Genomic DNA, 144,179 nt, shown 5'->3' with positions numbered 1-144,179 from the left:
CTAGACTGTATTGTTTTGAAGTGGATGACGTGTTAGTTGTAGGACCCAATAAAACAACTTTGGATTTGCTTCTTGTGATAACATGAGAAGGTTCTTGATATTTTTTTTCTTTAACTACAATCACATTTACCACATTATCATATGCATGAGCATAGTTCACCTTTGCTTTACTCTTACCATTATGTGTTGTTGATGATTCACCCTTCTCATGTTTAGGAAGTGGAGTTTTGAAAGTTGTATGAGATTCGTTTGTCCTATGTCCATCCACATTTATAACTCCATTATCAATTAAATCTTGGATGACATGTTTCAACCGTTGACAATTATCCATGTGGTGTCCCTTGTTTCGATGGAAATCACAATAATGGTTGTCGCTCCACCAAGAGGGTTTCACTTGAGGTTCGAAGTTTCTTCCTTCTGGCAAAGTAATCAACTTGTTTGCGAGAAGCGTCTTTAATGTTGACCCAAGTGGTTCACTAAAGTTTGTAAATTTCCTTCGAAAGAAATTGTTGAAAGTTGATTTTTGGTGATTGTTGTTTTGTTGAGCCGCTGCTGAGTGATTGGATAAATTGAAAACTAGTTACTTTGGTTTTACATTGTTTTTATCCACTATCCCATCATTGACGACATTTCAATTTCTATTCCAAAATTTGGGCTTATCATTGTTGTTGTTGGCATTGTTGTTAGGAGGATTAACTCCTTCTTTGTATACCTTCAACTCACCCTTCTTTACCATGGCTTCTTCCATTCTGATTCCATTATCAATCATGTTTTCAAAATTTTGATAGCATTGCATTTTTAGATGATAACTCATTTGTCCATTTAGGTTGTTGATGAATATGTCCATTTTCTCGTATTCTGGCACTGTTCGAGGATATCGTGAAGCTAACCATCTCCATCTTTGTAGAAACATCATGAAAGGTTCTCCACTCTTTTGTTTAGTATTACATAGGTCTAGCATTGTGACCTCATGTTGAATGTTGTAAGAGTATTGTGAAACAAAATTATCCACTAATTCTGTGAATGATCTAATTCCAGGTGGAAGTTTGGAGAACCATTCCATAGCTAATCCACTTAAGCTCTTTGGAAATAATCTCATTAGGTATCTATCCTCATGTGCAAGCTCCATACTCATCATGCAAAATTCTCGTATATGATCTTGGGGATCAGTGCTACCATTATATTTATCATATCTAGGAGTTTCACAACCTGTAGGAAATGGTATCATGTTTAGATTTATGTCGAATGGGTAAGGACAAATTTCTTGAAGCGAGTATCTTCTAACTGTTCCTCTTTGCATATCTTGAATCTGTGTTTGCAGCGTTTGTATTTATTGTGTAAGAGCTGTGAGAGGATTATCAACATGGTTTATTCTTGCATAGCCATGAGTTTGCGTTCTAGTATGATCTTGATCTCTTTTCATATCATCTCGACTCTTTCTTGTGTCCTCATTAGATTTGGCATTGTTGAGAATTTCTACGTCATCCCTTTTGAGAACGAAAGTTTCCTCATTAGTTCTTGTGTTATCAGGAATTAATGTGTCATCCTTTTTGTGACTGGAATTTTCCTCATGTCATTCGTTATCATGGAAAGGGTCACTTCTCTTTTGTCCTAAATTGCTCACATCAAAAATTTGGGGGAGTGTAGCACCAAATTTTGCTAACATTAGGAAGTATTTTTCTTTTTCTCCCTCCAATATTTTCTCCATAAATTTATCGAATTTAGGATCTTGTTTGATTTCTCTAATATGTTGATCTATTATGTCTTCTTCTTGTATTTCGTTTTGGTATGCCATGTTCCTATAATCTTCAGTCATTTCAAATGTTTCTATTTTCGTTTCTGCGATCTTACGTCTCTACGCTCTAGTTAAAACGAGCATACACGTGTGTTGAATATTGTGCAAGGATTCAATTGTCTAAGAGGTGTTTTGATAAGTGACCAATCGTTAATGTAGATATGATAGAGTGATATGACACAAAAAGACAATTCAAGTATTTGTAAGTTTGTAAGTTTTTCGATCTTCGGTTGGAGTGCAATGATGATGATTTTGATAAGACCAAGTCCAATAGGAACAATATATCTTATGATATGGGACGAGTTTATCCTGATCAAATGTTGTATTTTTGTGATAGAGGATGATAGATCCTAATGAGAAACTATGTTTTGAGTGATCATTTTATCAAAGAGGTGATGATGCACTTTGAGATTTTAGATCTTAAACTTGTTAAAGATGAATACTTGAAAATCTTGGGGTGTGTAGTTCTAGAATACATTTTGATAGAAGATTACTTAACTGAGGAAACCAAGAAGACAACCTAAGCACAAAATGACAAATATTAGGTGTATACGCTCACTATAAATTGACCAAGCAAACATGAGAGATCTGGAAAAGACTTGCAATAAGACAGCTCTGGACTGACAGAGACAAAACCTCATATGATAGATTAAGGACTCCCAGACGACAATTTAAACAGTCCCATACGATAAACTAGGAATCTCATACGATAATTTAGAGACAACCATACAACAACTGATAACAAATAATTTCTATTGATATGAATCGTACGATAATTTAGACAGGATAGAATAATGAACTAGCTTTGTTGTATGACAAACTAGGAAACTCGTATGACTTAGGACATAGCAGAGACAAATTTTTGACTTTGACAGATTTTTGACTAATGATGTTTGATGTTTTTTATTATGTTTACTAGTTTTAGATGTTTCAATCTCAATGCCAAGGATGAAAACACAACAACACACGATATGATAAGTGACCTCAAGCACAACATGCTAAATCCTAAGGAAGTTGGCTGAGAGAGAAAACCTTTGCTTGCAAACTTAGGTACATACCCAATAGCTAATTAGAATACGGCCTTTGAGTCTCATACAATGGATTCTCAACACCGTATTATCCAACTCCAAACGCTAATGGGGACACGATATGGCAAGTGTCTTGGGAGAGTTACTATCTCTCTTGCACAAAGATTATACCCCTTTCGGAGGTGAACCAGGTAGTTTCTATCTTAGAGTTCGTAGTAAGGATTTTCATTTGGATTTACCCCTTGCAGTCGCACAAGCGCGATTGAGGCTTATAGCCCAACAAGGTACCGAAACAAAAAATAGTCACGCAAGCGTGATTAAGACCGCGAGGCCCTACTAAATGTCTGATATGAGAGATCTAAAAAGAGAAAACTCAAATAATCCCATCCTCCGAGACTTTAACCTCAAGAGGCCTATTTTTTAGAGTGAGTCGGAAAGCTTAGGTCTAGTTGTACTCACTTGGGTCATTCTCACAGGGTGATTACTTTTTCCCACTGTGACAGGCCCGCTAAAGGTATTCAAATCTCAAACATAGAAGTGCTTCAAGGGTCTGTATTTATGATTTTCCATACGAACAAGATCATACTCTCCTACCTTTTAGACAACTTCTCAAGCATAGAAAACAAGATTGTTCATTTTACCAATAGCAAATTAAGTGTGCCTAGAAAACTTTAAGAAGACACAAAGTTTGGTTGAGTTTTCCTTAGGCAACCTGCAAAACCAATACATTAGTAATCATGTTGTTTTAGAGTAATTGATTCTTTGGCCCACGTAATCTTGGACAAAAATGTTTTGCAGAAAACTAGTTAGGCTGCTAGAAAACTCAGAATCAGACCAGGGTTAGCATTAGTAACAACCAAATTTAAGCATAAAAACCCTAAAATGAACTTTGTTTAATGAAAGACAGAAACATAAAATCATACAAGTTTCCTCGCATAGCAGTACGAGTATTCCCACATACCCATACGAGTTCACAAAGAAACTCATACGGTACTGAAAAGGTTACTCGTATGAGATTTTGAAGACAATGCGGCTAGAGATTCATGAGATTGAAGATTTTGAAGATGCAAGAGGCCAAGAAATTAGATTTCTGGCCCCACGGTGGGTGCCAAAATGTTGTGGTTGTGAAGTAGGATACTTGCAACTACAACACAACACTCAATAGATCATTACAAGCATGGTTAGCAAATTGAAATCAAATAAAAGATAAACCATGGCAAAGTGACCTATAGCCTCCTAAGAGATGCGAGTGTGGATTTTCTCTCAAATCTAGATGAGAAATCCCAATGGCTTGACTACACCAAGATGGAGGATTTAAAATGATATGATGTGAAAGCTAGATAAATGCACGATTAAACTAGATTGATAGATGCAATTAAGCTAGATGAGAGATTGATTATCCTTTATGATTAAGCAATTATACTAGAAGATGATCAAATTAAGCTAGATCTAAGATGCAATTTCCTATAATAACAATGCTTAAATGATATGCAAGAATGGATATGCCTATAATAACAATGCTTGAAATGAGATGAGATTGGATATGCCTATAATAACAATGCTTAAAATGAGATGAGATGGGATCCTTTGTGCTCCAAAATGGGGGATATTTATATGATTTCCAAGGCCAGGGGTGAGGTGGCAGGAATCAATGGTCAAGATTGAGTCTGAAAATATCAAGGGTCAAATTGGAGGAGGTTGGAGAAGAGGTTGGAGTGAGGGACACTTGTCATCTATGTGGTGACAAGTGTCAAGGAATCTTGCTCATAAGAGGGCAAGTGTCCAAGGGAGGAGACATGTGGCATAAGTGCCATGTGTCTCAAGGGGAGAATATCCAACCCATAGGAGGTTAGGATGGGGAGGTTAGAATGGGGAGGTTAGGATGGGGTTAGCTAAACCTAGGATTAGGTGGAATGGGTTAGGTTAGGGGGTGGTTAGGTTAGGTGGTTAGAAGTTAGGAGGCATGTGGGAAATTTGAATTTAAAAATTCAATAATAGGAAAAGGCTAATTAACTTTCAACAACTCATAAATTGATTTGTTTTAATTAATTAGGAGATTAGAAGAATGAATCAAATGGGGGAGAATTAATTAATCAAAGGGTATTATTGAAATGAACTTATTAAATAAATCCTTAGATTTATTAATAAGCAGATGAATAGGGAATTTAATCAAATTGCTAATGAATTCAAGTAAATTGGGAAGGGGGATTAATTAAATAATTGCTTATTTAATTTAATTATCTTTAGACCATTTTTAGGTGTATACAACAAGAACCTCCCACATTCGTTGAAAGAAAAGAGCCAGAAAGCCATCTGGTCCTGGAGCTTTCTTTTCTCCCATACTGAACAAAGCCACTCTCACCTCTTCCAAAGATGCTTTAATTGTAAGGTAAGCATTCTAAGCCTTTGTAATTGTGGATGGGATCACATTCAAAATATCATCCCTTTGAATATCCTAGGCAAAATTGAAAGAGGAGCTGGATAAAAAATGGACCGCTTGAGAACAAATATCCTCCTTCTTAGTGAGGACATCTCCATTTGCATTTTGAATGGAGAAAATTTTATTGTTTTCTCTCCGCACCTTTATTGAGTTGTGAAAGAACTTTGTATTATGATCTCCTTCCTTCAACCATGTATCTCTAGATTTTTGTCTCCAAAAAATTTCCTCCCTAGCTAGCACCTTTACATATTCTTTGTTTAAATCTTTCTCTAACCTGAACTCAACCTCACCCATTCCACCTTCTATCACCTTCTGATGAAGCTCCCTTGATTCCTTCTCTAGTCTAAGCTTCTCCGAAAATATATTCTTGAAAACCTCCATGTTCCATTGTTTTAATTTATCCTTAATGTACTATAGGTTTTTAAAGAAAATGAAATCTTTGTTACCATACCTTTGTGGAGCTTCCAACCACCATTCAATCACCTGATCCAGGAGTCCACCCTCTCTCCGCCACATCTTTTCAAATTTAAAAGGACATCTTTCTGGGACCTCATCTTCATGAATCTGTGCACAAATTGGATAATGATCCGACCTAGTTATAGGGAGAATTTCCACCTGCAAGATCCATTGATACCTTTCCCAATCCCCTCCTAGCAAAAAGTTGTCCATCTTTTCTGCAATATAAGAGAATCCACTACACATATTTTTCGAGGTGAATTCTCCCCTTTTGAAAGGAACATCCACCAAACCATTGTTACATACAAATTCACTAAAGTCCTTATGTTTTTTATTATTCCAACCTGTACCTCCATTTTTATCTAAGGGTCACAAAACAACATTGAAATCGCCTCCTAAAAGAAAAAGTTTATCCCCATGACTAGCCAAAACCTCCGATAATGCCTCCCAGACTATCTTCAACTCCTGAATACTATTAAGCCCATAAACATTTATCAAATGAAAACTGAAATGCAGCTATTTTTACCACACTTATACCCACTGACAAGACCTCTTAGCTCCAATCAATTGTAAGTTCACCACTGTGTCCTTCCACAGTACACCTAAACCACCCGGGGCTCCAACTGACTCAACAATCAAGCATTTCCAGCCTCTAAAGCTTTTAGTAAATCTCTCAACACTATCTCCATCTAGCTTCATCTCTTGCAAGATGACTATTTCAGTTCTCATTTGAACATCTCTTGATCAAATGAATCTTGTCAAGGGCATTTCAACCCCTGACATTCCACGATAGGACCCTCATGGCTCCCAAAAAAAGGCATAGCCTTTTACTAATCTCAATTTTTTTCTGACCTGTTGCACTCCCTCCCATTTTTAGCTTAACTCTAACATAAATTCTTCCCCTCTTCTTCTTTTCCCCTATTGATGGCTTCAATTTTTTGGCTAACGTCTGGTCCAAAGATCACTTATCCATTATGCCCATAGTTTTTGAAAGGCTAATTCATCCCCCTCTTCCATTTCTTCCTCGGAATGAGAGTCTGGCTCTAGCTTCTCTGAAAAATTATCATCCTCCTTCGCTTCCTTAAAATAACTTTCTAAATTTCTTATTGGAGAGATTTGAATATCTTTATAAAGGGGGTCTGAATCTTCCCTTATGACGTTGGTTGTGAATGCGGGATCTAAAACCTAGCTGCCTTTGTTTGCATGAACGCTGGTACACATTTCTCTAGGTTTCTCCCCCCTCAAGGCCGATTCCAGTGACTTATCTCTAGAGGGAAGCCCAAGTATCTCCTTTTCCTCACTACCCTTGGGATTCAACTTTCCTCCATAATGATTAATCTCCTTCTCCAAATTTGCACCCTTTGAGTAGCTTTCCACTTACTCTACTGATGGGTGCCTAGCGCTTCCCTATGAGTTTGCCTTATCTTGACTACTATCCACTTTCATCTGCTCGCACGCCTCATTGTTCAACCCCATCAAAAAAAACCTTCCTCCATGTCAACCAAGGACCAAGTATCTAGGTTAAAAGCAGAGTTAGTAACCCCTTGTTCAGGCTCACCCAACTGATCTTTCCTCTGTACCATCATCTCCAAGAAGCCTGGATCTTCTGCTACAAAGGAATCTTCCTTAATAAGAAACATTTCAACAAGTTTCTCTTGCTCTAGACCCTTTCCTTTCTTCTGATTCAAACATTCATTCTCTGGGTGTCCCAATCCTGTACAAACCTTACACATTTCTATGTTCTCCTCTACCTCCACCGCATGTTTCCATATGCCCTCATCGGTTCTTAGCTCCACTATTTTTAGAAGTGGGTGCTCTGCCTGGCAGAGAATGCATATTCGGGTGTACATACTATAGTCCTTTACTGTGATAGCCTCATCCATCTTTACAAATGTACCCAATTTATTTCTGATCTGAGTTAGGGTTTTCAGATTCCAATACTCATGTGGGAGGTTATATAACCTAAGCCATATTGGAGTTTATGTGATAACTTCCTCTTTTGGGTTGAAATTTGGGGTATAATCCTTAAGGTAAAAACCTTTCCCTCCCATCATGTAAGGTCCACTATTAAATATCCATTCCTTGTCTTTTGCACTCAGACATACTGAATAGAAACCATTTGGTAGCGTTTTCAAATCCATCTTCCCCCAATGTTCATTGCACCAATCTCTAACCCTTCTGAAAGTCGGCCACATACCACTCCACTTCATGAAAAAAGCTTTTTCCTTCAGGGTATTTACTGATTCATTCCAAGCTTGTCCACTTATAGATAAAGAAACAACTGTCATGTGTTCAACGTTAGGGTTTACCTTATCCTGACTTTGCTCCTCACCCAAAGACTTTTTTCTCCAAATTTGTGTCTCTATCATCTTGAAATTGAACGACCCATCTAAACGTAGGTCCACAAAACCCCATCTGTTCCTCTTCATGGTTTCCTGCCGAGGAAGGTTATCATGCTTGCTTACAACTGAGCTGTTGAGATTTTTTACTGGAGCCTTCCATGCTTGAAATGGAGGCCTCCAATCCTTGACATGCAAGCAATTATTCACCCTCCCATGGAGAGGCCAAGTGTCGCGTCCTCATCTCGTCCATCAATCCTAGGGTCTCTAAAACCCTAGCTCTCTCGCGTGTTCCGCCATTAATGTTAGATCAAAGATACTTAACATATTATTTTTAACTAAATATTATTGAACTTAATTTTAAATTAATATTAATAAATATTTAGAACTTAATTTTAAATTAATATTAATAATATTAAAATTATATGGTACACACTAGCTTGTAATATTAATATTAACTTAATATTAGTAGAGTAAATATTAAATTAATATCTAGTTTAAAATATTTATTATTGAACTTATAAATTAATAAATATCGAATAATGAATACTATTATTTATATTAATTATATTCATAATTTTAACTTAATGATAATCATTAAAGTTAATGGATTATTATTAAATTATAATTAATATTCAAATTAAACAACTCTTAATAAATACTCTCTCTCTATATATATTAATTATTTAAATATATACTTTATAATTATTGTTAAGTAATAAAAATTAAATAATAAATGATTATATACAACATATATCAAAATTCTAAATATAATATACACTTTATACATACATATATATTTATCTTTTCGTATTCAAACTCTCATTCCTACTCACATATATATCCTATTAAATCTATATAAAGTATGTCAAGATATATCTCGACATTTAATCTATATATATAATCCATAGATAAAAAGATTTAAATGTTGAGATATATCTCAGTGTACTTTAAATGGATTATATAAGATATATATGCTACTTTGTACCACATTTGTGAACATTTTCTAGTACACTAGTCCATGATGGACATGGCCCGAGTCCCACAAAGATTTGCCCACTAGAGAAATGAAAGCATTTACTGTCTCAACATTATCCCGAGTCTTAAACAGACAAAAAAATATGTGTTTCCTTGTCTTCCTTTGGGTAGTTGCATTTAACACTGAAGAATAAAGCCATGAGATATATTGACCAAGCTATGCCAAAAAGACATGAGCCCCATCCATAAATAGACAAGCATTGAAAAATCTAGGGCAATAAAGAAAAGCCTAGAAGTCTCTTGAAAGAAATGCGAGAACAACAAGAATCTCGAGCCCATGTGAAAGAGATCTCTGAACCATCCCTCTTTGAAAAAATTACCAGCCCACACATCTCTTCATTAAAAAGGTTGCAAGTTAACTATCGAGCAATCTTATCTCTTTGGTGAAAGAGGCGATCCTTCGAGCAAAATCATTTGTTGTAGTTTATAATAGTGGTTTGTGTCAATCAAAACGACCTACATATCAATTAAAGTGACAAGATATTAATAAAAGTATCTGCCACAACATTGGCTTCCCACAAAATGTGTGAAATTATGTAATTCATCATCTCCAAAAGGTCCACAATTGCATTCACCAATTTCCTTAGCTTTCAATTTGGTGTATGTGTTGAGTTGGATAGCATTCACACATAGCATACAATCTCCTTCGATGTCCACATTTCGTTGATTGAATTCAATGCATTCTTCAAGCCCTTCATCAGTGTGTACAATTTTGCAAAATTGTTTGTCTCTTTCTCCAACTTTCTTGCAAGAGCCCTCAAAACGTAGCCTCAACAATCTTTGAGGATACAACCAAAGCTAGATACACCGGGGTCTCCCTTGGTAGCCCCATCAAAATTTAATTTTAATTTGTCATTTGGGGGAGCGAACCATCTAGCCAACCTTCTTTGAGCCTTTGAGGAAGCACCATCCCTAACAAGAGTAGGGATTTCGCAGCCCAGACCAAACCTTTGAAATGATATCATCCCACCAAGAATATACTCGCTTAGTGTTGAAGCCAACTCTATTGTTTAAAGTTTCTATTATGTTAACCCCTACTTTGGCACAAACAACATTAATTGAGAGTTCTTCACCTTTAAAAATGTGTATGCACCTTTCTTTCCATAGATGCCAGGCTATAAGAGATAACAAAATGGATCAAATTTCTCCCCAAACATCCCTCTTGCAACACTTTGGCCACACGACAACAAAGGATTACCAATTATGATGTCTAGGGAAGTACCACAAAAGTCTTTGCTAGAGCCAAACCCAATATTGGGACACAAAGGGACAATTTAACATAAGGTGCTCTCAAGACTCATCTTCTGTGTGGCACAAAACGTACCAATTAGGCCCCACAAATCCCATGTGTTGAAGATGATCGCTGGTGAGGGTTTTTTCATGTAGAGTCATCCACAAGATGCCACCCACCTTAGGGATTACGCTTCTCCCCCAACAAAGGTCCATTTGCCAAGCGTCCAAATGTTGAGTCACACCAAAGGATTTCATTAGAGTTGTTGTCAAGTCTAATCTAACTGACACTAATTCGGTCTTGAAGAGGCCAATTTTATCTACATCAATCTCCAATTTTTCATTAAGTAGTTGTGTACTTCGCGACCCACTCAAGTAATAAGAATGTCCTAGACCTTGTGCAACTCCAAAATCTCGTCCATGGGAGAGTTTTAAATAGATTTTATTTAAATATTTTTTTTGATAAAAAATTAGAATATTGGATAAATAAATGAAATAATTAAATAACATTAAATGTGGTATTCATGTTTATTTATAAGCATAGTCGTCTATACGAATCTTAAGGATAAATAAATGAAATGATTAAATAATATTGAATGTGGTATCAATATCTATTTATAGACGTAGTCATCGCTTAAGGATATTAAATTATAATTCAATAAAAAATATTTCCTTTAAAATTTGTACCCTCCAATATATTATTTAAAATATACTTTAGTATTGACATAGCCATTGCATCTCCTTTCGGTACAGGTGTTAGTTATATAGATTTCACTATTACACATCCATAAAATAGTTTGTGTGATGTAGGAAAATAGGTAAAGCATCAAAGCCTAAGTTATGCAACCACAAAACATAACAAGTCAAGACATTGATCCTATCACATCCAATAAAGATATGAAGACAACGCACTTAAAACAAATATGCAAACCATAACAAAGTGTTTCCTCCACGATTCTCCATTGTTTCTCTTTCTCCTCCAAATATGTTGTGGGTCTCACCTACAAGTGCAAAAGTGAGAAAGCAAAATTTGCAAGTGAATTCGACAGTGTGAGGATATTCGAGATGTGGTTGTTCCTAAATGATTGAAAAATTAAATCAATTTATTGAGAAAATTGCCTCCAAAATGATATGAGAAAATCAAGGCAAATGGAAGAAGCAAATTGATTCAAAAAAGGAATAATTGATATGACAAAATATGACAAATTGCTATGACAAAATATGATAAATTGAAGAGAGATTTATGCTTCATGATTTATGAAAAATTGGCCTCAAAATTTGCTCATTAATCGGAGCAAAAATAGTTCATTGATTTATGACAAAATTGAGCACAAAAATAGCTTCATAATTTGAGCAAAAGGTGGAGAAATGGTGGGAGAAAATATAGGAAATGGGAAGCATGACGTAAGGGATGACAAATTATGACAAAATTAGGAGAAAATTAAGGGAGAGAAATGTGAGAATAATTAATAACTTTTCATTTATTAATTAGCCCATCAAAGGGAAATTAGCTAATTAAATAAAATATTTAATTGTTACACAAGACATAGGGTAAATGAATAAATTCATTTATCCTAAGAGAAATATTAGAAAAGGATTAATAATTAAAGAATTATTAAACCTTAGGAGAGAGATGTAAGTCAAGATGATGTCATGAAATAATTAACATGATTACGAGAAGGATTTAATGATTGAATTGATTGACTGATATAATGATTGACAAATTAACTAAAATTTATTGAAATCAATGCTCAAGATTGATCATAATGATTGAAATGACAAGGACAATTGACGAAGATAAATTATTGATGGAAATTTGATTGATGGTGATTGATGACATGACAATGAGAATTTATTGGAATTGATTGAGGTGGATGCTAATCGAAATTGATTAAGGTTTAAAATGTTGATTTTATGACATTGATAGCTAACCATGATCATGAAATGACAATTGAGATTGACATCGATAAGACCTAAATTGAAACAATTGAAGGAGAGAAAGTAGAAGAATGACACAATGTTGACAAATGATAAATACCAAATTTGCAACATAGAGGAAGTGTTAGTAAAATGAAAAAACCCTAAAAATAAGATCACACATATATGTTAAAGTATGAAACCGCAAGTGTTGACCATTTTTAGTGCCTACATTTTGCCCCTCTTTGAGACAATGTGATTATGAGCGTTGTTTCAAACAATAATTAGGAAAAATTGTATTAAACATTGCCCCAACAATGATGGGATACAAGGGTGCCCCCTCGAGATATTGGGCAAAAGATTTAGAAAAGAGGCCAATTTATCGAAAATAATGCCATAATTAGACCAAGGTGATTGCAAGGACAAATGGAAGAAATGTTAGTAAGAGGAAATTAGACAGAGAAGAATTAGTGGTGAAGAAAATATTGCTTTCACAAATGCACAAAAGTAGGTGAAAACCTTTATTTGATATTGCAAAACGGATGTGGCGCACCATGGCAATGAAGGCCAGGGCGATAATGCAATCCCTTTGCATAAAACAAACACTTCGCAGACAAGGAATGAGTCAAAAAAAACCTAAGACATTGTGCGTGTCAAGGGTCAAGGTATGTGTGGCATTCACAAAGCGAACGTACTTATCACAGACACGCAAGACATACATGCCCCAAAATGCTACGAAAACATTCCACAAACAAAAAACAAAAACCAAAAAATGACCATGAACCATCCCGACCACTCTTAATCACTCAGTGACATCATCGAGTAGCATAAGAACATGATTAAAGATAAATCAATGAAAGATAAGACACACCAATTCAAACAAGTCAAAGGAACATCTTGATCTCCATTGCCATTTAAGTGATAGTGTTGTGTTGATAGGACAATCATGTTGTCTGGTTTCAGGGAATGCAGTACCCCATCTAAGACAAGACACAGTCTGGTTTCGAGTATACTACACCCTGTATAAGACCCATGATAATGTTGACAAAGGAGTGATAATGTTGATGTTGTTGATTGATAGGACAATTGGATTAGTTTGAATGCTTGGTTTGAATAGTTCATTTGCTAATGCATGATTTCGTTAAGCGCGGTGTTTAATGTGTCATTTGTTTGTTGTCTACATAATTGTTTGTCTATGTACAAAGGGGGATAGTTTATTTGTGAAATGAAAGTGCAAGTGATTGTTTTTGAATTTTTTATGTTTTCAAATTTTTAGGGTTTTTGAAATTTTTAATTTTTTTGTGCTTTTTTTTAGGACATTTTATAATTTTTAAGGATTTTTTTAAGGACATTTTACAATTTTTAGTGATTTTTTAAGAACATTATTTGATTTTTTGAATTTTTTCATGATTTTGCCGCTAGTGTCTAGCAAGGCAAGGAATTTGACATGTGGATAAAGGAGCCTGCTAAAATGTTGGTGGATAGATGGGAAGACAAAGGCCATTTATCATGGAGACATATCGAATTCAATTGCGAAGGGTGATCACACGATGGGATAAAAGACTGTATATGACAATGCAAAGTAATGGCATGGCATGAGGGACATGTCAAGAGGTTTTTGAAACCATGTTTTTCATTTTACGTCCTTATGTCAGATCAAGATCAAGGGACAAAAAAAAAGAGAGTATGAACTGTGATAGGATATGGATAGGACAAGCAAGATCGAAAAATGGATAAGGGATGTGGACTGAAGGTTGTGATAGGATAAGGGATAGTGACAAAAGATTGCAATAAGCCAAGGAATATGGAAGAAAGGTTGTAATAAGCAAATGGATAAAGACCAAAAGATGTGATAGATTGAAAGCTATGAATAGGATGCATGACATTCATAAAGATACTCAACCTTGTCAAGATCAAAGGTGAAAAAGGGGATATGGACATGAGGGATGATATGATGATTTAGGGTATGACAAGAGTATGATAGGATAAAATGGAATAACGAAGGGCAAAAGGATAATGAAGGTCAATAGGATAATGAAGGGTCAAAGGATAATGATAGGATAGTATAAATGAAACATGCCCCCTAGTATGGTATGCAATAAGTTCATATATTACACATGACACTTGTTTGCCAGGTTTTCATCATGGTACTTGCCCAAGGTGCCTATTTGCCAGGTTCTCACCAATGGACGAATTATTTTTCTTCCTTTTTTTTTTTCTTTTTTTGTATTTTTTTCTTTTTTTTTTGACATTTTGACCTTTTGAAAGAAAATGGACACATGATAGAGGATGGAAGGAGGACTCAAGCATCTTTTTGTTTGGATAGTAGCTTTGAAAAAAAATGAACCATGACCATTAAAAGCATGTGCAAAGACGTTGGCAAGATAAGGACATGCAAATAAAATGGGACTAAGGATTTAGGCCAAGGATTGGATAGGACAGATGAATGGATGGAGAAGAGGTGCTGGATAATGGATAGGGTATTGGAAGAATTGGGCTTGAGTAGATGGGAATTCAAGCAAGATCAACATTGGCACACACCTTGAGGGGTGGTGGATTGATGGAGGAAAAATGGATTTGGGATTTTGGGATTTTGATGGAGGAATAGCCAGGGATTTTGGGACATAAGGACCCAAAATGGATGAAGGAGGTGATGGAGTTATATATCTGGAATTTTTGGATAGAGGAACAAAAATTCTGGGTGCCAATTTTGTTGCTTCTTTTGACTTCTTTGCTTCAAGGAGCTGCTTGGGAATCCACATTGTTTTAGATTTTTCATGCTTTTATGGTTCCTTGGAATGCATTGCTTGCACAAGGGATTTAGGAACCCATATAGCTTTTGACTTTACTTTATGAGAAATTGGCATTTTTGGCCTTTTTTCTTTTTATTTTTCTTTTTGGATCATATTTTTCTTTTTTTTGACATGTCGATTAGATTGGACATGTTGATCCTTGAATACGTGTGGATTTTTGGACTTGTGACTTTTATGATTAGAATCCAAATTGCTTGGAGGGGGAAAGGAATGTATGGATGGATAGGAATAATATGAAGGTTGTTTGGATGGATGGAAGGTGCTCAAGGATGTGTGCCTTTGTTGATCCCGCATAAGGGATGAAGGGATATAAGGACCTAAGATGGATGGAAGGGATGATGAGGAAGGTGTATGTTTGGACTTGGGTTTGATAGGGACACCAACATCTTCATGAATATCAATGAGGTTGTTCCCATTAAAACCTTATTTGAAATGGAGGGGTTCTTTCTTGTGAAGGTCTACCCCTTTGTCTTTATGATCCGTATGATACTCTTTTCTCTGGGAAGAAGATGCAAGTCTATTATGAAGTGGATGTGACTTGGAAGGAATGATGGAATCATGAAGTGGATCGGACTGGATCAAAGTGGACGAACCCATTGTGCATGTGGGGGGTTCTTGAACATCTTGTGCCAACATATTAGGATCATGAGGGGGATCAGGATCATTAGGAGGATCCGGATTGTGTGGTGGACATGGATCAATGGTAGGCTCTTCATGAGATGGAGTCGGAGGAATAATGGGATCATCAAAAGAAATGAGATCTTGGGGTGTATATGGAGGATTAGGACATAGAGGTGGGGGAACAAAGGGATCTTGTGGATGATCTAAAGGGATGATAGGGTCTTGTGGTGGACATGGATCAGAAAGGATACTTTGATCTTAACAAGGAGGAATATCATTGGATTTCTCTTTAAAGGTGCTCTGCTCTTGACTTTCAATGGGGTCATTAGGAATAATGGAAGGGATATCTTGACCTTGCTCAAGAAGTGGAATATCAATGGGATTTGAAAGGACATTTTGTTCATGAAATGGAAGGGGATCATCATGAGTATTTGGGGAGATGGGATCCTGGTCAACAATTGGAGGAAATGGTAGGGTTTCAGGATCTTGATCTTGATTTGTTTTAGGATTCATTTCTTTGTGCTTTGAATCGTCCTCTTGACATGGGGTTTGACTTTGGATATGCGTAGAGGATTATGGCAAGGAATCAATGCTTTGATAGGAGGGAGATGGACTTTGAATGGGATCCTCTGAAATAGGTTTGATGGGGATTGAAGGACACGGTGACATTGGGTCTAGCATTTATGGAGCATGGCATGGACGTGCATCATCAATTGGACTAGCTTGGAAATTAATTGTGGATAGCCCTTGGGGGATTTCATTCTTTGGTATATTGTTTGATGTGGATGATATGGAAGGCTCTTGTGAAACTTTGAAAGGTGTAGGGATAGATGCCACTGGAGATTCAATTTTCTTATGAAGGGATGAGCCATTGCTAGACATAGGTGTATGATTTTGATCTTTCTCATAAGAATAACTTAGGACTCTATTCAAGAGTGGTGTAATAAAGCCTCCTTTCTTTGGAGACACATTTAAATCCTTGCAAGGTTTGACATGATTGGGTTTTGATTTTGGATTTGTTTGAAAGGGATTTGGTTTTGATTTGGTTTGACATGTTTGAAACTTGGCCTGATGTGAGTTGCAACTTTGGTTTTTGAATGTTTGGTTGTAATTGATGATATTGATTTGTTGACTGAATTGGATGTTGATACTTGATAGTTGGTTGAACAAATTATTGACATTGTGTGTTTGGTTGAGCATGTTGTTGAAATTGCACCATTGGTCATGTTGGTTGGATTTGTTGGACCATGTGTAAGTTGGACTTAGGAAGGATAGATTAATTTCGAAGGTTGAGTCTCATAAGAATAGGAAGGTTGGTATGATTCAAATTCCAATTTTGATTCTGATTCTGAGTCAGAGTCAGAATCTGATTCTCTTATGATTGGTGGTATTTGATTTTCTCTCATCATTTTCTCTAACCAAATTGCATGTGGGCTAGGATCAGTCTTGTTCGAACTAAGATTTTGATGTTTCAGATGCAAACTTGAGGTTTGGTTCTGAATGATTGTTTGATTTGAGGGTGATCTACCAAGTGCATTGGTACATAGATTGGTTCAAAATCTGGTGGTGGTCCCGATTGAATGATTCCATACTCTGGTAGCATGTTTGTAGGTGGACCAACATTTCGATTGAAGTTTAGTTGTACGATATTGTCTCATTGTTGTGTTGGATAGGATTGTGACTATCTCAATTGGCTATCATCCATTGGAAAAGACATGGCTTGATATGTTGATTCTTGTGATTTCTTGGACTTGTACCTTGTTTCAACAAGCATGTCACTATGCAATGTTTTTGGGATTTTGAATTTTAAGGATGATGTATGCAACTAATGCAACTTACATATAATGACAATGCAACTTATGTTTTTGACATTTTGGATTTTGGGAATGCAATAAAACTAAGTGCAACTTAAATGATTGACAATGCAACTTACATTTTTGGACTTTCGAATTTTATGAAAATGACAATGACATGCAATTAACTGCACTTGTAGGGAATGCAAATGACAATGCAACCTAGGGTGAGAGTGCAAACTATGTTTTAATGGTTTTTTAAGATTTTGGACAAACTTTTGAAATGCAAACTTAAAGACGCGACCTTGGGAAGCTGAAAGGAAGTCTAGACCTTAAAAGGACAAGATGACCAAATGATGATAGGACAAATGACAATGTCACACCTATATGCTTGGATACTAAGCTAGGTTAGACACAATGATGTTGACAAGAGGACAAATTTTGGACAAGGTTGAGACTCCCTAACAACAACTTAGGGTTTAATCTAGAGATTGCAAAACCTAATTTTAGGACTAAATACAAGAGGACAATGATAATGACAAGGACTTAGGGATATGATATGGAGATGACCTATGGACATGAAATGAAATGACCTAAGGGTATTAAATGACTCAAGGCTATCATGCAATGATATGAGCCTAAGGTATGAATGACAATATTGACAAAACTTGGAATATGATATGACCTAAAGTTTTGGACTATGCAATGGTATGATCTAATGCAAAAAAGAGGTATGGAAGGAAAAATATGACATGAGTGAAGATCTAATTTTGGGATGACAATGATAATGCAAGATTGCAACCTAAGTGAAAACCTAGCTTGGGTATGACAATGCAATAAAGACCTAGGGAAATGATTTTTAAACCTAAGTGCAAAACGAGGTTGCTTACAATGAAATGGACTAAAATGAAGGAAGATGACAATATGTCCTAAGACCTAAGATGGACTATGCAAAACCTAGCCCTAAGTGACATGAATGTTGAAACAAGGGTACCCAATCTTTTGACAAGCCATGTTGATAAAATACTTGCAAATTGTTGGATGAATACTTTGAAGTTCTTTGGACCAAGTTTGAATACTTTGTTTGGATGCTTGTTTATTGATTATGATCATTTTTGAGATTTTGTTTTTAATTCAACCTTTAACAAGCATAGAAGGTAAGATGTTTGTTTGACTTTGACACAAGACAATCATATACCTTCAACAACAAATCCTATGGCTAGCCAGGACAATAGTCATTGGATCTCACTTGGTTTCCCAGCTACGCCTACTCAAAGTGAATACTTAGATGCTTGACCCCACCGGCTCCACTCCATGACACTCACTTCTCTGGGGCAACCAAGCATCAGTTCCCATGAAAACTTGTAATGTCCCCTTTCTAGGTGACATGAGAAGAGTAGTGGGATGGTCTATTATTTGGATCTCGTGGGCTAGCAGTGGTGGATAGAGACTCACATAGGGTATTCAATATCCAGAGTTGGTGTTTCAGGCAGTTTGTGGGCCATTGGGAGCAGTTCCTTGATTTTAGGGATATTCCCTACTTTTTAGGAGGTGGTGGCAGTTTCCATATTTGAGGTTCCACTGGACCATACCATGGTTTCAATTTCAGGAAGATTGGGTGTGTTTCCTAGTTTGTAGGAGCATCCCTAGATTTTAGGGATGGGACTGCCAGTTGGCCCATCTTGTCCGGCATCAGTCACAGACAGGTGACAAAGTCAGATTCATGTTTGGTTGGTTATTTTGGGCTATTATTGGATCTATGGAAATATTTTAATATATTTTAATATTTCCTAAGTTAGTGATTAAATAAATTAAAATAAGGCTATGTATATAGCCATTTCGAAGTAATAAGGGGTTTTTGGCTTCATCTGGTTTGATATGCCTATGTGTTATAGCTCGTTGGAAAGGTCTTGAACTTTGCTACATGATTCTCACCTCCCGGAGTCTTTTTGGATGCTTGAAGCTATTTATTCGCAATAAAGTGATATTTTTCTATAGTTTGACGCCATACTTGGGAAAGTGTCACTTTAATTATAAAGCGCAAGCTTTATTATTCTTTAGGGTTCAATTTGCAAAGGGAAAGGAGTTATAAGGAGATGAAAACCTAATTGGTGGCATATTTGATCATTTTGAAACTTGCGAATTTGGGAATTGCTCTGGAAGAGTGATTTTGGTCTAGGACGCAAACCCCAAGTCTGAGCTTGCTGGGACGTAGCCCTCAGCAGGAGTTGACAATGGAATTATTTAGGATTGCATAGAGATTGTCAGAGGTGGAAGACACATCTTCTTGTCCTGAAGATTCAGCGTGCATATTGGGGGTTTCAACAGGGCGGCTAGTCTATTTCAGCTGGCACATGATTTGCAGTGGCTTCCACGCCTCCTTTGCAACCACGCCTTGTTTGTATGTTGGCTTGAAGGGTTGTATTCAACTTATTTGGTCTTCCTTGTTCATTTCTAGTAATATTCCTCCATCTGGCATCAATCCAGATTGAGAACAACTCCAAATAAATGTATAGATTCTTGCTGAATACAAAACTAGGTTATTTGCCTGGTATGATTTGCAGTATTTTTAGATTGCTGAAGTGTTCTTACATATGAACATTGTTTACTGTTTTATTTCACAGTTGTTGCTATTTATCAATTACTTTACTTATAACATCAAAACCCAAAAAGAAACAATCCCTTTTTGCAACTTCTGTCTATTTTATAAGATCACTGGAAAATTACAAAATATAGTATGTTTAATTAAGAATTTACAGCAACAACAACAAAAGGATCCCAGCTACGCCTACTCAAAGTGAATACTTAGATGCTTGACCCCACTGGCTCCACTCCATGACACTCACTTCTCCGGGGCAACCAAGCATCAGTTCCCATGAAAACTCCCCATGGCAAACTTTATATCTCTACTAAGAGCCATAAAAATGTGAGACGATATCAGAGGTTTGATATCTTGTACCAATAACTAGAAGGTTTTTGGTCTTTAAGCACAAAGGTTTTTAGTCAAGGCATCCGTTCGGGTGGGCATACATCTGGTGAATTTAATCATTGCTATGCCATTCCAACACCCGTTGCTTACAACTTTCGTTGCAAACACAATTATTTAGAGTGGTTTGGAAGAGCTTGGCCTTCACCCGTCACCACTTTGGGTCGTTCCCTCTCACCAATGCTTGTGCAAAGTGCTAGGCAAATCGAGAGGCAGACCCACTTCTAAGGGTAAAAACACACATACAAAACAAAACAATACATGGCAAACATGGTGCTCATTAACCTTTAGAAAAATTGAAGTGTGGAACTACTCTAAAAATCACAAGCACTCGGTTTTGATAAGATTCTTTGACTGCGTCCTGAACCAAATGCATTAGTAGTTTCAATAATTTTTTTTCCCCATGAATGCCAATATGCTGCACAAATCATCAATAAAATGTCCAATTTGTACCCCTACTTAGAAAGCTAGATGAAGATTGTGGCTTTAATTTTAACACCTTATGAATTGAAATGATGATTTGTTGTTCATTCAGTCCCCTAATTAGACTATGTGATGATTCATTTTGAAACCCTTAGTAGATTGTAATGAGAGATTGTTGTTGATTGACCTCCTAATTAATCTATGTGAGGCATAGTTGTTGATCCAAACTTCCTAATTAGGTTATATGAAGAATTGTTGTTCATTAAAACCTCCTAATTAGGCTATGTGAAAAATTGTTGCTCATTTTCATGTTAAGAAATCTTGCATAAATCATTGTTCATCCTCCATAAAGACCACATACAACAATAAATCCTCAAGTAAAACCTGCATGCAACAATAAATTAGTTCATAAAACCTGCATGCAAGAACAAATCCACACATAAAACCTGAATGCAAATATTAGACTCCCAAAATTATCAAATTTAATGTGTTCACGTCAGGTTCACCAAAAAATGTGATGTAGGAAAATAGGTAAAGCATCAAATCCTAAGTTATGCAACCACAAAACATAACAAGCTAAGACATTGATCCTATCACATCCAATAAAGATACGAAGACAAAGCACTTAAAACAAATATGCAAACCATAACAAAGTGTTTCCTCCACGATTCTCCATTGTTTCTCTTTCTCCTCTAAATATGTTGTGGGTCTCACCTACAAGTGCAAAAGTGAGCAAGAAAGAAAAAATTGCAAGTGAATTCGAGAGCGTGAGGATATTCGAGATGTGGTTGTTCGTAAATGATTGAAAAATTAAATCAATTTATAGAGAAAATTGCCTTCAAAATGATATGAGAAAATCAAGGCAAATGGAAGGAGTAAATTGATTCAAAAATGGCATAATTGATATGACAAAATATGACAAATTGCTATGACAAAATATGACGAATTGAAGAGAGATAATTGAGCAAAAATGGCTCATTGATTTATGACAAAATTGAGCACAAAAATAGCTTCATAATTTGAGCAAAAGGTGAAGACAAATTAGTGGAGAAATGGTGGAAGAAAATATAGGAAATGGGAAGCATGAAATAAGGGATGACAAATTATGACAAAATTAGGAGAAAATTAAGGGAGAGAAATGTGGCAATAATTAATAACTTTTCATTTATTAATTAGCCCACAAAAGGGAAATTAGCCAATTAAATAAAATATTTAACTGTGACACAAGACATAGGGTAAATGAATAAATTCATTTATCCTATAAGAGAAATATTAGAAAATGATTAATAATTAAAGAATTATTAAACCTTAGGAGAGAGACATAAGTCAAGATGATGTCATGAAATAATTAACATGATCAAGATAAGGATTTAATGATTGAATTGATTGATTGATATAATGATTGACAAATTAACTAAAATTTATTGAAATCAATGCTCAAGATTGATCATAATGATTGAAATGACAAGGACAATTGACGAAGATAAATTATTGATGGTGATTGATGACAGGACAACGAGAATTGATTGGAATTGATTGAGGTGGATGCTAATCGAAATTGGTTAAGGTTAAAAATGTCGATTTTATGACATTGATAGCTAACCATGATCATGAAAGGACAATTGAGATTGACATCGATAAGACTTAAATTGAAACAATTGAAGGAGAGAAAGTAGAAGAATGACAGAATGTTGACAAATGATAAAGACCAAATGTGCAACATAGAGGAAGTGTTAGTAGAATACAAAAACCCTAAAAATAAGGTCACACAGATATGTTAAAGTATGAAACCGCAAGCGTCGACCATTTTTTAGTGCCTACATTTTGAACTCCTCTTATAAGACATTGAATCAAAACATTAGCTTCATTTCTATTTTTCACATCACCACTAGTCGTTTCGAAAAGATGTCTCTACCTAGATGAAATTTGAATGAATGAATGTTAGTAATAACGTCCACGAGGCTGAACAACCTAAGGGACCCATAGGTAGCCAACAAAGCCCAAAACGTTGTGCTTGCTACACCTCCTTTTCTTTCCACATCTTGGATCTTCTGTTATGTATCTTGATTAGGAAGTTAGCAACTCTTGTTATCTTTTCTTCTTCAAATAGATTACTCAAGGTGTTTACATTTAGTGTCTTAGTATAGTTTATTTGAATATCCTTTTAGGCTGGATACTCCATGATGTAATGTCATTCTGTCTCCATGACTCTTGAGTGCAATATATACATCTTCTATCTACCCACTCCTCTTTAGGTATCATCCATCTTCCGATTTTGCATCTAAGTTGATGTGAGTTAGTTCTTATTTGAGCAATTAACATTTTTGCTTTCCATTTTATTTCCATTCCTATGTAGTTCTTTTGTGTATGGTTATGTGTGGGATTGAAATGCTTGATATAGTATTCCTTTTGTCCTCCCAAGTTGTCCTGTCCATATATTTTCTTTGAATTTTTCTTGATCATACTTTATATTTCCCCATTGTTATTTGAGCAATCTCTTATGAAAGTATCCCACTTATTCATCCATGTAATGTTTTCTTTCATTGATGTGCTCTTCCTTCTATTTAGTTTCTTTTCCGCTGCCACTTTTGGCTAATGATGTATCTCCATGTTTTCTAATCTTCTTAGATAACTTAGCAACTAGAACATAACAGACACCTTAATAGGAAAAACCCCCGCTTCCGCTAGGACAATCTTGTATAGGATAAATGATTTAATCTTAAGGCTATTTGTGATTAAATATTTTTGTAATCTCTCTATTTATCTCCATTTTCTTGCTGAAGTGTTGCTACCCCATATCTTACATCCATATAATACTACTAGAACCACAAGAAGCACAAAACGAATTTTCTTAGTTTCCCAATCCCATAGTTCAACTCTTCTACATCTATTTTGCAATGAGTGGCTTTCCATCCCCTTGAATCCTTTTTGCTCTACATATTTCCCAACTAATTTTTTTGTAGAAGTCAAGGTTACTGTACTTATATTCATTGATCATTTGTAAGGGATTGCCCTCAAAAATAAATTCCCTATGAACCTTCTTTCTCTTCAAGATACAGATGATGACCTTTGCTAGTGTTCACCTACATCCCTACCTCATGGCAAAAAAAAAATTCTAGAACCTTCAAGCGTTCAAATCTTGAGCTATTTTAACCATTAAAAAAAATCAAAAACAACTTTATTACATAAATGTTATAATTTTTATAATAACTTTAGTCCTTTTCTTAGGGTTGCACCAATTTTTAACAAGCTAAATATAGAAAGTTTTCCAACAACATTGAACAATTTAACAATGAGGCGGGCGCCGACAAAAACAATTGAAATACATTATTAAATGTTAGATTGACATTCTTGGCCAGGTGAAGAAAAACAAGCAAAATAGATTTGTCTCAGGCTCTTCATAAGCACAAGCTAAAGAACAATAGAGCAACTGGTGAAAAAATGGCCAAGAAGGTTGGTGAAAAGAAGAAGCAGGTCAAGCAGAAAAAACCTGCCAAGTCTTCCTTCTCTAAACTCATTGTAAAATCTAAGAAAAAACATACAAGGCATCCTAAAAACGAAGAGGAAGAAAAATCGCTATCGAAGCAGTTGAAGCTCGCAGACAAAACTGTGACACAGGCAAAAAATGTTGCCGAAGATGCAAAACAAAGTGTTGCTGATATGAAAACTGTGGACTTTGGGAGTTGTGCAGAGCAGTTAGATTACTTTCTGAATGCCTTCCAAGCTGGCACTGGAACAAAGCTCTCTTCTTTGGAGTTGCAGGAGATCTCAGGTGCGTTTTCAATTACTTCAACTAGAGTTTATGCCCTATTTTAAATATCTAACCGAGTTTGTATGCCGGAGATTTTTCTAATTTAGTTTGACCTTACTTTGACGCTGGAATTGCTGCTTGTTCAAGTTGTGCGCAGAGAAATTTATACATTTGTGTTAGTAATACTTATTTTCTACAAACGATTTAGTAAATATTACATGGTTAAACAATTAGTATGGCATAAATAGTCACTGACAGACTCAGGTTCAGGGAAGCCAACTGGTACCCCCATCTAGTGGTCATTATATTTGAATTGGAAATTTGAAATTTGAAATTTATATATTATTGTGCATGGGCAACCAGATTAAGTTGATGAAACTGCAAACCAATATATATTTTATGGAAAAAGTTTGTCAAAGAAAGGAAGGTAAATCATAAATCACAATGGCTCCTTACAACTCTGGAATGGAGGTTGAAGAAAAGAATCCGAAGATGAAGATCGAGACAAATAGTTGTGTTAATGGCTCTTAACAATGCAGAGTCTGTGTTGGGTCATCCCTCTAATGATTAAAACAACACATTCTTTTATCCCCATAATGAAGAAGATTTTGTAGAGAGCCACGATTTTCTATGAAGTGACAACACAACCTCACATTAATCTCATAAATAGAATGGATACTCTACACAAAATGCTCTTTTGATTTTGATTCATTAGTTCAAAGGCTACAAATGTGCTGATCTCCTAGGATAAAGTGTTTTGGCCCTATGCAAAGCTGATGATAATATACTTACACTTGTCCCAAAATGAAATCTCAAAACAAAAGCAACCCAAGTGCGTCCATCTTTAATATGGATATATTGCTTCAAGTAATTGTTGCATTTTGTTGATGATTGTTCTGTTGGTTTTATTCAAGTTGACTTTATGTAGCCCTTTTAGATCTCATCACTGATGACTTTATGAATATCTCTTTTCAACATCTGGATGCATTGATAGAGAAGGTATTACAAGGAAGATGATTGATACTATAACAATTCCTTGCAAGAAACCCATACATTTGGAGTACCTTGTGTTCTTGATCCCTTATTCCCATAATTTGATAGATGATTGAAGGGCCTTCAATGCATATCTAATATGCGCAATTCTTGTATTTGCTTTGCATATTAATCTTTGAAGGAACATCACTACATGAAAAGAAACTGAAATATGAAGAGGATGAATGTCAAATTCAGCCAAAATAATTGCATGTGGAATTTGTTGGCACCCAAATTTGGTACCCTTAAATAATCTATGTTTAATCATATCTATAGCCATATGTTACGTTATTCTTGCAACATCAATGTCAACTATGATATCTTTATTGTTAAAGCAATTAAATCCTACAGTTTTTGTTTGTTTTGGTCTACTGACGATGCATGATTGCTGGTCATGAAGATTATCAAGCTATGAATCTTGAAAGAGGCTCCAACACTAGCAAAGGAAAGAAAGGGTTAAGTTGTAAGACTTTGCATGCAGCTACTAGGCACAGGTTGGAAGAATTGAGACTAGGCGATTTTAAGTTTTGTCCCAAACATCGAAACAAATCATATATGAGGATTGTCTTCGAAACATAAAATGGTCACTTCGAAAGGTCATATATTCAAAGACGAGGTCTTTGTGAAGCTCAAAGTTCAAATTTTCTATTTTAGGAAAAATGCTTTTTCCTTTTTCATGGTGCCCCCAATCGAGGAGATAAACATGAAAATCACAATCTTCTATTTTCAGAAACTTATCTGTTTTGCATTTTCTAGAAAAAGTAGTGGATGGTATATGGAATTTAGAAAGATGAAAGACAATGATTAGTGGAATTTTTACTAAAGTCAGAATTGAAAATGAAAAAATGGAATAAATTTAAATGAAATTCAAAGTTGTGAGTTAATCACTTGAAAATTGGTGCTAATGAACCAAAGCTTCAACCATAAAGCAAATGGGTGCCTAAACTCAATCAAGCACCAAAGTAACATGTTGTTCTTGCCAAAACAGAATGTGTAACAAAGCAAAAGTAGAGCTCAAGTTATTATATGAGCCCAAGCGAAAACTATAAAGAAAATAATGTGAAATAAAGGGAAAAAAGTAATGAATTTGAGCCCTTCATTCGAAGTGATGCACAATCCAAGATCGAGGAAGCAAATTAAAAACAATATAAGAAGAACACAGCCCTTATTTTGAATGGATGCTCAAAATGAGAAGAAAAAATGAAAAGTAAATAGTGTATATTATTTTAAGAGGATGATGATAGAATTGCTTTTAAATTAATTTTTTTATTTGTGTGTCATTTACACAGACAATGTAATGTGAGTTGATGCCAAACTCATGCTGCAAAAATTGTCATTCAAGTTCAAAGTATATGGGGCCAAGTGAAGATAAAAGGAAAATAATGCAATATAAATGACAAAAAGTGATGATTATGAGCCCTTTATTCAAACTAATGCCCAAGCCAAGATTGAGGACTAGTTAAAGTAAATTAAAAACAAAATGAGAAGATCGAAGACTTTGATTCATATGGATGCTCAAGATGAGAAGCAAAAAGGGAAAAGAAGTAATATTTTACATTATTTTCAAAGGATGAGGATAGAATTGCTTTTGAAGCAATTATATTCATTTTATTTCTGAAGCTTCGAGAAGCTGTAGTTGGAAAACTATAAATATGTCACTGTAATGTCCCCTATTGGGATATTCCTATATTTTTGCCCAAGCACCTTGTAAATGCATAGGTCTGCTGTTTATATCAATCTGATTTGCCGCCTATACTTAGATATATATATATGCATGTATGAGAATCCTTGCTATTCCATCAGGTCTGATTCTCTGGTAATTGATTTAATGTTTCCTCTTCTTTTCCTTTGATGCTTGCTTGATTATTGTTTGCAGATTTGTATTTGTGTTCTAATCTCGTTGACAAATGTTCATGTCATTCTTCCAGATTTTCTTATAATTCTGATTTAGGTCTGCTCCTAAATCTGCTTTTAGTACTTAAGATATTTTGTTCTATTCAATGGATCCTTCCTTCTCAAATGAAAACTTCTCCCCTTTATATCCTCCAATGTGAGAGATAGTCACACCTCTTCATGATGGTCACAACCTTTCACAATTACCACCCTTCAAAAAAGTCACAACCCTTCATCATTGCTGCCCCTTTGAAAGAGTCAGTTCCTTATCTTCTTCCCATAAATGCTTCCTAATTCCTTTTTCTCCCCAAATGAAGTTCTCTAGTCTCCCTATTATATCTCATGTTTGAGGGAGTCACAACTTTTCATTTCATGCCTTTTGATCATTTGTTAAACTTAACTAAATTTTAGTTATATTAAATTTTATTTTTTATTCTTTTATATTTTAATTTATTACTATTAATAATTAATAGATCCTATTTCAACAAGGGGACATTACAGTCATTTTCACATACAATGTAATTGGAGTTGATGCAAACTTATGTTGCAGAAATTGTACTTCAAGTTTAAACATAGATTAGATTGTTGAAGTATTTTTGTAATGAATGTAGAGTTGAAGCTTGCTTATGTTGCCAAAATTCCCTTTCGTCCAATCCCAATTTTTGTAATTTTTCAAGGAAGAATCCAGCTAATAAGAAGATTTTGTGTCAACTTTGCATGACACCAATGTCCAAATCCATGAAGCAACTTGGAATGCTTTGTGATAATTAATTGTTTTCATCCATTCTTCTTTTAGGTGCGCTAAGTTAGTGGTCTTGGTCCTGGTTTGGGTTCAAGATTCATAGGTTTGGTCAATTTGTTTTTGGGGTTGGGTTCGTCGATGCAAAAACATATAAAAACTAGAAACACATACATATTTGCAGCAGTAATCAAGTTCAAAATACATTATTATATAGTCAAATAACATTAACAAAATATACCACTATATTAATAGTCAAATATTAGTCAAACTTGAATGTAATGCAGGAGCCTCCAGGGGTGTAGGGCAATCCTGCATCATCCAAAAATATTGTTATTTTAATTTTTGGTAAAGGCTAGGTGAATTATTTTTAATGCAAGCTACTATAGGTCTCCATGTACTTTGGAAAGTGTCTAAGGGGACATAGGGAGTTGAAATAATTTAATATTTGTGGCCTATGTCTAAAGGCAAATGTAATATCCATGACTGGACACATATTTTAATCATTTACAAGGCAAAATAAGGAAAATACCCATCTTGGTGTCCACATAAGGAAGGTGAAGAGTTGTGATAAGGTGGAGTGGAATGGATATCTTTCTAGGTGCCCATTCTGGGAATTTCAACAATTTTGGGAATTTCTTGGGACTTTTATGGGTTGCATGTTGCATTTCTTGATTGACCTGTGTTACTCCAAGAGGGGGGCGTGGGATTTCCAAGAGACACAATATTGCTATAAAAGGGAGGCTTCGGCTAGTGGGTTGAGTCCTTTACAAAGCTTGATAAGCAAAGCTTGTAGAGTTGTAAAGCCTAAGTGGCTAATATTTTGTAATTGATGAATTTGTATTTCATTTTATTGAGAAATATAAGGCAAGTTGTGTCTTGCAAATTTGTGTTATTTTCTTTGTTATGCTATGTGTGAATGTCAAGTGGAGTAACCCTTCGTCTAGTGTGACAAAGCATGTGTTTTGGTGCCCCTACATTAGAATGTCATGATATATATATATATATATATATATATATATATTAAAGTTGAAAAATAATAATGTCAAGTGTCAACAATCAGCCATCATTGGTCAAATATCATATGGGTTGTCAAAAATATCATCATTAATATTAGATGATGTACATAGTGGTAAATTAGAAGAACCACAAATAGTGCCACTGACATTGGCATTGGCACTACCACTAGCACTCTCATTCTCACTAGTTGGCTCATAGTCATCATCAACATCAAGTGCAGCAAAGTGGGAAGTGGAAGCATCCAAGTCAATATGCTTTGGCTTGATATCCACTTCCTTGTGTCCCTTGTAGCCACTTTCTTTGTGTGTAAGGAGCTGCAAGTTTGAATGCACATACACCAAGTCCTCTGCCTTTTTTGAGTATAGTCAATTGAGCTTTATTAAGTGGATGTAGGAGTATGTGCTTCAATTCCTATGGGAAGACAAATAAACTAGTAACCTATTAAGACAAAACTAGAGATTTAAGTGTTACAATTTTTTTTGAATTAAATATCAATTACAAATGTCTTGCTCATACGAGCATCAACATTAGACCAATACAAGCTCCTTATGAGCAAACACATTAGCAATCACTTATGCAAGAGTTACTCCTAAGAAATCTACTTCCATATTAGAAACCACTTCTATATTAGAAACCAATTATGGAAGACCAAGAGTCGTAACTTAGAATTTTACTTTAGATGTCCCCATGGGGAATTTAATTTGGGTCTCCACAATGTAAACCCAACGTTTTAACCAATTAAGCTCAACCCCTTGGACTAGAGTTACAAAATTAAAGAACTAAAATATAAATAAAACTTAAAAGAAAATATTTTTTTATAAAACTTGCGATAAAATTTTGATCGCAAGAGGTTGTAGGTGCGTGTATTATTGGCCATGGAAGTACCACCAACTATGAGCATCAACCATATATTTGTCCCGAAGAGCATCAAGATCATAGTCATTGGAGCATACAAAACCCATGAACTTAGCCCCACTACATCTTGTATGTCATGATCATTGAAGAGTCTACAAAGTGCTACCTTTTACCCTTGAGCGACTTCAACATCTCTATATTGGGCAGCTCTTGTTGTCAGAGAAAGGAGCTAAGCAATATAATATTTGGGACTCAATGCAGAGGCAAAATGCAGCAAAGTGGTCATTTTGTTCCATCTCTCTTCAATGTTTTTGTGTAGTTGTTTGAAGATTTTTTCTTTAGGATCTTGCTCTTTTGCATTTATAATGACTATCATCTTCTCAATCATTGAGTTGATGCCATTATATAACTCATGCAAACAAGGCCTATCTATGTTGGTATAATGGATCATGCTCAATATGGGCTTAGTGAAATTGAGGAGATACTCAACACAATCCCAACAAATGTCATCTACGATCATTTTCTTAACCTTTGCTGCCCTTGTGGTGCTAGATTGCCTCCATATGGACCAATTTGGGCTGATGACCATGTTAGAAAGTGCCTCACAAACCTTCACAAGTCATCTCAACACAATTGTGTTGGAAGCAAAACGGGTCTCAACAACCTATTTGATTTTTTTTTTGTTGCAAAATTAAAATTAAAATAAATTAAAAACGTTTAGTAAAGTGAAACATATTTATTATTTAATTTACCTTTAACAACTCCAATTTCAAGAATGTTCCAAATATACCTTGTGACATATGGTGGTTGGTGACAAACATTTGGATCTTTTCAGCATCAGCATACACCTATTTGATCCAATCAATTTTGGTGCCATTTTTTTGTAGCATAAGGTTGTGGGAGTGGACTTCACAAGGTGTCCAAAAAATGTGTGAATAACACTCCTCAACCAATAACCCAACAGCTTGACAATGTTTGGCATTTTTTGTTATAACTTGGACAACATTTTGAGGGCCTGCTTCCTCAATGGCTTGACAAAGAATGTTAGCAATAAGTGTACCATCTTTCAACTCTCCTTCACAATCCATTGCTCTCAAAAACATTGCCCCTTTATGGGCAATAATATTGATCAATGGGTGATTTTTCGCATCTTTCTATCCATTAAAAACATTGGACACCCTATTTCCACCTACAAATCCCTTATGGGCTTCAAGTAGTCCTCTACAAATTTCTTCTTTTTTTCCAATCTCAAAACCTAGGCCCTTGTACCATTTTGGAGCATCATTGATTGCTTTTACCATTTGTTGCCACTATGGTGATCGAACAACATTGAATGCCAATCCATTCACATAGACATATCTTGCTATGTGTTGATTGACAATCTCTCTAGACTCGTTATGGAATGTGTCATGCTTCCACGATGAGATCATTGTTTTTCCAAAACAGATAACAATCTTAATAAATCAAACATAGGCAATGGAATAAATCATAAAAGCTCCTCCATGTGAGGGGCTGACCAAGGTAAATGAAAAAAAAGGGGCAGCCATTTCCTAGAATAAAAGATATTTAATTAAAACATAATTAAGGTTCAAGTGAATGATTAAGAGGGAGAGTTGTGACTCTTTCAAAGGGTAGAAATGATGAAGAGGTGTTACTTTTCCCTCATATTAAAAGATATAAAAGGGAGAAGCGTTCATTTGAAATGGATATATCAATGAAGGAAGGATTAATGAAGGGTGCATATCAATGATGGAAGGATAAGGTAGCAAAGAAGGGTAGTGACTCAATTCTTATGAAATGTGGCAACTCTTTCACTAATAAAATATAAACGAGTGATCATTCCAAAGATTCAATCATCACTCTATCAAACCAGCATTCATTACATCATCACCCATCAATCATCTAATGAACAATCACTTAATCATCACTCACCAACTCCTCAAATCATCAAATTGAAGGAATTCATTCAATTGATCAATCAATCATTCAACAACAATCCATCCATCAATCAATTATACAAGTCTCAATCATTCAAGTATCAATTATTCAAGAATCAATCCATTCCAAGCTCATTGAAGCATCCACTCACCAATCCTTCAAGAAATGACAATAAAGATAAATCAAGCAATCCACAATAATCTAGCAAAATTCCTTGAGAAATCATTTATGAATTTATGGAAGTGTCTTGCAAATAGGAAGGACGAAATCTCTTCCAAGTCCACGAGAGATGAAAGGATGGCCCCCTTTCATGATCTTATCAAGCTGAGCAGGAGTTGGAAGGAACAACAGCCTTCCATGCTCTTGGGTTTGATCAAGGAGGATGACAAGCCTCCAAGGTGGATTGAGAGATGGAAGGGCGGCCCACTTTCCATACTCTCAGCAAGTCAAGGACAACCAAGCTTGATAATTGCCATTTGCAAGCGTAACCAAGGAATTCATGATGTGATTGGTTGTGAGGAATATGCTATGATTTATTGATCTTTGACAAGACGGGCTGAAGGAGAATTATTGCAGAAAATCAAGATAAGTTCTATCTTCTGAATTATATAGAATTATAAGTTGAATATTATAATAAAATTTCTTCATTTTTGATAAAATTATATTTATAAATATATTGCAATCCTCAAGTTGGAATTGTTGTTTTAGGGCATAAATCAGGAATATCCCAAAAAGGGACATTACAAAATGCCATTTTTCAATGGTTACTTTGATCTCATATGTGTAGAGGCTATAGGTTGTTCTTCAGCTATGGACAAAAATGGATGGCTCTCTATAGGTGGAAAATGAGAAGGTGGTGGAGGGGGCTTCATCTCTCAAGATCCTTTCTTTAAGAAAGGATGATTTGATTTACGGTTTGCTACTTGGTCTACTTTACCTTGCTCCTCAATATATGCTAGGACTTGTGCTTTCGGAATGCCATTATGATCTTCACATGGACTAAATTTGATGCCTTGATGAGGGATCTTACACAAATGGCTTTTCACTTGACTATATGAGCTTGAATATCTAACTTTACATTGACCACAAATCCAAACATAACCTCCACCACCTAGAAGTTGTACCATTTCAATATATTTCCAAAGGGGAGAGTTTCAGTTTGTTTTGAAGTGGGATTTGCTCATGGAGCTAGAAATGGTTGCCATTGTCATACCTAAGACAACAAGTTCAATAAACAAAACATTCCAAGAATTGAAACAAATGAAATTCAAAAACAAAAATATATAAATAAAACTTAGTAGTTAATTCTTTTTAAAAAATTAAGCATGTGTTGTAGATAACTAGAAGAATGAAAACAAATCAAAAAGTTCAAAACAAAACAAGAGAGCTCATTTGCAAAGAAAAATCTAGGAAAAAGAAACAAAAACTTTAAGAAACTTGCTTCTTAGGATGCCTCGGTAAATCTGACCCTGTTGTGATGATTTGAGCTCCAAGGAATATTGTCAAACACTTGTCTTTGAGCTCCAAGGAATATTGTCAAACACTTGTCTTGCAAAGTCTGTACTTGCCGTTCTTTGTTTCAGTTTGTTTGATTTTGTTTTGATGATTGCCAGTGATGACCAAATGCTAAAAAAGAATGTAAATAAGCTTAACAAATAACAGAGATGCAATGCAAGACTTCTCTTTTAGATTTCCAATGGCTTATGAAGATTGAAAATGATTGTAACTGATTCTTACAGCCAATAAGCATTTCTACAAACACTTGGCATGCATACTAGTGCTTCAATATAAACCGAAATGAATAACTACAGCAAAGGCATTTTATCAAACAGTTATTGTGCAACCTTGTAACTCCTTATTTTCGAATGCCAAAGCCAAGTACAATGTGCAAATTAAATGAACTTAATATATAATGAGAAACCTGGAATGTAATGGCAGTTTGCTGTTGAAAATACTTGATGGTGCGCCTGCTGGTAAAGAATTCTTCAACATATAACATTCATGTTAATGTTTGTAGCTTTAGTCTAATGATCATTTAGAATACATATAATATATGTTGATTAATAATAATATATTATTATGTTATATTATTATTAATCATATAAAATTTAATATTCAATATTAATCTATTATATTATTCTAAATTAATAATTGATTGATGAAACATTATAATATTGATTAAATTATTATAATTAAAGGAGAGACATGTCCGTTCAAGGACATGCCTCTCCAAAGGAATATATATAGTATAATGTTATTCAATTTGAGAACACATAGAATTCCAAGAATGCAAGTATCAGATTGAATCAGATATATACATTAAAATACATCCAATAAAACCTGGGAAAATCAACATGGTATCAGAGCTCAGGCCTGTGAAGTTTAATTTTGAGGTTGGAGAGGGTTGGAGAATTAAGTTTTTTTTTAGAATTTTCAGTTTGAAATATGCCATTGTATGGCCCTTGGTTGGCTTCAAAATGAGGACTATAATATATGGATGGAAAGATCTGTGTTTCTAGTTTTCAAATATGTTTATCTTATCAAATTTGATTCAGTTTTGTGCAAGATATGACGACTTTGGTGCAGGTCACTTGAAACCCTACCTAGGGTTAGCAGTTTTGGGAAAAATGTCATAACTTTTGTTTTAACCGTTGGATCTGGCTATAACTTGGAGGAAATGTTTGTAATTAGATTTTCTAACATCTCACCGAAGAGATTGGATAAATTTGGTAAATTGCAAAAGTTATTAACGACTGTGTGTGGCAGATCATAATGAAAGTGTTGATCAAAATTATGAAAATGCTCTACATCATTCAAAGGGAATTATGATGAGAGATGATTCATGCGTGATATTTCTTATATGGGTTCACCTTATGAAAGGAAATGTTTTAAACTTAAGATAAGTATTCCATGTTTTATTAAGGCACATGAATTATTGAGTTTGTAATTTATGCTATAATATTGGGTAGTAAAATCTTGTATGCTTCTATCATTGGTATTTCTGTTCGAGATAATTTAGTTTATGAGCTATTTGTAATCTCTCTCTAACATACCTTCAGGACGAAAGCACAATAAAATTGAATTAAAGGGAGAAATAAATTGATGCTTATAAACGAATTGATGATTGAGACCAGATGCAGAGGGAGTCTGAAATTTCAAAGGAGGACAAGAGGTTGATACAAGAACTTGAGCTTCAGAGGGAGCAAATGGTTCAGTCAACTTGTGACAATTTCGATCATAGTGATTGAGAGGGATTTTAAAGGTGAAACACTTATGAGTTAAAAATTGATTCAATTGATTATTATACTAATGAAATCATTTAATGCCTTATGGGCCCTGTGTAAATCATAAGGAAGTGACGACTTCCAAATGATTTCCACTTGTATTTTTGAGGTTATTGGAAGGTGACGATCTTACAATAACTTGAGCTTGTGGATAGAATCGCCGACAGAGGCAATCCACATGAGAGCTCGTGGATAGAATCGCCGACTGAGGCAATCCACGTAAGAGCTCGTGGATAGAATCGCCGACTAAGGCAATCCACGTAAGAGCTTGTGGATAGAATCGCTGACTGAGGCAATCCACGTGAGAGCTCATGGATAGAATCACCGATTGAGGCAATCCACATAAGAGCTTGTGGATAGAATCGCCCATTGAGGCAATCCATGTGAGAGCTCATTGATAGAATCGCCGACTGAGGCAATCCACATAAGAGCTTGTGGATAGAATCGCCGACTGAGGCAATCCACGTGAGAGCTCATGGATAGAATTGCCGAATGAGGCAATCCACAGAAGAGCTTGTGGATAGAATTGCCGACTGAGGCAATCCACGTGAGAGCTCATGGATAGAATCGCCGACTGAGGCAATCCACATAAGAGCTTGTGGATAGAATTGTCGATTGAGGCAAACGTGAGAGCTCATGGATAGAATCACCGACTGAGGCAATCCACGTAAGAGCTTGTGGATAGAATCGTCGACTAAGGCAATCCACGTGAGAACTAATGGATAGAATCGCCGACTGAGGCAATCCACACAAGAGCTTATGGATAGAATCGTCGATAGAGGCAATCCACGCAAGAGCTTGTGAATAGAATCACCGACGGAGGCAAATTCACACCTTGAGACTAGGGTCCCCTGTGATGAGCATCATATGGTTAATGCAAATACTCCCAATATCACGAGATGATATTTTCGAGTTATGGTGAATATCATGTGCCTTGATATTCTTGTTTATACCATACTTCCTGATATCATAGTGAGATAATATTTTCTCTATTCCATAATTAATCTAGACTTAATGCATTTGCATTGATTTTATCTTCCCTAGCTAAGAGGGAGTGTTAATTATGTTTTGTGTAGCTATGGTGAGGGCCATAAGTGTTGACATGGGAGATCACTACACATCTTGTCTGATCATCCTCCCTAGCTAAGAGGGAGTGTTAATGTTTGTAGCTTCAGTTGAATGATCATTTAGAATACATATAATATATGTTGATTGATAATAATATATTATTATGTTATACTATTATATTATTATTAATCATATAAAATTTAATATTCAATATTAATCTATTATATTATTCTAAATTAATAATTGATTGATTAAATTATTATAATTAAAGGAGAGACATGTCCATTCAAGGACATGCCTCTCCAAAGGAATATATATAGTATAATGTTATTCAATTTGAGAACACATAGAATTCCAAGAATGTAAGTATCAGATTGAATCAGATATATACATTAAAATAAAACTTGGGAAAATCAACAATTCACCAAGGCTGCACTAGTTGTGGCTGTAATTTTTGTGCCCTAGATTAGTAGTCAGATTCATGTCCTTTAATTATGCCCTAGTTTTTTAATCAGATTTGTAACATTTTAGTAAATCATAATTCAGTAAACTCATAAATGAAGGAAGTAAACAAAAGACAAACACAAATACCCTGGGAAAACCTCCAAGGAGGAAAAACCCAGCATTAAAGACCCACAGGTCAGATTATATATTCTCCCTTAATATCACAAGTACAATACTTAGCTTCCTTGTCAGATCTGATCCCTTTTGTATGACAGATCGACACTTCTAAGCTCTTCAAGTCTGCACCAAAAATTGCCTATGTCCTCTTGGACAAGTTCGCACCTTCCTTGTGTAAATTCGCACTTTTTCACGCTGAGCTGATTCGCTGAATACTTGAATGAATTGTCTTTGCAAGATGTCTTTATTTATATGTGTCTTAGCCTTTATTGATTCAAGTCGGCCTCCTTCCTTTTGGCGCCAATATAGTTATTGTGGCATGGGATATTTAGGATGGCATGCAAGCATAGGGCTGGGCTTATCTTGGGGGCACGTTACCCTTTAGGATAGGGCCTTGTCCTAAATGGGTTCGGATGTTGCCTTAAGGCAATCCGAACCCATATATTGACCTAGTTACAAACAACACTCCCTCTTAACTAGGGAAGAAGAGAATACATAATCTGAACCTTTAGAGTTCCATCTAGCACACAAGCATATAATGGATCTAGCACACAAGCATAGGATGGTTCTAGCACACAAGCATAGAAAGTGTAATACACAAGTGGGTCTTTACATAATTACAATTATCCATCTAGCACACAAGCATAGATTGGACACAATTCATTCTTGCACACAAGCAAAGAATGATTCAAAGTGCTGCAGATAGAGTCACTGAGATTGGAGCTCCCTCTCAATTAGGGTTCCGTTTTCCACAATACCAAGTCTGTCTCTGAAGTATTCGAACTTCACTCTGGATAAAGGTTTGGTAAGGATGTCCGCAACCTTTTCATCCGTGCTAATGTACTTTAGATGAATGGCGCCTCTTTGCACCATATCCCGAATGAAGTGATAGTGCGTTTCCATATGTTTGGACCGGTCATGGAATACATGATTTATTAACATCTTTATACAGCTTTGATTATCACAATGAATGGTGGTAGGACCACTAGTTTGACCAAATAATCCAACGAGGAGTTTGCGAAGCCACACTGCTTCTCTGGATGCAACAGATGCTGCAATTTACTCAGCTTCTGCAGTGCTCAATGCTACGGAAGATTGCTTTCTACATGCCCAAGAGATCACTGCAGAACCCAAGTTGAAGCAGATACCTGAAGTACTTTTCCTATCCTTGACACTTCCTGCCCAATCTGAATCTGAATAGCCTTCCAAGAAGATTGAAGTGTTAAGTGAATACTTCAGCCCATAACCAATAGTGCCATGCAGGTATCTTAGGATGTGCTTGGCAGCCACCAGGTGAACAAGTTTAGGCAAGCTCATGAACTGACTGAGGGCATTCACAGCATAACAGATATCTGGCCTTGTATTGACTAGATACATTAATGATCCAATCAGTTGCCTGTACTCAGATGGATCTGCAAAATTAGAGTTAGTTGCTAAAACACTTAACTTCTTTAAGTTAGATTCCATAGGAGTATGCATGGGTTTACAATCCATCATTCTAAATCTTTTCAGAATATCAATAGTATATTTTCCTTGACTTATAAAAATTTCATTGGATTTTTGCCATACTTCTAACCCTAGGAAGTAATGCATTAGACCTAAATCCTTCATTTCAAATTCTGAAGCTAATTCTTTCTTACATCTTGTAATTAATTTATTTTCACCAGTGAGAAATAAATCATCCACATACAAAACCAAAATAAGCATATCATTATTATAAACCTTTAGGTAAATGTTAGCATCTGCATCGTTCTTACGAAACCCTAAGCTTAGTAAGTACTTATCAATTCTTTCATACCAAGCCCGGGGAGCCTGTTTGAGCCCATATAAGGCTTTCTTCAACCTGCAAACGTGAGAATCTCTTTTATGGATTACATAACCTTCTGGTTGCTCAATATAGACTTCCTCCTCAATAACACCATTGAGGAAGGCTGTCTTAACATCCATTTGATGCAGTTCCCAACCTTTGGCTGTAGCAATAGCTATTATAGATCTAATAGAAGTATATCTAGCAACAGGAGCAAAAGTTTCTTCGTAATCTATTCCTTCCTTTTGAGAAAAACCACGAGCTACAAACCTAGCTTTGTATTTTTCAATACTACCATCAGCATTATGCTTAATTTTAAACAACCATTTAGAGGAAACAACAGACTTACCTTTGGGTCTGGGTACAATGTCCCATACATCATTCTTGATGATAGACCCATACTCTTCATCCATGGCTAATTTCCAAGCATGATGGGACATAGCTTCTTCGACATTGTGAGGTTCATACTCAATACACATCACAGAAATGTAGTTGGCGTGATTTTGGAATCTCTTGCTATCTCTAAAGGTTCCTCTGGGAGCAGCAAATCCATCAGCATCTTGAATTGTGTTTCTAACCCAAAGTGGTCTCTTCTTGCAGACCACAATATCCTGAGGTATATCGGTAGAGTGCATGGGTTCTGTTGGGTCATTTTGAACTTCCTAATCCGGAAGGTCAGTAGACTCCTCCTGTATCTCAGGGTTAGCATCAACTATTGAATCTTGATTTTCAATCACCATATCATTATTGTTGGATAATGAACCTTTAGATCTTTTGAAAGCAATATCTTCTTCAAAAGTTACATCTCTACTTACCTCAACATACCTTTGACCTGAAATGTAGATCCTGAAGGCTTTGGAAGATTCGTTGTATCCCACTAAGATGCCTTTCTTTCCAGATGGATCCAACTTGGTTCGTTTTTCTTTAGGCACATGAACATACATCGGGCTCTCGAATATCCTTAGGTAGCTGATGTCAGGTTTGATTCCTGTAAAGGCTTCTTTAGGAGTCACATCCTTTAGGGCACAATGAGGACATCTATTCTGAATATAAACTGCTGTTTTGGATGCTTCCGCCCATAGAAAAGGTTGCAGGTCTTGATCATGGATCATGGCTCTTGCAGCTTCAACAATGGTCTTGTTCTTTCTTTCATCAACCCCATTTTGCTGAGGATTGTAGGGAACACAGAACTCCCTCTTAATTCCTGCTTTAAGACAAAAAGTCATAGAAACTACCTGAGGTGTATTCACCTCCATTGTCAGACCTTAAACATTTAATTCGATTTCCTGTAGTATTTTCAACTAAGGCTTTGAATTCTTTAAATCTGTTTAGGACTTCTTCAGACTCTTTAGATTTAAGAAAGTAGATCTATGTTTTCCTAGAGAAATCATCTATGAAGATAACATAATATAGGAAACCGCTAGGAGATGCTACAGACATAGGACCACATAAATCCGAATGAATAAGTTCTAACTTTTCTTTAGCCCTACTATCGCTTTTATGAAAAGGATTCTTTACATTCTTACCCATTGCACAACCTTTACAAGCATCATCATGAGATAAACTAAGTTTAGGCATACCTTTAACCATTTTATTGAGAGTGGGAAGAGCTTGAAAGTGTAGATGTCCAAGTCTTCTATGCCATAGCTCGCATGATTCAGGGGCCTCATGAATGAAAACTTGAATTGGATTAGCTGCAAGCTTATATAAACTATCACATCTATTTCCAATGACACGAGTAGTTTTGAAATTAGATTTCTTAGACCAAGCGAGTACTTTCCCTTCAGAAAATGCTATTTGCAAACCCTTATCTTCTAAGGCAGAAATGGAAATAAGATTTCTTTTAATACCAGGTACAAAGAGAATATCACAGAGTTGTAAGGAAATACCAGAATCTAGTTTTAAATAGGTAGTACCAAAACCTTTTACCGAGTATCGAGCATCATCACCAATTACCACATGAAGGTTGGTATCCTTTTCAATCAGATCTGAGAGATGTTCACGAAAACCTGAGATGTGTCTGGAGGCACCACTGTCAAGTATCCACGTATTACTGTCCGTAGGAACATTGCTGGATAGAGCAGAGATAAGAAGATAATCCTCACTTTGTTCGACAACTTCATTTAAATTGACTTCCCTTTCCTTTGGATCATTCTAACAATCTCTGACATAGTGACCATACTTATCACATGTGAAGCAACGAATGTGAGAGGAATCTCTTGACTTCTTCCTTGGATAATAGGAGGAGGATCTAAAATCTTTGCTTCTCTTTTCTTTCTTCCAATGTCCACCTTTCCTAGATTTAGCTAAGAGAACATGATTATCTTTGTGAGAGTTCGAGTTTTCCTCTTACGTCAATTCGAGATTCCTCTTCGATGCAACCAGATTGAAGACGCTCAAAGTTGGGACGATTGGCTCTTCCACCAATGCTACGAATGAATGGTTCCCATTCATCAGGTACACCATTTAATGCAATCATAACAAGATCTTTATCCGAGATTTGGCAATCAAGAGTACTTAGCTTGTCTTTTAGTTCATTGATCTTCATGAATTAGGCTATGATTGAGTCTTCTTCTTTCATTTTCATGTGAAGAAGCTGCTGTCTTAGAGCAAGAGCCCTGCTGAGGTTGTTGACTTCATACATCCCTTCCAAGTGTTTGATCATTTCCCTGGCAGATGCAAACTTTGATATGACAGTGACAAGATGATTCTTGACGGATTCAATTATGATCTTCCTAGCCTTGAGGGAGTCTTTCTTGAACTGTTTCAGCTCTTCAGCATCTTCTGAAGGAGACAGCCTTTCTTCTTCTACGAATTTCAGCAGATCATTCTCTTCAAGGATCAATAGAATACGGACTTTCCAAGCAGCAAAATCAAGGGCTCCATCAAGTCTATCTTCAACCCTCAAACCTGACATTTTAATCTGAAAACAACAGCAGCTATATGCAACAAATGATTTACTAAAATCAGAAGTTTGTGACACCTTAGCTCTGATACCATGTAATTTTTGTGCCCTAGATCAGTAATCAGATTTATGTCCTTTAATTATGCCCTAGTTTGTTAATCAGATTGGTAACATTTTAGTAAATCATAATTCAGTAAACTTAGAAATGAAGGAAGTAAACAAAAGACAAACACAAATACCCTGGGAAAACCTCCAAGGAGGAAAAACCCAGCATTAAAGACCCACAGGTCAGATTATATATTCTCCCTTAATATCACAAGTACAATACTTAGCTTCCTTGTCAGATCTGATCCCTTTTGTATGACAGATCTGCACTTCTAAGCTCTTCAAATCTGCACCAAAAATTGCCTATGTCCTCTTGGACAAGTTCGCACGCACCTTGTGTAAATTCACACTTTTTCATGCAGAGCTGATTCGCTGAATACTTGAATGAATTGTCTTTGCAAGATATCTTTATTTATATGTGTCTTAGCCTTTATTGATTCAAGTCGGCCTCCTTCCTTTTGGCGTCAATATAGTTATTGTGGCGTGGGGTATTTAGGATGGCGTGCAAGCATAGGGTTGGGCTTAATCTTGGGGGCACGTTACCCTTTAGGATAGGGCCCAGTCCTAAATGGGTTCGGATGTTGCCTTAAGGCAATCCAAACCCATATATTGACCTAGTTACAAACAACAGTGGCATCTACCAAGATGAACAAAGAGGCACATTTTCATAGGCATTTAGGTTTGTTGAAGGACACGCCTAAACCTTGTGATGAATTCTACAGGCTGCAGCAACAATAAAATCTGGAAATGAAGCTTTAATCTGATTTATAATGGCTGCAATAATGAATCTTCCGGTCTGCAGTTGATTAACCTTTATTGCTCCTCAAACCCTTGATAAAATCTTTCACTTTAGGCACAAATTGGACTCTTGAATGAAGCCCACACCCTGGCAATAATCTCAGCTGATATCTCACAGCCTCTAAATTGCTCAACACTGAAGAGTATTCGTTCTCCAATGCTCAACAATGGCAAAAACCCTAGTTGGCTCCTTCTCCAAGCTAGAACTCCAAAACACAAGTTTACAATCTTCAAAACATAATGAAAATGAATTCCTTTTGATGCCTTTTATAACTTCTCAAAGGAGGTCGACCTCTTAATGACATTTAATTTGCTTTTCAAATCCACTTTTAGGTTTTTAATAAAACTCTATAATAAGTCTTCAAACTTGGGCTCTCATATTCATGAATAATAAATGCACTTTAATACCATTTAAAATAATATAACTTGTGTGCACATTAACTTTATAAAATACTTTAATATTTTAGCCTCCAAAATATAATCCATTAATTGCACTTTAAGTCACTTAAATGAAGGGTCATGGCTCCATTGAATAGAAAGTGACTTTTTAACTTTATAACATGCCTTTAATGATTAATTATTAATAAAGTATTACTTTATTAATAATTAAAATAATATAACTGCATAAATACTCATTATTTCTCGATTCCGTCTGAACCAAGGAGTCGACCACTGCATCCACTACACATCCATCTACCTTACTAAAAATAGTAAGGGTCCCTCTCGATCAACCACTGACTTACTATAAATAGTAAGTGTGTGAAACTGAGTCATACAAAGGCCAATTCTGAACCAAACTGAGTTCCGAAGAAGAGAACACTCTGCCATTGCCCACCAGGACCCTCTAACCATCTGCTTTAGCCTACGAGGGGCAAAATAATAGGCTCAATCATCAAGACAAGAACGAGCTAAAAAGGGGACATTACATATGATCTCCTTGACAACAAATGAACAACTTTAAATGCGTAGGAACAACTAGCTTGGGGGGTGAGTTGCACTTTTTAGACTAAAAAGAACAAAAAAAACATTAGAAAATGGCAAAATTCGCTTGCTTGATGCAAAAACCCCCCAAATTCTCCTTGGGTTCGCTTGATTTTGTCTAGGATGGACTCACAGGCTGTGGGCAGGACCCTGCCTGAACCTACAAGGGGACCAGATCTAGAACCCAGGTCAAACCAGATCGAGACCTTGGGTCTACAGGTAGCTAACCGATATCTTGGGCTTAAAATTGCTATTTCCATGTGTTATGTTTTCTTTAAGATCAAATCAATTACTGATACAAATCCACAGATATCTGTCTTAATCCTTGGATAATATTTTTGTTAATGTTTAGCTGTCATGAAATGAGAAAATTCATTTTGGTGAGCATAGGAGTTCTTCAAAGCCTTGTGCTCTAGCCTAAGATCAAAACAAATAAGTCAAGCTTGCTTATTTATTTTATCTTTATGTGAAACCCCCAAAATAAATTATGTAGTGTATATATTAGTAGGCTTGCTTTTGTTTTATATTTTAGAGTAGATTAAATCAAGGAGCTTCTCTTACGAATTTAAAGAGAAGATTTCCTCATCAATTGTTATGTTTTGTGTTGTCACGGAAGTGACAAATTGAACCACCAACAAAATCATGTGCTCTATGTACAAGTTTGGAAGATGTGCAACATTTTAGCATCTTGACCTTGGAGTTGGAGACATTGTCTCTTGAATGTATTAAGTGCAACATAACCCTTTTATAATCTTTCTTTTGCAGTATGAAACATATTATAGGGAGGTCCCATGCAAGGTACACCAAAGTGAATATAACAAGAAACCACTTCAACCACCTTTGTAAATGAGATTAATTACATGTGCATCTTCCTAGTTTTGTTGACAATCACAACCTTAGTTTTATTCAAGTTTACTTCTAGTGGATGTATATTGCCAAATGAAGAGTATCAAGATGTTGTAAAACTGTAGCATTATGTGGCATGAGAGTAATGACATCTGCAAATAATAAAGTTGCGATTGTTATATCATAAAGAATACCACCATCAACTATTTTCCCTGAATTTGTAGCAATCTCCTCCAATATATCTATATAGAGACCAAATGAAATAGCAGAAAGTAGAAAACCTTGTTTAACATCAATGGTACTATTAATATCCTCAATAAACCTATTAGGAGTTTGAACCTAGCTAACCACCCTCCCATATAGTTTCATGACAAGAAGAACCAAATATTTTGGACTTCATAAGTCTTGAAGCCACTAGATAAGCTATCTAGTTGTCTAATGTCAGATGTATTAAAAAAATCAACAAAATTACAATAAACCTTATGCTTATGAGCTCATGCTTCTTCAATTACAACTCTAAGAGTCAACATGTGATCGATTGTTTAAGAATTGTTTCTAGATCTTGCTAGTCCTTTTGCTTGAAGTTTAAATTTGCAATTTACAAATCAAATCATCTATCACTATAGGAAATAATTTACTCAAGGTTTGCCCAACCTTGATGGTTCTATGCTTATTTGGCTCTTGTTGATTTCTTGATTTAAAAATAAGACAAACGATATGAGATATCCAAGCAAGTGGGAATCCACGAGAAACAAACTTGTTTAAGAGATCAACAATATGCGTTGCTAAGAAAGTTGGACTACAATGAAGAAATTTTGTTCTTGGATTCTCTATGAGCTGCTTTACTTGTTTTGAGTTTAAAGTTATCTTGCAATACCATACAGTCTGTGAAGAAACACTTGCTCTGCAACTTGTTGCCCACTGAAATAAACACTTGATTTGAAATATCGTAAAGAGAAGATGCATAGTTGGACCAAGTATCTTTGCCAGAAATGGCACAAGAAGATTTCCTTGAAGGAAGGTTTTTTAAAAGGATTTATCGACCTTGAGCATGCCCAATATTTCTTTTTCTTTCTTATTCAAATAAATAGCCTCTTCTCTTTGAATAGGAATTATTGATAAACTTTTTTAGTAGACTTCTTCTGTAAGGATATTGGTGAATAACGTGAGTTGTAAGTCCTTAAAAACCTATACTACTGCTATCAAACCAAGCACTATAAGGGTAGTAATCAAGTGGGGTGCTAATGGAATAATTATGAATAGAATGAAGGAGGATTGAAGGATTGTATTTCAAATTGTTCTAGAGAGAAATTCATCTTTCTCAATTAGAATATGAATAGAAGTTATCTCAGTGAGGTTGATTTCCAAGTTTTTAGTAAACTATTGTCAAAATTATGATCAAAATAAATATGAATAGGAGGTGCTGGTTTAAGAGGGGATGTTTGCATGAAGGCTAGGGAGAGGGATCTTAAAGGAAATTGGTGTTATTATCTACATCTTGTTACGAGTGTTTATTGGTAGACTTGGTATCCCTTGATCTTTGCCAACCACTGCTATTGTCATTACATTGAAAGCCTTGGCCTCTCTTTGGATCATGTCTAGAACACCACAAAAGTTCTTGATATAAAAATGCTAAAACTCTAACCAAATCCTTATCCTTAGCAAGTCCTGTGAATTTGAAACAAACATGGAGGAGACTTCAGTTTTTACCCTATATTTTGAAGAACCCATCTAGGAATCCTTACCTAGAATACTTTTGATTGGTGCCAAAGAAGCCATAGAAGGCTAGTCTTGAACCTTTCCTAGCCATAAGTCTATGATGGGCTTCTAGAAAGACATTTGATGCTTGCCCAGTGTGAGGATTTTTTGGATCCATGATCAAATTGGAGAGTTGCAACACCAATCGAAACTTATTTCTAGTTTTGGAATAATAAGAGAGAAACTCTAGTCTTTATTCATAAATGCTTCACTTGCATTGCCCACATACTTCCGAGTGCATGGCACATTAAAAAATATTTTCAAGTTTCCAATCTGGAGATCCTCTATTATGGATGGTATGAAAAATCACCATAGAATCTCTCTCAATAATTAATGGAACATTCCCACATTAATTTAATTTGACAAAGCCAGGTGGGGAAGATGACTACCTCAAGATGGCCCTTAGAAAGTTAACAGGTTTAGCCCTAAAAGCCCCTTCAACAGGTTAATTGAAGCTATGATTTAACCAATTTTCGTCATATTGTTTATATATATATTTTTTAAGTTATCTAGAACTTATATTTATTTGAAACTTTCATGTAGTAATAATATATATGCGTTGAGGTAAATGCATGATTTTTAAATTCACAGCTTATCTAGTACACTAAATTAGTGTATGGAAGCTCCACTTGTGTAAACAAAAGGACCTTTTTACTTTGCTTTACATTAAATATTGTTAGGTTTTGTATCACATGGTTTTGACATTATAACTGAGCTCAAAGTAGATTTGAGCCTCACCAATCAGCCTTAAAGTAAATTTGACATATAGAGTACCATGTGTTTGTAAATGTATTTTCCTGCCATATCTGAATAAAGGGGTCTTCAAAATTTGTCGTATGTGCATTGGATGCCTTATTCATATCCATGCAACTCCATTCTAGAGATTATATTTTCATGCTGGTGTTATCTCTGGAGTTTTTCTTGTGGGACAAAAGGCCAGTGTCAAATTATTATTGAAGGGGCATCTCTCTTGGGTCTTATCTAAGCAATACACCCCTCACTCCTTGGTATTTGTTGATGATTGTAATTTGTATCGTGCATTATAGTGCAAAATGTCATCGTTGTAACTAAGAGATTACTGTAATTTACTAAATCTCATGACCCATCTTTTGTTTGAATTCTGCTTAGTTCCATCCAAGATTGCCCATATTAAGCATGCCTTTGTATCATTTTCTTTGCTGGGTATTTCAGATCAAGTCTTGGAAATAAAATTTGCCCTATTCTCAAGATTACAGATAGGCTATGCTTGCACATTATGACATCTTTCTATTATTGCTGATCTTCCCTTTTGATATTCTATATTAAATGGGAGGATACTAATCAATTTGGAGGAGACATGAAAACTGTAATTTTTTTTTTGTTTTTAGGTTAAAGTTGATAAACTGACAAAAAGCTCAATATCAAGATGTACAGACCATCTAAATATTATGCATCCAGATTGATGTCAGTACTCCTTTGTGAGGGTGCATGAAGAGTGTTATTTTGTTTCAGAGTTCAAAAACTTGAACTCAGCTAGCCTAAATTTTGGCTTGGACTCAGTACTGAGAAAAAACTCGGGATGTTAGAAAAATTCATAAATTTGTAAAACAAAATTAAATAATGCATGATAAACATAAATAATGAGTTTAGAGAATACAATAGTCTATTTTGATCATAGTAGCATTACCTAGAATTGGCAAACCAAAAGAATAAATTGAGATCGATCATGAGTGTGGTGTGCCATGGGTATGTTCCCTTTTGCAATATAGGGTAATGTCAAGGACAGACCCTTTGCCACTGGGACCAAATTAAGGCCTTCAAGGCCATAGGGACCTTTCAAAGTGCGTGCTATTTTTCATAGTTTTATCGCTTTTAACCATCAGTAAATCCTTCCAATCACTTGACAATCAAGTCACCCCTTTGACATCTAAATTACTGAAAACAAAATTCACAAGAAATTGAGGGTTTTATCATCGGCCAAGTTCCCCAGCTGGCTTTGTTGAGTCTCCACGAGTCTTGGTAGAAACTTGCCAGGTAACTCCTCTTTTACTCACTAGTTTTTTTTTGCAGACCTGACTCATGAGTTCTAGACAAGTAACTTGTCTGCTGAAAAATCTTGACCAGTTTGGCAAGTTCTTGCTGGGTTTTTGAACACTATATTTTGTATAATATGCATGACTTTGTGACATTTCCTTAAACACATCTTAGTACCAACTACCAACATTGACATCCATGACTCAGAAATATGATGTGTGTTGGATGAATAGCTTTAGTCTTTGTGCCATGGAAATGCTAATAAAATTAAGGGCATTCCTTGAGACACTAAGAGGTGTTACTTTGGATCTTTAGGTCTATCTTCAGATTTTAAGGTGTTAGTGTTTCCTGCACCATCCTATATGGCAAAAGAGTGGAATCACGTATGCCACATGTTGACAGTGCCTTCTCAAAAGGGTGAAAGCCTGCTGGGCAAAGGTTCGCTAATAAGCATATTTCGTCCAGTGCCAGGTTATTCTTGAAGGCTTGATTTTTATCTTTCCTAAAGGTCACCAAAACATAACCATACTGAAGAATTGGAGTCATATACTGTTGTGTATCTTCCATTTCTTTAGCACCAGTTCAACAGTTGTCTCAGTTAATGAGCAGACCCTAGTGAAATGACATACTGGTATTCTATTACTTAATCTTTGCTTGTATTGACACACATTATCCAGTTTCAAGTTTCTAACGGGGGCCATTTGTTGCTGATAAATCCTTGCTTCATATGGAAGGAAACTAACTTTTCCTTCTCCTTCTCAAGAAGGCAGATTCTTAATTGTAAAAAGAAGGATTCCCTCATGTTCCTTGTATCTCGTTTGAGATACTAAAAAGTCACAAACCTCAAAAATCCTAAAATTCACTCAGACCAAAGGATGATCTTTTGCAGCATGTGTATGGCCATCACTCAGGCCAACATTTACACCATGCTCTCCCTCAAAATACTTAATTTTTAAGGAGTGATCTTAATGATGAAAGATGATAAACAGACCCGATAGGGTGACTTGCTAAAAATCAGTGTTCCACGGGGACGCGTCCCCCCCTTTTTGGGCGCGTCCCCCTGTCAGAGACGTCTCGGGGACGGGGGGATGGGGACGCGACGTCCCTCGCCGTCCTGCCACCGCCACCCAAACGCCGCCGGGACGTGGAGACGTCCCCGCGTCTCCCAGGGAGACGTGGAGACGTCTGGGCGTCTCCATGGGAGACGCTTGGGCGTCTCCCCGTCCCTCAAGAGACACCCAGGCGTCTCTCGAGGGACGGGGAGACGCCCAGGTGTCTCCCGTGTTCCCATGCGAAAAAAGACACTTTTAAAAGTTTTTTTAAAACATGTGCCTTTTGGGGGGGGGTTAAGGGGTAACCCTAATTGGACGTGGGCCCCACCCTACCCCCCAAAACAACACAAAAGCATGTTTACTTTGGATTTCACTCTCATTTTGGAAAACTGATTTTTTTTCCAGCAACTTGAAGAGGAGGAAATACTTGAAGAAGATTGATTGAAGGGGTGAGAAAAGTGATTGCAAGCGTGATAGGAGCTAGAAGAAGCAAGAAGAAGAGGAAGAAGAAGATTCTTCTACATTTTGGACAGATTTTTCAAGCACAAGGTAGGGTTTTTCAACTTCTTCTTGTTTTTTTTTGTTTTACTTTCTGATTTTCATTGTTCTATGTCATTTTTGGTTTTTTTTTCCCTATTCATCTAAGACTCAAAATGAGATTTGATGTTGAATCTTGAGGGCATCATTTTGCCCTCAAGATTCAACATCAAATCTCATTTTGAGATGAATAGGAAAAAAATTTAAAAATATATTGTTAAACAAGGCTGATTTTATTTTTATTTTTATTTTGTGAAATGCAGTGTCAATTTCACAATGAGCTCCCAAGGCATGAGTGAAGATGACATGGAAATCCATTCTCATAGTGAGAATGATTCAGAATATGAACCTGAAAATGAGGGGGGTGACCATGGGGCTGATCCTGGAGCTCAATCTAGTTCTATGGCAAGTGCACCAGCTAGTACAGGTTGCCCTTCAGAGTTGTTGGCACCATATGTTAGGGGTCATTTTGATCCTAAGTCTCCTCTAAAACAGTTTGCTTCACGAATATCAGTACAAGGCACTACATCACATTCAAGTGGGGGAACAAGGAAGTGGAAGTGCAATATTTGTGATAGAGAATGGTTCGGTAGCATTAGCAAGGTGAATGCACACTTTCTGTTTTGGAGAGGAAAAGGCATGAAACATTGTAAGTTTTTGGAGGAACCCAAAAATATACAGTACAGAATTGAGTTTAACAGGCTTTGGGGGGTTCCAGATGACACAAATATTTCAATGCCTACTACTTTGTCTGCTAGGGCATCACTTCACGACAACCAGAATGTGCCAGTGCCACATACTTCTCATGCTTCGCAGGCGGGAGGAATGATGTTTGGATCTCCATCTACTTCCACTTCTACTGCTATGAGGGTTGGGAAACGTAGGTTGCATACACCACAGAGCAACCCCATTGCTGATATGTTTAATGTGCAGCTGAGAGATGAGATAGATAAATCCATTGGCAATTTCTTCTTTGCCAATGGCATTCCATTTCATGTTACATGGTCTCCTTATTATAGGAAGATGATGGATATGGTGGCCAAGGGAGGACCATCTTATGTGCCACCAGGGGAGACAAAAATGAGGACCTCGATCTTGGATAAAAGCTATTCCAAGATCAATATTTTGATGGAGAAGATGAAGGCATGTTGGGTGGCATCGGGGTGCAGCATAGTTATGGATGGGTGGACGAACATTAGCCATCGTCCACTCATCAACGTCATGGTCACATGTGCAGAGGGCCCATACTTCCTTAGAGCAGTTGATTGTACAGGGCATCGTAAAGATGCTGATTTCCAGTTTCAGGTCCTCAGGGAGGCCATTGAGGAGGTTGGGCCACAAAATGTGGTCCAAGTAGTGACAGATGCAACCTATGTGTGTAGAGCAGCAGGGAGACTCGTTGAGGCAGCCTATAGACACATTTGGTGGACCCCATGTTGTGTGCATGCCATGAACAATGCACTCAAGGACATGGGGAAGATTGACTGGATTAGAGGAGTGGTCACCGATGCGAGAGATGTGCAGATGTTTATCTGCAACCACCACACTTCACATGCACTCTTCAGGACCTTCGCGAAGGAGTTCTTGAAACCAGTTGAGACTAGATATGCATCCTATTTCATTCTCTTGGAGAGAATGATTGAGTTGCAAGAGGCATTGCAACTCATGGTTATGACTAATGAGTGGAATAGGTGGGCTGAGGCCAAGACAGAGCAGGGGAGAAGGGTGAAGGAGATAGTGAAGAGTGATGTGTTTTGGACTGATGCGAAATACATTGTCTCCATCATTTCTCCAGTATTCCAGGTGATCAGATATGGGGATGGAGATGCACCTAACCTTGGAGAGGTGTATGAGTGCATTGACTCTATGCTTGACCAGATGAGGGCTGCTGTGCGAGTGAAGGACCCCTCTCTAGCATTCTACAATGAGCAAATCCGGCCTATCATTCAGAGTAGATGGGACAAGTTGAACACTCCTTTGCATATGGCTGCCTTTGCCTTGAATCCTAAGTGGTACAAGGCTAGACCGGGTAGAATGACACTGATTGAGGATGATGAGGTGAAGGCGGGTTTCTTTAGGTGCATAGAGAAGATGTTTGATTCCAGAGATGCCGGCACAATGCGCACTGAGTGGGGAAGATTTGCCACTCTTAGAGGTTATTCAGATGCCGCAAAGATGGATATAGACACTATGGCATAGGAGGACCCACTTTTGTGGTGGACTTGTCATGGCCCGAAATCTTTGACCACCACTCTAGCCATCCGTCTGCTATCCCAGGTTTCCAGTTCTTCAGCTGCTGAGAGGAACTGGTCTACATATAGCTTCATCCACTCTCTTAAGAGGAACAGACTTACCTCTAAGAGAGCAGAGAAGCTTGTGGCTGTACAGAGTGCTTTGCGTCTCACGCAAGACACTCATGTACAAGGAGAGTCCAGTGGCACGATGGGATGTAGAGCCAGAGGAGCCTTCACAGATTGATGAGGATGATCCTACCACTTCAGATACAGGGCTAGTTGGTGTGAGCTTGAGGGACCTTGATCTTCAAGAGTCCAGCAGTTCCAGTGAGGAGGAGTTCGCAGATGATTAGAGGCCTCCATTAGCTACATTTTGAGTTTTGTCATTTTGTCTTTGACTCTAGTCTCTTTTGTAATGCTATTGCTACACGTATTTGTATTTGGCTACTCATTGTAATGATGAATTATGTAATCATCTTTATTATTATAGACTTTGCAATGGCATCAGATATTCGTATTTTCGTTTTCCTTTTTCGATATTCATATGATAGAAATGAGAAATCTCCAATTTGACAATTTCATTTGTCAAATTTTATTTAGCATTTAGCAATTAGTATTACTAATCTAAGTAATCTTGGTATTTCCTATAGTTTCATTTGAAATCTAATTCTTATACTGTTATACATCTTTTAAAACTAGTTTTTCAAGTACTATATGTATATATATGAGCACCACCCCGCCGCCGTCCCCCCGCCGCCGTCCCCCCGCCGTCCCCTCGCCATCCCCAAATTTAGGCCCTTGGTCCCCCCGTCCCCCCGTCCCCAACGCCCGTGGAACACTACTAAAAATAGACACTCCCTCCAAGAATCTTCGGAGTCCAAAGTAGAAGCTGAAAATAACATCTGAAAGTGTCATATAACTCCACTAACCATCTGAACTAATAGGTAACATCAAATTATCCCTTTGATCAGGCTGACACAAACCCAGAAAGCCTGTGCAAACTGCAAAGGAAGAGAACCAAAAAAAGGGGACATTACAAAATTTTCTGTATAATACCAAAAAACGCAGTCTGTGTATTTTCAATTTAAAATTCTTATCCTTGCAAATCTGGGTCAATACTTTGATCAGATTGTTGAATGTCGTGAATGTATAGGTCACATCTACATACCTTTAATTTAATGTTAATGATTTATAAAAACAATTCTTGCATATAAATCTCATTTTAGAATCTCCGTTTCAAGATTCTTATCTTCTTTGAGTTGTGGTACATCTGCAAATATTTTGATTTGACTGTTACAAGCAACTCTGCAAATCTTTAGCCCCTTTATTGGTGGTTGTATTTATATGTAACTGCAGGAAAAAAATGTTTTTCCCTATTTTGAATCTGTGTTGGTAAAGTGGAATATTCAATATTGACATCCAAGCCCATACAGAAGAAAAGGGATTATTATTTGATGATAAATATGAAAGGTGAAACATGTTTTTCTGGAAGGTACATAACTCAAGCGGCAAGAGAAATTACCTGATGAATTTGTTATACCTAATCAAAATTTATGATATGAATACATGTGACTTCAAGTCACTCTTCACTAACACTATGCAAGAAAAGGTCGTAATGACAATGCCTAAGCCCTAACATTTTTTACTACAATTATCTATATATAATAAAAAATGTTAACAGACTTGGCAGAATTTAGACAATTCTGTATCTGGATTGGTTCTTTTATTTTCTTTTATGAATTCTCCCCTTAGATTTTTTGGGTTTATTGTGTTAAATATTTACAGCATTCTCACAATATATATTTTTTGAAACAAAAAGCTTCCTCTATCAACTACAAATGGTTATCCAAATCTCTCTATAATTTGAGAACTTTAGTTTTGGCTTCTAGAGTGTTTTTCTGCTTTTTTCTCAAAATTGTTATGCAAGACTGAAAATTGTTTATGTAGTCATGAATTAACAGCTAATTTTTATTTTCATAGTTTACTTGGTTGATGCAATATTGCAGGAAACTGTATAATTAAGCTATCAGATGACATGGATCACAGTATTCAGAATCTTGGTAAACATGTAAAGGGCATGTTTGGGACTTCGTGGAAAGAGGTCCTTTGTGAAGGGAACCTTATTGAAGGAAATGTAAAACCTGGAAGCCCTGCTATTCTTACGATTAGTAGCTCTGCTGCACGATGTGTGGAGATTCTCAGGTTTTCTGTCTACTAATTTACTTTTCTTTTCTATAGAGCTCACTGCAATTTACTGCTTTGCTTGTCCTAGACAAGTTTCGCAATAAATGTTCTCTCATTGATTGTGAATCTTGAATGCCACAAAGCTTCTAGAAAAAGTTTAATTTCTCATACAAGTTCAGAAAATACAGGTATTTATCAATTTTGAATATGTTTTTTATTTTAACTCAATAATGATCAAGAAAACCAAATTTGCTAGTTGCTTCTTTAGAACTGTGCAGAGAAATGCTATCAGTAGGCTTTGAAATTAGTTTACTTATCTGATTTCAGAAGACAGTTTATTTTTTCTAATAGGTAAATGTATAGTAAATTGAAAACTAGTAGTATTTTCAAGAGTAAATGATAAATTCTAATTACATACTAAATGGATTCTTTGCTGTTAAAAGAATGACCAAAGAGTAGTGTCGGATCATGTTATTTCTAGAGAGTGATCTGTGTTGTATAAACCTAAAAAACAAGTCCTGGAAGGAATTTCTTCTTTTATTGTTGCCCACTACAAAATTTGACAAGCAAGGGCTTTATGCCCAGATTTTAGTATCTTCAAGACCACTGTAAATTTTGGGTTATTTGAACAATCAGAATGCGCTGTTATGACAAGATTCTTGGAATTCTTCATTGTTCTTAGTTCTCGAATCTTTTAGTTACATTGACTCCATTTGACAACAAATTGAACTTAGACGGTCAGTCATTAACATAGTGATATAATTTCTTTGCTAATGGATACCTGGTAATAGCAGGAATTGATGCAAGTATGATAAGTAAAAAATGGTAGTGGGATTGTGGGTCTTCCCTTTCTTGAGGAATGGGTTCAATGTTGGTTTGCATACTTGATTGCATTTTGTATCTTGGTTAATTTTACTGGCTAGAAGGATGGGTATGGGAATATGCTGCTGTACATAGAATAAGTATGCTAATAGGAGTCTTGTTTGGTGTCTCTGCAAGTCTTCCATTCCTAAAATTATCTTTGTGAAGCTCCATTTACAGATTAATTTTACCATCCCTTAGAGTGGGAAGGACCTAGTTCTGTTGACATGCCTCATCAATCTGGCCATTTACACTCTATAATTTTAACTCATGCTGGAGTGTTGTACCATGTGTTATCTATTCCAATTCCTAGAAACATTTGGTAGTTTTTGGCATTTGCCTTTCTTCAGGTGGGATCCTTGCAGCTTGCTCCAATTTACACTTCAAACAGAATCTCCTTTCTCTCATGCTATCTACACCATGAAAGCCCCTTTCTCTTGTTTTAGGTAAGGATAAGGGATTTTATTCTTAGAAAAGCTCCATTTGTGGCTTATTATCATTAATAATTGCATTCTTGTTGTCACATGCAGTTTCAGTATGGCTCTCATTCAAACCTTGGATTCCAATAGTTAGTGTCTAATTTAAATCTTCTTCTTTTTCTTATGAGACTACTAGGTAATGCAACTCTTTGCCAAGGACCCTAGAGGATCTAACCCAACTAACTCAACTAAGAAGAGCTTTTTTTTTGAAACATCTTAATGTATTTACTAATGCAATGCTCTTATCAAGGGTAGCATTATGAACTCAATTGCACAAGCGGAAGAAATAAAAAAACCAAACTATCCTCTAAGGTTCCTCAACGATGCTACTAAACAACCCATAAAACATAAAAGAAATTAAATCTAATCTTAGTTATGATCGATTCATGAGCATAAACAAGAAAGCTAATAGAATTAAACCATCTATACACATCTAATTTTACTGAATTAAGAAACTGAATAGCTTTCAATTAACTCTAAGACTAAATTCAATTTAATTCCAATACCAAAAGTTCCTACAACATACATGATAATGAACAATGAACATATATGCATTTCAAATTACATAGGATTATTATTTCAATTTACTAACATAGGTTCTACCAAATCATATCACCTAAATCACATTACATTTACATCACGACTTCATCAAAGTTGCATCATTTGCCTAGAAGGCATGCACATAATACAATTACATTTGATATAAACCTAGCTACAATATGAAAGATGAATGAATTCTTCACCTAAACTACTACGCTGACCATAACCAAGAGAAGCAATTGGAGAATGAACGAAGCCAATCCATGCACGCACAGGTTCAAAATCCTAGATGGAAGAAGGCAACTACCACGCAACCATGTGGACCTCGAAGGACCACCCCCGTGCTAGGAGATAGACATTTGGCCCACAAACACTCAAACATAGGATAAACAATGCATGGTCGTAACTCACATCCATAGGGTAAGGCCAAACAACCAAGGTACACAAAGATGAATCTCATAACAGGAATACTCCAGAGGCTCACAAACAAAACACATGAGTAGGACACTAGTGCTCACAAGGGGAGAGTGTCATCACATAGTTTGATATGGGTTATCCTAACAGGTCTCCATAGGCCCCGACCCCCATCCTGGGTTATCCTGGCAGCCTCTCCTGACCCCTGGCCCCCATACAAGTCTCATGCGGAACCAACATACCTTTCAAGAGGACAAGGTAGTTGCTCTTGCCATTCCAGGCCTTCCCACCTCATCTTGAGCCTAAACGAGCACTCAAGCCATGAGCAGGGCATACATTATCTTGATTAATGTGATTAACTACCCAACCCCCTAATTCATTATTAAGGTTATTACTTGTTAAGCAACTCCCCCAATGGGTTATCCTGGCAATCACTTGGGATCCCAACCCCCATGGAGAGCCACTCTCCCTTATGACACTGTGCCTACCTAAATCCAAATCAAAGAATAAGATGAAACATGAATCATCATCAAATGAACAATATAATACGATTTCATTAAGTCTCATGATAGAGATCTAAACATCATTGTATCCATATAACATTATAATCAATATCTCAACATAGGAGCACACCGGGCTCAAACCGACATTGGTTAACATAGAGATAACAATATAAGATAATCAAGCAACCACATACATCCACAAATCAATCCACTTCAGACAATGTGATCCAAATATGAATGACAAACAGAGCTTAAACCTCATACCCAGCCTCTGAAGCCCTTAGGAGACACTCGAACTGATGAATAGAGACAAACAATTATGAGACTCAAACTGAAATGTCCCCAAAAGTATTAAGGATTTATTTCAGATCCTAATAATCCCCCAAAAATATAATAATGATTCATTTCAAATCTGAAATATGGATTTACAATTAATCTTGCTAAATCAATCGAAAACAACAAAACCAATCAACTAGACTTGCACAAAGGAACACCAAATTGAATGCAATCTTGTAGGACATCACGGAAATGTATTTTCTGATATTTAGCAGCAAATTAGAAGGTCTGAAACATGACTTCACATAGCAGCAAATGATGCATATTTTATTTCCAAAATCTCTACCCAACCCACAAAATTGTGATAAAACTACACTACCCGATTCACCCAAATCACTACAAATTGATTCTATTTGAATAACAAATGGGAATAGCCACATATAAATCTCTACCCAACCCACAAAACTGTGATAAAACTATACTACCCGATTCACCCAAATCATCACAAATTGATTCTATTTGAATAACAGATGGGAATAACCATATATAAATGAGATTAAAACCATAGTAAGAGCAACATAATTTTGAAGCATATTAGGAATCCCCTTCACAACAAAAAAAAATCCATACAACTATACTTGAAGATCACTAAAACAACACAGATTTCTAAAAAAAAACATCCTCTAAATCTTAAGGAATGAGAATGCATTCAAAGCCCTCTTACCCAGTATTTGCCCAGAAATAAAATAAATTCAAATAACAACAAAAGAATTGAAAACAACATGTTTTTCTTTTCAAAATAATAACATAATCATTCTCCTACATAATGGGATTCTATATCAAAATTCCCAAAACATGATTGAAAACTAGGGTTGTCTTTGGGCTCTAAAAAGAACCATCAAACCATGTAAAAATAACAATGTGGAAAATACCCATTTGAGAGGGGTGAATTTTATCCCCTTTCTAGAAATGTAATCAATTCATTCCCATGATCAAAATTGAATTCACACAAGAGGAAAACTAAAAAACTGTTCAGAAAAACAATCTAAAGAACACCTATTTGCATTGTTTGAACACTCAACAAACAATGAATGCAAATAACTTTAGAATGGAACAAAAACATAGAAAATACAGAGAATACAATCTTTTCAAATTCAAAAAAAACATTTTAAACCATATAATAGAAAGTGGCATTTGTAACCAACCTGGAAAGTATAGAAAGTGTAGAAGAATAATAGAGAGTGGCATTTGTATCCAACCTGGAAAGTATAGAAAGTGTAGAAGAAAATCCAAGCAATAGCAATAGCAGAAATCCAACACCAATCCGTAGTAGCAATAAACTCTAGAAAATCACTTACAAACTCTCACAAAAGCTTCACAAAAACTCTCACAAAAAACCCCCTTCAATTTAATGCAAATATTGCTCTCCAATGCCACACCCAAATCTCTTAATCTCCAATTTTTTTTTCCAGCCATCATTCCAAAATTCCCAAGCATCCACACATAGCAAAAACATGATGAATTTCCAGAACCAAACCCCCCAAAAACATAAAACAGAAAAATCCCCTTCCAGAAATTTTCCAGAATAAAAAGTTTCCTTCACCGTTCCATTTTTTTTTTCGAGAATGGAAACTTACTTTTTTTTAATTAATTACTCATACTAAAGTTTTTATTTCATTAATTATCCACATCATGTATTTAATCATTTAATTAATTCACCCTCTAAATTATAACTTAATTCATTAATGATTTAAGCTTGTGTTTTAATTTAATTATTTAGAATATTAATATAAATTTGTTAATTAATTAATAAGGTAAGATTATTCAAATGTGTGTGTATATATATATATATAATTTTATACACACAAATATATGTATTTAAATTAAATTATCACAAATTTAAATAAAACCTTATGATAAATGTTTATAACTAAAATCTACCAAAACAATATGACTGATTAAACCCATACGCAACACAAATGCATACTCACACACAACATATCAAGGTCATCGGATTTTGCCTATGTGGCATTCCGATCAGGTAAGCACAGGACATGGACATTGCTCTAATATCGAGCAAGGGCTAAGGGTTTGAGTAATGGGCCATTATGCTATTTCCCACAACTTCCATTGGGATTGTGTAGGCACATTCAGACCTGTGAAACCAGGTGGAGTCGATGCCTTGTACCTGCAACCCCGCATCACAGAGAAAAACATATATACAAATAATATACATATACCTAACAATTACATGCACACTGGTGAAGGGGAATTGTGACATCTCGTGTCTCTCCGAAGTGAGTGACGAAATAGCATCCCCTCGCACCGCAATCAGAATCAAACACACAGAATGTAATCCAACACATGATGCATCTCATAAGATATGCAAATATGTTAGTACATGGGTCAGTACATGTAGATCATATAACATCTAATCATCCATAATAATGAGTATAATCAGAATTCATTGCACTTGAAGACTGCACAAAGCTCTTGCAAGATACATGGGCTCAGCTTCATGACTCAGAGTCAGAATTAAGGCAAATATCTAATGCCAATCTGATGGAATATATGTTAGATGTGCAGACATGGCTGAGTTCTGTAGAGAGCAACCAAGATACTTGTGTGGTTGGGTTGCAAGAAAACAATGTTGTGACAACTTTGTTTTCCTTTGTGAAGGGTAACACAGTGTCATAGATAATCTTACAATGTTGATCAATGGCTGCAAAAAATGGCCTGAGATGCGAATGGTTGACAAAAAATAACATCTTTACATTTATTTATATGTGTATGTGCAGTTAAATAAAAAATCAGTCCTGTTAAAAACAGAAAGTTACCAGATTGAGTTCTTTTATGGAGGTGAAACAGTTTTATTTCAGCTACAAGCAATTAAGAAAGGTTCTGAAAAATGAAGATTTGACAAGATAAAAAAGCTACATTTTTTTTTCTCTCATTAGCTCTCTCTCATCCTGATGATGGATCATGGAGTGTGATCTGAAATGTTGATGCAAACAAAATAGACATAGTTGAATCCAGAAGCTTAGCATAATATTCATCATGAACTGTGGAAATTCAATGTCTCTAAGACTCTAAGATAAAAAAGATTATTTATTATATTTAGGTGTTTATGTACATGGGTTCTTCACTCCCATATACAACTGTATAACATCTCTCGATGTAATAATAAGTTATTCTATCATATGTTCAAATTAGTTTAGTTCTCAATTTTGGTTTTCTGAGTTTTATTTAAAGAAATATAGTTCTTAACAATTACTATTTCTCTCCTTTGTACACTATGCTATGCTATAAGATTTTTTATCATTGAATATTCCGCATTGTGTACTTTGTCATCTAATTCACATAGACAGTCTCTTACAATTTTGTTACCAATATAACAAATGGAATCCTACGTTTGGTATGTTGTTCCCCTAGATCTATTTTGGGATTGGAGTCAGTGGTATTAGACCATTCTGAACACATTGACAAAGTTCAAGAATCTCAGGATTCACTTGCTATCTGTTTGTTTGCTTTCTTGTATGCAATGGACAATTTTAAGATGACTTCTATAGAACACACCATAGCAAAAAATGGTAAAAGAACATAATTATTTGCAACAATTAATGTTCATCATATTTAAGAACCATGTTGCAATTTTTTAAAAACTATAAATAACCGAATATCAACCTGTTGACGTGTCTAAAATCGCTGAACTTGCGACTTCATCCGACCAACGCAGAATAGAATGCACTCGCTGAGTATCCTATCCTCTCTTGAGATAAGGAAATCCCTAATGCTGTTTTTTCGTTTGATCAAAGGGGACGACCTCAAGGTTTCGATTGTCAGGTCTTGATTGCGGGATCACTCAGTGGTTTGATGTGTTTTGCTGGAAACACAAAGGGGACTTACGATGATATGGATAATTGCTGGATGAGTTCCCTAAAATTCTAACAGTCTTGTTATCAGTTGGTTTCGGTTGGATGATACTATTTCAGCTGGACTGCAGGGGTTTCTTGGTAAAAAAAGAAAAAGAAGGGATAGGGAAAAGAGATATAGAGAATTTAACTATTTAACTAAGATATCATTTTTAAGAAAAACAGACAGACACCTCCAAATAACCAGATTAAACACTATCAGCCATTTAAGCACAATATTTGTATGAATCTAGTGTGATCTTCAAGGAAAATAGAGTTTTCATGCTATTAAACACATCTTCAGAACTTTAACATTCATTCAATGAGTATTCAATAACCGAACTAAGCATATGAGACGGTTCAGATTAACCATGCAGAAGGAATGACAATCAGTTAGTCCCTAATGGTATGAACAACGAAGATTCTATCAGATGTTTATCTAGAAAATGCTATAGAGAAATGAAAGAAATATAACAGAATAATTCAAATTGGTGAAGGAGACCATGCACTCACAATGAAATTGAAACAGTCTTAACTTTGCATTAAATCCTATGTAAATTTCGCAAGAGCTTCAACAACAATCCATGAACTTCTTACAAAATGAGGGAAAACCAGTACCCTTTAACTAGGCTTCCAAAAACGGATGAATGGCCAAGATCTAAACTAAACAAGTGGCCAAGATTCATCCTTACAAAAGGTACCCATACCCATAAATGGAGGGCAAATATCAACAACTACCCCAAAGGGAGCAATAACTACCCAAAAAGGTAATTAAAACTTATCCAAAATAATTCAAAAAGTGCACATACACAAAGTTTTAAGTTTACAGTTGACTTGGAAGTCAAATATGACCCTTTGGCCAAAAAGTGCACTTTTCAAATTTAAAAGAAAAAAGCACTTTAGGAAAGCACTTTCTCTTTTCCAGCTCTAGATTCCTCGGTGATGAATTCGACCTCGTCGTGCAGATACTCTCCCCAGATATCCTGATCGGCTGCACGCTCTACCCGGACGTAGTCCTAAAATCTCAGGCATAACTTGAATAATTCGGTCATCGGCGGCATAGGTGGATTGAACATTTTGTAATGGATACCTTGTAGGAGGCTATCCAAATTCTCTAGCTCCTCTCTCTAGTATGACTTGTGATTTTCAAAACATGATATGTCTGCTTGCAGCCCAACAGCAAAATCTAGATCCTCTACGAAGTAAGTGACCTTGGGATTAAGCCTGTCCTCCCACTGCGGTTGCACCTCACTATCGTCCATACTATTTTCCCAACCGGGAACCATGGATTTGAGGATTCTTTCACCAAGATCCTTCACATTTGATAAAGTGTCATCGCACTTATCATGCATCTTATTGATATTATCCCTCATGTCGTCCTTCATGCTGAGGGCCCAATACCATTCTTTGAAGGTATTGACACTATAAGGATTTAGGGTAGTATCAGCAGCAGGGATCTGAGAGCAAGTCCAAAATAGAGCCCTAATGAGGGGCAATGCCTTGGCAATCGCCTCATGAGTGTTATAGCATTCCTTCTTCAGCTTACACATTTTGATAATAATGGCTTCCCTATGGAGGGCCATTTCGCGCAGATCCTTGAAGATTTGCTCTCCTCTTTCTTTAATGCCTCGCATCCATTCTTTGACGGCCTTGGCAGTATCTCGTACTCCTTCAAATTCTGTGGTGGTCCTTTGTGCCAATGCTGTAGGGGGAATGTGGGATTCGGAAGCATTATGTAATGGTCTCAGGAGTTGATCAATGTATCCCTCGGCCTGTTCAGCACGAGCTCGATACATGTTCTTTTCAGCTGTTATTTCTTCGAGTTGTCGAAGCATGTTTTGCACGGAGTCTTTGAATTCCTCCCTTTCCTGCTCCTTAGTGGCTCGTCCGATGGGGACAGTCGTGATGCTATAATCAGCCAGTGTAATTTGATTTGCTGGCTTATCTACAGGCAGGGTGGCGATACGAAGGGTACGGTTCCTTTGCTCATCTTTGGTTATCCGGGAATATGCCTTAGGCTTTTTCTTCCCCTTGGCCTTGGCTTGGTCTATGCGTGAGAAGATGTCCTCCAAATCAATGGGCGACTTGGTGGCGGCCTTGCGCTGAGCTCGAGCAATTAGCCATTCTTGAGGTACAGTCTGGGCTGATGTTATGGTTAAATTTGCACTCTGTTCTTTAATGTTTTCAGCCGGCTCATCGCATATTTGCAGCTGCTCGGTTACAGGAGGAGTGGAGGAAGTGTCAAGTTCCTTGCTCGTAGCCGAATTCTCTCCCACTTCACTGAACAACTGCCTAGTATTTTCATGTGATGGTTGTTCTTCAGTCTTTTCAGGCTTGCAGGTCTCATTTGTCCTTTGCTCTCCTTCAACAATGGAGTCATCCTTGGTAGTATTATGGAGCTACAATTCATGGTGGCTTTACTGGGTGGGTTCATGCATCTCCAGCCCCTGAATGGATGGAATCTCTCCTTCCTCCACTTGATTATCAGGTTTGGCTGATTCAATGGCTCTTAGCTCGACTTCTAGCATGTCGGGTGCAGGAGGATCATCAACTCCAAATGCGTCAATATCACTCTGGGAAGGTGGAGCAGGTATATAATCTAGTTCAAGTACATCATCAAATGAATTGGGGTCTTTTGATGATGAAGTGACCTCTGGTCTCTGTTGTGACGTTTTCACACATCGCCCCATTGCAAATGGGGACCCCTGTTTTTTTTGCTTTTTAGGGTTTGTCTTTTTAGGTTTTTTAGGGTTTTGTCAGTTAGCCTTTGCATTTTGAGTGTCGCCCAGGGGATCAATAGGATAGCAAGTCCGGCTTGAGTGATGTCCTGATCCTGAAATTTGGCTAAGTCTGGAATGTCTTGATCCTGAAATTTGACTAAGTCTGGAAACTGAAAAACCTCAAAAAACTAGATTTTGCAATATAACTCCTGGAGGTCTGAAACCACTCTCAAACATCCTGAAAGTATATATGGAATATAACTTAAAGTATAAGAAAGAAGAAACATAGAAGGAAATGTTATATTCCATAAAAATTATCCTGATAGAGAGTTCAAAAAGTCAAATTTCGCTCCTGTCCTTCACTGAGGACCCAGAGCGAATTTTGCTCCTGTCCTTCTCCAAGGGACCAAGGCGAAGCGCTCCTGTCCCTCACCAAGGGTCCAGAGCGAAAAGGCTTAGTGGAGTCATTCCTGACCTTGTTTGGACAAATTGAAGCGTCAAAGGCATGGTGAAGGACGAAATGAGCATGATAGAGCATCCAGACTTGATCAAAAACAATGAAATGATGAAGTTTTTGCCTAGAAGGTCAAATTCGCTCCTGTCCCTCACTGAAGGACCAGAGCGCTTTTCTTTATATGCACAATTTTAGACCTTTTTTGGACATTAACTTTTATTCATAGCATGAAGTAAGATGATATCTTCCTTAGCCAAGACATTTTTTTGATGAAAATTGTAACGATTTGGCCTAGAGAGCAAAATTCGCTCCTGTCCCTCACTGAAGGACCGGAGCTTGAAATCCAATTTCGCATTATCCTTGCAAGATTTAAGTGGTTTCGCGATTTGAGGAGGTCAAGGGAAGTATGTTTTGCCCGTTGAATATAACTTAAGTACGCCACAATGAAGAAAATCTGCCTAAGTAACAAGTTTGCTCCTGTCCCTCTCCAAGGGACCAAGGTGATTGACTAGGGCGCTCCTGTCCCTCTCCAAGGGACCAGAGCGATTTTCCCTCAAGGCAAGTTTTGGGCGAGAGAAAAACAAGTTTTACGTTTGAGGTGGGTGAAGGAAGACGCGATCAATCCGTTGAAGATAATTTTCGAAGCTAGCAAAGGACGAATTGGCTTGTAATTGCAAAAGTGCTCCCGTCCCTCACTGAAGGACCGGAGCTTGAATTTCAAATTTGCACTGTTCTTGCAGGATCAAGACAATTTTATGATTTGAAGAGACCAAGGAAAACATGATTTATCCATTGAATATAATTTGGAAGGCTAACAAAGGACGGATAAGCTTGGATTTGCAAAATAGCTCCTGTCCCTCTCCAAGGGACCAAGGCGAAAAACTTAATATCCAGTCCTTCCTCTCCAAATTTGGACGAATCCAAGTCAAGGCGCGAGGTCAAAATGATATTTAAAGTGCTTCAAGAGGGTACGAGATTGCAAAAACCACAAAACTTGCTCAAAGTGGCCAAGGCGCTCCTGTCCCTCTCCAAGGGACTAGAGCGAAATCTTCAAAACGCCTAAGTGCCTAACGATTGAAATACCATTTCTCATTTTCACAACTTAAGATAAAATGGAGAAAGCATGTTTTGTGCCTTAAAGGTAATTCAAGGACGAGGAGATCAAGAATTTGCACAATCAACTAAGTGGCGCTCCTGTCCTTCACTCAAGGACCAAGGCGATATTCTTCAAATCAATCATTTCCTTCCAAAATCATGCCAAGACAAAGAGATGCAGAGTGAGAAATGTCTTTTGAAAGATGGTGAACAAAGAAATAACCCAAAGAGTCAACAATCTTAGGCCAAAATGTAAAAATCGCTCCTGTCCTTCACTGGAGGACCAGGGCGAAAGTCTTAAGAAGGTCAAAGTTTGCCTTGCAAAATGGAGTTGAACATGCATTAAAGGACGAACGAAGATCATTGTTTGCCTCCAAACTTGAAGTGGCGATTTGAAAGACAAGAATCAAGGACAAAAGATGAAATCGCTCCTGTCCCTCTCCAAGGGACCAGGGCGAAAATGCTTTAAAGTGCACTCATTTCAAAGATCGAATAAATTGAACTCGAAATTCTAAGTAAAAATGCCATCTTGGACGTCAAAAATGAGGTCTTGGACGTAAAAAACAAGAAGTGTGAGGTCCAAAAGGTATAGGCGCTCCTGTCCCTCTCCAAGGGACCAGGGCGATGAGGTTGATATTCATTATTCTTCCCATGCTTGGACGCCAATATCTTTCGAATTACATTAAAATGCCAAATTCGCTAAAAACTTGAAATATTTAATTTAATTGGCATTTAAAAATAGCGCATGAACATTTAATAATTAATTTAAGCCTTTAAAAAAAAAAAATAAAAAAAAATCGAAATTATTAATTACAAAGGCATTTAATTAATTATTATTAAATTTTAAAAAAGGGAGCGCTTGGGGTATTATTTTTAAATGTTTTTTGCAAGGTCGGCCCCCTCTTTTATTAAATTTTATTTGTTTCTGGGGCCTATTTTCCAAGTCGGCCTAGGGGCAATTATCAAGATGAGCGCCTATATAGGAGGGGTGTGTTGAGCATGTTAATCCATCATTCAATCATTTGTCCAAGTGCGATTTTGAAGGAGCAATAGAAGTGCGAAATCTCATCCAAGTAGAAGTGCGAGTTTTGATTCAAGAGGGAGAGCGAACTTTGTTGGAGGCTAGAGGTGGAGCGAATTTTCCTTAAAACGTTGAAGACCCCAAAGGATGGTGAAGTTAAAAAGGAGGCGCAAGTTGTCCAAGGGAGAGCTTTGATCTACACTTTGCCTAGCAAAATTCATCTATTTTTTAGAGTTAATTCTCAAGAAGAGGTATGGCAAAATCATCTTGACACCCTTATTCAAGGTTTGATTTTTTTTTTTTTTTTAGACATTTTTTTAGAAAAGTCTAAGTATTGCATGGTTAATTAGGAAATGATAACTCAAGATTTATCATGAAGTTTCCTAATTAAAATCTTGAATCTTCCTCTTAAAGTTTAATTTTTAGATTTCAAGATATATTACTAATTTTGAAACGTTGTGTAGGTACCAAGATGGCGACTCCCAAGCTCGAAAGATCTACAAGTCGGAAGACTCTCCTCAAGGAAAATCAAGCCAGATCAAGGACAGTCTCCTCAAGGACGATCAAGTAAGGACAAGGGCGGCCTCCTCCAGTCGAGCATTCCAAGGCGAGGTACATCAATCATCCTGCACATCAAGGACACAAGGAGTTAGAACAAGGGTTCGTTGAAGAAGCAAATAGTTCCAGATGAATTAATTAAAGCTAGCTTCTCAACAACATCAAGTTGAATATTTACCAAGTTACAAGTGTCAGACGAGGTGGCATCCTAGTCATCACTTCTCCAGTCAGTGTGGTCCACCTCAGCATGTCCAGATTCAATGTACCTAACTCATGGAAGGTGGCACAAACTTCGATGTACCTACCCCGGCTATCCATTGGTCGATTTTTCTAGAGAGGACATGTGTCCAAGCAATACAATTTTATCATTGGTCAAGCATTAAATGTTATGTAATGGTTGTAACAAACTCTAATTAGGGTTTTCATTGTTGAATCTTGGCCATTGATCTCGAATTGATCTAAGCCATCGAATTGTATTGAGGGCACTATATAAGCCCTGACATTTCATTTTGTAAAGGCAGTTAGGAAGGAGTTGGAAAGCGGTTAGAAGACAAATAGAGAGTAGTTAGCTAGTTGATAGAATAGTAATTAGAGTAGAGTAGAGAGAGAAGGCAAAGATTGTTGCCAAGATGTTGTTGTAAAAGACTTGTAACTTCATTGAAGAAATGGTGAAATTTATGGGTCGATTCGACAATTTGCATGGTCTTTATACTTCTCATATTTGATTTCATGTTATTAGATGAGTGGAAGAAATATGCTTGATTGATGGTGAAATTCGCATATCCATACTACTAGCAGTTTGTTGATTGCAGACTTGCCTTGTGTAGTCAACTGGAATCGTTCAGCTTAAGCTTAACTTCAATTGTCGCTTCTTCATTGATATGCATCAACCTGATGGTGTCTATGCCTGCAGTGATGATTTGAACATCATAAAGCTTCCCTTTGAAGATCGCACTAGCCTTGTGGAGATGGTCCTGCGATGTCAAAACAAGACCTAGTTAGAGTTTCACCAAAGATCAATCATTGCTCCTACATTCTTAGTATTAGGATTAGATCCTCTCTTTGCCCTCATCTTTTTTCCATTTTTCAAATCTAAGGCAGTAAGATCCTGTGTTCCAGCAATATTCAAAAGCAAATCAGAAGTTCAATCATCAAATGTAAGTCCCCTTGTGATTCCAGCAAATCACATCATACCACAGAGAGCTTATCCACACGTAGAGATCCTACATACAAGAACCTTGAAGTTTCTCCGATTGATCCTTTTCGCGATATCTTCAGCATTCGGAAACTTTATTCAAGAGAGGATAAGGTACCCTTGGGTATTTTATTCTGTGTTAGGCTATGTACAAAATACACGTCAACAGTCTCCTAATAGGGATCTTTTCCCTTCTTGTTCTTTTGGATGTCCGAGTTCCTCTACTAGCCTTAGCCTTCTTCCTTTTTTCAGTCTTTTCAACCTCTTCCTTTGGTGCACTAGATGTTCCCTCATCTTCGGAGGACTGAGAATCAAGGTTACCCATCAAGTGGTAGGTGAACTGGACTCCCTCATGAATCAGTCGCTCAATTTGCTAGTGCAACCACTGGTCAGTATATCTTCCTGGGGCTGCCATAACCGCCTCAAAATCAGTGATTGGATCTTGCAACCAATCGATGCCTGGCAAAAGATGTCTTACCGCCTCAAATTCCTGGACTTGTAGCCAATTTCTTGAATCTGTTAGTTGATCTGGGACCTGACGGTATTCATAGTCGCATTTGCTGCACACTCAGCCTTGAATATTCGCGCCGTCAGACCTCATAGTCATCAGAGCAGTTCTTCCAATAATCTTCAACTGATTCTTTTGCTCTGTATCGCCTGCCATAGGCTCTCTTTGCCAGATTGTCATGATCAAAGCATTTCCTTGGGAAATGTTCTTGTAGGCTGTAGGAGGCTAGTTCTGTAAAGGATTCCTCTACCTGGGTTGGGTTCTTTAGATGGACATCAAGGTTACCTATAATCATAGGGAAGGCGAATCCACACTGCTTCTTGTCTCTGAGTAAACTGTTCGCCGAACGTGACTGCCTTGCGACTTTCAGGAGAACTATCTTGTCGGCTGGCTATCGCAGAAGTCAGAAAGGAGCACCTCAAAGCCAGCTATCCGGATGTAGGAGAACCTTGGGAATTGGATGAATCAGGCACCATACCTCTGTACTAGAATAGTAGCTTGCTCTGAGAGCCTTATGTGTAGTTCTCCCTGCATCAGCCTGACCAAGCGCATTGTGAAGGCGTCATTGACGCGCTCATACTGACCAATTGCATAGGCAGGGCTGTTCTTTTCCCTTTGAGCTATGTCCTGATAGTGTAGCTGTGGATAACAATCGTATACCTTCACCTGATCAGGCCCATTCTTGATTTCACCCTTCATGTTTAAACATGGCAGTGGCTGGTTTTTGGCGAACATGTAGACTAAATAGGATGTCATAGTGAAGTACTTCTTTGCCTCAAGTTCGATCAATTGGGTGTGGATGTTGTCGCTTATGATTTGGGCCTAGTCAAACTTGGATTTCTCAGCGAAGACCTGTTTTGTGAAGTAGAACATCCATTCCTCAAAGTAGTTGGATTGGGGAAGTCCCATAATCCTGTTGAGCAATGTGACCATGTCACCATGCTTGTTGTGAAAGTCGCTTCTAGGGGTCTTTTTCCCAATCCTGATGCTTGGAGGTCTTCTCTCCTTGTACCACTCTTCATTTATTAGTGTTCTGCATTTGGCAGGGTTTATATCATACGCCACTTGCGCCTCATCTATAGTTGTTGCTATGGGGTTGTTCGGGAAGGGAATGTCAAATGCATCGCCAATGGCTTCAGGAGTGAAGTTAGCGAGGACCATGTTCTCGAGGAGCACCAATCTGGAGTTTGGTTGGTAATGTCGGGCAACCTCTACTACTAGCTCATAGTTTTGCACTGCCGGGGGAATTCCTGCTGCTTGGGCAATGCCACTTTCCATCATCCGCCTAGGCCTGCCATAGGCATTAGGGGAGAAAACTCGTTTTTTGAAATCTTGAATATCAATATGGCCCAGGTCAGTATCACCTACACTTTCCCAGATACTCTGAACTTTTGATTCCCTTAGTCCCCCTCTCTGATACTGATACTACATCTTTTCGACTCCACGAGGGATATCTGACTTGGACACTCGTGATGTCTTTGCTGCAGCAGGTGTCTTTGATGATTCTACCGCTGATTTAGGCATTTATTCTGCATAGCCGGACGCGGATTACGAGACAATATAAAGGAAACGAAGCGGGTTAGATAAAGGGATACACCAACATACAAGGATTAACTTGAAAACCGAATTTAAAGAACAACATGATACTCTAACTAAAAAGCTTAATTGATCTGGACATGAATATTTATGAAGCTTTTTTGATTACAAATTTACTTATTCGGCTATGGTTCAAAGACTTAGATGATTTCGACTGCTGAATTTATGCTTAGGCATATTAGGATCAATTTTCAAAAATGGACAATGCTTTAAGATTTGCCCTAAGTCTGAAAATGCGTTTTTGGTTAATTCCTAGACTCTGTTTTTAATTGCTTTGCATGACGTCTTATAAATGGGAAGAAATGCGGTTTTTTGATTTAATCGCTTTAATCAATTTTTTGCACACACATCTATCCAGTTTTGCATATATTTCGAATGATTTCAAGAGAGGCGAAGCACACTTACCTGGCGAAAATGAATGGCGTGAATTCACACAACTTGCCCTGCAAGAATGAATTCCTTTGGATTCGAAAAATGATACTTCATATGCCTTACGTTCTGAAAAGATAAGTTCACAACTTGCAAATTTGGAACGGGAGAGTCCTGCAATTTTGAATTTCAACGGTTAACTCCCTATTTCAAATTTTCGCGCCTATGGTTTGGAAAGAAAATGCAGATTTAAACACTTAGACATAGCGATTTTTACCTTGGTGATTTCACCTCCTGCGTGATTTTTTCAACAAATTACTTAACCTTCCACACTTCCCCGCGATTGTGATGGGTTCAAGGCGTTTGAAAAGGGTTTGGAGAGCTTTTTAGAAACCGCAACTTTCTCCTATACGAACTTCGGCGTTTAATTGCTCTCTACAAGGTATGAAAACCTCGTGACTTTCAATACTTAAAGAAGAATCGCGGTATTACCTTAAATGGCGAATTTCGGAAAATAAGACATTTTGCAAGCTTGTAGCTTTCTAAAAATCGCGGTTTTAACCCTACGCAAAGTTTCAACAAATGGAGAGTGTAGTTCGTGAAAAACACTCACTGCGCAATTTACCTCAAAGCGCGACCTTCAGCAAATTGGGGGGGGGGGTTCCCTTTTATCCTCTTCAATCTTTGGCGAAAATGACTATGCTAAAAACTCTTTGGACAATTTCGCCTTATATAGCGATTTTCGGGATTTGAAGAGCCTTTTCAAACTTCTAATCTTTCACCTAAAAGTGCGAATTTCAGCACTTTCATGCACTTTTCAAACTTCTTATTTTTCGCACTTACCCCTTGTCACACGATTTCGGCATCTTGAGGGGTTTTGAAAACTTTCTAACTTTTAAAACTTTCTCTCCATAATGCGCTTTTCGGCATTCTAGGGGGTTTTGAAAAGTTTTAACTTTTAATACTTTCACGCACTCTACCCTAACTTCGGGTTTTGGAGGCACATTGCAAACTTTGAACTTTTCGCGTTTTCACCTAAAAGTGCGAATTCGGCACTTTCATGCACTTTTCAAACTTTAAAAAAAATCGCGCTTTTCCCTGAGAATGCAATTTTCGGGGTTTTGAGGGTGTTTGCAAACTAAATTTTTTTTTACTTACCCTTTATGCGATTTTCGGGCTTTATGTACCCTTTGCAAACTAAAAAAAACTTCTCACTTACCCCTTATGCGATTTTCGAGCTTTTCGAAGTCTTTGGAAAGTTTTATTTTTCGCATCTTAATGCCATTTTCGGGGTTTTGACCCATTTTGCCAATTTCGGCACTTGGAGAGATTTTGCAAGTTTTCACTTCTTGTATTTTGTCCAAATGCTGGCGAATTTCGGCATTTTGGCCCATTCTGCAAACTCTTAGAAACTCATGTAATTTCTCCCCCTTAGTGCGAATTTCAGGATTTTGGGAGGTGTTGAAAATTCGACATTTGCATCCTTTTATCTCTCCTATATCCTCTGACGAAAATTGGCGCTTTGGGTCTTCATGCGGCCTTTAGACGCTTTATCTTTTTCTTGGGGGGATTTCGCCAGTTTCCACCATTCCAAGCCTATCTCAGGCGATTTTACAAGCTTAAACGATCTCTTGGAATTTTCATGCCTGAAGGCTCAACTGATCTTACGGATTCATAGGCTCCTACTCATAACATTATCATCTCATGGACTGATTCGGGCACGCTCAAAAGGACGCGAGACACTCTTCGCGGAACTCAACAAGGCGAAGGTGAAAAGACCAAAAAAGAGGAAAGGGGATCCTGTCGGTGACAGGGAGCGTGTGCAACACACAACACAACCATATTTGTTAAATGTGAAAAATAATTGCTGACCATTCCATACTTGTGGGCAGGGTTTTCTGCAATGCTAAGTTGAGTGCAAATGCATGGGAGATTATAAAAGTAACCTTCTCTTTTCATAGAAATTGAATTCATTTTTTCACTTTAATTAATTCAAAAGTGGCATAGATTGGAACCTGAGACTAGGTTGATCTTTTAATGTATGAGAGAGGAGCAGTATTATCATCCTCTGATTGCTCCTGCTGCAACATTATGTGAGCGAATCCCTTAATCAGTTATCCATCTTTAGCTGAATGAGAAATTAAATGTAATATAATAAATAAAAGCAAGAACATAAGAAAAAAGACAGTGGAGTGAGTTTTTAGAAAAAAATGGGAAAAGGATGTGGGCTATTGAGTAAAACATGTTTTCCTCAATTTTTTTGAAAAATTCACAGCCATTTTCTTATAATTACCCAAATTTTTTCATTTTTCATCATTTTTCTATTTATGGATTTGTCCTGTTTTTCCTATTTTAAACCTATCTGATTGAATTCCATTTACACTCAGTTTGTTGTGTCAATTCTGTGTAAATGGAATGCTATTGTAGAATACGAAATGCCTGATTATTCAAAGACACCTACTATATGTAGAATACTTGAATGAGTGTTCAAAGGTATGATCTTACTATGAGTTACATCATTTGCAAATTCCTCCAAATTAATTAAGCACCTCTTTGGTGTTTAAAATCCTTTCTGAGCTCAGTTCAACTTGTGTATGCGACAATATGAAGGGAAGATAGAGGTTGATATGTTGAATTCCTAGATTTCTAACCTTAAATCACATTTGATCTTAAATGCTTCTGGATTTGACTGTGTAATCTGTTTTTCATCAACATTTTAGATCACACTTCACAATCCATCATTTTCTCTTCTCTTGCTGTCTACATCCTAATGATGGATCATGGTGTGTGATCTGAAATATTGATGGAAAAACACTTCATGCAGTTAAATCGAGAAACATTCAAGCTCTACCACTATGGACTGTGGAAATTTAATGGTTTTACTTAAATCATATTTATCCAAAAGATTAAACTTTCGTGGCTCAAACTATCACATTTTGCCAAGTCTTGGTGATAAATATGGAGATTGTTGTGTAAAGAAAGACCCAGTTAAGATGCAGTGAGTTTGTGGAGTGTTTTACATAGAATACTTTTCTGTCTAGGACCTGAGCATATCAAGTGGTATCAATTGTGTCAATGACGGGTCTAGATACTATAGAATTACATGAATGATCTGACATTAATACTGCTACATTCCAAATTCACTTTCTTAAACCTCTGTAGTTTATCAGGAATATTTGAAATTTTGAACAAATTTGGAATTCCCTTCTATCAACACTCCTGGAGAAGCTTGCAGATTTACAACTAAATTTTATTAGAATTTAAATTTCATGTGACTTCGTAACATAAACCAAAAAGTATTGCAAACTCGCTCTCATAGTTTTTGATGCTAAATTTGATTCTTTAGAGTGGTCTAAGTGCTGAAACCAGTTCCTATGTTACCCCAAGTTTCCGGGGCGGGGACGGCAGGGGACAGGGGTATGGGTTTCTGCGACGGTGATTTTTTTTGCCAATTTTGGGGACGGATAGGGGACGACAAAGGGGACGGCTATATAAAAGTAGGGAAAATTAAAATATATAGGGATATTTTAAAATATTCATACGAAAACATAGATAAAACATGCACATATCCATTATAGAACCTTAACATATAAGAACTAGTAGAGTTCTTATGGCAAATTTGTGTTAAATTGAGAGTCAAAGTCAAATTGCTTATAGAATTCATTGTCAAAATTCATTGTCTATATGCAGAATTTATGGGAACGTCCCCTAGGAGTCCCCTGTCCCCGGGATGGGGACGGCTGAAAAAAACCGGGGATGCGTCCCCAGGTAATGTAGGAAACAACACTTCAAACCAGCAACATATAACTCAGTCAAACACAACTAACAATAGCCTAAAAAGAAAATGCAAAGAAAACATAGAATAGTGTAGTGACTACTCAATACAACCCTACCTAGTGATTTAATTTTAGATTCCACTCTCAACAATTTCTCTTATTCCAAGTACAAATTGCATTGTCTTTGTAGCCCTTAATAAGAAAGAAAGAGATATCCTGGTTGATGCTAGATTTGATTTCACAGTCCTTATTCCTTAGGCTAATCTTTTTCAGCTGGTCTTAAACAAGAGTTTCATTGCAAATATGGCTTGAAGGTTAACCTCTACATTTTATGATGGACAATGGTTGTTAAGAGAACCTCTTTTTTATGGACTTCCTTTAAAAGTTTGAGACTTTCCTACACGTTGCACCCACAACAATAAACCATTTCTTAGCTCTAACATGACGAGGATTCAGGCATTATAGAGCAGAGTAAGCTTGAATACCCTATACATCCGTGTAAGAATGAATTCACTTGCAGTGTGTCTCCCTTTGATGTTTAGGCTGTTCACCATCGTACAAACGCAAACCATAACACAAAATTCTTTCTATTGGGTGAACAATTATACAAGTTTCTTTTAGTTATTTTCAAGATCATGTTGTCTTGATTATGGATGTAGTGATTTTATTATATTTTTAACTTTTTTTTCCCCAAACACACTGGCTGCAGGTAGCTTGTGAAACTCGCTTAACCTGCTCACCTTTGAAAATTCAACTTCCAAGTGGAAGAGATGGGTGGATATAATATCAAAATTCAAAATCCTTTATTGTTTGGTTGGCATAAAATCCAAACCCAAAACTTTACAATTCAACCTGTAGGCATCTGAGGACCTGCGATCCTTTTCTTGAGCTTTTAGTAAAAATTAAAAATAAGGCGGTACATTCCCTGAGGGTCCCACGACCCCTAATAAACCTTCAGCAGCTCCAAGTTCCCCACGACCCTATCTCATAGGTTGGTGGCCAGCACAATTTAGAGTTCTTTAAGAAAAACTAATCGCTACCTTGTTATTTGTGGTACGGGCTGCTACCAATTACTTGACCAATACATTAAAAAGAGGATTCCAGATATCTGACGGTACCTGGAAATGTCAAAGTTACTTGGTAAAATGTCAAGTTGTGTTGGGACATAATTATGATTATAGGTCCAATTCCATTGCTACAAGAACATCATTCATCAGCAATTATTAAAAATAACATTTACCATAAATCTCAAAATTGAAGTAGCCATTGTAGGAGTTGCAACCCCACTACTTATTAAATGCATTATTTATGTTTGGGTGAAAGTTCAAAGTTGTGTCACACTTTTATAAAGAAAATGACCAACATTGATCTAATTTTTGCCTGAGACAAGCTCAATAACAAAAGGTAAATTATGCAGGGTGTGAAATCTTGCAAGAATTGAAGAATCATCAGCTTTGATGATTAATGAATAATTAGATTTTAGGGAATAAGTTTTGTGTTCAAACTTTTTCTTGAGTATGATTACAAGCATTTTAAAGATTTTTTAGAAGAAAATTTAATGCTAGGCAATGGACTTATATCACGGGTTGATATGTTCAGATACCATAATGTATCTTGCTTCATGATTACATGAAATTTGATTATTATGAAATTGCCGTGAAGACAAAGTGATGCAATACTTGTTAGTAGATTAATGTTCTATGGTACATAAAAACAAATGTTGTTTAATACAAATGTTACAAAATTTCGAAGTTATAGATCAATGTATCTTAGGAATTTTAAGTAGTATTGTTTCATTGAATGACAATGTTAAGGTTTTCGCATGGAGCTGAATTTTAGTTAAGGCAAAATGAGCCAAATATCAAGGTCAAGCCTGTAATTTTTTCACACTGTAACTTTTAATTATTATATAAAGAAGGTCTAATATTAATTCAGCCATATAATATGGAGTTAGAAAATGGTTGGAAGATTTGGTGGTTATGGAACTTTGGGTGAAACAAAATTGGTATAAAAGACTTGAAGATGAATGAACAAGGGTTCCTTACTCTGCCTTTTGTAGGGTTTGCAATTTCATATGAATGTGGATGGAATGTGTACATAATGAGTAAGAAACCACATTATTTTTTATGAAAATCTCTTCACAAAAATCCGTTTCTGTTAAATTGGGGAAGTATATTAATTTGCATTTAATAATTTTCAGCCGCATGCATTCATTTTCACTTTTTAAAACTTTTTACTGAGTGTTTCAATGGTGAATTGTGAATGAATCACATGTATGCATAGTTGCATGGGTACTTGTACCCAGCCCCTGGGTACTCGTACCGGAGACTTGGATGCATATCCCACACCGGAAACTTGGTTGGAAACCTCTCCATAGAGAGGAGACTTCCCGCTAACGTATCCGCCCATTTCCCACCATCTCCAAGCCAAACAAAAAAAAGGAAACCCTAAAATGTTAAAAATAAAATAAAATACAGGCAACAAAATAATCAAAATACAGTACAAACGGAAAAAAAACAACACTCAAAACAAATGCAGGTCACAAGGATTTCTTAAAACATTGCAACAGCCATTACTAAATTATTATATTATATTTAATGTCATTATATTTTCAGAATTTCTATAAATTATTAAATTATATTTGAAAGAAATTGGCATCTCCAAGTACCCATGTCTCCTATTTTGAAACAATAGCCTTACTGGTACCAGCACCAGTTTCCAAAGTCTCCAAGTACCCCCATACCCCTGCAACCTTGCATGTATGCCATCATATTCGATAAGAAGACTTAAAGCTTCTTGAGGATTTTATTCTGTTTCGTGCACATACTCACAAACACTTATTTTCATTTCAAATTGGCTATAGAGAGAGCATTCTTTCACTCTTTCCATTTTCTCAGGATAACTAGTTGGTTCTTTGTGTTTACTGTGCTCTAGGTTCTTTTTGCTTTCATTTTCACATTTTTTACCTTTTATGCTTCAGGTTAAAAGTAAAAAGAACCCAAAACCATATCATACAAGGATGTCACCCACTAAAATGTGGGAATTCACTTTCTCTAAGTGGTTTCTCCAATCTATTGTATTATTTTTGTTGTACTTTGGGCATGAGTTGACAAAATTAGTGAAGCTCCAGTAGCAAATCTATATGCTAAAATGAAGTAATGTGGAAGGTACTGCACTTGTTGAACTATTTCAATGTGATAGACTAGCAATGGTGCCTGAAGTGCCAGTACAAGTAGTTTTGAAAGAGTCCCATAAATTAGTTAATTTTTTCAATATGAACTTGTCCCAAATTACTCTGCTTAAAATTTAGGAGCATTTTGCATGGTTAGCTAGGAGGTTACTCACCTGTGGAAGGATTTAAGTGGATGAGAATTCATTTAGTTCCGTGAACTCAGTTTAAACATGGAGTTTCTTTTGAGGATCTAGTTTTCAACCCAAAAAATAAAAGTGTTACAAGGGTAATTTTGGGGATTTTTGAGTCATCAAATGGACTAAACAATGCAAAAGTTCGTCGCATTGCTTTTCTTATTTTGTGGGGTGAAAAATCTATTTCTATTATCATTGCCATAAGGAGTTTTTAATGTCAATATTTTAAAGAACTGATAGCAGTGCCTTATTGTACTGTTAAGAACATTAAAAGACTATTCTTCTTTGTTTTTGCAGGGGTTTGCGTGAATTTACTGCTAAATGTCATTCTGCAAAGTTGTTTGCAAAACACATAAAGATAGAGGAACAGGTGACTGATGAATCTATTTTGTTCACGGTGTTTTAATTTTGACTGGAGTACAATAGCTTAAATTAAAGAATATTTAAATCTGATTTAACTGGTTTTCTTTTAGAGCCTAATTGGTTTGTAGTATGCTGACAAATAAAATTAAACGTTGTTAAGTGCATATGTAGCATCATTACTTTAAGCGAAAAAACCAAAACATATAATGGAGTTCAACTTCTATCCTAAAGGTATAAATAATCAATGCAATGTATTCTCATTGATGGATGCAACTGTCCTTTCTATTTCCTATATAAATGTAAGGATCGTGCCTGCACCAACTTCATTAAATTTTGCATGGAGCTGACCGTTATAGGCCATACATGGACTAGAGAAATATATTGCAATATTATAGAGGCTTCCCCTACAGTATTGCAAAAGATGATAACTGAGCTTACATGATTCAAGAAAACTTAATCTGTATTTGATGATTGCAAATTTACATTTTTCATTTCATTTTTCTCTTCATAAAGTGTACAAATTACATAGTGATGGAGCTTTTGATTATGCACCATAGTGGCAGGAGTAACTGTGGGCCATTTTTTAACTGCTTTTGGAGCTGCTTGGTCAACAGTTTATAAGGACTAACTTGAAAATGTAGGGTCTTATAAGGATCTTACCCAATTCTATTGTTGTACAACTTTTAAAGGAAGATATCAATGAGTATAACTTTGCGGGCATTTGTATGAAATTGGCGAGAGTCCAGTAATATGAATTTCTCAAAATGATATTTAAAACTTCTCATTAAATTATTTGCACAATTAGATAGAAGTTTGTGTAAAATCTTTGTTTGCTGTGATTGATGTAAGTTTATTAACTGATACAAATCATCTATTAATTAAACTTTATATGATTATCATTATCTTGACAAAGGAGCTAGCATATGAAAAGTTTCAAACGTTTAACAGTGCTGGCCTAGGATACTTAATCTAGGAACCACAACATTTAATAGGTGATGTCATGATATTATTAGAAACTCTCATGAGTTTGCACAGTTGGTCATAAACAAATATCTTTACTGTACTTTGTGTTTGGTCCATTTCCATATCCATTGCTAGATGCATTCATTTTTTTCCTTGTGCTGATTCAATCTCCAAGGAAACAAATTTGCAACACTATCAAGCTAGATTACCAGTCGCTTCAAAAGTAAAATATATCTCACTCAATTTGAACTTTGAGAATTTTATCCCTCTTCCCAAATAGTGTCATGTCCCCTCCCTGATCGTTATATATATAAAATCTAAATGAAATAATTATCATTTTAATATTTATTAATGAAGGATTAATTGAAATAATTAAATACTTGTTTATTTATTAAATATTATTATTTAATTAATATTCATTAATAACAATATTCTAAAAATATTCAAACAGAATAAATCAATATCATTATAAACATAACATATTAATAAAACTATTATTATCAAAACAATAACTATTATTATATTATTAATTACATTTCATAATTCTACCGTTGTTCTTAAATACTCTTGGCGTAGTAATTAGTAATAGGCAGTGGACCAATTATATGGGGCGGCGATTAAGAAGTGGATAATATGTTTCAAAAAGACTATAAAGATAACCATTGTTAGGCTATCCAAAAGGTGTGACTTTTGCTATTCGTATATGTTAGTGAAAGATGGCAACCAAACACTAGCTAATCGATGCATTAAGAAACCCATAAGATAGCGATCCCTAATTAACGAGAGAGAGGTGTGATGAAGAGTTTTGTTTGAGAAGAGGTATGTCTTGTAAAGGAACAAATACCTCTCTTGGAAGGTATAAGAGAGGATGATGAAAGTACGTGGATAAAAAGGGAGGAAAAAGATTACGGAATCACCAACATTGAGCTTTCAAACTCTATATAGAGAGGAGACGTCACAGGTATGTCTCACCCGCCTCAAGGAAAATATAGAAACTACTGTATCACAATGCAATAAGATCCATATTTTGAATCAGTAACTAGAACAGACATAATACACACACACACACATATATATATATCTAGAGTAACTAGAATATACAGTAAGATACAGCATGTCTAGGATTATATAATATGAAATAAATCGCAGTATAGATTTGGCAAGTAATTTCTAATGAATTCGTATTCAGTCAAACTGAAATGATAATCATAAAACATAAGGATAAAGTAAATTATGAATTGATACATTGCTACAGGTTATTGATAAATCTGGACTAAACATAATGACCCGTTTTATATTAATAACAGTGAACAAGAATAATGATCTACATTCATAATGAACTTATTAACCTACACTTAAGTGATATCATATCAGGGAGGTAAAGGGATCTGTAGAGGGGAGTACCGTCCACCCAAGTAGGCCACCTACTGAGTCTTAATAAATCAGTAGGCCAGGAGGGCAAGTGACCGCTACTGGGCTTGGGTTTGGCAGAATTAAGCCACCACTACCATCCACTGGCTCCTTGGCATGAGAAGATTAATTAATTACGAAACAAGATATAACCAAGGGGATAAGATCCACGCCATAAGGAGTAGTCCACCCTGGTGTGTGATTAATCTGCTGCCAGGGCCAAAAGGGCTTGATGACCACTTTTGGGCTCAGAATGGGACGGTTGAGCAAACGTGGTCATACATTGGTTTCCAAATCATATAATAAAATGAATTAATTTTACAATGCTTTAACATATAATTGTGTAACTTCAAATATCTCCTGTGTAGTGAGTTATGAGTACAGGTGTCTTATAGGATTTAACGGAAAACTTTCTAATGGGTATTTTATAGGGAATTCATAGTAAAAAGGTAATTTTCTTGTCCTAGTTCACAAACTATTTGTATTCAGTCCAGGGGTACTGAGTAGGGGACATTACAAATAGGCTAGTGATTCCACACAATAAATAAGAATTACTCATTGTATCCTACAGATGATTGTGCGTTTGATTCCAACTATTCATACAATCCCGAGAAGGCCTTCACTTCAAGAGAAATCATTAGCGCTTTTTCACTTAGTCAAGGAAAAGATGAAACTAGAGACTTAACAGAATCCAAGTTAGAACCAAGAAATGTTGATGCCATCATTGCAGCTTGATTATATACTTGTCATGCCAACCTGTACCATCTTAATGCTTATAACTAGGAATTTGTGCACCTCACATAATGCACTATAAAATGGACATTTGATTGAGTACTTGACCTGTAAATGCTTTCTTCCAATTAATATAATAATGTCAATGCTAATTCATGTCTTCAATAAACATTGATTAAGCAATTATTATTATTTTTTATTTCCCCATATTTGCTTGTTTATCTTTGGAAAAGTGAGTCTAGTCATCATCATCTTTTTGGAGTACAATAGAAAATTCTATTACTTGTCTTCAAGATTTCTTTGGGATCATCATGGTTTCTAGTATTAAAAGTTCTGCATAGGAACACATAATGGTAGTTGTGTTTCAATTAATTTAATAAGAAATTTGTAATGTCCCTACTAGTTATAGATCACTTTCCTGCAAAACAGACTGTTAGAATGCAACAAAATATATATTTACTAATCTAAATTGCAATTAAACTTCAATTACTTAATTAAACAAATCTTAATTCTTAAGTAATAAAAAGGATACGGGTGAAGTATTGGGATATGACCTTAGGTCGGGTGTAATGACCGTCTTCCCGTGAAGTGCTATCTCCAAACTCCTCTTGGAATCAATTATGGTTCCAAGCCTTACCAGGGAAGTCGATAGATAATTCGATTCCCGTCTTGGATGTAGCATCTTACATCCAAGCCTACCAAGGAAGATCATCATATGATCAATTACTGCCTTGGATGGTACATCTTACCATCCAAGTCTACCAGAGAGGACCAACAAGATCCGTCCTGTCTTGGGTGAGGCTTCCTACACCCAAACCTTTTATATATATGCATATGAACACTCAGTATATACTGCCTACCAGGGATTATCATAATCCCGAATTAGGCTAAGGGGATTATTCCCATTAATCTCCATAACATAGCCAAATTATTGTCATCCATTAACACCCAGCATAAGGCATTTCATAACAATTTACATTTCCATTATCATTTAAATTATAATTTATGTCTGTCTTTACATACTTCTTTATTCCTATTATTGATTCCACATGAACAAGTATATTGCAGATATATATATATATATATGTGTGTGTGTATACACACATGTACACATATATGTATATATATAAAAGATATTATAATAACAATATAATTCTGTGAGAGAGATTGGTTACATACTACATATGATAGATCCACCTTAAATATATATGTGTGTGTGGGGCACACACGTCCACACACATATATATATCTATGGCATAAGTACCAACGTTTTACCTCTGTCTGTTTCCTTGCCGTAGTCTGTGCTGTGCGCATCCTCTATTTTTCCCTCCTGTTTTTCTTACCCCCCTAAGTGTCGACAGATAGTCTATTTGTACCCGTGACAGGGAGGGGTTGCGTCCCACCATGGGGTCTCTTCGGCAGGAAGGGGTGTGACTGTGGTCGCAGCCCCAGGGCTGCGATTCCTGTCCCACCACTTCCCGTGGGGTGGGACATAAGTCTTGTTTAATTATACAGCCGTTGCATATTCATTTCAATCTATTTTAATATATTAATATTATTTTGATGAATCATTAATATATATATATATTACTATTATAGTTATTGACATATTACTTCTTGTTTAATATATTAACATTATTTTGATAATTTACTTCTTTATTCAATATATTACTAATGAACGTATTAATATATATTATTATTATTGATATATTATTTCTCATTTAATATGTTACATTATTTTAATAAATTACTTCTTTATTCATTATATTACTAATGAATTTATTAATATATTATTATCATTATTGACGTATTCTTTTAACCTTTGCATAGAATTATTTAATTATTATTAATATATTCATACATGTATTATTGCTGGTAATAATCTTTATAAGGTTTAACGAATGCAAAAATAAAGAGTAAATTTCTATGATACCAAAGTAAGACTTACATCATGTGATACAGTAGAGGGTTATCACAAAATTTTACTGTCTTCATCATTGCTACCACCATTGATCTTTATTCAGTTTTGACAGTTTAATTAACCATTGAGCACATTTCAATTGATTGTTCTTTATATTTCATTTAATATTTGTAGTCTCAAATTATAGAGTAAGGTAGTTCATTTCCTTGTTTGAACACTTAGAACTTATTGGATATTACTTCATTGAAAAGGCTTGTTTGCCGTCCATTCTAAAGGGATTGTTAGAGTATTTGGTATCTCTACAACACCCCCAGAGTCTCTGAAAGACCAAAATAACTTCCACAAGAGAGAAGTGCAAGAAAGATTGCTTCAACAATGTAGGATTGATGAATAATGGACATGAGAATGTACATGATGACCCTTGCATATAAAGGCAAGGTCAAATGAAGGATTACACACGATGTTGACAAGTGTCATAATCCTATGCAAATGGTAATCTATCACCCACATAAGGTGTATAATTGATAATGTGATAAGTCCACCAAAGGTGGAACTTCCACTTATAGTGGGAATGTTCCTAAAGTGGTCACTAAGTAAACTTAAGTGGTAAGTGTAACGTGGACCTAGGTGAAGACATGACTAGGTACAACACTTAACTACAAACATCCTCCCTTAAGTGCAACTTAGAAAGTAGATTATTATGCTAAGATGCAATATTATGATGATGCAATATGGGTTCCGACTACTAGGCCATGTTAGATACCCATGTACAATGCAAATGCAATCTCACAAATGGAGAAAAGGAGAAAACCAAGTGGGACAAAACTCCTTTCCAAAAGAGAAAAGAAAAAAAATGATGATGCATGGAGTACTCAAGACCCCCCAAGGACTACATACATCATGTATATACAATCAAATATCCCTCCATCGGAAGGAAAACGAGAGACATGATATCCCCCCATAATGAAGAAGCTCCAATGCTGATAAATTATGCCTGAAAACAAAAGATGATCCAATGCCTACAAGCAACATGTCTCCCCTTAGGAAGAAACAAGTCCATTGAATGATGAAGAAGCCGCTCCTTGTCCAATTGAAAGAAGAGGAAGGAAGTCTTCAAATGTGAATCTTTGAAAACTGAATAGGAGTTCTAAGCTCAAAGAAGCCATCACATAAGCATGATCAAATTGAACCATGAAATGTACAAGTCGAGTGAAGGAGGTAACAAATGAATGACAATCTCCAAAGACAAGGTAGATGAATCTCCAAGTGTGATGAAATTGTCATCAAAGAGAAGAGAAATCCCCTCAAGTATGTCTCCCAAATCTGCCATATGAGACTCAACAAACAAGTCTGAAACACTAGTCAAATACTCATCCCACAAAGCAAGATCTGAAATACCATGATCAACTTGCTGAAGAGTAGAACTCAAATTTGAAGAAGTAGGAGGTGGAGTAGGAAGCTCAACACTCATCTCAAGAACACCAATATTAAAGTGACCAAACTTCTCCTCACGATCATGATTCACCCTTGATGGAAGGGTGTGAACATCAGTCAAAGGAACATCATCATCATCATGAGAAAAATGAGAAAAGGAATACAATTGAGATGAATGATTCTCCACTCCTGTAGCAATGATATCTCTAGTCTCCATGTTCCTTATGTAGACATAATTAGGAGTGAACTCCACTATTTTACTTTGTGCACCATGAGTAATTTGATTAACTGAAAGAAGATTAGTGGTCAAGGATGGTACACAAAGGACATCATTAAATGTTCCCTCTCCCATGTCAATAGAACCTTTCCCACAAACCTTCATGTATGTGTTGTTACCCATCAAAATGTTAGGAGAATTACAAGGCTCAAAAGAAGAGAACATATCCATAGAAGATGCCATATGGTGAGATGCACTTGAATCAAGAAGCCATCCATCATTTTCAGGAAGTGTAGATGTCAAGAGTGAATGAACTTTCACCTTGTTAATGCCATGTGAAATTCTTGTAGTTCCTCACTATGTAGATGAAGAAGCTTCTGATTGTGATGTTGAGGAAGGAGACACTGATGAGGGCAACTTGATGTTGTTCTTTTGAAGAATGTGTGTGAGTTCATCAATCTTTTTATTATAAAACCTATGCTCATCATGTCCTAGCCTTTTACAATATGTACATCTCAACTTCTTTTTAGATGAATCTTCTTTAGAGGAGGTGTTGAACTCAAGGGTAGATTTTGAAGAAGAATCCTTAGCTTGTTCATTAGACTCAGGATCCTTATTCTCCTTCTTTCCTTTGCCACTTGATTCCTTTGGAGTAGAATCCTTTGCAAGAAGTATGTGAGGTGTTGAAGGCTTCAATGTGCCCATTTGTGCCAACTTTGCTTGTTCTCTTGTGAGTTCAGTTGCAAATCAATCAAGAGAAGGCATTTTGTGTGCACTACCAAGAGCATCCATAGTAGCTTAAAATATAGAAACAATTAGTAACTCCAATCTAAGAGAATTTAGCTTAGTGAGGAAGTCTTGGATATTGTCAAAATCACTAGGATTGAGACTCATCAGTTCATTCTCTAACTTAAATTTCCTCATCTTATTTGGCTTACCAAAGGGACTCTCTAAGGTAGTCCAAATTTCATAAGGACTCTTACAAGATACAACATAATATCTCAAATCAGGAGAAATAGACATAATGAGAGTGTCAAGAGTTTCATCTCCTCAATCAAACCGTTTTCTCTTTTCTGTAGCACTTGTGGGTTCTTGATCTTGTATAGAAGTGATTCTGTGCAACTTCAATGTCAACAACAATATATCCATTTGTGATTTCCACTCATGATAGTTATATGTACAACCTTTGACAAATCCATGATACAATCAAGAGTACAATAGTAGAACAGCAAATTACCCCCGCAGTACAAGCAATTAATCCCTTTGTACATAAGAATTTGACACTATGTTTTTAATTTTACAACAATGTCTCCAAAAGTAACAATTCAGCAACAGACTGAAAGTAAGAAATTCTGGAAACAAATCTGCAAAAACTGCATGAATAGAATTGAAGTGCTCCTCAATACCTTCTTGATGCAACTTGAATCATGAAAAATGAAGTTCAGAGCTAAAAGTTATGAGCTCGGGAGCACAAAAGAAAGATCTGAATTAAACAGCAAAAAATCATCATCAAATAGCAAAATAACTGAAAAATACCCACACCGCTGTGAAGTTGACAGAATTAGCTTTTTGTCGATATCTAGTTTGCAGAAAAATGCCTCCATATGCATAATTTACACCAGTTTGAAAAAAGGCCTGTTTTAGGCACTTTGGAGCGACACAACGGTGCAAAAAGCGAAAAAAAAATGCACAAGAGCCTTTGACAGGTGCTAGAGCCAATGTCAAAGGTATAAACACCCAGCCCAAATAGAACTTATATGGGGCACCAAGTAGTGTCACAAGCGCTCTAATAACCGTGGAGCACAACAAATAAGGAAACTACTGCCTGTTGGTATGAATAGCCTAGCATACACAATAAGCACCACAAATGCAAAACGTCTCGACCAATAAAAAACCGACCCTTGAGCTGCTGTTCAAAGCAATCGAAACCCGCCAATGATGAAGTCATAGGTTCAAGGAGAATGATCAAGCCATAATGGAGCTATTGAGTGCATTGACCACAGAGTAAAACTGGCCAATAAAAAATTTGCCCATGGTTTGACCATGCATGGACTGCCAAACAGTTACCAACCCTCACCTTGTAGAAAGAACACAACACTGATCAAGGATGCCTGACAACAGAATAAGGATGCCTGCTATACAACATAAGTGCTAGCCAAGATCTGTCAACAATAATAAAGCCGAGCAATAACATTAAATGTAGCCCTATGAAAAATCAATCATCTGCAGATTCTAACAAAGCCACCACAAGTGTGCAACGTCAGCCAATGGAGATGGCACCCGCTAACAACAAAGGCTACGACAAAATTTGTAGCTTATAAACAAGTTCAAAAACAACCGACCTAAGATAAATGGTGACCAGGTACACAACAATGAGAGACATGCACTGGTCAAAGTGAGAAGCTCCAATACCATGCAATATGCACAGCTTGGGCAACCCAATACAGGTCTGCAACCATTGATCCAAGGTAGAAACAAACCGATAGCAAAAAATTGAGGACTACTGTTGGTCAAAACAATGAATGTGGGTTGTCGGATCTAATGCAAAAACTTTGATCACTGAGTATGAGCAAACCCTTGAGTGCTAACAGTAGCGAAGGATAGTGCATGCCAAGCTCCTTTTGGCCACTTAATTCAATGTACCTTTCAGTGTGGAAGAAACATGCTTGCATAAGGAAACCTTGGCAAAAATAAATGTGCCAAGTCGAAGAACCTGAGCAACGAGCCAAAGAAACCGCCCATATAAAAGGAGAGCTGACATCAAAATGGTTAATACCCTAACTCAACACAAACTAGGAAAACCACCGGTGAAAGATATAGGAAGCCTATCAAAAATGTGGTGAGCAGAAATCATAATTTAAATTGAGATTTAAAATTTCTTTGTTCAGAAGACTTTTAAAATTTCTTCTTTAAATTTAGACTTGAGGCTTTTGAGTGTATATAGAAACACATGCATATGCATGTGTGTTTCCATGCTCAAGATGGTCTTCGATAACATTTCCTTTTACAAATTGTGTTTTTGTTTGGATATAATTATCTGATCTACTTAGATTTAGCTGTGGGTTGAATTTTTACAAGATGTTTCAATTGATTGCCAATATGTCTAAATGTCTTATATGATTACTTTTTAATTGATATCAGTCTTCTAAAATATATACAGGTTTCCATGTTGAAGGGAAGAGTGAATATTGCAGGTGGCACACCAAGCAGGTATTATGGTAATCATGATTTTGATGCAACTTTATAGGACTCTGGGTTCTGAGCAGACTTGCTGAGTCTTGATAGTCAGATTCAGCTGGGAAAAATGAGCAGGAAAACATGAAAAAAAAAAAAACTAAAACCTAAAAGTTAAAACACTAAAAAGGCACCTTCAAAACTTCAATCTGCCATTCCAAGATACTTCTGATTTTCGTTTTAATGCCATGGATTGTATGGTCCATGAGCTTTGTATACCTAAACACTTGAGAATATTTATAATTTTATATATACAAATGTCGTTTCCTTAAAAGCTCAAATCTGCTTTTGTACTGATTTGATTGATTTATACTTGTCTATGTGATCAATGTAGCTTCTATTTGATTATTTTAGCATGTCTTTAAATTTGATTTAATGAAGGGTGCATAGTAAAAGATTTACGTTCTTATAAAATATTTTTATTTCATGGTTTTATCAATTTTTTGAGTTTCAGTACTGAGTCTTAGTCTTGTAACTATGCTTGATGCTTATTTGAAAAAAAAGAAAGAAAAAAGAAAAAATGAAAATATATTACTAAAAAAACAGGTTACAATATATGATGACCCACTAGGCCAATTCAACAGTTAAAACTTTAAAAGACTAATTTGCCAAAAGTTCAACACAAAGAGAAGAGCTTATACTAGAAAGAATCCACCACAGGCATCACTACAAAAAGGCCTAGGGGAGAAAGAGACAGCAAAAAAGATGTACATCATATGTGTCCATGTTCACAAAATTTCAATGGGATCAATCTATAAAACAAAAGAACTATTCCTAGCAACATTTTTTGTTATTACTATTGTTAAAGGCACCAATAACTGGCTCAGCTTCATCTCATCATCAGCATCTTCTTTGCCAACAGCAGTGAGACCATGTTCTCTTACAAAATGTCTGGGAGTCCTTTCTGTGTTTTGGCGAACAATTGCAACATTTGCTAGGCCTTTTCCTTTTGGGTATATATCTTCCTCTTTATTGTCACAAAGTTTTGGGACATTGTATGCTTGGATCCTTATATATTCCTTTTGCTGTTCATATAATTCTTAACAAACTGCTTATCAACAAAACTTATGCGCTGAGGCCAAAAGTGAGCTCTTTGTATTTCTTTCTAATAAATGGTAGCCAACCCATTTTTCGTCAAGTTAAAAAAGATGACATTCTCTTGCACTCATCTTGTGTTCATTGATTTTTTGCTTGAATGAAGTGTTTGAGGAGATTTAACAAACCATTATTCAGCCTCAACCTCACCTTCCAACCTTCATCACTATATCATCTCCAAACCTTGATTTACCTGAGTTTGCCATTCCTTGTCTCTTAATGATTTGTGGACATGATTAGTAGACAACCTAGGCCACGACCTGATAACTCGATGGATTGATAAGAAAGACAGCCGGACTAACATTGACTAACATAATGAGGATACTGACGATAAATTTGACTTGGAGTGCAAAGTTTTGTAGGGGTACCAATTTTGGTACAAATAGTGACTCTTTCTAGGGGCCATATGACAATACTTGGGCCTTAGGAGGACAAACCTGTTAATCCGGTATGTAAGGAATGTGAGTTGGGTAAGCAAACAAGAATTTCTTTCAAGAGCAAGCGTATAGATCTGATGGATTGTTAGATCTTTTGTGCATACTGACCCCTGTGGACCTACACATGTTAGAAGTGTGCAGGGTGATAGATACTTTATGCTATTAATTGATGATTATTCCAGAATGATGTGGGTTGTCTTTTTGAAGGAAAAAACAAAAGCATTTGAGAAATTCAAGATATTCAAAGCTAAAGTTGAAATTGAGTCCGGATTGAAGCTGAAGTGTCCGAGATTTGATAGAGTTGGAGAATTCTGTTTTGGTGAGTTCAATTCTTTCTGTGAGATGCATGGAATCAGAAGACAACTATCTACTCCTAGGACCCCACATCAGAATGGAGTTGTAGAAAGGAAGAACCGTATTGTTTTGGATGCTACAAAAACCATGTTGATTGAAGGAAATGTTCCGAAGGTCTACTAGAGAGAAGTTGTTAGCATTGGAGTTTATACATTCAATAGAGTTCATATCAAATGTGATACTGGTAAGACCCCTTATGAGCTTTGGTTTGGTCATGTTCCTACTGTGAAATATTTCAAAGTTTTTGGTAGCAAATGCTATATCAAGAGAGATGAGGATATTGGAAAGTTTGATGCTAGAAGTGATGAAGGTATCTTTTTGGGATATTCTACAAATAGCAAAGCCTACCGGTGCTATAATAAGAGACTAAAAAAGATAGTTGAGAGTGCAAATGTGAAGGTGGATGAAAACCTTGGGAAGGAGATCAGAGCTTATGATGATGGTCAACATGTTGTTTTAGCTCCTATTCAACCTGATGAGCCCAAGCAAAATGATTCGGTAGAGACTGTAAATCCGGATGTTGTTGCTGGTGGTGATGATGTGCCGGAACCTCAGGATTAGAACAATCAGAAGACTCCGAGGTATGTTAGACTAAATCATTCTGAGAATCAAATTATTGGTGATAAGAATAAAAGTGTGATGACTAGAAGAAAGTTAGCTACAGAAGAAGTATGTTTAATTTCCAAAGTTGAACCTAAAGATGTTGTTGAAGCCTGTAAAGATGAAAACTGGATAAGAGCCATGGAAGAAGAGTTAGATCAGATTGAAAAGAATAACACTTGGGAACTTGTGCCTAGACCTAAGGATAAAAATGTTATTGGTACTAAATGGGTTTCTAGGAACAAATTGAATGAAGCCGGTGAAGTAGTCAGAAATAAAGCCAGATTGGTCTGCAAAGGATATTCACAACAATAAGGGATTGATTATGAAGAAACTTTTGCTCCGGTTGCTAGAATTGAAGCTATTAGATTGTTGCTTGCTTATGCTGCTTATAAAGATTTCAAGGTATATAAGATGCATATCAAATCCGCATTTTTGAATGGTGATCTAGAAGAAGAAGTTTACATTGAACAACTTGATGGATTTTCATTGTCAGATGATGGAGACATGGTATGTAAGTTGAAGAAAGCATTTTATGGATTGAAACAAGCTCTTAGGGCCCGGTATGCTAGGTTAGACAAATACCTGCTAAAATTGGGATTTATCAAAGGTGCTGCTGATAGTAATCTGTACTTTAAGATTGAAAATGATAACATTTTGATTGTTGAAGTCTTTGTTGATGACATTATCTTTGGTGGTGATGATGATATGAGTATGAAGTTTGTCGGTGATATGCAAAAAGAATTTGAGATGTCTATGATTGGTGAGATGAAATTTTTCTTAGGTTTGTAGATTACACAGACAGGAAAAGGTATCTTTATATCTCAAACTAGGTATGTGAAGGAATTACTGAAGAAGTTTGGATTAGATGATTCCAAACCGGTTGGAACTCCTATGGTGACTGGTTGTAAATTGTCTAAAAATGATGAATCTCCTAAAGCTAATCAGAGTTTGTACAGATCTATGGTTGGTAGATTGCTATATCTCACTCAGACTAAACTTGACATTATGCATGTTGTGTATGGCTGCTAGATATCAAGCTGATCCGAAGGAGAGTCATGTAATGTAAATCATAATATTGGTTCGGTGGTCGATCTTTGTATCGTGCAATGTAATTTTTGTAATTGTGAGTTGAGGGTTTAGCCGACCTTGTTATCAAGGTTGATGATTTGTATATATAGGTGAGATGCTTTATGTAATTTAGGTGTCGGTATTATGTTTGCATTATGTTAGTGTTAGAAATAAGCCACACTCGGACTGACGATGGACTGGTCCAAGAGGGGCTAGTAGCTCAGTGGCAGAGCACTCCAGCAGCGTATGGAAGGTCCTAGGTTCGAGTCCTAGCTGGTCCATGTCTCAACATGGTATCAGAGCCAGGTTCAGGCTAGGAGCCCCAAGCACACGAGAGGTGTGGCTTAAGGGGGGGTGTTGGTGTTGGAAATAAGCCACACCCGAACCGACGATGGACTGGTCCAAGAGGGGCCAGTAACTCAGTGGTAGAGCACTCCAGCAGCATATGGAAGGTCCTAGGTTCGAGTCCTAGCTGGTCCATGTCTCAACACATTATTAGAGAGAGGTGATTGTGCGAACAAGAGAGTTGTCATTTGGTGAAGTGTTGAGGTGAGATTGGTGTTGCAAAGCAGACAATTGTGCTTAATCGGAACTGTCATCAGGGATTTGTAGCTGCTATCATTGCAGTTCATTCCTTCCAGATTGTAGTCCGAATCATATTGTAAGTCAATGAGACTTCCCTGAGGGTTGTAGCCTTTTGGGCATATATCTTTTGAGTAGTGAGCTCTAGGCAGTGTGCCCGAATGCATGTGCATTCCCCATTGTAATAATTTTCACATACTACTGCAGAGTATCATCTTACTGTGGGTAGGTTCCAACCATGGTTTTTCCCTTAACTGGGTTTTCCATGTCAAAAATATTGGTGTTGTGTGTTGTGCTGTTAATTTGGTTATCTGTTATTGCTGCAGTCTATCAATTTATGTTTTGAAGTTTAATTTGCTGAGATCCGGTGAAGACTGATTCACCCCCCCCTCTCAGTCTTCCTTCTTGATTGCTGCTAACAGATCTGGTTGGTTTATCTGATTGGGATGCTGAATCAACTAGATATATATCATTCTTTATTGATTTCATGATGCTATGTGGTGATTTGGTCGAGTTGTGGATTCCGGTTTGATCATATCTTTGGTTGCGGATTTGGGAGAATGTTTTGGATGTTCATGTGTATCTTCATTTCGGATGGTCTGTGATTTGGTGCTCCACAAATTATCTTTCTAGTCCGAATTGCTGCTGATGAGTGTTCTTGTGAGTTAGCGTGTTGATCGATGAAGATTTGATTAAGTGGTGTTGGTGTAGCTATTGCGGATGGTTCTATTGTGCTTGTTGGTGTTTCCTGATTGTGTACTATTTGTTTTGGTGGTCTACATTGATCCTTGTGCGCGGTATTGTTGATTTTGCTGATCCGGTGATATTCTTCGTGTTATGCCGTATTTCGGATGGTGTAACGTATTGCGGTTGTTCTTGGCGAAATTTCTGGTGGTGATGCGTGTTTGAAGATTTAGTTTAGGTCCATGCTATGTCATCTATGGCATTGTATTGGTCCAGTGGTTTATTTATGTATCGTGTGATGTAATTTTGTAATTGAGGGTTGAGGGTTTGGTTGACAAGATTGATGAATTGTATAAATAGGTGTTAGATTCATGTAATTTGGGTATGGATGTGGTGTCTGCATTATCAGAAAGTGGTGTATGTGCGCATAAGCAAATTTATCTTTTGGTATGGTGTATTGAGCAGAGATTGTTGCAGGGCAGACAAATGTGCTAAATCGAAATTGTCATCAGGCATTAGCAGATACTATTTTTGCAGTTCATGTAATCCGGATTGTAGTTCGATCATTATTGTAAGGTAGTGAACCTTCCCTGAGGGTTGGAGCCTTCTGGGTCATTATATCTTGAGCAGTGTGCCTGAATGCATGTGCATTCACCATTGTAATATTTACACATACTACTGCAAAGTATCATCTTAATGTGGGTAGGTTCCCACTGTGGTTTTTCCCTTAACCGGGTTTTCCACGTCAAAATCTTGGTGTTATATGTGTTGCTGTTATTGTCTTTATCTTTATTCTTGTTGGAGTTAATTGAAATCTGAGATAGTGCTTAATTTGCTTAATCCAGTGAAAACTGATTCACCCCCCCCCAACCCCCCTTCTCAGTTTTCCTTCATTGTTGTTACCAACAAGACAAACAAAGCATGTTGACGGCAAGAACAGTGAAGAGTCTATGGAGGTTGAGTAAATAATGGTATGTGTGATTAAATCCAACACCCCCCCTTAATCACAATTACTGCCATCTATGATGCCCAAACTATCTCTTTGGTGCACAAAACTTTCCTTTCTCAATGGTTTGGTGAAGATATTTGCATATTGTTTGTCAGACCTACAATGTTCCAAGAATATTTCTCCATTATCGATCAGCTCTCTAATAAAATGATGCCTTGTGTCAATGTGTTTACTTCTCTTGTGAAAAGCTGGATTTTTAGGCAGTGGTATGGCTGAGTTGTTATCATATTAGATCTTAGTTGCTTCTTCTTGTTCATTCCTCAAGTCTTTCGGTGTTTTTCTCATCCATATTGCTTGACATGCTGCCCTTGTTGTTGCTACATACGCTGCTTTAGCAAATGGAAGAGTGACAATAGGCTGTTTTTTTTATGTCCATGAGATTGCACTTGTTCCAAAATGGAAAACATAACCAGAGGTGCTCTTTCCAATTGTCAACACTACCTGCACAATCACTATTAGTGTACCCTATCAGATTGAATTCATTTAATCTTGAGTATTGAATTCCATAATTCCTTGTTCCACAAACATATCTCAAATATTTGCTTTCTTTCTTACCAATGATAATCTTTTGGAGACTCTGTGAACCTTGAAATAAGGCTAATTGCATACATTATGTCAAACCTTGTGGCTGTTAAATAGATGAGATTGCCAAGAAGTTTTTTATACAAAGTTGGATCAACTTTGGATCTTTTATCATCCTTGCTCAATTTCAAACCTATTACAATTGGTGTTGGGGCTGATTTGCAATTCATCATGTTAAACCTTTTGAAAATGTCATTTACATACTTAGTTTGTGAAATAAATATACTTTTTTAATTCTGATTTACTTCAATGCCAAGAAATTACTTCATAAAAACCAAATCAGTTTATCTCAAATTCTTTTTTTGTAGTTGCTTTGTATAAGTTAATTGATAAATCACTCGTAAATATCGTCATCAACATATAAACAAACAATTATAATCTCACTTTACTCATTCATCTTGGTGTGCAATGTTGGGTCACCATTGTGAAACCATTTTGCAAAAGATAAGAATCAATTTTGCTATACCAAGCTCTTGGGGCTTGTTTGAGTCCATAAAGAGTCTTCTTGAGTTTGTAAACTTAGTTTTCATGGTCTAAAATCTCATACTTTGGTGGCTGCTCCACATAGACCTCTTTTTATAAGAAATCATTTAGAAATGCTGATTTTACATCCATTTGATATATTGCCCACTTGTTTTGAGCTGTTATTGCTAGTATTGTCCTTAGAGTGTCTAAATGAGCTACCAAATCAAATATATCATTGCAGTCTACCCTTGGCTGTTGTGAATAACCCTTGGCTACAAGCCTTGCCTTAGTTTTTGCCTAAGTTCCTAGACTCGGACTCGGCTCTAACTCGGCAAGGCTGACTCGACTCGTGACTCAGCTCGGACTCGGCAATGACTCGGCAACGACTCAGCAAAATAAGAAAACCCTTGAAATTTAGAGATTTTTAACGATTTAAAACTTGTTTCATACACCCATTATTGAATTAAGCTTAAAGACACTATAACATCATCAAATAGAAGCTAGTTTGATCACATACATAAACATACATCCATCACATGTGTAGAAATGTAAATAAGGTGACTTGCTAAACATAAACTATGATCTAGAATGATAGTGCAGCCACAATTCCTAAAGTTTGATTCATTGACATAAAATGGTATGCAGAAAATAAAGGTTACAGCAGACTGTCATTAAGACAAATATTTGGCAAGCATCATGTAACACTGTCTAAATGGACAGCCTTATAACTCCTTCATTAATGAATCAAATAGGCTCATTACATAGCCGATTTACATCAATTATATTGACCAACAGACATGGACACTTTCAGATTGTCTGAGAACATATGACAGTTATAGACTCACACATTCAAACTGGAAATGCAATGTATTTGATAAGCAAAGAACCCGGTAAGAGTCGCTTTGATGAGGTGATGAAGAATCAAGCAATATCCAAAATATTGAGGACTTCCTAATGCCCAATCGAACTGCTCACGGTCGTACCTTGCTGTGGATGTGAAAAGTCTGAGATGACAATGAGGACTGCAGATAAATGTCTCAAATCACCTACTAGCTGGTCGCCCTCAACCCAAGAGGAAAACGCTTCACCAATTGATGTGTCCTCGATGCCAAATCATGAAATATGCTTCAGACATAGAATGGGTAATTCAATACCAATCTGCTCTTATTTTGAACCATTGTAATTGGGAAATGTGAAGTATGAAGTTTATAATTTATTTGAACACATGTTTTGACATGAAAACTTTTGGATCACATGCATTATGCCGGGTCACGACCCTCGGACTCGGAGAGTTAGGGCGTGACTCTCCTGACTCGGCGAGTTAGGCAAGTTATGCCCCCTGACCCGTCCGAGCCCGGGTCAGGGTCACCGTGACCTGGCAGGGGTCACCCGGCCCGCTGACTCGCGTGACTCGCCGCGAGTCACGGAACTCTGGTTTTTGCACATCACCATTTGCACTCATTTTGATTTTTTTAAATCCACTCCACTCCTATAACATCTTTTCCTTGTGGAAGACCCACTAACTCCCATGTTTGATTCTTTTCTATAGCATCTATTTCTTCATCCATGGCTGTTACTCATTTTTCTTCTTTAACTCCATCTTCAAAATAAATTGGGTCATCTACAAATGAATATAAAGCAAGAAGCAAATTCAGACCTGCATTGTTTTCACCTTAGTTTTGCTCATAAATATCTCTCGTACTTCTGATTTTTGTCTCTTTAAGCTTGCCAATGTGGGGTTTGACATGCCACTTGAAGGAGAACTTGAGAGTGTGGAGTTGATGGTCCAGCACCAAAAATTCCAATTGGAGATGGTGTTCGTTGTACATTTAATAGAGTACTTGCTTGAATGTGTGGGGTTGTCCTTATGCTTGATGGTGTCATTTATTGACTACTTTGTTGAATTTGAATGGGTGTAGTAGGAATCACAATTGAAGGGATATTTGATGGTATTATTTCTTCTCTACCTTCTTGCGGTAAGCTTGTTGCTACATTTATTGTGTTTTCCAATCTTCCATCCCATGCTTCTTCTATGAATTGTACATCTTTGCTGATTATAACTTTTTTGGTTATTGGATTGTACAACTTGTAAGCCTTTGATTCATCGCTATATTGCCAAAACATGCATTTTTCTCCTTTGTTGTTTAATTTCTTTCTCGATTTATCTGGGATGTGCATATGCCACACATCCAAATACTCTCATGTGAGAAACATTATGTTTTCTTCCAGTCCATGCCTCTTTCAAGATCATATTCTTGACACTTTTGGTGGGGTATCTATTCATTATAAAAGCTGCATATGCTACAACTTTAGCCCAATATTCATTTGATAAATGTTTTGCTTTCAACATGCTCCTTGCCATTTCCATGATTGTTCTGTTTTTCTTTTTAACTGCTTCATTTTGTTGAGGGTTGTACCTAGAAGTAAATTGTTTGTGGATTACATGGTCTTTGCAAAACCTTAAGAAGTCATTTGAAATGTATTCACCACCCCTATCGCTTTGATATAGTAGCCACTTTGCTTCTCAACAAGGGCTTTGAATTGACAAAAATATTCAAACACTTCATTCTTATGTCTTAGAAAGTAGACCCATGTTATTCTTGTGTAATTATCAATGAATGTCAAGAAGTAGAGTCTTCCACCAATAGAGGGTGTTTGCATTGGTCCACACAAATCTGAGTGGACAATCTCCAATGGTGCCTTTGCCCTAATTGATTTACCAGCTGGAAATGAATCCCTATGTTGCTTACCTAGAATACATTCTTCACATACTCTTTCTAGTTTTTCTATTAATGACAAACCATTCACCATGTTTTTCTTATGTAGTAGGATTAGTCCTCCAAAGTTTAGGTGCCAATTTTCATCTTTAAGTTTTGCTTGAAAGATTACTTGAGTGACTACTGTAGTTTTTTCTTCATCCACTTTTGAGTTCGTTGAGAATTGTGCTTGAGCAAATTCTACTTTCAAAACTGGTTTTATTCTGAGGGGAAACATTCTATTGTCAATCATTTGTACTTTTGCAATGAGCTGATTACTTGGAAATTTATTTAAAATTGTACATTCTCTATATTTGAATAATACTCTATACCCCTTTTGAACAAGCTACCCATGACTCATCAGATTATGCTTTAATGATTTAATCCAAGAATAAAATAAACATAAAAAATAAACTTTTTTAACCCCTTCTCGGTTAGAATGTTGATGTTTCCTTTCCCCATAATTGACATTTTCTAATGCAACATATGGTTTTATATTTTCATCCAAACTAGAAAACATTTCTAGGTTTCTTGTCATGTGATTTCTGCATCTTGAGTCTAGAAATCATACATCTTTTTGATTCTCTTGTGCAACATTGTAAGTTTAAAACATACTGCCTTGGTTTTGATTTTCTTTGGTAAAGTCTGCACTTTGTTGCCTAGAGTCATATTGTTTCTTTCTACATTCATTTGAGTAATGACCATATTTCTTGCAGTAACGATATTGAACTTGAGTTTTATCATACCTTCAGCCTTTAGATGGATTTTGAGTTGATCTTTGATTGCTGCCTCTTCAATTTGAGTTTCCAATTGAGTTTGATGGACTTGTTCTTCCAACTCCATATAAATTTCTTCCTCTACATCTAAATTTGATCTTCCCCTACCTCTACTATGACTGATTGAAACTTGTGTTTTGAAGGCATGGTTCAAAGATGAATTTGTTGACTTGCTTAGCCTATGCTCATGAGAAATGAGGTTTGTGTTAATGTTAGAACCAAAAACATAAGACACCTAAATTTGAAACAATAAAATTTCACAAGAACAAGATACACAAGTATTTATCCTGGGAAAACCCTCCACTTGAGGGTGACCAGCTACCCCAAAAATCAAACTTTATTGAAGTCACAAACTTGAATACAAAAGCTCTCAAACAGAATGATCTAGACACAATTGTTAACCCTTAACAATCAGAAGATGAAGCTAATAACTTCTGAAACTGAAGGCTTCGACAATACGGCCAACATGAAGCTTTCTGAGACATAATAATCATCCCTTAATCATACACGAGAAGACAGAGAAGATATATACGTTGAAGAAGATACAGAGATGCTACAGAAAATATTGTCAAAAAAATCTACCCTTGAATGATCACTCATACAAATATATAATAGTCTCTCTTTAAGGACTTTTCTATACTCCGAAATACGAACTACTGACCTCCTTTAAAGAAACGACAATGATTGAAAAATCTGAGATGGAGGAGACGAAAAGTGAACATCTAGATCACGCAATATGCTGGACGACAATTACAATACTTGCCGTTACAAACTCCGGCACCAACAAGAGCCATAAGACGTAGACACAAGCGAACCTCTTTCTGGATGGAATACAAAGAGGAAAGAAACCGTTGCTAGCATGCATGAGGCTCCCACGAAGCTGCAAGTCATACATGCATGTCGGTGATAGTTATCAAGGAAGTCATTACACATCAGCTTCTCTTAGAAGTGTAAGAAGAAACCATCGCAGGCAAAATGAAATCTCCTGCTGCTAAAAACATTAACACTCCCTCTTAGCAAAGGAGATATCATTTTCAGATTTTCAAGTCATGGAGTCTCTCAACATGACAAACACACCCATATGTGTAAAAAAAACAAAACTTTATCACGGATTCTCTCAACGTGATAGCATCATGGATTCACTCAGCATGATGTTCACCATGGCTACTCCCATGTGTGAAATAAACACAAGCTCTCATCACGGAGTCACTCAACGTGATGTTGTCATGGAGTCTCTCGACGTGACATCCACTATGGCTACTCCCATGAGTGGAAATAGCAACAAGGGCTTTCACCTCAAATTTCTTTGTCACAGAGAAAAAATGCATTACAAGGGCTTTCACCTCAAATTTCTCTGTTACAGAGAAAAATGCATTACAAGGGCTTTCACCTCAAATTTCTCCGCCACAGAGAAAAATGCATTAACCAAATCTTCATGATGACGGGCTCCCTTTGAACCTGATATCAACCTTCTGACCTCCTCGTCCAAGGTTGCCTCTAATTAAATGTCAGGCTCCTTCTGAAGCTGAAAAGTCAGGCTCCCTTTGAAGCTGAAATGCCAAGCTCCCTCTCATTGGGAGAGCCCTCTTGTCTCAATTTTAATATCTTTAGTGTTGTAGCGGTCAAGAAGTATGTTGGAGCTTACCCCAATTCCAAATCTCCCATCAGTAGAGTGACCAACACTTCCAACAGTATGGAACATAATGATAGCTCAGATGATGCTCAGATATAGCATTCAGTTTCACAAACACATGCTATACACCTAGAACATGTGTAGCCTCCACTTCTTTATTCCCGGTTCCCAGTGAGTTAATTCTGTAGCTGAATCTTATCTTCTCATAAGACTCCTCCAGCACTGTTCTTTATATCAAGAATCTTTTGGTATGCATTAAGGTCTGCTCAAATACACCACATACTGAGTGTTCTCTCCTTTGAACAAAACAGAGATTGCAGATTATAGCAATGACAACAATGTGATAAATGATCATAGCAAATACAAGCTGATAGGATGCAGATGCCAGATAAGAGCAATGACACAGAGAAGTCGTGATCTTGTCCTTCCAAAAACAATAAAGTGGAATTCACATGATATGATACCCTCAGATCAGTTGCATTGCAAAGATCCCGTCGTGTTTTGCAGGGCAGCTCAAGAAATCCGAAATAGGAAGAAATGAAGTTGCAGCTTAGAGAATGGGGTAGTCTTCAGAAAAACATAGTTTGAATAACACCAAACAATAAACAAGCAATCCTCCTAGAATCCTGAGGCCTCCTGTGAGGGAGACGACCTTAGACTTGCTCTGATACGATGTTAATGTTAGAACCAGAAACATAAGACACAAAAATCTGAAACAATAAAATTTCACAAGAACAAGATACACAAGTATTTATCCTGGAAAAACCCTCCACCTAAGGGTGAAAAACCCAGCCACCCCAAAAATCAAACTTTATTGAAGTCACAAACTTGAATACAAAAGCTCTCAAACTGAATGATCTAGACACAATTGTTAACCCTTAACAATCAGAAGATGAAGCTGATAACATCTGAAACTGAAGGCTTCTATAATACGGCCAACATGAAGCTTTCTGAGAAATATAATAATCATCCCTCAATCATACACGAGAAGATAGAGAAGATATGTACGCTGAAGAAGATACAGAAAATACTATCGAAAAACTCTACCCCTGAATGATCACTCATACAAATATATAAGTCTCTCTTTAAGGACTTTTACATACTCCGAAATACGAACTACTAACCTCCTTTAAAGAAATGACAAGGCTTGAAAAATCTGAGATGGAGGAGACGAAAAGCCAACATCCAGTTCACGCAATATGTTGGACGGCAGTTACAATACTTGCCATTACAAACTCCGGCACCGACAAGAGCCATAAGACGTAGACACAAGCGAACCTCTTTCTGGATGGAATACAAAGAGGAAAGAAACCGCTGCCAGCATGCACAAGGCTCCCATGAAGCTGCAAGTCATACATGCTGGTCAGTGACAGTTATCAAGCAAGCCGTTACACATCAGCTTCTCTTAGAAGTGTAGGAAGAAACCATCGCAGGCAAAATAAAATCTCCTGCTACTAAAAACATTAACAGTTTGCATTAAGTTCATCTGTTGAAAATTGTGAGAGATTTTTTGTTTCTTCTATGGCCATGAAAATTAATTCATACCTTGTAGGCAAACATTTTAAAATCTTTTCAACTACTCGTCTATCTTCAAGAGTCTCACCATGAGATTTGATTTGATTTGATTTACTAGTCCAATAATTTGAGTAAAGAATGAGTCTATTGATTCATATTCTTTCATGTATATTGCCTCAAAGTCTCTTTTTAGCATTTGTAATTTAGCCATTTTCTCCTTAGCCATTTCTTGACATGTAGTTTGAAGTATATCCCATGGTTGCTTTGATTTTGTTGCTGCTGCAACCCTTGTGAAGATACTCTCATGAATTGCTTGAAATATGTAAAAGAGAACTTGGAATCCTTTTCCCTGTTATCCTTGAGCAAATCCTTCTCTACTTGAGACAATGCATTGTATACTGCTGCATCTGTAGGTTCAGGGAATCCATTCTCCACAAGCTCCCATATGTCTTGAGAAGTGAATAATGCGTTCATTGTGATTGACTAGTAATCATATTTTTTGGCATTGAACCGAGGAATTTGTGGATTTGTAAGACTTGTACCAGAAGAAGATGCTATTGTTGGCTGTGAAGATTTGTGTTGAACAATACCTTAACTGTTTGGAAAACTTTCTTGAAAACTTTAGCTCTAATAAACTTGATAACCTTCAGCTCTGCTACCATGCGAAGGGAAGAGGCAGGGGAGAATACAAAGACTAGAACAGAGAGAAGAAAAAGAGAGGCAAAATAGAGATGAACTGAAACATGATATATATTTATATATATGTCAAAATGCACAAAGTTTGGTTGCATAAATTACAGAGCTGCTGCTCTTTCTTGTGCTCAGAAAAATGAAGACAAATGGGCTCCCATTTCTGACAACTTCAAACTGTTGCTACAGAAACCTTCTTCCTCTTCTATATTCTCTGCTGTTTTACTTACAACCAAGTAGACTACTTACTTGAGCGTATATACCCAGCAAAAAGGAGCCAAAAACAAAAAACATTTATTACAATTAAATGAGCATCCTCAATCAAAGAGGGAAAATCAGAGAATGAAGATTTTGCAATTAATTCTTATTTTAAACTGTCCTAATTCAGAGAATTGGAGGCATAGCTGAAATTGGATTGAATTAGACAAATCAAATCTCTCACATGTGGAAAGACAAACAAAGCATGCTGATGGCGGGGAGAGTGAAGATTCTATGGGGGCTGAGTAAATGGTGGTAGGTTTGATTAAATCCAACAAATTTCAAACCAGCTAGCTCTAGAAGAGCTAGGAGTAGCACATCGAGATAACCCTTGAACTAAAATGAAAAATTGAACCAGGTATAACAATATCTCATAATTCTTTTGATAAGAAAGTACTTTGAGAATGAAGTTCTTAATGAAGTTTTAAAATGATACTATGTAAAACAAGTTGAATCAGATTAATATGTAAACAAAATTAGTTGTGTAAAAGCAGAATTATGTCATAAACTTTTTGGATGAGTTCATTTTGGTTGTGTATAGACAAGATTTCTAAAAGGTGCTTCCGGTACACAAATTCTAAAAGGTTATTTGTAGATTTCTAAAATTAACACAGTTGGTAGTATTCAGATTACAGAGATATAATTTGCTGCTCTAATAATTGCAATACTGAACAGAATATCTGAAAGCTGTCTATATACTGCATGTAAAAGTCTGTTTATATATCTCTTATGTTGTAAAGGTGCTGAGTTGGTGCTCAAATTGAAAAATTGATGATTGTAAGAGTTGGTGCTCTCAAGTGAGGAATTTGGTGATTCCATAGGGTTGATGCCCTTAAAGCATTGTATACATTTTTGTGAGGCTGGATTAGGACAGTAGATCCTAGCAGCTTTTCTCACCGTGGTTTTTCCCATTCTGGGTTTTCCATGTATTTTTTTGTGTACTGTTCTCCACTTGTTGCATTTATTGAGAGTTCTGCTTTCAAGAATACTTAATCGTTTAAGGATTTGAAAATTTATCTACTACTGATTCACCCCTCCTCTCAGTAGTAGCATTGTGTTCTACATGTCTAAACTTGAATTTTGATGTTATGCAATGCTAAACTTGTAAATATTTGAGTTTCCACACGCACATATATTGCCATACCCTGCTGTCCCCAAAAATTGCCCCCTCCAGAGTGCTTTCCCTGAAACGTGCCCCACTGTCCGTGTCCTAGAAATGCAGTGGAACATAGTAATTTATAGCTGAAGTTTTCATTTATAAAGGCCAATGGCCTCAGTGGAATGAAGTAATGGGATCATGGTACTGCATAAAGCTCTATATGCCACTTAGATTATATACTGTTTAAGATCTCAGTGGCTTCGTTGTTAGATTATTATACTGGTGTATGTTGGGATGCTTCCAGAAGTACTTATTGTCATGATTCTTGGTTTTCCAAGGCCAATCTACACATTATAAGAGTTACAGTGTTAATTATTTCGCATTTTCTGAAGTTGCATATAGATACTGTATGTAATTCAGGAACTTATTATTCTTCTACTGAAAATGTGAGATGCTTCTCAGCTAGTCTCCATACATTACTGGAAATTGTAAATTTAACATTGATGTAAAATTATAATATACAATAGATTCACCCATGTTATTTATTTTGTGTTGCCTTGGGTAGGATTAAAAGCTTGATCGACAGTGATGCATTGAGGATCTCTCGATTGTCAGTATTGCTGATTGACATGCACAAAGATGCAAAAGGTCTAACATTATTTAATCTTCCACAAGTTAGGTATGCCTTTTTCCCTAATTGCATGAATTGTTTGTGTAAAATTTCCTCCAGTTTTTAAAAGAACCATTGAATAGAATGCTACACGAGAATCTGAAATCTACATGAGCAATATCATATCAAGTTTGGGTGCATAAAAATGTGTGTTTGCATTGATGTTAATGCTTGCTTGGCTTGGTTTTCATATAAAATGATGATATAAATGCTGTTATTAAATTAAAGTGCTTCGCATATCAGAAACTAATTATGTTCATCTTTTCTTTCTTCATAAATTCTTGATCAACAATTTTGAGCTGCCATTTCAATGTATGGAACAAGCTCTTGGAAATGTTACACAGGAATCCAAATAATCGTTGCAAGCCAAGGAATTTGTGAAGGTTATCATTGTGTAGTGAATGGTAGGATACCAAGGAAGGGAATTCTTTTCACTTCTCAATTTCAAGTAGGTGAAGATAGAGCACAAAAAAATAGAAGAAAACAGAATAACAGGCCATAGGAGAACTAGATGGCTTTCTCTAACCTGTTTGCATATCACAATTAATTTTTGTAGATGCTTATTATGAAAATCGAGAGAAATGTACAAGCTGGTAGAAATCTGCAAAGTTAAGAATTGTATTGATTGGCACAAGAGAAGGACAATATGATTGTGGAAATTCTGTAGATTTGTGTGGACAACAAAGTCATTTTCTGGCTAGCCACCCTGGTGCCTCAAATTTACTAATTACTGTCCCTTTGCCAAAAGAAAACAAGCTCCACAATCTCCTTAAGTATCAAAATATTCACGCCCACTCCCACAAGAGACAGCACCTCCTTATCCATAGGATGGAATGAACAGACTCCTCAGTCACCCAAAATAGTTGTGGCCCCAAAGATGACCAAGAAGCCAAACCCTTAAAAAATATATCCATACAAATTGCTTTGGCCAACATTAATGATTGCATACAAGGTCTAGTCCATAGTGGGCAAACTCAGACTTGGCAAAAACTCGAGAACTTGAAAAATTGCTTAAATTTCTTTAAGAACACATTATTTTTGCAAAATTTAATGAAAAAATATGAGTCCATCAATGAGTAGAAAATGTTTTCTATTAAATTTGATTTGTTTGAATACAAATTGAGTACAAAATTGCATCATCATGCATAATCCTGAAGGCTGCTACAATAGTTAGCTTGTAACTATTATGAATTTATGATGATTGCCTTTGAAACTCATCATCATAATTTATAAATTGCATATTATAAGTTTTACATCTTTCGCTTCCCTAGTCTATTGAAACTTTGGGGATTGGTTCTAATCCTTGGACTCCGTTGTAGCTCCTAGCTCGACATTAAAGGATGTGTTTGTGGCTCTCACTTGACCGAATCAATGACCTCCTCTGATTTGTTGTCTACCTTTCTTGTGCAAAGCTGAAGGTTAGGTTGTATTTTATAATAATAACATTTGAATCTTTGATACTAATTGTATGATACTTCATCATTTCTCAATGGTATTTATGATAGTAATAAATATAATTGTCTATGTTGTCGATTCTGGTCTGTACTCCTGAATCCCATTATTGTTATCAAATTTCTTATATGAGAATAGATCCTAATAATTAGTGGGGGGTCTAGGAGTGGAGACCCCAATGGGGCTGAGAGGCAGCATCCTTCATGGAGGTTTGGGGGCAATGGCCTCAATGGGTTCAACAGGTGACACCCACCCCGCCCTCGCCCTGTATCGCGACAGGGAGCGCGCAAGGGGTGTTGCCCCCAAACCCCCATTGAAAAATATGGGGGGAAACTGCGTCGATAGAAGTAGGGAAAATTTAACCTTTGAGTCTGACACTGATTGGATCGACCAGGGAGATATAGAGGCTGAGACTGTAGCCATGGCAAAGGAGGAGCAGAGAGCACGAGCACAGACAGGAGATTCAGAGGCAAATAGTGACACTGAAAGATCCCTGATGGATCTCTTTTACCAATCTGCTGTAATTTTTATTTATTTAAATTGATTTTTCCTGCTTATTAATATTTTCTTTCAGAAATAGACAGAAGTTGCAGAAGGGTTGAATTCTTTTTGTATTTTGATGATTTTTCAACAAGTAAATAATGAAGTACAAGTACATGAACAAAGTACAGAAAATGAAGTTCATATACAGCCAAAACAAATTCGATTCAAGGCAGATTTCTGAATATAAAATCAAATATTTGACCAGATGAAGATTTCCAATAATTTCAGGAAGATTACAATCAGGAATAATTCCAACCTGGATGCTGAAAGAGTAACATAACTAGGAATGAAGTTGTGGCAAGATTCCAGCCCTCCAAGTGCTGCACGTGGGAAGGAAAGTGGCTGCCAGGTACAGCCGTACGGCTGCCAAGTACACCCAACTGGTTAGAAACCCCAAACCCCACGCTGAACTCTGTCAGAATTGCTGAACCTCCAGAAAGAATGCCGTACAATCTCCAAGATGCTAATAGCTGCAAACAAATCCAAACCACTGTATTGGGGGCTACGTCCCAAACAGGCAAGGCATTGGGGTTGGCGTCCCAGATGCTGAAAAGCTCTTCCAGAGCCAAATCTCAAATCCAAGATGTAAAATGTGTAAAAGATAATAAGAATTAGGTCTCAACTTCCTTATAACACCTTCCCACTAAGCTCAAACCCTAAAAGTGACTCAATGGGGCGTTTAGGGTTAAAATGTTATATTTCTCATTTTAAGTTGTCAAGTGCATAGAAAATGACCTTTTTTCAAATATAAAGAAATCCGTTCACCGAAAGGATCTGAGTCAAAAGAGAAATATTTAGAAAAGTCCAAGACCTTTCCAACGAGCTATCACACCAAGGGATACGCATCCAGATGAGGTCAAAAACCCCTTATCACTCCAAAATGGCTATAAACATAGCCTTATTTAAATAATTAAACGCTAACTTAAGAAATATTTAAATATATTAAAAATATATCCCAAATAGCTGTAGAAGGCTCAAATGACTCCAAAAACCTGAAACGGAATTTGCCACCTGTCTATGACTGAAGTCGGAAATCATGGATCAACTGGCAGTCTCATCCCTAAAATCTAGGGATGTTCCTAGAAACTAGGAAACACACCCAAATCTCCTGAAACTGAAACCATCTAAAAGGTCATGAATAACCTCACGACTGGCAACTGTCACGACCTCCTAAAATTTAGGGATACCCCCTAAAATCTAGGAACTGCTCCAAACTGGCTCCAAACTGCCTGTAAAGCCAAAATCCAATCACTATATGCACTGAATGAGTCCCAATCAACCTCTGCTAGCCTACGAGACTCCAATGATAGGCCAACTCCTCCGTCTCCGATGTCCACTCTAGAAAGGGGACATGACAAGCCTCCCCTCTCGGAGTTGCTTGCCCACAAGCAACTGAAACACCAATCCTCCACCATCCCAAATAAGATGTAAACAAATCATTGCATGTAACTGCTGCTCATCTCTGATATAAACAACATGCAATGCCCCGGTTTGGAATGGCTCCTCAAAATGCTGAAGCACCTGTGCTGTCAAATCAACACTGTTTGGGTCCCAGAGCGAAGCATAGCTCCCGCTGAATACCTCAAGTGAGCAATGGAAAACTATATCATCTCCATAGATCAAATATCCATAAATGCTAAGACCACTAGTGTGTCTGTGATCACCAACATGCATAACATCCGTCATAATATCCAATGAATGCCAATCCATGGAAGACCCTCTGTGATCTGACCCCATCTGACACAAGTGACACACAACTGCCACACACTGCTGCTGATGTGCCGGAAGATCTAATGCCAACTCACTAGACAATATATAATACTGACTAAAATCATCACTGTCCAAGCTGGCATCTAAAAATATGTAATCACCAACTAGCAATGAAACAATCACCCTGTCTAGAGAATCAGGTGAAATTGCCACATCAACTGGCTCAAAGTACTCACTAGGAGTAACATCACATAACTCATCCACGCCAGCTATCTGATGACAATCAACCTGTGGATCAACTGTCGTCCCACTCTGCTCGATAAACTGAGATGGATAGTGGGTAAACTCCAGCTCCATCCTCGTGATATTCCGAACATACCGTCCAAGTGTCAACAACCATTGTACACCCACGACTACATCTATACATCTGAAGTGAAGCAACCCATGTAGGATCCACGAAAGGAAGGTACTACACATGTCTATACCATGATCCCACACAAACCACCTGTACGACATAAACTGCTCCTGCTGCTCTCCTCTGATATAAGTGCCATATAATCTTAATATCTGGAGCAACATACTATAATCCCTATAAGACGCTGTATCAAATGAATCAACACCTGAATCCCAAATAAAACTAAATCCACATCCATCTGTCATGAAGAGACAATGATAGTAAGAGGCATCCTCGATACCGTGTCTCTCTATAGCCACTGTGAAACCATAAATACCACCAATCTTCAATGTTGAAATGGACCCATCAATAAGACAATTTCCAACAAGCAAAGTGTGATGGAAACCTCTCCAAAACCTTTGATTAGCGGCTGCAACTTGCCCAATTTCTCCACAAGTTAGTATGTCTTCATTGGAGGATGCCAAATAAATATATTGTTTAGCCATGCACCAAATATAGTCTCTTACACGCTGATCTTCATAGCCCACTATCACATCTAAGAAAACTGAGTCACCAATTAATAAGTACATCGCTGCCCTATCATATGAAAGAGGTGACAAGTCCACAAATGAATAGTAGATGTTTTTGTTTTGCAACATGGATAAACCTTCAGTGGCTGGTCCACTATGAATGCCACCTAACAACTCATAAACTTCACACCTAGTCTTCCCAACTTGAATGTTCTCAATGCAAGGTTTCAAATTTGACTCATTAGATGAAGGAAAATTGCTGATCAAACTCAGAAAATCAAACTGATTTCTATTTCCATTCAATATATCTTCGCTGTCCTTTTCTTCCCTTGGAAGAAATAAAGATCTAATGGATGATTCTCTTTGTATCCTTGCGTCATCTAACCGATTGTGACACTCTTTGACTCTTTGGAGGTGGTGTCTTGCTTGGGCAGCAAGCGTTTTTGCTTGGGCAGCTCTATGTAACCAATCTTCATTCAACTTTTGGCAATGTTTTATATCAGCTGCCCCAAAGTACACAAAATCAGACTTATGGTGAGTTGTATTATTTGCATCAGCATAACCCATGCTTGTACCATAAGCACCCGCAAATGTAGAATGCAAATCTCTATTCTCTTCATGACCAAAGGCTGTCATATCTTGAGGAAGATAAGTTACGTCACTGCTGTTATGGACTTCAGAATTATGATCATACTGTGGTGACAAATCTTTGGATTCACTACACACCATTAAATTTCGACTTTCCTCATGGTCTTCCCAATTGAGAAGAGGAAGTAGTGTGACAAATGAATCCAAACTTACGCTGTCCATTTCAACCTCATGTTCTTCATCAATTGCTGATTCAAAATCAGTCTTTGGGCAATCTGAAAACTCATCAAACCTCTCATGAATGTCTTGTGTATTGCTTGAAGTTACAAACTCTTCCTTCACATCTTCCACCAAAAATGATGGGACAGCGTTGTAACCAACCAAAGAGGCACCAATTGGATCTACATGTCTCTCAAAATCTTCAAATAGTTTCCTACCAATCTCACTGGTAAACATCATATCTGCTCCTCTTCCTTTGCTTCCCTTGCTCTCAATTGACTCTTGTTTTGTTCTTGGTTGATGACGTGGACTTGAAAACATCAAGTCATCTTCAACTGGTACACCCATGAATTGTGTGAAGGAAAGGTGGTCACGTATCTTTTTAGGAAGATAGCAATACTTATCATAGTTGTTCATAACTATATCATTGAATGTCTTGGCAGGAGACCTTCTCCTTGTACTTGTTGAAGGAGTTGTACCCTTAGACTGTCTGGAACTCCTTGAAGGTGTTTGTTCAAATTCTTTTCCTGCTTGTTTATTTCTAAACAACCCTGTCATGATGTCCAATTTGATTTTCAACCAAACTAAACTCAAATCTGAATTAGAACTCTTGATCTTCACCCAACAGGCTGGCAAGATCAAAGCTCTGATACCACTGAAAGATCCCTGATGGATCTCTTTTACCAATCTGCTGTAATTTTTATTTATTTAAATTGATTTTTCCTGCTTATTAATATTTTCTTTCAGAAATAGACAGAAGTTGCAGAAGGGTTGAATTCTTTTTGTATTTTGATGATTTTTCAACAAGTAAATAATGAAGTACAAGTACATGAACAAAGTACTGAAAATGAAGTTCATATACAGCCAAAACAAATTCGATTCAAGGCAGATTTCTGAATATAAAATCAAATATTTGACCAGATGAAGATTTCCAATAATTTCAGGAAGATTACAATCAGGAATAATTCCAACCTGGATGCTGAAAGAGTAACATAACTAGGAATGAAGTTGTGGCAAGATTCCAGCCCTCCAAGTGCTGCACGTGGGAAGGAAAGTGGCTGCCAGGTACAGCCGTACGGCTGCCAAGTACACCCAACTGGTTAGAAACCCCAAACCCCACGCTGAACTCTGTCAGAATTGCTGAACCTCCAGAAAGAATGCCGTACAATCTCCAAGATGCTAATAGCTGCAAACAAATCCAAACCATTGTATTGGGGGCTACGTCCCAAACAGGCAAGGCATTGGGGTTGGCGTCCCAGATGCTGAAAAGCTCTTCCAGAGCCAAATCTCAAATCCAAGATGTAAAATGTGTAAAAGATAATAAGAATTAGGTCTCAACTTCCTTATAACACCTTCCCACTAAGCTCAAACCCTAAAAGTGACTCAATGGGGCGTTTAGGGTTAAAATGTTATATTTCTCATTTTAAGTTGTCAAGTGCATAGAAAATGACCTTTTTTCAAATATAAAGAAATCCGTTCACCGAAAGGATCTGAGTCAAAAGAGAAATATTTAGAAAATTCCAAGACCTTTCCAACGAGCTATCACACCAAGGGATACGCATCCAGATGAGGCCAAAAACCCCTTATCACTCCAAAATGGCTATAAACATAGCCTTATTTAAATAATTAAACGCTAACTTAAGAAATATTTAAATATATTAAAAATATATCCCAAATAGCTGTAGAAGGCTCAAATGACTCCAAAAACCTGAAACGGAATTTGCCACCTGTCTATGACTGAAGTCGGAAATCATGGATCAACTGGCAGTCTCATCCCTAAAATCTAGGGATGTTCCTAGAAACTAGGAAACACACCCAAATCTCCTGAAACTGAAACCATCTAAAAGGTCATGAATAACCTCACGACTGGCAACTGTCACGACCTCCTAAAATTTAGGGATACCCCCTAAAATCTAGGAACTGCTCCAAACTGGCTCCAAACTGCCTGTAAAGCCAAAATCCAATCACTATATGCACTGAATGAGTCCCAATCAACCTCTGCTAGCCTACGAGACTCCAATGATAGGCCAACTCCTCCGTCTCCGATGTCCACTCTAGAAAGGGGACATGACAGACACGGATGTTCCTGATGTTGGTGAGCATGGCATAGTGTCATGGGGAGCGGTTATGGCTGTTGAATCATCCAGGACCTACCTTAGACACCTTTGCAGGGGGCTGGGGCCGAAGGGTGCAGGCTCCTCTGAGCCATAGGCTTGTAGTTGTATTTACCTTTGGCATTTGTATGAAACATTTGATGATGATCATATGATGACATGGATTTTTTATTCCATGAGTTTTGTAATATTGTATACATTTGACAATATTTATATATCTATGTTTGTTATTTCCTTCAGCTACAATTTGCATTTATGCTTATATGATTGATGTATACTTGTGTATGTAATCAAATGAGCCGAGTTTGATGATGTTATTGTGTCTTTAAGGTGTATTCAATAAAGGGTGCCTGAAACAAGTTTTAAATCTTTAAAAATCTCTAAATTTCTTGAGTTTTTCACTTTCCCGAGTCCAGCTGAGTCTGGAGCCGAGTCCCGAGTCTGAGTTTGAGTCGGCCTTGCCGAGTCCGAGTCCCGTTTCTTTGCTCCTAGCGCATTCCTTGTTGCAATATACGGTGGATTTGAGGGGCAATGCCCTCGCCACCAAGGCCAATTAAGGCCTTTGAAACCACACAAAACTTTGTCACACACCATTTTCACAATTTTATAACTTAAGGGAGAAATTAGGTATTTGGCACATTTTTGTAAAAACAATTTGCTCTCCAAGTGCTGTGTGAGGAAGTGTGAGGGGTGTTCATGCATTTATATGGAAAAATCATGACCTTTTTGACTATTTTTTTTCACTTTGTTCTTTTGGTTTTTTCCATGTTTTGCATTTGTAATGTGTTTGGTGAGCTCTTTTATCAAACTCATCAAGTTATTGGTGAGTACTTGCCAAAAAAAGGGCGAGTACTCACCGAGTTTACCAACTATGGTTTATAATATTGCTATTAGGTTTCAACTGTGTAGTTTTCGAGTCAAATTCATTGACCCATGTTTCATGAGTAGCGGTCTACAAGAAGCCATATCTCATGAGAATGAATGGTCCCCTTAGAAGTCATTGCATCTAGGTGATGCTCATAGAGGTGAAGCATTGGGCCTTCTTGGGAGGTCACCCATCCCAGTACTACTCCAACTCAAGTGTGCTTAACCACGAAGTTTCCTCCAAGGTTAAACCCAACTATGGTTTAGTCAATGCCTTGGAAGTCACACACATAGAAAAGGAACTTGGTCAGAAATGTACCAATTTACTGGTCACAAACATACAATTCTTGAGGGGCAACCGAATGGCAATCAGTAATTGCCTTAGCAAGTTCATTATCTTGATATCCTTCAAAAATGCTCTACAATTTGCTCAGTCTCTCTAAAGCAATTAACTAGAGCTCATATATGACAAAGCAAAGATACAGATGGCTGGAGCAATTCATTTCAAGCACCAAATGGCTTCCTAAAGGGAAAGAACGACTTAGTTACCAAATCCAGTTGGATTTGATTCAGATCTGGTTTGGTTTGGATTTTTCGGACAGTCCATATTTGTCCACTTTGTTCTATATTTGGCAATTGCTATAGAAATTTTATTAATTTTTTTAATTCAATATTTCCAATTTAATTTGACATTTTGAACAAATTGAGTTTTTGGAACCTAGTAACTATGAAGCATGGAGACCATTGCACAATGCATCCACCTCAACCATAAAAAGGGTGAATTGGAGCTTCACACTAGGCTCCCCATGCAGGAAGAAGCATTATGTTGGACTTGGAACTAGCCTAGGGTGGAAGGCAGGCACAATAACTTCCTTAACCTTACAGTAGAAAGAAGATGCACTCATGGACATCGGGGGCTATAAAGATATACAAAACTGAATATTTGCTTGCTATTTATTTAATAGATTACTATGTTACTTTACTAGTTGGTTATTATGGCCACCATACCAACTTTCATGTACTTTTCTTATAGTTTTCTTCTAAGTTACTATGTAATTTAGTTTAGGTCCTTGTTGTCGCACTAGATAGGATGGGTCTTGACCCTAGCATGGGTTTGGGCCTAGGTTCACCTAGGGATGAGCCTGCTATCTTGGGTACCTTGTAGGTATGTCCATCTCCTAGTGCATTGCCTTGTCACCCTAGGTGCATTGTGGGTATGTTTGGACATAACCACATGGCAGCCAAGATGACCAAACATGCCCGTAGGGTACCCAATATGATAGGCTCATGCTTTAGGCAAACCCAATCTGGACCTAGGAGAACTCATTGCAAAACACATTAAATTTTTTTTCGATATATAAAAACCCTGCAAACTCTATAAATTTCACATTGTAAACTTTGTAAATTTCATAACATTTTTATCATCTACAACATTGCTGCAGATTTTTCTATCAGCGCTGCACTTTTCTAGAAAACATGGCTTTGTTTTTTGTTGAAGATTCATTTTTTCTAAAAAGAACTTTAATTCTGTGATATTGATTTAAATTTTTATACTATTTTTTTGAACATTTTAAGCAGATATTTCTTTTTGTTTTAAACTAATTTGCTTTTACTTTTAAGTATTTCGAAATGATATTTTGTGTGTTTTTTAAATTTTAATCTTTTACTATGTGGAATATAGTATTTTGAAGTTAAAAATTATAAAATAGAATAGAGTTGAAAGTTTTTAATTTTGCAAGTTTAGAATTTTTTGAAGTTTAAATTTATCATTATTTTAATAATTTTTAAGTTAAGAATAAATCTAAATTTTTGAAACGCATGTGTATCCAAGATCTGTTTCTTATATGCAACCTTTGAATATCCCATTTTTTGTCATGTTACCTTTGTCATTGCCGTTTCTGTTTCTCATTTCTAGTAACATGGATAGAGAGATGATTTCAGTAAGCATAGGGATGGCAAGCCTTTTGATAGTGTGCTCGACATCTTCATTTGGACAACAGTTTGACAATTTTGCTGCTGCTTTTGTCCACTCATGAAATAGGGCATTTGTTAGGGTGAGAGGGCATACTCAACTACACAACTCCTTTATAATATTTCATTTATCTCAGTTATATAAAATATATTATTATAATATTTCATTTATATAAATTCTATTTTGGAATATCTCAACTATAATAATTAGTATCAGCTATATTTATTTATTATAATTAATTAATTTAATAAAAATTATTTATCATATATTATAATGTAATATGATATATTTATATATTAATTTATTATATATTTTTTTATATTATACATTGTATGGTTATATGTACTGGTACTAAACCCAAGAATTTTTTTTGCTTTACTATTGAACCCAAAACCTAAGCCTAGGCTCGATCTTGTACCCAAATTGACAACTTAAGTTTTCTTGCAATACACTTTGTTCATTATCACTCAATAGTTTTCTAGTGGCTTCATTTGAATCTCTATTGGGTTTTTGTTTTTGCGGAGTCAATTCCAGTCTTGGGAATTGTGCTCATTTTTATTACAATATAGCATAGTTTATAGATGAAAACTCGCCATGGAAAAGCCCAAACGAGCAGCTCGCGAGTTGACTCACGGCTGCATTTCAAACACAAACTCGGAGGGATTTCGCTTCAACTCGCCAAAAAATTACAGGAAAACTCGCCGAAAACCTTCGACACAAGTAAGGAATGGTTTTGCCACGCGATTTTTTGTGGTAAACGGGTGATTTGGGCGCGATCTTTCTAGTAAAAACCCTTGCGCGGTGCAAAACCAAGACACAACGACTTGAAGTGATCCACAACGATTTCATTGGCAAGCAGAGAAAAAAATCGATTTTCCTTCTGCATTTTTCTTCTTTCCTCCCGCATTTTTCTTTTCTTTTGCGTTCAATAAAAAAAGAAATTAATTTCAATTTTAAAGTTTTTGTGTATGTTTTATTAAGTTTAAATTTTATTAATTTTAATTTTTGAAGCATGCGTTCCTTATAATTCCTTATAATGTATATTAAGTTTATTTTTATAAATTTAAATTTTATTTAAGTTAATGTGTATTAATATTTATTTGAATATTAAGTTTAATTTTTTTTTTGATAGGTTTAAGTTTAAAATTTTTAAATTTCATTTTTTATTAATTTTAATTTCCTTCTGTTCCTTAGAATAATATACATATATTAGGTTTGTATTTATAAATTTTAATTTTTTATAAGTTTATAGTTAGTAATTTTTATTTTTATTAAGTTTATGTTTATTAATTTTTTTTTTGCATATAATAATTGTTTTACTTTTATGATTTATTTTTAAGTGTTTTATTTTTAGTTTTAACTATAATGATTAAAATATACACATATATTAATCAAAATATATTTATATATTAATTTGTAATTGATGCATTTTGTAATTGAATCTTTTGCCAAAAAAAAATACGTGTTTTTATAAGAAATTTTAGTATTTTTTAAGTTGCTGAGTTTTTGCCGAGTCAAAAAATTTGGGCTTGCTGAGTTCTCTCCGAGTCGGAGTATGCGATCTATGCAATATAGTATAAAAACTAAAAGTTTTACATTTCTCTCTTTTTTGGATTGTAGCAAAAATCTAAAATTCCAGCAATGAATGGGCTTATAAACAAAATGCCCCAAAATTATAGAAGAAACCTGTTATCTATATAATTTACTAGTGATTTTAGTCATCCTCCTCCTTAGAGCTGTTTGTAAACAGGGAAATTATCCACTTTATTCTTGTCTCCTTGCCAAGACTCATTGCTTGCTTCAAGAAGTTAACAACATTTTAAGCTTTTCACCTCCTCCTTGGCTCCATCGATGGGTTGATAGTTGTAATAAATGATGTACATTACATGGTTGTGGAACTAGTGGTTGCCAATGTCCCATTTCCAGTCAATAGGCCCAAGTCTGAAGTACAAATTGGACAATCTCCATCTCTTTGCCTAGGTCTAGCAACACACCCATGAACATGAATGAGATATCTGAATTCACCCTATACATATGGTCTGTGACTAGGAATTCCTCCCCTAATAGCCATTGAATACCGTACAACAAAAGGCTTGAACAGGTTTTAAACACTTTTTGAATCTAGTTCAAAAATTATTCCAAGAAAAGTCATTAAGCGGTCATCTTTGATGAGATGATCACATGCATCCATATCCTTGTTGCCGATAGAGTATGGTTGTGTGTTTAATAACCATATGTTTCTAGAATGCTTCTCACACTCCTTTGGTCTCATGATGACGAGAGTTAATGTTGATATGGCATTTAATCTTTGCTTACGATCTTACGTGTGCTAGGATATCTCTCTCCATCTCAGCCATAGCTAAATCTACCAAGTAGTCCATATATTGTATTCCTTAAACACCTATGATCTTTCCTCGTGAAAAATGGAATCAGTTTTATCCCTTGATATTATTGTGGGAATGTAATTTCTCCCAAACATTAACATTATTGCTAATTTTCTAGTCCTCATCCATTTCAATGGCAAGATTTGCTAAGTAGTTGAATGCTTCATTAGCTTCTCTGTAATTACGTTGATTAGTGAAGGAGTTGAGGGAATCGATATATCCAGGCCTATAATAATATATTGTTGATTTTCCTTTCTTTTAATTTTCACTTGCAGATTGAGTTAATAATGATCGTGGAAGTGCTTTTGATTTTGACATTCTTTAACCAAATTGGTGACATTTTTGGAGACACAACATTAGCACCTATGCTGCTACCTCATCACTTGTTCCTTCTGAGTTTCTTTGAGGTGGCAATGATTAAATTCCCATCTAAGTCTAGTGATACCACCAGCCCATGATAGTCGAAGATGTCCTCTAGATGATTTGTTGAAGTTGAGTTTGTCCTAGCCACTCGGGGGGAGGCTGCAGTTTGTGTCTTTTCTTAACTTATTTGTGGAACTTATGTCGCCAACCCCACGAAAGGGGGGTCCATTTGGGATGCTATTCCTACTTTAGTATAAATATATTTTATCTAAATAAAGAAGACTGTGCCTATTGACACAACAAACAAAAGTGTAGGAGAAGCTTTAAAAGCTGTGAATTAAAGGAATCCTGAGGCATTGAGTTAGTAGTAGAAAGGGAAGGAAACTTCTCTCCTATTAAGCAAAGAAGAATTTGTTAGTTTTAAGTGGTTTAAGAATCATGAAGATGGTTAGCAGTTAGCTAGCTATTGGTTTAAGATTGTTTCTCCTTGGTAATAGATTGAATTTTTCAATAAAATCCAGTCCAAAAAGTTGATGGAAATTGGGAAATTGTTGCCCAAATGATTTGAATCTGCAATTAACCCAATTTAGGAAAAGAGGTATAATGGAATTCACTAATCCCAATCCCAAACTCACAAGATTTGGTTAAGTCCACACCTGTTCAGGCTTTAAGCTTTGGATTTGGCTATGTACCATAAACAAGTTTCACATATATGGCCTATTTTATGAAACAAGGAACATTTGGGTTTGACTAGGTGTCTGCAAAATATATGCAAGATTGTAAGGTCTTTCTGAAATCCAAATGTTCTATATGAGATGCAGATCTAAATCAGAGATCTTAGATGGATTGGATGAACAATCGATTAAGATTAGAAGAAAGTACTAATTTACTTGCAAATTAGAAAATGGAACTACAAAATACAACACAGTGAATTTTAATGTTTTGAGTTCAAAATAACAATGAATTATTAGAATTGAAATAATGAATAAACTGCATTCATCACATTGATAAGAACTACTAAATGAGAACTGAAATCACAAACAACACAAAAAAGCAGTAAAGCAAACCTAAACTATCCACCAAACCTCATAGTTGGGCCCTTTCCTGATTAACCTGATGTGCGGAACACATACTCATTTCTTAAATAGGTACTTTGATATAATATAATAAATAAGTTTTTCAAAATAAATTCTTGAATTATTGTAGAGATACTAGTTTGAAGCTTTAGAATAATGTTACTACTTGCCTATGATCCTGAGAATATATAGACTCTAGTTCTTGTTATACCAAATTCCAAAACAAAATGCCACTTATATTATTCCTAAACAACAATTACAGCTACTCCTAAAACAGATTTGTCCTTTTTCTAACTTCAGCAAAGGTTGTTCTCCTTTGGCACCTATGCAACAAAGTTTCCGATGACCATTTAGATTGTTGTGAAACAAGTATAAATTCCTTGGAGCATCATGCACCCATCTTGGGATATTGTTATGGATAGCATGTGGATCTCGATCAGCATATTGCTCAACAAGAATAGTAATCTTGCACAGCAGTTGAAGCTAGACAGCTGAGCCACGTCACACATTTGTCTTGTGCAGCAGATTAGTTATTACAAATTTGTTGTCCTCAACAACTGTACCATACTGATGATTTATGCAGCAAAGGATGCTGGGTTGTGTGGCAAGGCAAATACTTTATGCAACAAAACAAACTGTTTCAGCCAAGTGTTGTATCTTGTACAACAACTCCAAAAACCTTTTGAAACACACAAAAAAGTAGCTGTGCATAAAATCTAGAACAAACCAGTATCAGAAATCAGTTTTATCTACAATAATTATAATATAAAACATAAATCACTTTAGGGTCATATTTATATGAAATGAATGAAAATGAGTTGGTTAAGTGGGTTTTCTGGATGCAAAAGCATTTTCAAGGATAGGTAAAAGATTTGCAATTGTAGAAGTTAGAAAAAGGACAAAATGCATTGCAATATGGGAATTCATATTGCAATGCATGTTGGATTCCAATGAATTTTGCATGTCTTTTATTTACTTGGACCACAAAGTAACCACTAGAACTGAATTTGTATTTAGAATCTAACATGTAGGAACATGGAATAAAAACATATAGTTATCTGGAGTAAGTACTTTTCCAAACTGGGTCATGGAAGTAAGTTGACTTGAATTCAATTGGACTGATCTCATTTACTAGTTAAAATGGCTAAGAAATGTATCTTGAAACATTTCCAGTATTCCTAATACAACAATTCAATAGAGAAATGGAATTGGCTGAAAACATAGAGGCATGACACTAAGACAAAGAAATTCATGGTGATTTGGACATCTAGGAGCCAATGGAAGCTATGGAAAATCAGCATATCTGACAAGTTCCTCCAAACTGAACTTGTCAAGAAACTGTCTCCAATTTAACACGCCCTACATCGGAAAGGACAAATGTATCAGTTTGTTTAATATTTAAGCCCACACATAAAAGCACAAAAAATAGACTCAAAAGTATCCAAGGTAGCTCAAATGCTTGGGACTCTATTCTTTTGAAGGCTAAGTGTCTTGGACTCTCTATTTGGTTCATTGATTGGATTTGGGTATATGTATACCCTTAGAGGAACATGTTACTCTTCTTGGTTGAGTGTTTAGATTTGTAGCATGTAAGTGTGGTATAGGAAAGTGTGTTGGAGCAAGTTGAAGAGCAAGGCAACTTAGGAGAACAATATTAATGATCTTGCAAGCCTCAAGGAGGCAATGGGCTTTCTATATTCTAGTGAGAGAGCAATAAGACGAGTTATAATAGTTAATCTCATGGAGTTTTTTAAAATGGATTTCTCTAGGGTAAATCCCTTGTTTTGAGCTTTGTTATGTGTGTTATTTTCTTGTTTTTTGTAGTGTAGTAGGTTTATATGCATGCTCCGACTTGGTTTCATGTGTTACCTCTTTTAGGATAGGGTAGATGAGTTGTTATGTTAGCTGATAGTCAGTATGGAATTAGAGACAAATGGTTGTAGGTGATGGTAATTGGCAATTTTCAATATTGATGCAAATTCATTTGTTTCTACTTGCAAGTCACTTTCTTTGGGTGTTTTCTAATTATCGCCAATTCCTTCGTTTCTATTTCATGGTAATAAAAACATGGAAACTGGTGTGATCAGAGGAGATGTTAATGACAAGCTTCATAGGACTACGTGATTAGGGATCTATTGCTTGTAGAAAGTAGCATTGCATGACTAGGTAGTTAGGGATAGCAAATAACACAAAATCATGTGATTAAAGGCATGGCATAAAGTAGCTAGGGTCACAATTGGAGCACTTAAAGGTGGCAAACATATCAAAATCATGTGAAACTGAGGTGAATGCTAGCTAGGTGACCTAAACCATGCAATTAGAGGATAAAATAAGTTGCAAAGATATTAGTTTCACATGTTAACTAGTTGGAGCACTAGTATGACAAAGGTTTTTTTGCAACATATGGAGAAATGGCTGTCAAAGCTTTCTGAATTGCATGAGAGGCATGCCTAAGGGTGAGAAGCACTAAACATTAGTGCAGTAAAATCATTGAGAGCTGCATGCAAATTCAAATCATGCCGCTAAAGTCTTTAAAGTCAGTAATAGTGTCTAAATCATGTAGCTAAAGTCTGAAATTGAGCAATAGTTTCTAAATTATGTGATAGAGATCTGCACTAGTCAAGCTAGCATTTGAAATCGCATTTGAAGAGTGCCTAACTTGAAGATGGAGACAATATTTTCTTTCAGAGTGCTTTTGCATCAAATGAGGATGAATAGTTTTGATATCCACATGTTTGCTCATTTTTAGAGTATATGCATAACCAACAGATTGTCCATTTCTAGCTTTTGGATGAATGAGAGGAAGGTGATTTCTGTCTAGAACTATCAAAACTAAACACTTATGATAATGTTGTTGAGAGTTTAAAAGCAACTTGGATTAAGTGATCCTTCAAAAATTAGACACATCACATCATTGCTATTCTCAATAGCCGAAACCTCAATGAATCAAGCATTGAGGTGTTGATCACTTGAGTGATATGCACATACAATCAGATTTTTGATATCTTATATTGTGAAGCTCTAGACATGCCTCTGTCAAAGCTGCAAGGGTTGAAATCTTTGAAGATCACTTTCACTCTATGGCTGATTTTCATGGCTTTTCAATTATTTAGGGTTTGAAGGAATCTATGCTAGGTTTTATGGACTTTTTATAACTTAGGGTTTCATTTTCAGTCATTCCAAGCCTTAAAAGACATCAATTTCAAACCACCAAGATGGTTTGGTAAATGCTCGTGGCAGTGGGGATTTCATCTCCAAGGAATTTACAAGTTTTAGAGCAACGAAATGCATCAAGATTTCAAAAGGTGCTCATGGGTCAAATTGTTATTTTTAGCTATCACTATGTCTTGGAGTGGTTATTTCTAGCCTTATATTTCTAGGCAAGGAGCTGAAGGTCGAGGTTAGCTCACTTTATTTTATTAGTTGTTTAGATCAGATTTGCTTTAAAATTTCTTTCTTTCCTACTTTTTTGTAGTTTTAAGCATTTGCACATTGAAACACTAATTTTTTTGGATAATCAATTATTATTTTCGATCCCTAAAATCTATGTTCTTGTAATCTTATAGATAAATACTTTTGAGCACAAGATAGAGAAGAGTGATAGATGCTATGGGTTATTCAAACTGGTTTATTGTGTAATTTTATTGATTAGATTGAAATTGAATGATAAGTTTCAAGCTTTGCATTGATGTGATTTATTCATTTAGTTTGTAACTTTGTGTGCAAACTAGCTATTTGGTCTTTGGAATCACGTATTATGTTGAATAGTTTTTATTTCTTTTATTTGCATCTGATTGTTGGTCTTTGTTTTAGATAGCAAGAAGGTGATGTTTGCATGTCTACATAGTTTTCTTTCATAATGTTTGAAAATGTCACTTACAAGACATGATTGTTATCGTTCTAGTGCTTGTATTTGAAGCAGAAACATAGGCAAGTATTCATTTTAGTGATGTAAAACCCCAGGACAATATTGTATATTGTTGATATCTATATATCTTGTCTATTGTTTTGTGTCTAGGTTCAAATTAGGCTTAGTCTATATCTTAAGGAGGTTGCTCTTTGAATTTGAAAGGAAGTTGATCCTGACACACTATTCCCTTTTGTGTTATTTTGCAAAAGACATTAAACTGCTAACAAGTTGTTCTACAGTTCTATGCATTATTTGAGCAACATGGAGGGCTTATATTAATAGAGTAGGAATATTCACACTATCTTAATCCACTTGTTCTCAATTGTTTACAACTTGTAGGAGCATAGAATAAATAATTTAATGCAAACGCAAACAAATAAAAGATAACTCAAGATACAACCTTGAGAAATTCATCGTGGAAAAATGCTAGAAATCTTAGATCTTCAAGTATGATAATTAAATTAATGTGCAATAAATAAAATTAAATAGAAACATTAAACAAAAATACAAAGTTTGTAGTGGAGAAAACTAGAAAGATAAAAAAAACCCTACAAACATCATTATAATGAGAAAACTTACAACAATGTTCAAACCGTTATAAATTCATAAGAACCCAGGATTTCAGAATCCCTTCCTCCAGTTCCCTCAAACAAAATCTCTCTTTGTGTAGTTATAGTGAATAATGAAATTTATAAAATACCCATTCTAGGAATTTTTAAATATAGGGTGAAAAGGTAAGTCACACTCATTTGGGAAGTTTTCAAACCTTTATAAGACATCTATTATTTCCAAAGTTCCATGGGGTTTGGGGACGTTTCCTTTGGGGGACGAGTCTCGGGGATGGGGGTACATGGGGCCTAATTTTGGGAACGTTGGGGGGACGGCGGGGGGGGGGGGGGGGTGGCGGCAGGAGACCGGTGCTGACATAATACATATAGTACTTGAAAAATTAGTTTTAAAAAGATAAAGATGTATAGCATAATAACTAGAGTCTAGTATTCAAATGACAAATGTTAGAATATCAAATATAAGCATTGGAACAAGAATTTTCAATTTTTTTTCATTTCATAATCATCTTAATCACTATCCAATGTTCATCAAAATTAGAATCAACTGATGAAGTTATCAAGATTCAACAATGTTCAAACTTCAAACTTCAAAAACAAAATGCTAAATAGTAAATAGCACTAGAAGTAGAGTCTAATGACTCTAATCATCCCCAAGCTCCTCGCCAAACTCGTCAATGTCCTCATCACTTGAACTGCTGGACCCCAAATTCTCAAGCTCATCTATACCAATACCAACCAATCCTGTCTCTTTAGCATCATCATCAATTTGTGCTGGCTCTTCTGGCTCTACATCTCATCTGGCTGCTAGAATCTCCTTGTACGTAGATGTGTTGCGGTCAATGAGACGCAACGCACTATGTACCGCCACAAGCTTCTCCGCCTCCTAGTAGTAAGCATATTCCTCTTAACGGAGTGGATGAAGCTGTAAGTAGACCAATTTCTCTCAGCAGTAGAAGAACTAGAGACTTGGGACAGCAAACAAATGGCTAGAGTAGTTATCAAAGATTTAGGCCCATGCATGGTCCACCACAACTTGGGGTCCTCTTGTGACATAATCTCGAGATCTATCTTCTCTGCCTTTGAATATCCCCATAGAGTGGCAAATTTTGTCCACTCAGTACGAATTTGGCTAGCCTCTGTAGGAGTATACATTTTGTCAACTGCACTAATGAAACCATCTTTCACCTCAAGATCCTCTATAAGTGTAACTTTGCGTGGCCTTGGCACATACCACTTCGGGTTCAATGCATAGGCAGCCATGTGTAAGGGAGTGTTGAGCTTCTCCCATCTATGATGAATGATAGGCTGAATATGCTCATTGTAGAATTGCAATGTAGTGTCTTTCTCCTGCACAACAACCTTCATTTGACCAAGCATAGAATCAATGCACTCATACACCTCTCCTAGGGATGGTGCATTAGAATCCCCAAATCTAATAACTGTGAAGACTGGAGCAATGATGGAGACAATATATTTGTCATCCGTCCAAAAGAGATCATTCTTCACCACCTCCTTCACCCTCAACCCCTGTTGTGTCTTCGACTCAGGCCACCTATTTCATTCTGCTGTCATAACCATTAGTTGCAATGGTTCTTGCAACTCAAGCATCCTGTCCAAGAGAATAAAGGATGATGCATACTGAGTCTCTACAGGTTTTAGGAATTCCTTCTTGGAGAAGGTCCTAAAGAGTGCATGTGAAGTATGATGGTTGTAGATACACATCTGCACATCTCTAGCATCACTAACAGTTGATTTGATCCACTGGATTTAACCCATGTCCTTGAGTGCATTATTCATGGCATGCACACAACAAGGAGTCCACCAAATATGTCTATAGGCTGCCTCAATCATCTTCCCTGTTGCTTTACACACATGGGCCACATCTGTCACTACCTGCACCACATTTTGTGGCCCAACCTCCTCTATAGCATCCTTGAGGATCTGGAACTGAAAATGAGCATCTTTGGTATGCCCTGAACAATCAATAGCCCTAAGGAAATAAGGCCTGTTGTAGATGTAACCATGATATTGATGAGTGGACGATGCCTAATGTCTGTCCACCCATCCATGACTATGTTGCAACCACTTGTGACCCAAGTTCTCTTCATTTTCTCCATCAAAATATTAATCTTGTAATAGTTTTGATCCAAGATTGTTGTCCTCAATTTAGTCTCACCAGGTGGCACATATGATGGTCCTACCCTTATTATCTTTGCCATAGCTTCTTTATAATAAGGAGAGCGGGTCACATGAAATGGAATGACATTGGCAAAGAAGAGTTTGCCAATGGCATCATCTGCCTCATCTTTTGCTTGCACATTAAATAAATCAGCCAATGGTTGTGAAGATGAACTAGCCATCTTACGTTTACCCCTAGCCTCTGATGCCCTTGAACTGGATGGAATTGGTGGCCTTTGAGTTTGCAAACTAGAAGAAGAAACTGCAGAAACCTGATAAGCCCTACTCTTGTGTGGCAAAGTACATGACGTAGGCACTTAATCTTCATTGCAGCCCCATAACTTCAACATTTCAGCCCTGTACTTCAAGTTTTTATTCACCTTCTGGCATACTCCTACACCTTTGCCTTGAACAAGAAGGAAATGAGCATTAGTTCTAGTAATGCTGCCAAACCATTCAAGATTACACAAGTTGCACTTCCACTTTTTAGTGCCCCCAACTATCCTAGGTTGTGCTGGTACCTTATATGCGAATTGTTTTAAGGGTGATTTTGGATCAAAGGGACCCTTGGCCCATTTTTTGAGGATTTCAGAAGGGCAATTGAAATTTCCACTCCCAATAGAACTTGTTTCAGTTTGACTTGCCCGCACTTCTTCTGTGCTAGGTTCATCGGATGATTCATTTTCACTATGAATCTCAACATCCATATCTTCACTCATGGTGTTAGAGCTTATTTTGACAGTGATAATGATGCTGCAACAAACAATGTTTAAAATAAAACTCGGAAAATTTTCAAGCAAACTATTTTTTTTTATTTTCCAAAGAACATAGAAATGTTTGTAAAACTAGATTTAAATTTTTTGTTTGCTTGAAGTTGAATATTAATGATGGTGATTATTAACATTCAACTTCAAGCAAACAAAAGAATTTCAGTTTCTAAGTTTTTTTTTCTAAATTTTTCTGTTACTAATGGCTGCAACTTGGTTCTTGAATCAAAACATTTGACCCATTAACAAATTTTATTTTTAAGGAATTAAGAATGGCAAATTCCTACCTTGAATCTTGAAGCAAGAATGAAGAAGTTTCCTCTAATTCTCTTCCAAGCTTGCTGATTCAACTTGTAGTCCACCTCCCTGGTTTCCAAGCTAGAGCAAATCAGATGTTTTAAGCTTTTTTGTTGTTACAAATGACCGAAATGAGACTAGATGTCTCTTTTATGAACTTTGTATCATTTTAGGGTTACATTTACCAAGGCAAAAATATGTTTTTCTATTTTAAAAACACCTTTTTTTTCCTTGCCGCCATGGGAGACGCCTAGGCGTCTCTTTCCCTATTGAGGGACGTCTAGGCATCCAAGAGACGTCCATACGTCTCTTCGTGGCGTCTCTTTTGGGAGAGACGTCTCTCCCGCACACTAAGACAAAAGAAACGTCTCTCCGTGGCTGGGAGACGTGGCAGCGGTGGAGGGGCAGCAGAGAGACGTTTTGGACGCGTCTCCCCGTCTCGGAAACACTTGGTTTTTTGGGGGAGACACGTCCTCGTGGAATACTAATAAACTAGTTAATTTTGAAGATAATTCTTTTCATATTAATTAATTAAATCTCTTATACTATGTCATGCATATTTATATTATTATGTCAACACCTTATAGTTAGAGCCTTATAAATGTTATTTATGACCACTAACATTAAATGTGATCCCCTAAGAAACATTATCCTTTGAGACTCCCCTTAATATTTATAGGGGGTGTATGTTTTAAATTTAGTTTATTTTAAAATGAGAAGATGAAGTTCCTTAGTAATGTAGAACTTAATAGAGATGAAATTAGTGTTACCCAGAAACGCATTTCCACCCTAAAGGCACATGTTTCAGAAACAGAAACGGTTTCTGCTACGGGGGAACGACCGAAAATGTTTCCAAGCCGTCCCCAATCAAGCAAAATTTTCGGAAACGTAGAAACAGTCAACTATATAGTCGGAGACCGTTGACCATCCCTCGAATGCTAGGGACGACTAAGCCGTCCCTCGACCGTCCTGGGGATGGGCGGCCGTTTCTGATGGGAGGAGGGATCAAAAAAAAGTTTTTTTATAAAAAATATTTTTAATATTGAAATGGTAAACCTAAATACAAATATCTAAAGCGATTCCATTATGATTAGACTTAGCCGAGTGAACTTAGTGAAGTGATTCTATCTCGAAGGGAAGCAGCTAGTCACCTTTTTTGTATCTTTGCTCTCTTCTTTTCAATAAGACAATGCATTGAGGTCTACGAATTTTTTTACCTTCCATTATTTAATATTTATACCATGAAATTCATATAGTTTTAAAAACTTTGAAGATTTCTAATAAAAAAGTCATTTTCAGATTTTCTTAAATGTTATTATGTTGCTATGATGAATGTTATTGTGTTACAATGTTATATAAATATATAATTCATGAATATATTTTAAATTTCAGATTTCCATATATATATATATAGCTGTCCCCTGCCGCCTCGTCCCCCGGAAAAAAAAAAAAAAAACCGTCTTGGAAACCCGTTTCCCTGTCCCCTCATACCCCCGTCCTTGAAACTTGGGGTAACATAGGATAAAATATATGCCAAGGTGAAAATCATGTATTCCAAAGTACTTGATAAATACTTTTTCACAATTTAAATCCTAGTTTTCTTAATGATGCTTAGAAAGAGGTCAGATAAAGTTTCTTATTAGAGCCTAGACCTCTAAAAACAACTTCCCTCCAAAGATGTTTACATAATGGTTGTAGGTCTTATATATAAGACAATTCCTTTAGGTTTAACCAATGCTTGTAGGCTTGCAAGTGCCAAGTCAGGTCTCATAAGTAACATAATGCTCTACAAGGAAGAGGAAATATAGATAAAGAGATTGCATAATGCTTGTAAGTCTTGCACATAATGCAATAGTTGATCATTAGGAGGTTTCATTAGCATGCACACACCTGCCTCAATTACAACTCCAACGTTGTTTTGTATGTAGAGAGTTTTACACTACACAGGTTTTGTAAATGTGGCTATTGGGATTTAAGCTTAGGTCTCCACGATCATTAGTGGTTGCTAGAATTTAAGTCTAGATCTCCATAACAATAACATAGAATATGTTTATCATCCAATCGTTAGTTTAATAAAAGTAGAGAGTAATTTCACCTTTGAGAACTTCTTTTGAATGAAGTATGCATGGACTTGAATGTGCTTTGTTCTTTGATGTTCAACAAGTCATTTTGCAAGAGAAATACAACTTTGGCTATCACACAACAAGATGGTACCTTCATTGTTGAGCCCCCAAATTATTTCTTTAGCCACATTGATTTCTATGCTACTATTTTTGTTGCACTTCTATATTGTGCCTTTGGAATAAAAGAGCCACAAGATGTTTACTTTTTATTGCTTCATGTAATTGCACCTACACCATATTTTGAAGACATGGCCTAAGATATATTTTGTATCAGTATGATCATTGGTATAGTTAGTATCACAATAATCAAATGAATTTTTATTTTTGGTGTAGGAATAATAAAAGACCATAATTAATTGCACCTTGATATACTTTTAATGTTCTATTTGCCATTTTCCAATGATTAACATAAGGATCTTGCGTAAATCTAAATGTAATGCCTACTATATAGGTAATATTTGGTCTAAATATGGTTAGGTACAACAAAATTCTTACAAGGTAGGATTGCTCTTTTCACTTGATGGTTTTAGGGTTAGTACCAACTTTAATAGATATAACAACTAGTTTAGAATCCATCATATTACATTTTTGTGGTAAATTATGTACATACTTTGCTTGAGATACTAGAATAGAATGTCAGTTCTAGAAAATAGCCATTCCTAAGAAATGATAGAGAAGTCCCAAATTAGTCATCTCAAATGATTTGACTTTTGTACTAATGGATTAGAGAGTTAATATTGTTATTCCATGGGGATGCATCCACACCCAACCATTTGTGCCCCCACAAAAAAATGACATTTTCCAAGACAAGGATACATCTATATGGTAGGCTACCAAGTAAACACCCTTCATTGTGCCCTCATTGCCACCACACCCTAAACACTCAAAATTGGATATAAATGTAGTCCTCATCATTTAGACTCATTAGATTCTTCAACTTCACTATTAGTTTTCTAAAGAATAAATATTTGGTTATAAATGTTGAAACAATCGGGACTTGGTGTTGGAGAAAACATAGTGATCAAATTATGAAAATGCATGAGCCACGAAGGTCCGTGTGGTCTCTAGTCGATGCCCCTTGAATCTATTGGGGAGCCCCCAAACCCTCCAACAACCACTAGTCCCCCACCATCCCCAAATAAAGGTCATAGATCCCGCCATCCTCAAAATCAATCCTCTTGCTCCTCTGCCCCTCGATTTTGAAACTCTGTGGAACTATGGTTAAGAGCTAAGACTACGTGTAATAATTCAACTATCCACATATAACAAAATTATCCTAGTAATCTGATCATTTCCAATAATTTTGGCAGAATAAAACATAAAGCAAATCCAAGAGATTGAAGGGAGCTATCAATATTTGCACACAAAACTCCATGACCTTGTTGATGACCCTACAAAGATTTTCTAAGTTTACTACATAGATTTATTTGTTTGGTTGTTTAAAACTTCTTGTTGGGTCATACAAATTTTCTCTTGAAAATTACCATTTAGCAATGGATTTTTTAGATCCATATGGTGCATCTCCCAAGCATTTTGGGCTGCTAAGGCAAAAGCAATCTAATGGTACTCATTCTGGCCACAAGAGCAAAGGTTTTATCATAATTCAAACAATGTTGCTAATGGACATTTCTTTTTGAGGGTTGAACAAGATCCCACGTTTTGTTCCTATTTAGAGCATTATACTTAAATTGCATTGTATCCTTCCATTTCTTATCTCATCTATGTAATGAAATAACTTGAACAAAAGAAGAATATAATCGAAAAATGCTATAAATGCTTGATAATAATAAATTACTTTAGGGGGGCAAACTTCCAAAAAACTTCAATAAGAACATAATTCACAATATGATGATAATTAATTAACCACTACAAGATAATCACAAGTTAGAGGATTGTTTCTTGGAGAACTTCACACCGAGCAAAATAAAAACCATAGATGAACATCAAGTGTGAGATTCTATTGATAATGTACATTTACAATGTGTGATGAACCCTTGCTGGTTCAACTCTTCAACCTGCTGTAATTTGTAGATCTTCTTTGTAATTTTGATTATTAAGATGGTCTTTCAAAAATAGACAGAAGTTGCAGAAGAGGGTTTCTTTAATTTGCAACACATTGAAATAATACATGAATTTAATCAACTGAAACAATAAATTGGAGAATTTAGAAGCATACCCGTAGGTTCTTAGCCAATTTATTGAAATGAAAGATTAAATCAGCAACTTACAAAGTTCTGATTTTTATTCTGAAACAATTCAGATCTGCTCTCATTTAATACTAAGACACCCAAACAGTGGAAGATGGCGCCAATAAATGAGCAAGCTGTGTGTTTGGGAAAAGAAGCCTCCAAACCACAAAATAATTAACAACAAAACAATAAATAGGGAAACCTACAACAAATCTGCCTTGTAAGAAGCCAAATCTACCCCAATTCAATTCAATTTGACTTCTGAATGAAGCCAACCAAGCTGCAACAATTCGATTGATCTTTCACAATCTCAAAGCTACTGAATTCTGAAGAATGCATGCTCTCCAAAACAGGTCCAAACCCTAGCCGCCATAGCCAAGTGCTCAGAAGAAATGTCAAATGCTCAATATCAATGAATGAGGTTTAATTTCCATCTTGGCTGCCTAAATACCCAAAAAGTGCGGTTTTTGGCAATTAGGGATTTAAAAATTATAACTTGCTTTTAGGGTTTCCAACTTAACCCTAAAAGCAACGCCTAGCTTAGGAGATATTAAATTTTCACTTAAATAAATTTAAGTGATGCACTTTGTGATTTTATATTAATATTTCATTAATTTCATTAAAATATTAATTGCTTGTGGAACCACTTAAAAATTCATATCTCTCTCATTATTGCTCGGAAACTAAATCTGTCAGAAGCTAGGGCCACAGTTCGCCATGCCAATGAAAATAGGACCATGTCTATTTTTAGCAATTTTTCCCTAAAAATTAGGAAATCCTCATAAAGTGTCAGAAACTTATGAAACGAAGACGAGAATTGAACTCAACATTGAACTAGAACAAATAGATAGACCACTCCTCAATATACTGCATTATTGACCCCTTTATCCATACCCTGTTAGCCTACAATGGTCCAAAAATAGGCTAACTCCTCAAACCCAAGTCCCTGACTAGGATGAGGACATTACAGTCCGCCCTCCCAAAATTTGCTTGTCCTCAAGCAAACTCAATGTTGGATGCTGTAAAATGCTATCACACTCCCAAGTAGCATCCTCTATCGGCAGATTCGTCCATTTAATAAAAAATTCCCTGATGACACTTCTCCGCAAATGACGCTCTTTGAACTCCAAAATGGCCTAAGGTAGTAGCACTAACTTCCCCTCATCATCTAAGGGTGGTAAAACTGCAGAAGGAACTATCTGTTGACCCAATGCCTTCTTAAGGCGTGACACATTGAACACATTATGAACTTTACTAACAACCGGTAAATCTAACTCATAAGCCACCTGGCCAACTCGCTTGGAAATCCTGAAAGGACCATAGTAATGTGGCTTGAGTTTCTCTGAGCCCTTCGTCCTAAGAGAGGACTGTCTATAGGGCTGTAGCATCAAATACACCATATCCCCGATCTCAAAAGATCGCTCAAGCCTCCTTTGATCAGCATATTGCTTTTGCTGATTTTGAGCCTTCTGAATATTATCACAAAGTGCTCTCATAATATCCTAGTTCTCCTGTAGCAGATTCCCAACACTCGATACTCTGCAATCGCTCATCAATAAATTCAGAAAACTAGGAGCATCATATCCATACAAAGCTCTGAAAGGTGTCATTTGAATAGTCATGTGATGAGTGGAATTATAACAATACTCGCACAAATGTAACCACTTCACCCAAGCCTGCTGCTGCTTTGAGATGTAGTTCCGTAGGTATCCCTCCACCCACTTGTTCACAATCTTTGTTTGTCCATCAGTCTAGGGGTGGTAACTGGTGCTCGGAGTGAGCTTTGTCCCGCAAAGTCTGAATAACTCTTGCCAGAAGTGACCCATGAACCTGCTGTCCGTATCACTGACAATACTTTGAGGTAAACCGTGCAATCTAAATACCTCACGAAAGAAAAGATCAGCCACTTGACCAGCGGAATAAGTAGTCGTGATCGGAAAAAAATGTGCATACTTAGTTAACCGATCAACCACCACATAGATGTTGTCTCTCCCTTGAGCTTTTGGCAAGCCCGTAATAAAGTCCATAGACACGCATTCCCACTTCCTGTCAGGAATAGGAAGTGGCTGAAGTAACCCCGCATGGAAGTTGTGCTCCTGCTTGTTCTGTTGGCAAACAGAACACTCTCTGATGTACTGAAGAACATCAGACTTGAGACCCTTCCAAGAGAATCTCTCCCATACCTGCCTAAAGGTCTTAAAGTACTCGGGATGTCCAGCCATAGGTGAATCATGGAAAGTCCTCAATACTATGCACTTCACCTCAGAACCTGGGACTAAAAATATCCTCTCTTTGTAAATGACGAGGTCATCCACAAGAGAGTACCTGTTGTCTTGTACTGTTCCATCAATAATACTAGATGCCCATAGATTCTTGGCATACTCTGCTATAATCAAGTGTTTTCAATCTTCGTACACAGCTGCCATGGAGCTCAATTGGGGGCGGCGAGATAAAGCATCAATAACAATGTTCTGAGTCCCTTTGACATAGGAGATGTCAAAATCATAAGACTGTAACTTGCTAACCCACTTCTGTTGACTCTCATTTAGATCCCACTGTCCAAGAAAATGCTTCAAACTATTATGATCAGTTTTGACACAAAACTTGCTGCCAACTAAATATTGCCTGAACTTGGCCATTGCATGCATGATGGCCAACATTTCCTTATCATAAATACTATAGCTCCTCTCTGGACCCCGAAGCTTCCTACTCTCATAAGCTATAGGGTGACGATGCTGCATAATTACTGCACCAATACCCTCTCCACATGCATCACAATGAAGCTCAAAAGGTTTGGTGAAATCGGGTAAAGCAAGAACTAGAGATGTAGTCATCAATTGCTTGAACTTCTCAAAACACTCCTGTGCGAGAGGTGTCCAAAGAAATGCACCATTCTTGGTCAAATCAGTGAGTGGTGCAGCATGCCATGAAAAACCACTAACAAACCGACGGTAGAAGGCACATAAACCAACAAATCCCCTGAGTTGCATCAAGGTCTCAAGCGTAGGCCAATCAACAATGGCATGAACCTTATCAGGATCCATGCGAACTCCCTCTTTGCTGATTATGTGACCCAAATACAAAAGTTCTGCCATCCCCAATGCACACTTGGACTCTTTGGCGTAAAAGGACTCCTTGTCAAGTATGCCTAAAACAGTATCCAAGTGAACCAAGTGCTCCTCCCAAGTTCTACTGTAAACCAAAATGTCATCAAAGAAAACCAGAACAAATCTCCTCAACTGAGACTGGAAGACCTTGTTCATGGTGGACTGAAAGGTAGCTGGTGCGTTGGTCAACCCAAAAGGCATAACCAAAAACTCAGTGTGTCCACAATGACATCTAAATGCAGTCTTCTCAATATCCTCCTCCCTGATACTGATCTGATGATAACCTGTTCTTAAGTCAATCTTGGAGAGGTAACAAGCTCCGTGAAGCTCATCTAACAACTCATCAAGGCGAGGAATGGGATACCTGTTCTTTATAGTCTTTTTATTCAGCATACGATAATCAATGCACATTCTGTTTGTACCATCTTTCTTCTTCACCAAAACAACTGATGAAGCGAAAGGAGATTTACTCGGCCTTATGTGTCCCATTGCTAGAAGTTCTTTGATAGTTTTCTCAATTTCATCTTTCAACCGCTTGGGGTGCCGGTAAGGTGTAATCATAATGGGTTTGGTGCCCTTTTCAAGCTCAATAATGTGTTCTATGCCTCTATCAGGAGGCCTACTAGGAGGTATGTCACTAAACACCTTTGTATGCTTAACTCTAAGCTCCTGGATATCTGAATGGTAAGGTGTTTTATGCTGCTCCTCATAAGTAGGCATTAGTTTACACTTTGCTGCCCAATCCACCATGTCATGCTTGACAAGTCTCTCCATTCTTTTAAGAGTGATTAATTTCAAGTTGTTGGCTTTGATAGCTTTAAGAACATGAATAGTCCCATCAACCCTGAATTTCATCTCCATATCTCTGAGGTTGAGTGTGAATTCACCTATGGCATGAAGCCACGTCATGCCAAGAACCACGTCCGTGTTTCCCATGTTAACCACATAAAAGTCAGCTTTGAATTCATAATTATTGAGTTTCATGGGTTAGTTTGAAATCATTCTATCACAAGTCAGCACATTACGATCAGCAACTTTCACCCTTATGCCTTCAAACTCTTGAGTTTGAATCCCACGCTTCTCCACCAACTGTGCATCTATGAAATTATGAGTTGCACTTGTATCAAGTAGAGAAATGACTCTTTGACCAGCCAAGAGTCCACGCAACCTAAAAGAACCTTCTCCTTGCATGCTAGACATATGAGCTTCCCGTAGATCGAATTCTCCTTCATTTTCAACTTCCTTTTCTGAATTTTCAGTATCGGAATCATTCTGATCAGCTTGCTGGTCCGTGTTATCAGTCATGTTTTCTCCCTCATAAAACCACTCCATATTTCTATTTTGACCCTTAGGCTTAAGGGGACAATCATGGTTTTGATCATAAGGGCCCTTACAATGAAAACACAACCTTCTCCTACGCAAATCATTGAGTGTTTCCCTATCCAAAGGCATTGTAAACTTCTTCCCTTGGTCCACATTTTCTGACCTCTTTTGATCAGACTTGCTGTCATTAAATGATGAGAATGGTTTTGAGTTGTTTGGAGTGAACTTACTATGAGGAGCGGTAAGTTCCATGCTCCGTGCCTTCCTCATGGCTTCTTGCAAGGTAGGGGGATCAAAAGCCTTAATCCAACCTTTCATAGGCTCATAAAGACCTTCAACAAAAAGAATGACCAACCTTCTCTCTGAAATGTTAGTTACCATAACTGAAAGCTTCTGAAATTCACTAATATAAGATTCCAAGCTGCCCATTTGTTTCAGCTGAGCTAAATCCCTAAAATACAACTTTGGATCTCTTTTATCAAAACGCTCAACCAATCTGTCAATGAATTCTTGGTCTGTAGTAATAAGGTCATGATGCAAAGTCACCATCCCATGGTGCCACCAATCATGGGCTACCCCATCCAAATGCAAAGCTGCAAACTTAATAGCATCTTCTTCTGACATAGGACATAGGTTCAGGAAGGTATCCAACTTGCTAATCCAAGCTTTGGCTGTAACACTACCACTACCATCAAAAGTAGAAAGTATGAGCTTGTTGATTGCATATTTGAGATCATTAGTTTTGTTCCAAGGTTTCCTGTCATTCCAATTCCACTTCTTGTTGTGCTCCCTCTTTTGACTCATAAACATGTCAAAGTTAAGATGTTCCTTAACTCTTGGTGGTAATGCATCCCATTCATCATGAAGTGTGGTTACGTTAACCGTAAAGGCCACCTCATCTTCCTCCTCAACCACGTCCTCTTCTTCAGGTCCATTTCTAACAAAGGTTGGGCGTGTAGGCCTATCATAGGTGTGTGTGGGAGTCACTCTTGCCCTTGGGCGACCAGCAACACTACCATTTTCCTCCTGGTTCTGATTATGCCCCCTTGGCATAGTGATCTGTTGTATGGCTGCAGTCAACTGCTGCAACACATTTGCCACTTGTCGCTGCCCTGTTACTAAACCCCTCATAATAACTCCGGCATCTTGGTCCTCATTGTTCACAGCCTCTCTGCGTGGCTCACCACCATTCCTGTCCCCCATAATTTCCAAGGGTATTTCTTTAGTTTGATTAGGATCACCCTGTAAATCAGGTCTCCTACGTGTGTAATACTTGTGAGGCCCAGTCTGTTGTTGATGCATAAAAAATTCTAACCCTCCAGGAAGGCGGGATCAAAGCTCTGATACCACTGTGATGAATCCTTGCTGGTTCAACTCTTCAACCTGCTGTAATTTGTAGATCTTCTTTGTAATTTTGATTATTAAGATGGTCTTTCAGAAATAGACGTAAGTTGCAGAAGAGGGTTTCTTTAATTTGCAACACATATTGAAATAATACATGAATTTAATCAACTGAAACAATAAATTGGAGAATTTAGAAGCATACCCATAGGTCCTTAGCCAATTTATTGAAATGAAAGATTAAATCAGCAACTTACAAAGTTCTGATTTTTATTTTGAAACAATTCAGATCTGCTCTCATTTAATACTAAGACACCCAAACAGTGGAAGATGGCGCCAATAAATGAGCAAGCTGTGTGTTTGGGAAAAGAAGCCTCCAAACCACAAAAGAATTAACAACAAAACAATAAATAGGGAAACCTACAACAAATTTGCCTTGTAAGAAGCCAAATCTACCCCAATTCAATTCAATTTGACTTCTAAATGAAGTCAACCAAGCTGCAACAATTCGATTGATCTTTCACAATCTCGAAGCTACTGAATTCTGAAGAATGCACGCTCTCCAAAATAGGTCCAAACCCTAGCCGCCATAGCCAAGTGCTCAGAAGAAATGTCAAATGCTCAATATCAATGAATGAGGTTTAATTTCCATCTTGGCTGCCTAAATACCCCAAAAGTGCGATTTTTGGCAATTAGGGATTTAAAAATTATAACTTGCTTTTAGGGTTTCCAACTTAACCCTAAAAGCAACGCCTAGCTTAGGAGAGATTAAATTTTCACTTAAATAAAAGTGATGCACTTTGTGATTTTATATTAATATTTCATTAAAATATTAATTGCTTGTGGAAACACTTAAAAATTCATATCCCTCTCATTATTGCTCGGAAACTGAATCTGTCAGAAGCTAGGGCCACAGTTCGCCATGCCAATGAAAATAGGACCATGTCTATTTTTAGCAATTTTTCCCTAAAAATGAGGAAATCCTCATAAAGTGTCAGAAATTGATGAAACGAAGACCAGAATTGAACTCAACACTGAACTAGAACAAATAGACAGACCACTCCTCAAGATACTGCATTACTGACCCCTTTATCCATACCCTGTTAGCCTACAAGGGTCCAAAAATAGGCTAACTCCTCAAACCCAAGTCCCTGACTAGGATGGGGACATCACACAATGTGACTAAGTTATCTTTATAACAACTTATTTACCATTTACGAAACACATTAACCTTTATCACTCCCAAAACTAATTATTTTACCATCCAAAATAAAAAGGAGTTGTATTTAAAACATAACGCACCTTACGGTTCATGGTCTTCTTCACACATTCAGTTGAGACTTCTGTGTGAAGCATGGCATTGGCAAGGCATGGTATAGTCCACGTGGGTCTCCCACATGCAGATTTTTGTCTTAACATGCAAATTTTGATCTAACTACTTCCTGCCTTTAAAGAATGACGAGGATTGGGGCTATAGTAGATGTTTTTGGCTTTTCACACCTTCACATGCCTATTGTATCTTCCATGCAAGCTCTTCCCAGTTTACAACACCCTTTATTTGTGAGCCTCTAGATTGCTGTGCAAGGGCAGGAGACTTCAATATTTATGGCTGCATCTTCTAGCAGGGCTTTGATATTCCCATGACATTTCTAAGATTGTACAAGGATTTTTTGTAGGGACGGTTTGCAACAAAAAAGCATAACTTTGATTACATTGTTCTCCTCTTGTGGCAGTTTCATTGGGAATGATGAAGACTTCATAAGAATAGATTCAATTTAGAGTGCTTTGATATCAGATTAAAAAGGCAGAGCACAGAGAATGCTGAAAAATAAACCAAACCATGATTGAACAACAAATAACATTGATAATATGTATTAAAGTTCATCATGATGATTTTATATTAATATGCATTTACGTATAAAACCTATGGTTTCCCATACTAATTCTCCACATGGCTAACTCTCATAAATCTAACATTTGTTTTATTTCTAAACTAACAATTATTTTTTATATTTGATTATCTAACTTATATTTACTATACTAAAATGTAATATTCCAACAATATCAAGACAATTTTTGTTGGTGTATACTCGAGTTTTTATTACCATTTTAATTTGCACCTTCCAATACAACAAAAAGTGGAACATGTAAATATAAACCATTCTTTGATTAGGAGGAGCTCTCTTGTAACAAAAAAACTCAACCAAATCCTAGAACCTAAGGAAATGATCTCTAGTTTTTGAAAACATGGGCACGTAAAATTTTGGGGCTTTTGAACAAACATTGCAAACAAAAGAAGAAATTGCCTATCTTTTTAGTTTTTGAGTGAGGGCACAAGGCTAATCAACTTTGCTACTAACGATGAGAGATTTTTAATAACTTTGCTAAGTCAAATCATATCTTTTAGTGTTTTGTAATTCACAAACTTATCAAGCCGATTCTTAAACCACAAGATGCATGAGAAAGTAATCAAAGTGCAGAAACTTAAAATGAACAACCACGCAACCATAACACCAAAATTTTTACATGGAAACCCGGAAAGTGAAAAACCACTGTGGGATTGAGTACCCACAATATTATTATACTATGGCCAGTAGTAAAACAATATTACCAAAATGGAATGCACTTGCATTCAGGCACACTGCTCAATTACAAAAGGGGCTACAATCCGGAGGAAGGCTCACTGCCTTACAAGCTATTACAAAATGATTACAATAGTATCTGAATTGAAGTGTAGCATCTATATATGCCAGAGTACAGTTCTGGTTAGACTCTGATTGTCTCCTCCAAGTGATCTGTCATTTTGCTCTGTAACACTGCTCTATCACATACCGGAGCAACAAAATCTTCACTTAACTTACAAACTCGCTCACACAGACTCCCTTGGCTTGTCACAACTTACAAAACGATCAACCAAATCAATCTATTATATCCGTATTAACAAAAAGAATCATTCACTAAAGAATCGTTCACTTAGTCAGCTTCCAAAAACCACATAACACGCAACATGAAACGTGTTACATCAAGTCGGCTCAATCCAATCACAAATCCAAATGCGGACCAAAACAAGATGATAAAATACTTCCCATAAGTCAGCCCAATCACCTCAAACACGAAACTGATCACCGAAATTATCCCAACAAATCCGCAACACACGTTACTCCAAAATAGCTCTGCCCTAACCGAAATACCGGATACTAGAGCTCTAAACTAGCACACAATTCAACACCGGATATCAGGATCATGAAGTAATATGTCTCAAACCTTGAATCAACTGCCTTGATCACTGCAACCCAAAATGCATCACCAAAATCAAGATATGCACCATGATCTCATGCTCTACCGGTAACTGTGTTCCACCTTCTAGACTTATGCCTTATGAACAAAATGACTTCCGGTAAACCAATTCTATGTACATCGAATGTGATCTACAAAATGAGTTGCCATCAATGACAACCCTTGAACATCTGTCATGCACCAATCTCTACCGGAATCATTGGAATAGTGTCTCTTGCCAACAATGAATAGTTTGCTTCTGCACAAAGGGAGCTTAATACATGATTTGGTTTGCAAATTTAATACTAAAACAAGAATCTTCAAATAGATTCTTAATAAGAAAAAGAATCTCTACAAATAAACCTTTTAGAAGATCATCTAAAAGTGGGTAGCAAGCTAAGTGGGCTAAAGGGCAACTCTACGATTAAGCACACTTGAGCGGGTGTAGTATGGGGCTGGGTGACCTCTTGAGAAGTCTTGATGCTTCACCCTTGTAAACGTCACCTAGATGCAATGAATGCTAAGTGGACTAGTCATGCTCAGCAGAGATGGGTTTTTGTGAACCATTACTCATGAAATATGGGTTAATGCATTCGACTCAAAAAACATGTAGTCAAAAAATTGATAAAATATCACATAATTTGAAAAACATAACCTACTTGATAGATTATCTAAAATAGAATGTCTACAAATAGATCTTTCTGAAGTATTCTCTTAAAGTAACTACCTCCCAAAATAGTGTTAGAGTAGAAATAGCATGGGCTATAAATAGCAATAAAAAAAAGATTTCCTAGAGTATGATTTTGTTCTAAATTGTGTTAATATCGATATTTTGATGCATTCAAACACGCATATTTCCCACCTCATCTTGAATCTTAAAAGTGGTATTTGCAGAAATTTATCTTTTTCAATTAACAATAGATTAATAGTCTACATGTGTGCTTCCTTGATAGTGAAAATCCAAACATCTTCGGTGCCTCTAAAATTCTATTGAACTTTTTTATGCAATGAGAGTAGGTATGTTCACACTAAATGTATCATAAATGCATACTAATGATTCACCGTCTTATAAAAGGTACTGTAATAATTTGTTTAAAACTTTATTGTAAATAAATATTACCTAAAGCTCATACAAAGATTTACAAAAACATAAACGGAGGGTGATATAGAGTATGGAACAATATTGAAGTGAATATAGATGTTTCATATCATATAGTTTTGCCATTCAAGAAATATCAAAATTAGAATATAAATTTTCACCTATATCGTTTCCAGATCATTTATTAAATAATTAACTTCCAAATATCTTAGGTGCCTCTAAACTCTCATTGAACTTTCTACATGCAATGAGAGTAGGTATGTTCACGCTACATGTATCATAAATACATACTAATGATTCTCCGTCTTGTGAAAGGTAGTCTAATAATTTGTTTAAAACTTTATTGTATATAAATATTACCTAAAGATTATACAAAGATTTACAAAAACATGAATCAAGGGTGGTATAAAGAGTGGAATAATATTGAAGTGAATAATAGATGTTTCATATCATATAATTTTGTCACTCAACAAATCTCAAAGCTAGATATAAATTTTCAACTATATTGTTTCCAGATCATCTAATAAATATTTGTCTTGTGACTCGTCTACTGCAGCACTCAATTTTGGGAGCTATACAAAACACATTTTCATAAACAAGTTATGCTTGGCAAGCTGCAGCTTTGTTTGTACTAAGGGCCTCTCTAGCTCAAAATTGCAACCGCCTGTGTGGGGATCAATAACCTCAGAAGTGCAGTACTATATACGAATTAGTCATATTGAGATTTGACTGGATGCTTAGGAAGAAGAATAGATATTTCTTATCAAAGTTTCTTTTCATGGTACATCACATTTTCATGTCTCTTCCTTGATCAAATATTTTCAAAATTCGAGAAGGCTACAGTCTCGAACACATTTCAGGGAGATTTATTGCAGTTACTTTGCTTAAATCTTAGGTTGCTATTGGGATTCATTATTTTTTATGTATAAATCATAGATCATAGGTCGTTATTTGAGCTTCATTATTTTTTGTAGCAACATGGTAAGTGCACAAGCAACTACCTTTCTATGTGAATGCATTTCAGAAAATATAACCATTGAACTGTTGAGCTTTAGTTTGTTATGGTTGCTTTTTCAGTTCATATGAAGGCAATTCAAATATTCCACACCATTTTTCGCATACCTCGTATCAGCTTCCGGAACATGAAATTCTTAGGTTTGAGTACTGACATATTTCAAACTACTGCATTTAGAACATTTTGTATCCTTTCTATTGTTTTTAATGCTATATTCTTGGTATTCATGAGCTACTCACTCTTATTGTATTGAATCAGATCAATAATACTGCATTTTCACAATTCTAATGCTTTGGACATAATTGCAAATGCCTTTAGACATGAAAATACACTAGGATAAACTTGCACGAACTTATTAGGAATTAGTGCATAATATAGGTTAATAAATAACATGCTATTCTTAATTTTTTTTAAATTTACTAATTAATTGTTGGTTGGTAGTGTAGGTAGTTCGAAGTTGAAAGGTTTTATAAAGCCGTTGAAATGTAATAATGTTGTGTCAAATATGAATGATTGATTTCTTATTGCAGCCTTTCGCTCCTCTTTCTGTCTATTTTTCATCTGGTATTAAAGCAAGGTTTTTGGACCTCTCCATACGCGTTCTATTTTCTCATCCTTCCTTTTGCAAAGTGGTTTATACAATGGCAGTGTAGTGATGACCATTTGCAACAACCATCATTTTGCCTTCCCACCATTGCATTTTGTCAAGAGCTATGTAGTGCAAATATGTTTAATCAATAATAAATTAATATTTTAATGTTAATTTATTAATTAGATGTTAGTAATTATTTTTTAGTTGTTGGTTAGTTTAGGTAAATTGGAAGTTAAAAGGCTTTATAAAGCCTTTGAAATATAATAATGTAAAGTCAAAGTTGAACCTTGGAAGCACTTTCCTTAATGTGTTTTTAGGATTTGTTATCTTCATAGAGCTTTGCCAAACTATTAACTATGTTAATGACTAATGGGCAACTTTTGTGACACTTTAATGTAATCAAATTTTATTCCAAATAACTTATAACCAAGACCAAAGATTAATGATTTTTGTCTCAACCAAAAATCAAATGTTTCTAAATGAATTGAAATGCTTGCATGAGCTTCCGGGAGATAGGGTCATCAACAAACTTTGGTTTGATGGATTCAAATTTTAAGAATGACATGTTTAAAATTTTGCGAACAATTGGTTCCAATTAAGGACAAGGACCTTTGGGATACAAAATGAACTCCAAATCTTTAAACTTTGAACATTGACTTACCATTGGGCCAAGGTCAAAAGTTTTTAGACAACACAACAAAAAGATAATAAGAGACTTTGACCCAACAAAAATGCAATATCAAATTAACATCCTTACTGATAAGTGCGTGCTTTGCAAATTTGAATTTTGAGGGCCTTCATGGGTTTGGTGGCTATGGGTTTGTTTGGGGGTCCCCCCTCGAGATCCCCCATTCAAGTTGGTTACTTATGTAGGCTCTGGTGCTCTTCCTGTCAAAAATAAGGCATTGACTTCTAGATCAAAGTGGGGTTAGGAAAGGGGCCTGTCTCCCCTTCCTATGGTCTTGATTCTTTCTTTGTTGAGGATTTGGTGTCTTATGTGGGCAAGCTGGTTGGATCAAAATCACCTCAAATGGGTAGGTTAGAGGTTTGGTTGCTATCCTTAAGGTTTTTGTTTTAGAGATGACTTGGTGGTTTTAGTCTTAGATGATTTGCTCGATGAAGTAATTGTAGGACTTGAATTGATGTTGTCGGTAAGTTTTTGTCCTTAAGACCAAACATTGACCAAGTGAGGAAATGAACTAATGATGTATGGAAGTTGAAAGGTAGTGTTAATGTCAATGCTATGGCAACTGGTCTTTTCTTATTGAGTTTTGTGGTCAAAAAAGACTTGATTAAGGTCTTAATTGGTGGGCGTTGGGCTTTTGATAAAAGTTTTAATAACTTCTTGTTTTTTTTAAGTGGAAGCTAGGGTTTAATCTCTTTGTTGATCTTGGTTTTGTGACGTCAACCTAGGTGTGGCTTTCAGGTTTTCCTTTAGAGTTTTGGAAATATAGGATTTTTCAAGGTATAGCTAACTCTTTCAAATACCTGCTTGTGGATAAAGTTACCCAATAGAAATGAAGATTGATTTTTGTTAGGATTTGTGTTGATGTGGTTGTAAACATGGTGTTGCTTTCTACTATTACCCAAAAAACCTATTTTGGTTTGTGGGCTCACACTTTGGAATATGAGAATGCTAGGGCATTCTATTGACATTGTATTAAATATGGTAATCTTAGTGACTTGCAAGAA

The 144,179-nt window shown here is 36.5% G+C and overlaps 1 protein-coding gene across 1 annotated transcript; it reads left to right on the top strand.

Annotated features, from left to right (window-relative positions):
• The first annotated feature begins 24,173 nt into the window (after positions 1–24,173).
• LOC131080032 (uncharacterized) lies at positions 24,174–142,001 on the top strand. Its single transcript, XM_058018128.2, has 6 exons — positions 24,174–24,651; positions 54,123–54,318; positions 78,240–78,312; positions 88,143–88,192; positions 104,388–104,501; positions 141,437–142,001. Exons 1-6 carry the CDS (start codon positions 24,321–24,323, stop codon positions 141,513–141,515), a joined length of 843 nt encoding a protein of 280 aa, XP_057874111.2. The 5' UTR covers positions 24,174–24,320; the 3' UTR covers positions 141,516–142,001.
• The last annotated feature ends 2,178 nt before the right edge of the window (positions 142,002–144,179 follow it).

Source organism: Cryptomeria japonica, chromosome 3, assembly GCF_030272615.1.
Source record: "Cryptomeria japonica chromosome 3, Sugi_1.0, whole genome shotgun sequence".
NCBI lineage: Eukaryota > Viridiplantae > Streptophyta > Pinopsida > Cupressales > Cupressaceae > Cryptomeria > Cryptomeria japonica.
Note: the sequence above shows the minus strand (reverse complement) of the source record. Positions and strands in the feature narration are given on the sequence as shown.

Excerpts from the sequence above, each read along its gene's own strand:
- LOC131080032 (XM_058018128.2), top strand. The coding sequence starts at position 24,321 with ATGGCCAAGAAGGTTGGTGAAAAGAAGAAGCAGGTCAAGCAGAAAAAA. Across the intron at positions 24,652-54,122 it reads GGAGTTGCAGGAGATCTCAG|GAAACTGTATAATTAAGCTA; the intron begins GTGCGTTTTCAA and ends GCAATATTGCAG. Across the intron at positions 78,313-88,142 it reads ACATAAAGATAGAGGAACAG|GTTTCCATGTTGAAGGGAAG; the intron begins GTGACTGATGAA and ends AAATATATACAG.